Source organism: Cottoperca gobio, chromosome 19 (assembly GCF_900634415.1).
Source record: "Cottoperca gobio chromosome 19, fCotGob3.1, whole genome shotgun sequence".
NCBI classification, from domain to species: Eukaryota; Metazoa; Chordata; class Actinopteri; order Perciformes; family Bovichtidae; genus Cottoperca; species Cottoperca gobio.
Window position 1 is genome coordinate 14115371 of NC_041373.1, and position 144179 is coordinate 14259549.

Below are 144179 nucleotides of genomic sequence, written 5' to 3' on the forward strand. Positions count from 1 at the left end.
AACGAACATGCCCACATGTGCAGTGAAAGTGTTATTTGGTTGCTGTTATTGTTCCTTCCGTCTTACCAAAGTTAGAGATAAATGGTAACAATTGCTAAAACGATGAGGTACCAAGGCAGGAGCAGAATATCAATAAAATAAACAGAATATTATACAACTAATAATAGGAAAGTCTTCCGCTAAGCGTGAGTGAGTTTAAAAGACGGCTTGCCTGTTGCTGCATAGTGATGTTACTATTTAAGATAAGATAGATTAAAGAGATTTCTCAAAAATAATAACAACAAAACAGTAATAATTATATAGTTTATAAGAAGTAATACAAACACAAGTGGCTACTTTTGTTCCTACAAGATACATTTAGTAAAATAAGTTACATTGTGCATGAAATTGAAAGTAATATTGGCAATGATATTGAAAAGATAAGAAAAAGAAATGCTGCTAGTGAAATTGAAAAAGTAAGTATTTGTATTTTCATTTCAGGTATTTAGATTAATATCTTATCAAGAGTAAGAGTACACTTTACTGAATATCTCTGAGCTTGTTGGCTCCTGCTGAAGTTTGCAGTTGTGGGTGAAGGGAACAGCAGAAATATCAGTGCGCACGCTTCACAGCTCTGAGAGAGATACGCTCAGTTCAGAGCAGGATCAGATAAATCCACGTTCACGCTTCACTTCATTACAGAAACACTGATGATATTTTGGGTGTTGAGTGTCACATGAAGATAATGTCATTTATTTAATCCTCTGGACAGTACCAGGCTAATGTGGAAAGGTGATGTGCAAGTGACACTTGTGTGTGTCTATAAAGTAAACATGTCGGGTGTCCCGCCTCAACAACCAGCAGGCTCCAAGCTCTGGGCCACTGCTAGTTTCCGGTGTCGACATGAATGATTGCTTGCCCTGGACATGTTTGGACTATCAATATATGTCGCGTGCCTGGATACAGTGTGCGTGTGTGTGTGCGTGTGTGCGTGTGTGTGTGTTTGCCCCTTACCTAACACTCTGCCCTGGGGTTGGTGTTGGTTTTCCGCGCAGCTGGAAAAGACACAATGGTTAACAACACCAAGACATTCTTTTTTCACTAACACTGCAAATAATATTAAGAGAGAAGATGAGATTAAGTTCCTCTTATGATCTTTGAATTCATTTTCATACACAGTTTGAAATCCAAAAATCCAATCCAAAAATCTTAAATTTGCTTGTTCAAAGCTTTGCAAAAAAGCGTTGAGTGAATGAATGAAAGTTTAAAATTGCAATAATCTGTGAGAAATATAAATTGAGGTGGTTGACCTCAGTCTTATGTAAAATATCACTTAGATAAAATAAGTGTCTATTTCATCTCAGATTGGACCTGAGCACTGAAGTTGTCTGTGACAACAGAATGATTATTTCCAAAACACAGCTGAGCAGAGGGGTGGAAGATTCAGATTAGACGGACTAGACGCTGTTGACAGTGCATGCATGCATGTGTGTTTGTGTGTGTGTGTGTGTGTGTGTGTGTGTGTGTGTGTGTGTGTGTGTGTGTGTGAGTGAGTGTGAGTGTGTGTGTGTGCGTGCATTAGTGAATCATCAAGTACACATTTGCACGTTCTTATATGTACGATTAATATATATACATTCTGGTACATGAGTAGGTGTTAGTGCCGTTTAGATGTTTATTTGTGTGTTCCAAGTGTCTGAAATGGCATCGAGATGAAAATACATTTGTAACTTTATTGATTCGGTTTTGCAGTCAAATCCGCATCGCACACATAAACACTTTAAGAAAAATACATATTTATAGATGTTCCAAAAAGCAACTACTGTCATATCTATTAAAGCATGCAGATTTCTGTATTCTTGTGATGGTTTGTAATTGTAAATGTGTCCAATGTTTTTTGTTATCGTCAATATACTTGTGCGAACATAATTTTGCAAATATATGTAACTGCACTCGCCAAAATTTCTCATGCAAACTAAGACTTTTTTTTCCCATTTCATAACTTGTGTGTGTTTTTCGTAACTTATCACTCAAACACAAGTCTTTTTTTAATTCTAAATAACTATGTTGAAGCATTAATGTTAAACAACACTTGCACTTATGTAATATTGTAAAAAGAACTGGACCGGCTGTGAGGTCTTGAAGATGCTTTGCCTCTCAGTCAATGACTGATGTGTCACCCCATGACTTGAATCATTGAGAGCCTCAGTAGTATTTCTAGGCACTGCTAAATGCTCTCCTCAGTTGTCCTACAGTATTAAGGTATTACATCTGCAATATCCAATGCCCTCTTTGTCTTACTTTCTTGAAAAGTGGTGAGAAAGATTGTTAGTTTCGGCATATTTTGAGTAAGATTGAACAGAAAAATCTGCACTGCTCTAATAACAGTAAGTTTGTATATTTCCAAGAATTTTCACCTTTTAAGAAGTTACACCTTTACTTGTGTATATGTACAAATGTACAAATACCATTCAAAACTCTAGCAGAAAAGGTGACACTTACCTCCTGCAGGCACTCAGCAGAGACAAGTGACTGACCGCAGGATGGCAAAAAAGCGTGACTTTATAAACACCACCTCTTTAAAGCTGCCTCTGTGTGTATGTGTGGGTGCATGCTGCCTGATAGTGGGTGGGCCTAACACACACACACACACACACACACACACACACACACACCCACACACACACACACACACACACACACACAGACACGCACACTCTAATTCTCTCTGAACCATACATTCATCAGAGCAATGTGTTCTGGTCTCACCCATAATATTGATAGTAAACACAGCGACTTGGTGTGTGCAGACAACCAGTAGCACTGTGTCACTATCCAACCAGCATCTAATCACATTAAATGTCTGTGTTTGTGAGGACAACAAAGGCTTGGATTACAGTGCCGGGTCTGCATGTTCACCTTGAACTGCACCGGGGTGGAGAATGAAACTTTGGATCGAGGCGCCTTTCATCTTCTTCTCTTTCTCTTCCTTTACGATGGTCAACATCTTGTATCTGTCCGGAAACTGAGACAGTTTTGAGACACACTATTAGTCACCTGTACTTTAGAGTACGACACTGAACCTGCTGCCAATTTTTCATCCTTTGGTGACATTTGGATGTTTCATATGAGATTATCACACACACACACACACACACACACACACACACACACACATGCTGTATATACACGTTTACACATGACTAGCTGCACACATGCATTATGCAACATATATAATCATGTGCATTCTTACAGATATGTAATACAAAACTTTGAAAGAAATGTGGCTGCAGAAATCAAAAAACACATATGTACCAGAGATTTTAGAAATGATGACAGATGATCTTGTGTTTTTGAGGTATGTTGACATCCAGTAAATTAAACTCTTTGTATTATTTATAAATATGGATTTTATGAAAGCACTATATTATAAGTAAAGTCCTAATGAGTCCTAAAATGTCACTTAAGTAAAAGTACATAATTACTGTGAGCAAAAAATATAAAATATACTTTTGTGGTGGAGTAGAAGTACAAAGTGAAGTAAAATGAAAATACTCACATTTGTACCTTTTTACTGAATCAGCGGAGAAATATTCTATATTAGTTGACCTTGTTCACCATATTTGCCGACATAAATTGTACTTACAAAACAAAAACGGGCAAAATTAGAAGTGTTTTCTTGTCATTATACAGCATGCTTCAACAGATACAGCAGGCTAATTGCTTTTCACTGAAGTGTTTAGTATACAGGTTGAACACACCTTCTCATTCAATGTACATGTGTTTATCAAACTGTACACACTGTAAATAGAGGACACCAGCAGTAGTTTATCAGGCGATGCACCATTAACAATTAGTTTTATAAGCAGAATTCAGTTTGTAGATTTTGTTCAGGACATAGGAAGTCATTGATTATAGGTAGTCTATGTATAATTATCCTCTTTAATGGTTAGTCCATGTCACCAAATGTTCAGATACATATGTGACATTTTTGTTTGTTTGTTTATTTAGATCCCCATTAGCTTACTGTTAGCCATTAGCTTACTGTTAGCCATTAGCTTACTGTTAGCCATTAGCTTAATGTTAGCAATTAGCTTACTGTTAGCCATTAGCTTAATGTTAGCCATTAGCTTAATGTTATCCATTAGCTTACTGTTGGCCATTAGCTTACTGTTAGCCATTAGCTTACTGTTAGCCATTAGCTTCTCTTCCCGGGTTCCCATTTGTATTTTTTTACAACACTCCAATTACAGAAAATACATCAATACACATCTGTAACATTAATACTCACAATAAGACTCAATACATAAGATAGCTAGTAAGACACACTTGAACCAACTCGAAGCCTGTCTAATACATACGATAGCTCTATATAATAATTTAATCTCTTGCATAATTGAGAAAATTAAATTACTTAGCAACTCATCACCTAAATGAAGTGGGATGGATAGCTCTCTACATCCATATAACATCTTCGAGAACAGAAGAAAAGATGTTTGTATAGCTATAATGTTCCTCACTATTTAACTTTTTGTTGAAACATAAAACTTGCTAATTGATTCATTGCCACCATTAATTGATAATCAACCGTTCTCTATTTTAAACTAGTATAACACAGAGGCAACACAAAAACCCGACTTATGCAGCTCCAGGTCGGTTAAAGTAACCCGACACTCATATAATAATAATAAAACCCCAAATCATTTTTGGTGCTGTTTGCATTGAAGGTTATTTGGGGTTACTCATGAATTCTTTTTCAATGAGACAGAAGTGGTCTGTTAGCCAGAACTGTCAAACAATTAAACTTTTAGCAGCATGTCACTCAGTAAGATTCAATCACGTCCATGTGATTAATCAACAACTGGTAGCCCTTTTAAGTTTGATGTGCAAGTAATTAAAGAATGGAATAAAGGTGAATGGGAATAATGCTGCTAATTAAATCAAATATAAAATGATTCAACAATTCACGTCCAGGGGAAAAGGTTTGAGGCAGTTTGAGCCAGAGGCTGGCAGTGTCGTAGTTGCTGTGTGTGCACGGTGCTGATATGACGACTCAGGGTTATTTTGAGAATAAACTGACGACAGTGGGAGAGGCTTGATCTACTGAATGAATGGCAACGAGCCAAAAATGAGCAGAACAAAAGCAGCTATTGTTTTTTTGAAAAGTCTGCGGCTGCAGATCACAGTACACCTGAATTCATTTGTCTCTAAAATGGTAAAACAGGTTGTGCAATGCTGAACTTTTTTTGTACTTACAATTTGGAGGTGATTGTACTTTGTACGAAAATAAAGAATCTTTTACTCAGCCTTCACTATCTCATCTGCTTATATCCACAAAACATTTCAGCTGAAACATATAATATACTGTTAAAGATTAAACTTTTATTTTTTACAGTATGTTAAGTTAAATGTAATAACTGCTGATAATACATCTATACGACTCAAGTTAAAAACACATACATTAAAAATAAGAAAACTACAACTGCTATTTTCTAGTGAAGATAGTTTATATAACATAGAAACGCTTCAGAATGTGGTCATCTACAAATGCACTAAGTTTCACATGATTGCATTTTGTTGAGGTGAAGAACACCACAAGTTTCTACAGATCTTGGTTCTAACATCAAAATACAAGTTAGAGAGCTGAACAAACCCTTTTTTTTTTTTTAAATGTTCACCTGTCAAGCAGCAGTTGTTGGCAGCAGGCATCACATAACTCCAAACAACCAGCAGGACATCAGCAACAGGTAGTCAGAGGAGGAAACAGGTAGGATGGAGGCACCAAACTGGCAAAAAGCATCTGGAAAACTGTCCTCTGATGAAGAGCAGAGCGGCGGTTGCTATGCAGGCAGGAGGCTGAGGACAGGAGGCGTCAGGTGATCAGCAGAGGAGAGAAACATACTGAGGGTGCAGTGGGCAGGTGAGGCTGATGACATACTGTATCTCTGGATCTCTGGAAGTGAGTGCTATATTTTCCGCTGTTCCACCTATTACAATTCAGTATGCTTAGTAGATTATGACTGGGACTTTATTGATCAGTTAGTGAGCAAAGAATCAATAAGGATAGAGTTTGGGTTGCCAGGTTGTTGGCAAGTTTAAAAATATATTTTTTGCTGGTGTTGCATTAACTTTTAGTCTTTTTTAGTAATCCTTCAGTAAGACCCCTTTAATCGTCTTTTTAACTACTCACCCATTCAGACCAGTTGATCTTTATTTAACCAGGAGAAGCAACACGAATAAAAACATAGTTACAGGCAGAAAACACAAAAGGAGACAAAAATGAAATGAAAAGGAACTAATTATTTCATTTTTGATTTAAAAGCGTTTAACAAGATCAATTCATTGAATTCAATTGCAACAATTTCCACGATGAGGGTCCAGAAAACAGAAATATATTTGCATTATTAACAACTTACAAACACTCATGAACTACAGATTTTAAGGCTTAATAGAAAGTAAGAGTGGAGAGGCTGCTGAGGGATAAACACAGATACAAATGTTTATTTTTTTACTTTTTTTACAACCTGGCAACCCTAACGCTGCTTTAAAAATTCTTCAAACTGATATATAAAGCATGAACAATTGTTTTTTATTTCCCATTAATGATAAACTACAGCAGAACTTATTAGATGCCACAGATTTGACTCTACAAACTCATAGAACAAGAGCTTTATTGTTAAGGGGGGAAATATCATGTGTTGAAAAATGTGATGAAAGTAAAAATATATCATTTTTAAACACCCGAATGTGTAATAATTAGTAGAATCTGATGCATTATTGTCCCTTTACATAGATTGTCTTCTCTACAGCATGTCGGTCTTCTGCTCAGCAGGGGGCAGCATTGCTTTACAGCAGCATCATTATTCAGAGATAGCTGAAATCTAGGAGCGAGACTTTGATTATTTAGTTTCATGCACAATCATGTTCATGTTTTTTTCCCCAGGCTGCATTTTATTGATCATATACAAAACTAATATTAAATATGATTGAGAGTCTATCCTTGAAACACCAATGAAGTCAGAATAGATTTACTGCACCATACTTCAGACTTCTTCACCCACGACATGTTCTGATAGCAAAACATGAGAAATAATACAATTTACAGCAAAACAAGGAACTTATTTCACCCAACACCTTCAACCGGGTCCCTTAAGGAAAAGATGAGTCGCTTTTATTTTGAAAAACTCTGTTCAAAAAGATTAAATACATTTAAAATTCTAACTTTGTTTTTTTTACCATACTGCAGAGCACAACGGATTTCTGCAGACTGTCGGGCTCCAAATAAACAGTTTATTTCTCTTTTTCTCTTTTCAAGGCAACTTTTGATCGACAAGATCTTCCTTGGAAGCCAGGCAGTTCCTTCAGAGGCAGTAATGAACTCAAATCACCAGCTGGTCAGCAAACAGCAGAAGAAAAAACACCACAAGATGGGAATCACAGTACTGCAGACAATAGAAACACCAGAAGAAAAAAATGAAAACAATGTTAATATGACAGAATCTGAACCAGAAGCAAAAGTGGTCCAAAAAAAAATGTCTAGTTAGCAATAAATCAGACCTCACTTGTGCCCTGCAGTTCAGTATTTGTGGTCTTGCACCCGGGTATTTTTTACCTGGATGTGCACACACTTGGTCCCTCCAATTGTTACCAAAACATTTTCAGAGTCAGTGTCATGATTCCTTTAAAAACACGTCAAAACCACATCGTCTACTAAACAGATGTTTGGTTTCACTGTGTCTGCTTTCACAGTGATAAAGTACAACATACGTCCTCCAGTACTTCTGTGTTTGAGTTCAGCAGGTTACTATTGTGTCTGAGTGCTTGTACTTGCTTCATATCGGCCAAATCTGTGTGTCTCTGAATGCATAATGGGTTGCATTGACAGTCAACAGCCTGAGGCTCATGTTTACCCCAGTGTGTGTGTTAGACCCAACTGTGTCTGCCCAAATCTGATCAATACAAAGGCCTGTTCACCCCCAACCAAAAAGTCCCTTCAATGTCGGCAACAGAGAAATAAAAAACATTGAACTCAATACTTTCTTTATTGATCCAGTGAGAACAAGCAAACATGTTTTGCACAAATGCGTGGACGTAATGCTGAATGAAAATGCAGACGTGACTGAATACACACAGAGAATATCACCACGGACACACAGGCCTTAAACATGACACACACACACTGTGGGACTCGCGTTGTCTCGGGGTTCAGGTCAGGTCACAGATGAAAGGTCACAAGTTCTTCAACAGAGGCGACATTCATTCATTCATTCATTCATTGATACTTTTGAAGGGAAGTGAGTAAAGCTCATAGTAATAGTGATATTGAGAAAAAACAGTGTTAAGAGGACAAACCTCAGAGCATCTTTATCTGTGAATATGTGTGCTAATTATTTGGTGCATTTGTGGAACCAGTGAAGTCCAAAAAACGTCTTATTCGATCTGATAAAGCAATGAAACAATCCTGTGATTCTGAACAGGATGAATAGGTAAAGAAATATACCTCTAATGTTAAAACAAGCAACTTAGAATGGCTGTCATTGTTTCTATGAGATGCGGCATCTAGCGAACACAGGATGGAGGTTGTACAGCAAAGAGGGAGAAAAAAGGGGGAGAGACGGCTCGGATCAATAAAGCGCAGATGAGGGAGTCCCACGGGAAGAAGCGAGGTTCGTTGCCATCTGGCCTGTCCGAGGTTCACTCTGGCACGAAATCAACCCAACTATTTCATCCCCACAGCAGGCATACAACGAAATGAAGGATATCTGCACCGACTCACCAGGCCTAAGCTTTATTGCACATAATGATGCTGCTTTGTTGAACTCAGAGTTGTTTACCAAATACACGACAGAAGAGGAATGCACCGTCGGCACTGCAGTGCTCTCTAAATACAACATGATATCACTCTCATGCCAGTTATTGGTGTGAGTGCTCTCAGAGTAATTTAAGGGCTTGCTTGGCTCGTCATATGATGCCGCTACATCTATTACAGTGCATTAGAAGGAAGGAAGCTCGCAAGGCAAGGAGGCTGTGGATCACATTGCCGGTCTGTTTGTGCTGCTCTGTTGTTGCCGCTGTATGAGTGACAAGTGGTCAGTGTTGGTAAAAAGGAAAATATTTTTCATATGTTTAAGATGCATATGTGTGTGCATGGGAGATACAATCATACAATGTAAACATGGGACATACACAAGCATGGAACGCTTACCAAGACTGAGACACACACACACACACACACACACACACATAGGTTTTTCCGCAGGACCGGCCACCTGGAACAGAATCCTTTTCTCGGAACATGAGATAGGACAGTGAACGTCTCCTGGACCACCCATTTTCTGTCCACTCACTGGTGACAGATGGTCTGTGTGTGTGTGTATGTGTGTGTGTGTGTGTGTGTGTGTGTGTGTGTGTGTGTGTGTGTGTGTGTGTGTGTGTGTGTGTGTGTGTGCATGAGTATGAGTATAGATCTTTGTCTTTGTCTTTGTGTATGTGTGCTCTCTTCTCTTTTTCTAAACACAGACTGGTGAAAAAGCTTTCTTTACGAAAATAAAGTTGACATCCAAAGTGTTGCTTGGTTTGGCTGTTTCAGTTCCCTGTACCTTCTTATAATACTTCCCAGCTAAAGGGAACTGAGCATGCCAAATCTGATTTAAAAAGAAAAGGAATATTTTACTGTGATTCATTTATTTATTCACCAGTCCTATAAGACTACATTTGTCAGCTTAAATTCTTTTCTCACATTTTATAAATACCCAGAAAGATGTTTAATGTGAGTTACTCTGAATGGATTAAAACAGTCATCATGTCACTATTATCTGCGTATCCTATCTAATGGATTATCATTCCACTTGTTTCATAGCCAACAGAAGAGACCAATCTGTGTTCCAGTTAAAGTGCTTGTTTGAGGCTTTCTTATTCCAAGTGTGCTGTCATTGTAAGTAGTCCTAATGTCATTTTAGCATCAAAATGCAACATTTTTAAAGATTGTTTTCAGGTGGATTAAGCAGTGATCCTCTTTAATGAATTACAGGAGCCGTGCTGAACATGAGATTCATCTTTTTGGCCGAAATAAGGGACTCTGAAAGTGATTTTCTTTCCGTCTGTGTGTTTGTCTCTCTCCTGCATTATTTATCCACCCATAGCAACCGCAACCCATCTTCCTCTCTCCTCTCCCCCTCCCCTGCCCCCCCTGCCCTCCTTACACGGTCTATATAAATCACTGTCTCATCAAGATGATACAAACAAGGCAGAAACGTCATTCTTTAATATTAAAAACAAAGACTGCACAGAATAAAGGTTTGAGAAACTAGATAAATAAATGAAACTCATTTACACCTAATGTAATCACCATTACATAATATTAATACATATTAAGTACATATATTAAAATATTGATATTTTCTTTAGGGAATTCAAAATAGGGCTCCTAAATGTCAAACCTGCGTGTAACATGCAAAATGTTGCAACCTTTATTCAGAGCAATCTTACCGAGCCAATGTAAGGCTCACAAAGATGTTCCTACTACTGTATGTGTCCTTATCTACAGTCACAAAAGATTATACACAACCGTACCTTACTGTGCTCCATCTGCTGAAAATCTATCAGAGTAAGTGGAACGTGTTTTAAAGGAGAAATAAAACAATAATACTCCATAATGGGATCATGCCAGGAATCCTTTTGTATGAGAAGCAACTGGTTCACTCTCCTTTAGCATATCAAGTGTGAACGCCATTAAAAGAAAGAGATACAACATTATTAATACTTCTGCAGAGAAATTCAGGTTGTGAAAGCCGTGCACAAACATGGCAGACTGGAACACATTTGTAAGTAAAAACCTCACAAACAACTTACACATTGAGCAGTTTGGCATGTATAGTCATGATCTGTAGTAGAACATGATGTGCTCCCCAGGTTACTTCAGGCAAACATTTGGCCTCAGGTGTTTGGGTAATCCAACAGAAGATTGCCTCTTCTTCTCCATAAAGGCAACAGTGTTTCTGTTAAGAGCTGTCCTGTGATTCCAAGTATCTAACTTAGCCTTGTGTAGCGATGTAATGAGGGAATCAGGGGTGGTAACAACATCCTATTCTGATTTAAGTTACACGTATGCTGCTGCAAATAACAGTGGGATGGGATCTCAGGTATTAAGTTGTTCAAGGGAGTGATTGTTGGACAAAACAAAATCATTCATGTTAATTAATTACTTAATATTAATTGTCTAGTTTGGAGCGAGACTTTAATGAGGCTGCCATAAAGCAGTCTGTAAACCACTTGCTAAAAGGAAGATTTACGTACTTAATTTGTCAGGTTGGTTTGTCCGACTCAGCAAGAACATCCAAGTGCATGAATAAAGCGGTTAAAGAGAGAGCAGGTTCATGTGTGTGTGTGTGTGTGTGTGTGTGTGTGTGTGTGTGTGTGTGTGTGTGTGTGCAGTGGGCGTGGAGAGGGAGATGGCTTCTTCCCTGAAGCCGTTGAGCTGAGCGTCATATGAGCCCAGTTGGAGAAAAGCGCACCGGAGCCGAACATCCAATGGGTCAAATCTCAGCGAGTGTATTCCCTGACTGGATCCTGTGAGCAGCTTCTGGACTGAGTGATTTCCCCGCTGCGATACACACTTGGCAGCGAAACCTGGAGAGTTTCTTTCTTTTTCCCCCCCCTTCCTAGAAGTTACCTCTAAAAGAAGCGCAGCGATGACAGCTGAGTTTATTCCTCGTGGAAGTGACTGAGACCCGCATCTTTCGATCAGATTGACCCTTCTGTGAGGATTCAAAAGGACATACAGGATGAATTCCGCTTTCCTAGCAGTGTTACTTGGAGTGGTAAGTGTGAGTTAAATGTTTTCCATCAACTAATCTTGGATAACACCTGCGCAACTGCGTATCCACACTTCCCAAAAAGGTGATCAGTTATTAAATACTGTGAGTTTGTGAGGAACTTAACTCTCTTTTTCCTCCTTCCAGCCTTGAGCACCTATCACGTTTTGACAGGGAATTTAGCGGAAAGTCTAAGTAAAATTAGACTTCTCCCTTCATTGAAGTGAGATTTCACTTACTTTATGACAGTTTAAATGTCACGAGTTTGATCTCTACTTCGTAAAACTGTCTTTAGTAGATATTTGTTTTACTATAACAGTCCTGCACCTGTCTTGTCTGATGACGATGTAAAGCAGAGCGGATGTATGCAGCAGCCATTCAGGGTGACACTCTATAGCTCCAGTTGCTGGATCTATAGTTCCACCCTTCTCAGTTACATGTGGCCCTACAGACTGCGGGACAATAACAATGTCACAGTGGCCTCTGTGGAGGAGCTTGGCAATAAACCACGTGTTAACTGATGAGGGTGAATTTACTGTAATTTCTTTAGCAGAAATACACAACAGCAATCATGAGAGGATACATTGAAGCTCTGGTAGATCTTGTAATCTCCCTGATTTATCTTTCATTCCCTTGAGGTCATGCAGGCCCAGGAAATAAATATATTTCCCAGTGTTTTCTGACAGGACATGGTCAGTCAGGGCTGCACAGCTTGTCAAGGTCCTGGTTAAAGAACAAGCAGCATCACTGATACATGACAGCTGCCTCCACTGAGGGCTATGCATCTTCTGCTGGCTCAGTGCATGCAATATTGACACAGCCCGACCCCCCCCCCCCCCCCCCCTCTCTCCTCCTTTCACCTCACACTCACCTCACACTCACATCCCTCTCTTATTCTCCGTCTGTCTGCCTCTTCCTCTCGCTTCATAACATATGTTGATTCATCAATGTTTAGGAAGGCATAATGTCATTTTCAATGGTGTTGAGGATCCATGACTGGATTTAAATATGGCCCAGCTTGTTGTTTGGCTGGTATAGTGGAAGTCTAATGGCTTAACAAGCGCTGACAGCTGAGGTCCAGAGGTTAAGTGCCTCCAACTGCAAATTGACTGCAGCATTAGTAAGATTGGTTGCTCTGAAGTTATGTGTCCAGATGCTTCTGCGCATGCTTTTGTGCGTGCTCGTTGATGCGAGTGTGCGATCAACTTGCTTTAGGGAGATCGGCTGGACTAAAGTTGAACCGTCCATCAAAAAAACAATTACAGGAAACATGCAAGTCGAGCTGAAACTTGCTAAGTGCATCCTTTTCTTTCATTCCACAAGCTATTTTCTCAAATCACATTACCCGTCTAATTCATCTGTATGCACAATTTAGGAGTCATTAGTGATGCACTTTAATCTAGTTTTTGGTCTTTGAGACGCTTCAGTGTTGCACCCACACCCGGAGCCAGAATAGGGTCAAAGAAAAGCTAAGTAGAAGCCGAATGCTGGAACTTGGAGTCGTTTCAAAAGTTCCAGTCAGACGTTTTGGAGCAGGTTTGTTCACATGTGAGGCTGTTTATGCATTTGCTCAAACATATGCATGCCGATGGGTGTGTACAATATATAAACGGGCAGTTCAAGGGAAGCTTGTGTGATGACAGATTGGACAGATCTTTAAATGAATGCTTGTTGCGTAAACGGTGTGTGTGTGGTAGAGAGTGTGCTGGGGTGAAATAAAGAGAGAAAGCTCAGTGAAGCTCTGAAGACAGATAAATAACATTTTAATTTCTGCATTGTCAAGTGTCACATCTCAAGTGTCATCCTTTCATGAAAAGTATATTTGTGAAACATTTCTGTGCATATTCATTGGGTTTCTGTAATTTTTTAGAAGATCAACTTCAGAGGATTCATTAATTCAATTGAAATTAAAACATAAAAATCCCCAAGACTAGAGTTACAATCTCTGCTGGGTTAGATGTTTGTTTTCGATGCCAAAAAAAGACAGTAAAGTTTCAAGAAATGTTCAGATAATATCAGGCATCTCTTACGAAACATTCCAAGTCAAAAGTTTCCCCACGAATCCAAACATAAAGTTTTGAACATGCACAACGTGATTAACTGAATACCAGAAACTTGACATTGAATGGGCCGTGACATCATCAAAGGCAAGGGGGAGACACACACACACACACACACACACACACACACACACACACACACACACACACACACACACACACACACACACACACACACACTATCTGCCCCAGCTGACTCAGAAGTGCTTCAGGGGACACTTGATGTTATTTTTGTCAGCAGCATTCCACACACACCTGAACCCGGACACCTGACGATTTATGTTGAGCGTACCTCTTTCATGCTAACACATGTGCGAACACATGCACACACACACACACCCTTAAACTAGGGCTGGGCGACAAGGCCAAAATCTTCTATCACGATATACAGTAAGTCATTTCATATCTCGATCACGATATATATCACGATATAGCATCTTTTTTGGTAATTCATTAAATTAAATGTTTATATGAAACAACCACATGGTAAAGCCTATTTTGTACACGCCTATGTGAATTAAATACTTGAGGTATAAACAATATATACAATGGTCATTTCTATATCGTTTTTGACGATATATATCATCACATTGCCGAGCCCTACCTCAAACTTTATGAGTTTATTTACGTCTCTATTAGTGTATGGCTCCATCTCACAGCAGGGAAAATGGTCCTGGAACAATATTCAAATCAGAAAGGAGCAAAATGTCTCACATGAGGAAATATACTTGAAAATCCCACGCCGGCTACTTTTTAAAGGAGATATGAGATCAAAACAATGATCTGTGTCTTGTCTGTAAACCTTTGAGAGCTACGCTGTCTAACAGAAGAACATCAAAATCTCATAAATCAAAACCTCATGAATAAAACAATCCCAATCATGTATCTGGAGAGAATTAAAGGCAGGCCTCTCCACTGGCTCGGTGTCAGAGGGCGATCCCTGCTTTGAAGATCAAGGTGTGCGGAGCATAGAAAAAGACCATGTGTAAGAAAAAGGAAAGATTTACTGTCATATATTGCAAAATATTCAAAACACCGGGCGTGAGTGTGCAGGTGTGTAAGCATTTACAAATGTAGAGGCACGCACAAACATCTTTCACCTGTCAATGGCAAAGATAAAGCACTCAACAGGTTATTGTTTGAAGAATGCTAGGAAGACATGATGCAGCCCTACCTGGTCTGAGTGTGTGTGATGCAATTTACATTTTTACTGGATTTGTGACTGTAGGTGTGGTCGGGACTTTTTTAAATGCACATATTTGATGCAGCATTAGAATCAAGGTTAGGCTAAAGGTTTAAGTAAAACTTACTTTCGTGTTTGTGGATAAAACCAGTGGTATCCAAACTCCGGTCCTGTGTTTCTACGTGTTGTAAGCAGTCAATTTTCCTTCCTTTTGATTGTTTGATTTGATTACTTTTAAAGGCTCCATAAGGAAAAGCAATCTAGGACTTCACAAGAACATAGAGACCAGAGAAATTAATCCCATCAGTCCCATTAATCATCTCACACCCATTACATTTTTATTGCAGCCTGTTGCACGCTCCCTACGCTGGGAACGGGCTTCCTGGTTCCAAAATAAACCTAAAGGGACTCCGGATGATTAAAGACAAAGTATTTCTTTCTATTGCTTCTTCATGTGAAATACTGGATGTTTTTTTTTTTTTTACGTTTTTAAAGCCTCTGGAAATGATGGGAATAAAAGGAAAAACCCTCTTTGCTTTGCTTACATTTCACAGTGCTAGACAATAAATAAAGTTTAGTTTTTTGTAGACCATAACAATTAAGTCATTTTGTGTGTGTTGTTGTTGGATACTGCTGAATGTAAATGTTACTTTGCTCGTCCCACTTACAACGATCCTTCTGGTGATTGACAGGTCGGGGCTCTGGCCAATAAGGAGGCTTGTTTGTCGGGCCAGTATACATCCAGGGGAGAATGTTGCGAGGAGTGCCAGCCCGGCGAGGGCGTCGTCAAACCATGTGGAGCCACACAGACTGTCTGCGCCCCCTGCCTTGACAGTGAGTAACACAAAAAAACAGCTGACACACACACCACTCACCACTCACTCTGTCATGTGTCAATCAATTGACAGTGGTAGCGATTAGAGTTTCATCTGACCCTCACTGTGACATTCTCTATGCAAGTTATGTCCTCCTCATAAGACTCCCCTACTGTACCTACTGTCCCTGGAGAAGACACATGGTTTAAAACAGCAGTTTTCAGTATGCAGCATCGTGAAGTATAATAATGTTACTGCCATGTTTGAATTAAGATCCAGTATTTTGCTGCTGGACGGTACAACAGAACTTAAATCTGGACGTGACCATGATGGTTTCTGTAGTTTTGGCAAAACAATCTTGTTTCTTGTAAGATATTAATAGTTAAGATATCTATAGCATTTTAGATTGTTCAATTTTGACCTGGTGATGAAGCTAAATTGATATTTAAGGGAACACTAAAGTCATAAAGCTACATCGTCTCATTTTATGGCAATCCATCCTGAAGATTTTTCATTGATGGAAAGTCAGAGGATCATCAAAGTCATTACGACTCATATTCTGGGCGCCGCAGATATCTGTACCACATAGAAACGTTTTGAGTTTGGATTGACTAACTGACGTTGACTAAAACAGACCCCATCGTTTTGTCCCAACATAATAGACCTAAACATCCTTTTGTGCAGATTGTAGCCTAAATGTAAATCCTTAGATTTGCTAGATGCCAGGAAATAAACTAGAGGCCAGAGCTAACTGTGATCCAGTATTACTGCCCTCTTCATGACCCTTACCATGTAGGGAGAGAAGCTGTGCTGGACTGTAAGACTTTATGAAGACAGCGATATTGAGAGGATACAGGAGTTGGACCAGCTGCAAATGTTATTGCAGTGGAAGATATTTAGAGCATCAGGCATGTTGTTAAGTAACCGTGATTAAGATGGTAAGCAGTGTAGATTTTGATTTTGTAAAGAGCTCAAAAGGACATTTAAGGATCTTCTTCAAGACGTATATTTCTATATAATGGGAAAACAAATCAACATTTAAGTTTTTTGTGTAACTCCATCGGTGAGATCAAAGGTCAGTTTGAGCCTGCAGAGGCCACGGTTGGTCCACAGCCAGTTCCTGAACAGTTCCCAGAGTTTTTACTTCTATGAATTCCCTGACTATCCTGCATCCAGGCGAGGAAGTGGTTGTAAAACTCCCTGGGTCAGTGAAGGATGGCAAACCCCGAGCCAAGGAGCCCCACAGTCAGAATATTATTCAGACTTAAGGTCATGAGAGAAGTCAGAATGTGGACAAGGAGAAAATGATTTATTTGTATTTCTATGAGGCTTCTTTGGAATGATTTATGCTTTTATAAGTGTGTCTCAGATTAAGAGTTACATCTTTATAATGTATTGTTGCCTTGGAAAGAGAAAATAAGCCCTGGACTGTTTATCATCATTGATATCATGTTCTATTTGTATTAAAAACAAAAGTTTAGGCTAAAAATGATTTGAATTAATGACATTGGCTGTTTCTCTGAGGTAGCTGCTTTCTGTTGCACAACATGAACCCTTTCAGGGGGATAACTTTCACTCTCTGCTCAGACACGAACAAACACAGACTGTGACAGGCTCTCAAAACTGTCCTGAGGCCAGACTCGCTCTGTACTGACTCATGGAAAAAGAGAAATGAAAAGCGGATGTAGCTCTCCATCAGATAACGTCACAATGATATTTTAAGAACGCAGCAAACATAATGATTACAACAGTAATGCAGTGTGAGGTCTGCAGCTTTTTATTTCCACCTTCTAGTCTATCTTGGAACCTCAACCCTCAAGTACTAACCACATGTTTTGCTAATGAAAGCCAAAAAATAAAGTGTAAACTTGAGAGTCGTAGCCGTAACTAAGGGGGTCAATCCTTATTAAACGATTAATTACTGGAGATTTAAAGGGTTAGCGTTTTCTTTTTGTTGTCAATGTCATTTATCTATTTCCTGAACTATGAACATGGAAATATTGCTTTGCATCTTTGGCCTATTAGTTTGTGATGTGTTAACAACAACTGATGTGACATGTAACTACTCACAATTCATGTGTGACAATCTTTCCTCCTTTTTCTTCAACATCAACCCACCTACCATATGTCTTGGGTGTGTTGTGTCAGCCATGCCGCCCACAGTTGATAGAATCTAATGTGTACAATCATCCTTTTATAAAGAGACAGACTTTGGTTTCCAGACAGTTTTTTGGCGTAATTTAGTACAGATAGTTAACAGGGCCCTGGATGTACTAAAAAGGCTCCAGCTGAAACATATGGAGGAGTTTGGATGAATGAACAGATGGGTGGAGATGAAACAGAGCCAGTACAGCTGGAATGGAGACAACTTCTCAGCCAACAGCTAATGGTTCACACAAACACACACGCGCACACACACACACACACACACACACACACACACACACACACACACACACACACACACACACACAAAAACACCCACACATTTACCCGACACAGGCACACACACATCTCATGCAGAGATGATACAGTCAGGAGTCCTTTTATGGGTGTTGAAAACAAAGGATTGAATTGACTAGAGGTGAAAGTACCGTTATGATACAATATGCTGAGCCAGGAAAAGACTGTCTGTACCTCCAACCCCCCCCCCCCCCCATGCTGCAGGCTAGCGTTATTAATGTATTGACTTGCATTATTGATGCATGGCATTATGATAATGGCCCTGAGAGCACTCGTGGGGTGCGGGGGTGAGGGTAGTCTGAGTGTGTACGACTGTTTGAAGAGAGGATGCAGGAGATAATGGGGGGAGGGGGGGGTAACAGCGTATCTGGAAGATAGTTTGTCCACTTTCTTAAACACATAACTTAACAACAATGTAACACTGGACACCACTTATTTCAGACAGATCCCTCTCAAGTGACACGTCTCTGCTTTCTCGTCGTCTCTCCATGTGTCCCTGTCTCAGTGTATATCTGTCCTCGTCTCTGTTTTAATCTCTGCATCATCAGAGCGCTCACCGTGGTTGGTGGGCCGGAGCCGTAGACCAAAAACTTGATATGCTTTGTGACACAACCCCCCTTATCTCCTACCACACACAGTTTAGTTTAGTTTAGTTTGAGCTGAAATAAAACAAATTTAAATCCCCCAAATTCTTTGGTACCAGCTGCTAAAATATGAATATTTTCAGATGTTCCTTGTCCTCTAATATACTGAATATGTATATGATTTGGACTGTTTGTTGGACAAAACTAGCGTTGAAAACAGCTCTTTGGGCTCTGGATAATTGTGATTGACAATTTATAGACAAAACAGTTAGTTGAGAAAATTATCAGCACATCTGAGGCTGAATCTGGAAAGATCAGATTTGGGAGCACACAGGGTTAGAGCTCTTAATAATGTTGCGACTTTAAGCATGTCTTTATACACTAAAATAATGATTAAAAGATTATTAACATCGTTACAGATTATATTTCTGTCCATCAATTAATCGATTACTTGACATCAACTCAAAATAAATAAAAACTGTGTCATACAAAAATATGCTAGCAACAGTTTAGACATACTGTACACTTTGAGGTCATACTTTCAGTCTGTCACACACACACACACACACACACACACACACACACACACACACACACACACACACACACACACACACACACAAATAGCTCTGTTGCATAATTTAGTGTGTTTCCCAGTGCTCTATCCAGCCGAAATACAATTCCATAAAACATGAAATATTGATTGCGTCCTCTGCAGACATATCTGTCAGGTATACAAAGCATTTATGAAGCACGTGTGATATATGTAAGTATCATCACCTAAAAAATCCTTTTAAAAAAACAAACATATTGCTACTTACATATATTTTAGAATATTTTCTTGTCCAAAGTGACCCATACAGTTACATGTCTGATTTCCTAAAACTGATTGTCTATTTTATATATGCCATGGGAAACATTTTGGAGAAGCGATAATCACATTTTGCATTTTGCACACCTGGACACCTGACAACCTTATCAGGGTATTGTGCAAATACTGTAAAATATTTTAAAGGGATGTCTCGTGAAACAAAAGTCATCTGGTAGAATGAAACGTTCAATGGCTGTTTCCTTCCCTCTCCTTTCAGGTGAAACCTTCTCAGAAAACTTCAGTCACACAGAAAGATGTCAGCCCTGCACTGTATGCACAGGTCTATTCCGCATGAAGGCGCCCTGCACAGACTCCAACGACGCCACCTGTGTGTGTAACTATAGCTACTATATGGATGAAATTTCTCAGCGGTGTGAGCATTGCACCAAATGTCCTGATGGTCAGGGCATGCTGCTCAGCTGTCAGTTCGACCATGACACGACGTGCGAGGAGTGCACCGGGGACACATACTCGGATCAGGAAAGTTCTCGGGAGCCCTGCATCCCCTGCACCACCTGTGATGACGGCGCAGTGGTGCATACCTGCACATCTTTCACTGATACAGTTTGTCAAGGTAAGACAATTAGCCTAATGATGCTCATATTTTCAGAAACATTGGCCCTTTAATAATAGGCCATTAAATTCAAACACTTCTGACACTAAACGTCATGCAGAGAGATGAATAAGGCATTCATGGGATTGTTTTACTCTGATTTAGGAGGAAAAGTGAAATTCCTCAAAAACTGATTTATTCTTTTAACGAAACACTTAATTCACTTGTTCAGAAGTTTATTATTTATTGTTCAGATATTTAGCAAATGGCTTTGGGATGACCCTATCAAAACACTGGGCAAGTTTATCATGAACTTCTGTACAGGGCCAGCAAAGTTGAATGATGGAGAGCATCGCCCCGGGCCACGATGGCCTGAATAGAATCTATGTGAGCACATATTCGCTGTCCAGCACTGTACGGACAGTAAGATGCACTGGGACATTTACATTGTCAGCCACATAATCAGATCATCACACTATAGACATTGTTGGCCCATCTAAATGCCACGGCAAAGCTCGTCTCGTTGTCTCCACGGACTCATCCCATCCGCAGATACAAAGACTACACTCTTTCTATGTTGAGGTTTAGAAGGAGGTCATATCTCTGAATTTCTTTTATAGCATTGCACCCTGTGGGTATCACAATCCAAATCATGAATTCCTTATGACTGCAGTCACTGCTCATTCCAACGACCTCACAGATTAAATCAACGCTTTTGTGAAATGACAATAAAAGGAGTCTGTTGATCAGCCGTGTTAGCCTGTTGGGGCAGCGGTTTGAAGGACGTTGTTATCACAGTGTGAAGAGAGAGCGAGTCTCAGGCTAAAGAGAGTCCTTTGTGCCTCTCCCATGATCCTGCTTGGCTCACTGTTCAGCCCATTGGGACTACTTGAAGGAGCTAGTAATGAGTAAAACAGATTATGTCAATTTATCCTTCATATATTTATATTAATATTTCTTCCTGTTTTGGGAATTTTTAAACTTGGCTTTGAGTTTTACTTAAGTCACACTGGAGGATTTGTGTTATTTAAAGACTCCAGGGTCATGATCTTGTACATTTTAATGAAAGTTGGCTGCTGAAACTGACTGGATTTTAGAATCACGCCGAATTCCCACCAGGTTGGCCTTATTTTTAGGATGATCATGTTGCCAATTCACCGTAATGATCAACGATACAGCTGTTTCAAATTTTGGTTGGGTGTTTTTGCAGTTTGAGCTGTTCCCCGATCTGATTTCTCTTATGACTGCTGTCAAAATCTCAAAATATATAACCTTTTTTATTGTTATTGGAGTAAAATGTTACATGTTGTAATGTTTAAAGACCAGGGCACTCTGGTAGATTACCTGTTAGAGCTGGCACCCAATGATAAGGCTGAGAGCAGAGGCATAGGTTTGAATCTGGCCCTTTAGGCTTGTTCAATGTCTTCCAAGGAGTTTGAAGGAGGGTGGATATCAGTTTGGGTTGCTTTCAAGATAGAGACTGTTGGTTAAAGGTGTTGGGAGGCAAGTAGCCTCTACCAAATGTGGTAAATGCAACTCCCCTTAACTCTAAAACGTTGTCGTCTAAGCTGGCTTGCTAATGTTTGCCACTGATAAGACTACATTCGGGAATCAGCTGAACAGCTTTATTGTGAAGATGGGACTTTTGACGTTCTGCTGTTTGCAGTCATGTGGCTAAGATACTGTAGCTGTTGGTGCTCAGTAAATGCATTCAAACAGTAGACTTGCTGTATGATGAACCACAGTGTCTCCTTTCATATTTCTACACGTTCAATACAATTAGACATCGAGTTTGGCTGCGTAATGGAAATAATGTAATGAGAAATTGAACTAATTACTTTTGCTGTTCGTTAATTAGGTTGGTATTATTGTTGTAATAAGTGATTAAACATGTAGTGCGAGTTAATGCAACATACAAGACGCAGCTTTATAAAGAACCAGGGAAAATACCACAAACAGAGAAGATTGTTTGATAACACAACATGTATTGATGTTTTTCTACCAAGGGCCCCGCTGCTGTAAAAAAACATCTTCCATTAAGGATGACGCTTTAATGCAGCTTGAATCAACTAGTGGTTTGAAAGTGTGGTGGACGGAGAGATGATTCATCCAAGATCAAGATATAAGGAGCCAGAGCTCCATTACTAAAACATCCTTTAAATAGCTAATACAGTATACTTCATGATAAATGTGAATTTGCTGTGATTCCAGGCACACAGCTCACAGTGTATGGCTTCATCATTATATGTTATTCCTCAGTCTAACCCAATCATGTGCTCTTTATTTCTAATGTAATCTTTTTACCGAAGCACAAGCGTTATCAGCACTTACAAATCTGTAGTGCTGCCAGACATCTGTATCCATTAGTGTTGTGGAGTCAGACGACACGGGCCTAAAGGCTGAACCCAGTCAGGATGGTGGAGGGAGAGCGAGGACAAGGCCACATTGCCTGTGAAAAGACAAGTCGTAACTTGAAACATTGGAAACATAGTTTCACTGAAGGTGGAGGGACCAGAACATCACCTTGACTATACTGGAGGTTATCTTTGGAGACAAAGCTGGATTTACTGCTGTTATTGTTGAATTTTATTTTATTTGGCCAGTAGTGAATTTCCCCCTTTTGTGGATCCAAGCTCAGCTTTTATTTGGGGTGAAAATCCAATTTTGTCACTCTCCCAAAGGGATTAGTGGTTTGTTTTCAGTCTTATGAGGAAGAACAACTTACCGTCTTCATCTCTGTGGTGGTAAAACCTGCTTATACCGACTTAGACCTACAGAGTTGAGGGTCTGAAGGCAAGATGCTTATCTAAAGATTTGTGATATGACTTCCAGTCTTCCGTAGGCCGCCGAGCAAGGTCAGAGGTTGAAGGTCATGGAAGGCTTGTATGTGGAGGGGGTCTTTGTGGTAAAGATCAGGCAGTATTAGTTTCCTCTGGGGATGTGCGCTGAACAACAAGGTTTAATCCCCAGAATCCTTTAGGGGTCACAACAACACGAGACAAGTGAAGTTGATTAGTGCTCTTATTATCCGCCCCTCAAAGGGACATCTACTGTGTTATCATAACTAAGACAGACCAATACTGTATAGGTTAACCGTGTCGGCTTAAACTTATGTATATATACATATGCAACTGCAAATGTTTTTAAGGAAATGCACTTTCGATAAAGATAGTGAGGAAATGTTAATGAATGTGGTTTAATGCAGGAACAAGTTGGCAGTACACCCTAACCCTAACCCTAAAACATTTACCTGCAACCACAATCTTTCACTACCCTTAAGCAAAGCGCTTTTGTTGCCTAAACTTAAATCACATGTAAAACTCTTGTCTCAGTCCTTAACTTTACACCTTTTAAAGGGACAATTGCTTTGCAGAGGACAGGACTGGGTATGAAACTGGCAAGTAATATGGCAAATTAATGGACAACTGATTGCAGAGTAATAATTGTCAATCCCAGATAAAGATTATTTGAAAATGCACTATCAATATATGAATGGCCAGCCGATGCTAACACACTGTGACAAAGCCCTTTTACACAACTATAAAGTTGAATGAGCAATGCTTGAGTTTGACAGTTCTTATCAGCCTGACGTTTTGGCTCCGAGTCCTCAAGGCTTGGGGGAAACAGAGGTTTTCCCTCTTCGACCCTGTTCCTGTTTAAGATTGTAGCCAGGATTTGACTGAACATACGTGGGCTGACCTATCACCCAAAGACTGGGTTACTGGTCCTGTGGCAGCAAGGGCAACAGGTTGAGGTTTGCAGCATGCATGCAATTATTATTCATGCACATACACGCACACAAAGGATTGTTTAAAGGATTACTCAAATATGAGTCACAGAAAAACACACATGGAGCCATATGGATGCAGACGGGCACCGATACTCTCGCTCCTACACACAGATTGAAATCAATAAGACGATTTATTGAACATAACAGATCTGAGACAGCATAAGGAAGAACGAAGGTCGAGTGGGTGCGTTAAAAGGGAATAAGAGGTGGGAGGCAGGGGATGATGGCTGGACCAAGTGCATTTGGTTATTGAATTGATAGGTGAGTAGGAGGAGGGAGTTGTTTCCTTCCTGAGTTTGGTTGACCTTAACGATTGACAGGCTGCCCTCCAGGAATCAAGAAGCGTAATCTGCTAACTAGCCCCATTCACAGACCAGTTCAACTAAATCAAGACAGACGGAGGAAGGCAGGGCGAAGGAAAAATTAGGGAAAGGGAATGATAGGAATGAATGATTTATATCAACAAACTGCTGCATTCGCTCAACCCCCTATGCTTTTTAAGACTTTTGTTCTATCATAGCACATGTGCAGTTTAAAATGATAAGAGTGTTATATTTACTTGATCCTTTATTTCATTCAGAGGTTGATAAAAGCAGGATATTAGCTCTAAAATGACAACTATCGGTAGCATATTTAAATCAGTTGTAGCTAGCTAGCTAATTAAGCTAATGTTAGCGCTGCAGTCTGAATTGAGATCATTTTAAAACTAGAATCTTGTTAAAGGGGTCTTAAATATGCACTTGATGGCTACATATATAATATTCTGCGAAAAGACTCAGGCTGAAGCTGCATGCTCCAGACAAAAGGTCAATATTCTCAAGTGTTGATTATCCAAGGCTAGAAGACATGGAAATAAACAGCTTTGCTCTTGTATTTCGGTGAGGAGCTTATTATTCTGATATAACAACATTTTATATCAAATTGTAATTGTAATTTTTTCTAACATAACCCTGTTTAGCTGCTTAGCTTGGATATTGTATAAGCAGACAGAGGTTAGATTTATGCCCCAGGCTATTGTTCGCAACATTATGTTTCACCTTATTATTATTATTATTATTGTATTATTCACCTTGCATTAAAAAGGCTTTAAGGATGAGGACGAAAATAGTTAGGGTTGCTGGAGTGTAAGGTTCCCCAAATCCAATAACAAGCAGGATAGAGCCGCTAACGTTAGCCTAAACTTTGATAGAGTACGTCCAGGACTAACTGATGAAATACGACATAATAGCATAGGGAGCTGCTTTTAAATAAGAAATGATTTTACGTAACACGTAACTTCACAAGACATGACATGCTCCTTCTCTACTGTAGGGTTACTACTGTAGGTAGCAAGCTAGTTTTCTTTTGCTATTGTATTTTTGGTTTTGGAAAGGCTAAAACATGTGGATATTTCTAAAGCTTGACAGGTCTGCCGTGCCTAGCTATGATTGGACAATCACATGTGTGGGAGGGGCTTAGTGAATGGCAAGCCTCTGACAGACGGATAAAAAGAGAAAGACAAATGGGAAAAATGATAAAGAGCGTTGACATTTCTGATTTCCTGCGTCCAAAGCATTCACATCAATAGCCGTGAAGAATCGACCAACCACAGTCTGACTAAACAAGTCTCAGTCTTTGTATTGCACAGTCACTCATTGTGTGGCTATAGCTTCGTCTCCACTCATCTACTGACTTATATCTCCACTGACTTGGGCTCTACGGCCACAGCTGACCTTCTCTCTTAACCCTTTTGCTCCCTTCTCCACACAGTATGAGCATTGTAACGATAAAGGAAGTTTTAAAGTCGACTGTGTCTCTTTCTCTGCTGGCAAACAAGAATTGACCCCTTGTGGCGATGACTCAGTCTCCTGAAGTCGCCTGCCATCCCCCAGGAATTTGCCCCTCGACATTCCAGGGGAAGTCTTTGGAGGTGATTTGACATGAGTGGGCCGTTCTGGTCCAAGGGTGACCACAACACTTACGCTTTCGCACGTGCCGTTCATTCTTTGCCAAAAAGTTCTGCCTAGGGAGTCAAGGTTTTGTCCTTGTGAGGATTTATATGTTCGGGGATCGTGTCTCTGCCAAGACTTTCCCTCAGTGATATTTATCTTTGTGTCTGCCCTAGCAGTCTAGACTTGAATTACTGCAATGTTGCGTAAAGAAGGAATTTCATGGCATTATGTGTTGTTGGCTCATTTGATGCATCATGAGTGAAAGCTGTTTTTATCCTATTCTACAATTTATGTTTAAAAAATGTTTAAACAAAAATTCCAGAGGTGGGGATTGTATGGTTATTCCAAAAATGTGTAAAATGGCTGGCGTTCAGTTTGTAAGCGCAAACACATCATAAAGAGATGCCCTATATCTTCTACTCATTCAGGATACTACTAGGGAACTTATGTTTAACCTAGTTCAAACTAGCTAGCTGTTATATTTACTCTATTTAATTTATTGTTTGTATTTTCATTTGCACTTCTTAAAATAAAGAAACAAGAAGACAAAAATACACCAGTCAAGAACAATGAATTTTGGCCACAACAGTAGCACATTTCAGAATAAACAAAGTTACTTTATAATGGTTAATAAATAGTAAAGTAAGCTTTATAGATCAGTTATAAGAACAACTTTGAGGTTGCCAGATTGTGAAAAGCTCACTGACGAGTTTGACGACTTACATTCTGAAAAAGTGATGTATTATATCTGGATGTAAATCTATTTATTATTAAGACTTATTGAGCATTTTTTAATGATTACCTATTTTTCATAATATGCATTATACACGCAGTGCACTGCATCATTACCAAATAAACAGCTTAAACAAGGCAGCTGGCATCCCAAAACATGATATTAGTGATGTCTATAAGCGTTATTAAATTATTTATTAATCATTAATAAAGACATTAAATGTAAGAAAGTGGCACCAGCTATTTAAACAAAAAGTCAAATCCAAGCTGAACTGCATAACAGACAATTAAATATCAACAAGAGCAGCACACAGGAAAGAGAAAGATGGAGAAAGCTTGAAAGAGCGAAGAGCGAGAACAGATGCTGAGAATGTGGCCTGGTCGATAAAAGCGATGCAGTTACTCCTCTGCACTCTCGGGTTTCTCTGGTTGACCTCTACGAGTGCTGATCACATTCTGCCGCAGAACAGGCACACAGACACACAGACACAAAAAGGCACAGACGTGCACACATATGCACCCTGCACTAATTTACAAACATGCATACCCATTCAGGGGTGTGTTCAATGTGGAGCACGTAGACAGAACAATTAGATGGGTCATGTAAGGTAGGAGCCGAGCCATGAGGCCTCAGGGAGAAAAGAGAAAGTGGTTAATGGCGGATCGAAATAAATCACAAATGTTCAAAGCGGATCAACAAAACAGGGGCAGCAGCATTTTTCAATAATCTTCATTTATCCCTTCACTTGCACTTTTTGCAACAACTTCAATACGTCATTGGTGAAGGTGTTTCAGGTTTTTTTTGCAGGTCGTGGCAGCAGTCGCGACTGTGCTCAGGTGTAATAACATATAATACAAAAACAACTTGCTCGTGTCGGAAACCCCTCCTTTTCCTTTTATGTTTAACTCTAAAGTCAGCTTTTAAAGTATATGGTGGTGAAACAGCAACAACACCTGTTTGCAAGAGGTTGGAATTACGAGTTTAACTCAAGGCGTGTCTGCTACAGAACACACATGCACACTGAAACCCTCACTTTGAGTACAAATTACACACACACCCACTGTAAGCATATGTGAGTGCAACACGTCTTTCTATATAATTACTTCATCTAATGCTGACAAGTACTCATGTGCCCGGATTTCCAGTCACACATTAATCATTAACAGACAAAGCCGGGAGGAACATTCCAGCATTTTGACTAACAACCAAATAATCCTTAACAATAAATACAATAAATGGTTTGTTGACACAGATACAGTTGACTGTCATTTTAAAACGTCCACATTCTTCAGTTTTTATGATCTTTTACTGACACATTTTAAACGGTAACACACAGCCAATTTTGCACTCCTATAATTTTGAAATGGTAATATGAATGCACGGTGAGGTTTATGTGTTGGTCCTATTTTGGTGTTGGGATCAGGGATAGAGAATAGAAGAACATTTCAGGACTTCAACATATTATTTTCATCTTTATAAAGGCATATACTGTATGTGATATAGCATGAGCATTCATGACATAAACAGTAGAGGGAAAGTTTTTACTAACAATCACACCAATAGAGCGATTTATCTTCCTATTAGACATGGAATATCCAAGTATCTTTTAAAATGGACAGCTTTTTTAAATGATTCAATTCTTTCTATTCAATTAATTTTATTGCATGCATTACAAAATATTGTTTAATCTCAATTAAATTTAATTATTTTGAATTTGTTGCAATTTGGAGAGCAGGACAGGCAGGAAGAACCCAAACGCATGATCTGAGAAGGCAAGATACAATGAAGATACTTTAATAAAGGAAAAGTCTTACAGGTTCTGAGTCTAATAAGCAGACAGGTACAGCTGGCAGATTACAGGCAAACAAAACTCATACAGCAACGGACAAATGAACCAACAAAGGCACTGGGCTAGTATAAATAGTGACTGACCAATGGGGAAGTGGGAACGGGTGAGCAGGAGGTCTGGTGAGTGCAGGGATAACGAGGGACATGTGAAACTAATCAGGGTGGGGCAGACAATCAAGAAAACACACACAATTTAAGGAAGCTAAATTGTCTGCTATGAGAGAAAGGTATTTCAAAATAAAACAGGAAACTGTGAATACATGACAAGAAACAAAGAAAACTTTACCTTAGAATAGAGCGGGACATGAAAAAAATTGATAAATCAGTACAATAAAGCAGTGTGTCTGTAATCTCCATGCATATTTTTGAACAGTCATTTAATTCCTGATATGTGGATGGAGATGTTATACAAGCAGCTCTTGACTTAGGGGTGCAGTATAAGGGAGTCGCTGAGCTGATCATTACAATGTCTCAACATGATAACTTTCTGACTGAGAGCAGCAGTACAGAAACCACTGAGCGCTCTGCATAGTGGAAACAAGCTGAGCTCGGCAGGAGAAGGTCACTCCCCTCTGAGCCCAGACCATTCAATGTGAGAGGTTCAGTAAAGGCACTTAGGGCCCCGTTTTAGCTGTTCATAGAGGGAGGGGGAGCACAGTAATGCACAGAGTAAAGCATAGGATGGATGTGATAAATGGTTAATGAACAAAATGAATAAAAGATATAACCAGGAAGAATGATGTTGTGTTTGCTATCAGCAAAGGGGCTCACTGAGAGGTGCAAAAGAGAGAATGCAATGAGAGAGAAAAAGCTGCGTCCAAATAAACATAGGACTGATTGACAGAAAAGGAAATGCCTGATAGGAGCTAGCAAAAGTGTAGCCAGTGGTTAAATAGACAGAGAGTGGATTGAAGGATGAAGATGGGGAGGGGGCATTTGTGCTGGACAAAGAAGATTTCTGTCAATGAATAGTGTCTGGTTTCGAGTGTGGGGCAGAGAAAGACAAGCCATGGTGGGGATGCTGTGTGTGTGTATGTATCTGTTTTTGTCTATGGGGGGATATTGAAGAGGACGGGCAGGAATTTGATATGCTGCAGTGCATAATCAGAAGCCTGTCTGTATGTATTTCATGTTTCTTAGGCACTTTATTCACAGATATTAGCCCAATGTATGTTTTAATTAGAAGTACCCCACCAATTTAGTTTGGCATTCCTATAACATTGTCGGAATCATGATGGACAGTTTAATTACCCAAATTGATACGGCAGAACCAAAGATACCGCTTTTTTATTCCACACATTGTTCTTCATTTCAAAATGTGGCAAAATCAATGGCTTGACAGGTTGAGGATTAAAAAGGATGGACATCGGGCATAATAAGTTAATAGGATGTTCAGCATATTGGTGTTGGCCTAAAGTACTAATCACATCCTCAAAAATCGTTCAGCTAAAAGCCTCAGAGCTGTCATAAAAAATGTTTTTACTTGTGAAAAGCGGCTCTCTTGAGATATTTAGAGCCCTTGGAAGGGGATGATTTCCTGTCGATGATGTGAGTAACTGTAGGTAAGTGACAGGCGAGGATAGGTTTCTACATCCGTGGTGAGGAGCGAACATGTCTGCTTAGCTTTAATGGTCGGAGGAAAGTGGGCAGGACTGGATGGACGTACTTGCTCTTACCCACGTTAATGGCTCCCTGGAGAAGAGGGGGGGAATGAGTGATGTGGGATGTAATGTGTGTGGGTGTGCATGTTGGATGTGTTTGCAGTATGAGAAACATTTATGGTTACACTGGTGGATAAAGGGCAAAACAGAGGAGCAAGAATATAGATGATCAGTCTTAGTATCATATTTGGAGCCATATTTAAATCTGGGATACAATTAAATCATATCTTCAAGTTGAAAATAACCTGCAGGGTATCAAAGAGTCTACCGTATGTTTCTCCATCTGCTGCTACTGATGATGGAGCAACCTTTGGCCTGAAGGAGTTTATCTCTGAGCTGCCATTTTAAAGTCTTGAATAGTTTATAGATGACGTTTCTTTTAGCTTTTGGTTTTACAGGCTTCAACTTTACTGTTTTGTTTCATTCTCACAGCTCCCACAGTTTACGAATATTCAGTGTCTCCCACTCCCTTCTCGAGTAACTCCACGCCCTATGATGACCTTCTACCATACGGCATCCCATCAGAGGGCCCTACGGAAACCACCACCCCCACCGTTAATGGTGATTCCAAGGAGCCGATCTACCATCTGAACGACAAACTCATCCCCATCTACTGCTCCATCCTGGCAGCTGTTGTAGTCGGCCTTGTGGCCTTCATCATTTTCAAGAGGTGAGGACAAAGCACACAGTAAGATGCATCATGGTACCTGACGGCCCACTACTGGATTACAATATAGTAATTCTGAGTTGCCCTTTTTATGCAAACATAATAACATAAACAAATATACAAACCATACTGCTTTCAGCTGCTACAGAGCCAGATATTTCCTTCAAAGAGAGTGAATATTGGAATTACATTCATTAGGTGGCCAGAAACACGATTACAAATGTGCTGATGGATGTGCAAATACGTAGGCATGTTTGCTAACAAGTCCCCATATCAACTTATCAAGCTTGCTCTCTTTCTCGGTTTACACAGTAGGCCTATCTATCTTAAAGTGGCAATAGGCCGGATGTGTGGAGACAATTTTGGTGCTAAACAATCATTGCTGTCGACTCCAACTTAGGTTATGATATGCCAATGTTGTGTTCGCAACTTGTTTCTTCAGTATTGTTGATTTCTTCTCTTCTGACTCATTTTCACTCAGGTGGAACAGCTGTAAGCAGAACAAGCAAGGAGCCAACAACTGCACAACCAACCAGAACCAGACGCCTTCACCTGAGGGAGAGAAGCTGCACAGTGACAGCGGCATTTCTGTGGACAGCCAAAGTCTGCAGGAGCAGCAGGGTCAGACTCAGGCACAGACAGGTACCTAAACAGAGTCCACTCCCTTCTTAACAATAAATACAACGGGCCTCATTAATCAAACTCTTGCGCTTAAATTGGGCGTAAGCACCTTTCAGCACAAAAGTCAGTGTTTATCTGGCGCTGAATTCTTCTGGTAATGTGTTTCCTCTAATCCACAAATAAGTCTGATGGGTTAATGTGAATGTACAAACGGACTGCACCCTGTACACCGCGCCAGTCGAAAGTAAAGAAGTTCCCTCCAGGAATGAATTGTCTGCTATCTTCAGCATGAATATAGCCTTTCAAACTAACTGTAGCAAATCAACAAACACGGATTACAACACTGACAACTACAGTGTTTGTTTTTTGGCAGCATGTGCTCCTGGCAGATTCCAGTCCTGCCCTGACAAACCAGTTTGAGAGAATTCAGGGCTTTTAAAACCACATGCTTACCCAGTTTACCGTAAAGAAAGAAAGCAAAGTGGTGCAAGCAGGAGAAAATAGCAAATGATCACTGCTCTGTCTCGGTTAGCACAGTATCTTAAATTGGTAATATGTGGAGGAACTTTTGGTGCTAAACAATCATTGCTGTTGACAGCCAGACAGTGTGGACAAAGAACCATATTTTCATTGGATGTTCTGTAACGATGTTAGGTAGAATCCTAAATCATGGAGAGCAATTTGTGATGTTAAAAGATATCTAATTAGATTTAAATTTGGTATTATTTCAACATCACAGCAAACTATTAAATAATACAAATTCAAATAATGAAATGACAAGATTTTTTTCTTTTCCCTCGGCAGTTGTCACCATGGATGAAGAGCCCTGTTTGCTCCTTCCTCTCCACACTAGAGAAAAAGTGGAGAAGCTGCTGTTTAATGGCAGCGAAGGAGACGACCGCAACCACATGGAGGACAGCGACTGGTGCAACCTGGCGGGCCTGCTGGGATACGAGGAGGAGCGGATCGTCACCTTCCAGCAGGAAGAGCATCCTGTCCGTGCGTTCCTGTCTGACTGGGCGAGCAAGGAGTGCGCCAGCATCGACACGCTGTGCACGGCACTGCGCAAGATCAACCGTGACGATATCGCCCAGAGTCTGGTGCTAAGCCCAAGTGCCACGAAACCCACCGCCACTTCTGTAGTGTGATGTAAGATTAACAGAGAGCAAACCACCTTAACCTTAATATTCTTCCATGGCCTCCCTCACTCCACATAATTCATGCTAGAACCGCTTTAAGCTATTCCCTGACGAAGCCAGCAGTAGAATATCACAAGTCCTGAAGAATCATTTCAAGTTTAATCAAGGGATAAGACAGGGAGATGCCAGAAATTAGACACAACAACTAAATGAATACCAATGTACCTAAGCCAAATCCCTTCACTTCATGCGCTTATTATCATTCATTTTCATATTTTAAAATCCACACAATGTAAAGCCTATGTCAAAGGCAATTGTCAATAATCATTCCATTTTTGAGCCTGGATATCCACCTGCCTTTCCGCACTATTTGCCATCCAGCTTACAGTCGTCTGACTTTATTAACCACGAAGCAGCAATGGGCTTTGAACTGAATTTATTGTGGATACCTGGCTCTTTCATTCCTACAACTTGATCCTCTGCATCTTTATTCTTAAACATTCATAGTCAGTTTGTCCCTTACTGCCAGCGTTCACAAGCCAGTGTTGTATCTCTAAATGTTACTTTACAAATCTAAGCTACCAAAGAGGAGTAAACGTCTCGAGACCTTTGAGGCATTATTTACATGCCATGTTAGACTTTTTGAATTTAAATAGTCTAGTAGCTTGTGTGTGTTACTGCTGCCTGATGTGGCCTGCAGACATCAGAGTATCTGTATCTTTGCGAATATGACAACCTGAGGAAGAATGTTGGATGCTTTTCAAATGAACTTGTTTTCCTTCAGCAAAGATTTAAGACATTGAGCAGCGTGGAATTAATCTTAATTAAGTGGTTTCTGCAGGCTGGTTTCCGTGCTATAAGAACTCCTGGCTGGACTTGGCCAACTAGGTGGTCTGCGGGGGCCGGTCATTGACCGAGGCAACATGAGACACTACTTGTGCTCCGGCCTAACACAGGAGCTCCAACAGTGACTCCTTCATACTGACCAATCCTGTACATACATAAGCAGACAGGTGCACACATCATACACACACTGTACATACATACACACGTAGACCTACAATATGTAACCATGCATGCAAGCACTATACACACACACACACACACACACACACACACACACACACACACACACACACACACACACACACACACACACACACACTCACGCTGTATACATTTATACAGCCCAATCACAAATCACATCAAAATCACATTTGTCTCAGTGGGCTTTACAGACTCTAGGATACGACACCCTCGGACCCCACAAGTTAAAACTCCCTAAAAGAAACCCGACAATTAAAGGGGGTAAAATGGAAGAAATCTTTACATTCTTATTCATTATAGAAATTACAAAGATCCTGCCATATACTGTATGGGACCACATATTGTTTAATCTCATTATTAGTAGCCGATATAAGGTGACTGTGTCTTTAAAAAGTATGTCTAAAATCCATATGATTTGCAATGTGTGCTATAGATGGTGAAATGCTACCTTAACAGTAAACAGCATGCAGAATTGAGAAACTCCATCGTCAGCCAGTGCACAAATTGACAAAATAAGTAGGATGCAAACAAAAATCCAGGAGTTTTATATCTTTTTTTGCTTAATTTCTCAGGGTACCTTGAATGATTGTGTTACTACATCAATATTACTCTTATTATTGCACCCTCTACAGACACTGACTTACAATCTTTAAAATAGGTGAATAAGAGAGGGAAACGGGCCAAAGAAAAAAGAAAAAGGGTGTCTTGTTTCTTTAGTGTTTGCAACAATGACCCCTGGATAAAAGGCAAGTCAGTGGAGACATCAGTCAAAGGATGTGGGATGATCAGACTGAGGGAAAGCGGAAGAGTTTTGGATTACTTCAATGTAAAGGTGAAACCCAGGATTCTGTATTTGCATTAATCAGCTTGTTTAAGTATAAGCATGCTCTCCTCATGGCAGTATGTGCTTTTTACATTGTGTTGTGTCTATTTGGTTTAAATGTGTCAAAGCATACTTCAACAATGCATTTGTTTTCTTTCTTTTTGAAGATATTTGAAGGAGCAAATAGTTTACTGTGCTAAACTTACCTATATCACCAACTTCATCTGTTACTTTCAGGCACAGATTGTACATTGTTACTAACTATTAGCATTCTGAGCTCCGTGCTTTAGTGTTACTTTAAATGAAGGTATTCTCACTCTATTCTCTAAGGGTTGTTGCATTTTAATTCCCAAATAACAACTGTAAATGGTATTATGTTTCTCTTATTGTCCTAGATTCTAGTACTTAAATGTGTAATTATGTCTGTTTTGGCATCACAAGTGCCTGGGAACTATTTCAGGTGTCCACGATGTTCTACATGTGTTGTTTTTAGATGTTTTTGTAAGTATGTTTTCTTTAGTTGTCGTTTTTTACCTTGTAAATATCTTTTCTTTTTCTAGTTTTTCTTTTAGTTCAAGCCTAGAAGGCTGTACTGTACAATATGTATGTGGATGAGACATTGTTACAATATCAATGCTGTCCTAGTTTAAAAGGGTAAGAAGGTCAGAAGGAAGGCAGGTGCCTTTGTGAGGTACTTTTAACAAATGATTCATTATCAGATTAAGTAATGCAGTGCGTCATTAAGACTGGACATTAATAGGGAACAAAGATTTTAAATACCTTTGATGCTATCAGAACAAGGCTCTAATCGTCCATTTGGAAAAACACCACCTGCCACCAAACTCAACTACAACATTATACTCTGATTTGAGTGCACTGTACAGTAAGTCAATCATTTTGCAGTATGACATTTTAGGAAACACCCTTATTAGCTTTCTCACCAAGAGTTACATGAAAATAACTATAATACTCTCATACATGTACGTTCAATATATAGCTGCATCCTTAAAATTGTTCATTTATCAGATAGACAGACGAATTTAAAGGTTATACAAAATTGAATATCAGTCTGGTATATTAGCAGTTAGCAGGATTGAGGAAACTTGACAGATGTGTTCAATATTAGCCATTACCGCAGAATGACCTTCCCTGAAAGCCCTTCGTCCACTGTACTATAACTCAACACTATCTTCAGAGATGTGAACTGTGATTGAAGATGGAGGCTTTTTCCAACAGTATTTCTTTAGTTTGATAGACATGAGAGATGTAATTGAATTGTGTGTACAGTTAACACAACTGAAGGTGAATATGTCATGATATTGCACTTGAGAGTAACAAAGTAGTCATGCAGAATGGGGTTTGAGGGTGGATGGGGGGGGGGGACTAAAATACTTTTTTTTGGAGGATATGGCTTTAAAAAAAGCCCTGGTAATGTAGCTCGTGGTGGCAAGACCGAGAGTGTACAGATCTGAGAAATACTGAATGTTCCTTGTATACTAATACATACTGTATACTGTACTATACTTAATGTGAATTTGCAAAATTCCTACATCAGACAAGTAAAACCAATAATAAAGCTCTTGAATCCACTTATACCCTGTATTGATCCAACAATGCAAACATTAGAGTGCATGCAATTGCATCTTGAGGAACATAAACTCAATCTTTACACACCTACACGCACACACGCGCACACACGCACACGCACACGCACACACGCACATACAAACATATGCATATAAGTATAAAGCTCAAAGTGTGCAACAATAAATAAATAAATAAGACATTGTTAAATAACCAGATTAATAAATATAGTTAAATATATACATCAACCAATAAATTGTGAGATATTAATTATTCTATAGAATAAATTAATTAATTAATTAATTATAGAACTAATCATTCTTAGTCATTTTTTATTTTTTATTAGATGTTTTTATTTTATTTCATTTTGTCTCGTTTTATTTTATAATAATGTTTTAAATGACAGGTTTTTCTTTTTTTACCCCCTGCCTCTCTTGAGCTAGCAGGCTCAACTGCTAACAAAGTTTGCCAGTTAGCACCTGTTAGCTGTTCTGAATCAACCAACTAGAAGCTGCTGCTGTAAATAAACACAGTACACAAACATAGTAACTAACCTCACCTCTCATTTTATTGAGTTTAATGAGGCTACACATGCTACCAATTTAGCCAGCTAACTAGCTAAACTAGGTTGTGAGCTTGGATTATTACTCAGCATGAAAGTGAAGGATCCATGTTAGCATTGTTAGCTACAGTAGCTCTCGTTAGCTTGAGCAACCACAGCAAAAGTCTGTTTTCTTTAATCTTCACAGAGTTGTGTCTTTTCTGAGGAACTTCTTTAAAATCAAAATGCTAGGTAATAATTGTAATAATCCATGCTCACATGAAAACATAGCTAGTTTGCTGTAGCTATCATAGCATGTGTGCCATGGTAAAGTAAATCAAAAGAGGAACAATTATAGAAAAGTGACAATATGAAATAAGATGTGACCTTAAGTGTGGTTTAGAAAAGTCCCATTATTAAATATAAACTTTTATATAATGCAATAAAAAAACCTCCAATAAATTATTATGAAATTAATAAATGAGAATTAAATTAGGCTACATTTCAGAATAATATGTTGGATTTTTAATAATTTCTTAAATGATTTACAATTTATTGGTTCATATGTATGTGTTACACAATTTATTCATTGGATTATTTATTTTATTATTACTTTTCATTTATTTAGTAGGCTATTGAACCCCTTTGGGCTCCATGGATTCTTTTGTATTTTGCCCTCAGGATGGAGAAGATCTGTGCATCCTTCTGACATGTAATCCAAGCCAACAAGACAGACTGATAACTGGAAGCTTCAACAGTTTCATCCCAAGGAGGGATTGAAGAGAAAGGGGGGACTGAAAAGGGGGAAAAGTAGGATGGACTAGTTCCTCTTTGGTTTCATCAAACTGACTGCACAAATTATGGCATTGCGTGTGGTCAAAGTGGCAACGGCAACACAATACTATAATAATAGTAACCAACAGCCTGTCAACGCAATTAAACTTACTCTGGTGAGTGATACGGTAAGGTAATGGTGCATGAAATGACACATGCTGGAGCTCTCGTTCTCACTGGTTTCATATTTTATGTCACTGTGGGCTTAAGTCATTGGTGGTGTTACAAGTGGGAAAATATTATGATGGGTTAGTATATATTATGTTCGAAAAGTAAATCATATATGTGACAAGGACAAGACTTTATGATCACCAGAGGGGTAATTGACATCTTTACAGCAAGACATGAATCAGTCGGATGAGGTTGGAAACAGATAAACAATTGTTTGGAATAATAAATACAGCAAAATAACTAGAAAATTACACTGAAAAGCTGTAAGCAATAAAATACTTAGGCCATGTGATTGACTTTATGCATTATGCAGATAGCTTTGCTTGCTACATGTTTGATACTGCATGTGCAGAGATTCTGAGTCTAATAGTGCAACTTCGCAGGCCTTATTGAGGTAGAATTAGATTTTTTAAAGAGTAATATTATATTGTATATATTGTATGTATAAATAATACAAATATGGTTGTAGTTATCTAGCTATAATACTATTCAAGGCATATTAAATACAAAGCAGTGATATAATACACACCACATACTATATGAATGTAGAATATAGAATACACCACAAATATCACAAGACAAACCTCCTGCTTCACTATGCTCCCAATCCACTTAAACTTGATGCGTTCTTGCTCCTGATCTGTTTCTGCTTATTCAGATCAGCAATGACATCAACTGGTTCTGACCCGCTCCCAGTCCTCAGTATCAGTTTCTAAATGAACCGTGGTTCAAATGGAAAACACATTCCCCAGCTAGCTGCTGTTAACCTCCAGTGAGTCGTTAGCTAGGAATGTTTGATGTGTGAAGGGAACCATGTGTGCAGGAGTGACATGTGGTGGTGAAAGAGGATAGGCCACATTGAGTTTGACCAGTTGAGATTTAAATTCATGTTGAATGAGTGAAGAAAAGTTGTCTTCACTGAGTCTGTGGAGCCACACCACTTATAATCAGTGTTTTTGTGTCAATATAAACTTTACATCATCTTGAACACTTCAAGACACTTATTTACATTCTGTAATGAAGTACCTTTTAAGTGATTGCTTCCTAATGTGGTTTGTGCTGAAAAGATGGATCTGGAAGCTACTTACATTTTGTAACAAGGTAGAACATTTGATGTCAACAACATTCAGCCACCATTCAGGGAATACAGCTTTAATGTTGCCCTTTATTGTTGAGATTGTAGAAAGAATCGATGAGAAATGTAAGGTGAAAAAACAGGAAAATAAAATGATAAATGTAGAAAATTAGAATATTATACAGTTGCTTTAAAAGCACAATAAGCTAAATTCAGAAGGTAAGAAGATTACATTTTATTTTGAATGTATCTCAGTTCACCTTATAACAAAGTAAAGATAAGTGAAATGGATGTTGGAAATGAAAAGAGAAGACTATAACTAATATAAAACACATCACTCTCATTGCTCATTTACAGAAAACTGTTGATAAGGGAGAAAAAAAACCCTGGAAAAATATAATTCAATTATAGGAATGGGAACATAAGTAGGTTGTGATCTTCATGTAATACCTTTCCCTGCTGCACAGTTAACTTGGATAATTTACAACATGTTATGGTCTGTTTTACGACTCAGTGTGGTCTCAGAATAACGTAGAGCTTATTTACTCTACAAATCACCTCTGGGATAAAGTGAGAACGTGGAAACAAGACTCCCTCAGGACTGTCCAGAAATGTGAGGTTGTGAAACCTTTGCCACGAAAAGACCTTTTTCATAGGTCTCGCACAAAATAACAGCACAAAACATAATAATCCCTGGAGGTTCACCCTTCACATCTCATAGTGATTATAATTAAATCAAGACTCCTGCAATGCAAACCTTATTAGTTTTAGTTTGATAAGAAACTAAAAATAACATTTTCAAACTCCTTTTAAGTTATTTCATATATGGTAGAGGGAAATACTTGACCCCAGTCTTCTAATCTCCATGCCCTTCCTTTTTGTGCCTCATACCTTACAAGTTAGGACAGTGTTGCTTGAAAAGCCAAACATGAGATGAGGCCAAAGGTCAGAAGCATCTTCACTTTTCCAACCAAGTAAAGAGCATCTCTCTGAGGATCTCAGTAGACGCTGATGATGATGTATGACTGACTGTAGCAAGTCTGCAAATCATTCCAGACCATGGTACATGTGTTGTCTTTGGTCACGGAGGACTTTAACAGGACCGCAAACACAAGGTGCAACCTTTGAAAGTAGCAAAAAGATGATCCCGGGCAGGACAGTGAGGAAGAAGTGACTGATCTCCTCTGAAGTCAAAGGTCGGCGTCTGACAAGGTAATAAAGGTGGAGCAGCTTTCTTTTCTTTCTCAGGCGTGAAGTTGCAGGTCACCTTTTTTTGTATATAATACTTTGAAGGTTCCCAAAACAGCAAATAACATTTACACATTTATAGTGAGGGAAATTCAAAGCCCGGTTTTTAACTGAGGATTATGATTGTGAAGTTAAACACAAAGACATTTTTAACAGAAAGCTTATGACGTTATGGAGTTGTATTATGGGAAATGTAGGATGCAGTTTTTTTATTTGACTAAAGGTCAGGATATCCTGGCCTCAGCAAAACCCACAGATGTATGTCCCTTTACTCTGACTCTACCCTGGTCAAACAATAGCGTGTATACCTACAATTTATTTGTTTATTAGTGTAATTCTATTATATGTACGTACATAATGTTTGGTGCATATGGGATTGTCTGGGCCAAACTTTCAGTAAGCTATAAAATATTGCAACAATTACTGAGCAAAGAATTATGAATGAACAAACATAAACTCAGTGAGGCACACATACAAACAGGTAAGATATATTTTACCTCTCCAGAACAATACATATGCTGCCAATTCTGTTGTATATTTCTCTGCTGAAAAAATATTTCCTTCTGTACCACCTTCTGCCATGATTTATCATTTCAAAGAAATACTTAAATTAGTTTATATATTGGTTATTGCCCCATCCCCATGCAACGGACGGACAAACAAATGTATCAACACCCTGTGATCTAGATGAATGTTGTATTACAGATATGTGATGCATTTTGATGAATGCAAATTCTGTATGTAACATAAATGTATCAATTTAACCCCACTCCATCGATACACTGTAAAAGATACTCTTTTATTTCCTCTTGATTAGGAAAATCAATCATATGTAAACAAAGGCAATGACTACGTTATGGATTGTGTTATTGGTTAACTGTATGTTACTGTAAACCCATCCTGTACTGTATCCTGTATGACACACTAAGATCCCGCTCAGTCTTCTGGCTGTGTTTACACTTGGCTACTCAGAGGGGACCACGTAACCCACCGCTTTTACAAGCTGTCCATCTCTAAAAATGAAGTGATGTGGTTTCCCACTCTGTTCTATTATTCTGCCCTTCTTCCTCCTCTCTCACCTGCCGCTGTTTGCTGGAACATAGAATGAGCCTCTGCCAGCAACGCACACAATTAAGTGAAGAGTGATGAAATTATATCTCCGGCCAGCGCAAATGGAGGGATGAGGGGATAGAGAGGCAAAGTGGGAAGGAGGGAGAGTCCATTCTGTGTCCCTCTGGGGCCAAGGGAAATTCTATTAGGCCTATAATAGAGCCATTTTTCACCTCCTTCTACATCAGTCTCTTATACAATTCCTCATCCTGTCCTTTCCTCTCTCCTCTTTAAAGATGGTGCATCATGATTTAGAGACCTCTCTCTTATTTATCCATAGAAAAGCTTTCTCTTTTCTCTGAACTCTATTCTCTGCATTGCACCTTATCTGTCTCCTCTCAATTACAGTCTTACTTCTTTTATTTCACTGCCATATGATGTAAATAAGACAGGACACGCCTTACTGCGGCCTCAGACAAATGGAGTAAAGAGTCATCAAATGTCATTCAAAATATAGTATATCAAATCAATCCAACAATTAACGCATTCCTAAGAAACAACATATTTGTTGACTGAAGTGTTATAAAACGTTTGAGGCCTTAAAGCAGGTGATTAAACCTTAATGACGGAAATGTGCTGTGTAAGAGTCACAGCTTTTATTGTCCACAATCATTCCATTATCAGCAACGATGAAGCTTCAATGTGTTTAGTAGGATGCAACAAAAATAAGCAACATTTGACACAATTTAGACAACGTCTTTCAGAAACTTGTAATTGGTGAGGCATTCCAGCCAGTGGCTTTGCGGCGTACAGGAAAGGATTTATTTGTTTGTCATGTGTTGGTTCAAGGTGGAAATGCCATTAAAACATTAATTGCATTTTATGTAAAACCACTATGTTCCTTCCCTGTTTCTATTTATGTGTTTCATCTGCTTACCAGGTGCCTGGCTCACACACATCAGCTGTGCCATTAGAACATATTCAGCCACTATTGAGAACAGGCACATTGTCGTGTTTACAACAAGTTCATAAGAATGTCACCCGTTTTGAAAGAGAAAATCTATTTCGTCGTCACTACAACAACAAGACAACGTCAACCACAGACAGAACCCATTGTTGAAGATGTTGACTGGCTTCATCACACATTCATGTGACTGTTTTGTACATGCTTCCTCTCTTGGATTCTTTTGTTAGCCCGTCCTGACAAGTGAGTCACTGAACCAACAGAGCCTTCGTGTCATAACTGAAAAAAAGGTCTACAGCACGTTAACAATCGCACTAAGATACCTCCAAAGCCTCATCTGCACCTAGAGGTGCAAACACACTGCCTGAATGAAACTGATACTCTGAGCCAGCTGTTCATTTCAAATGCCTGTCAAAGAACCTTTGAAACCTTGTAAGCACTTAACATGAAATGCTTTATATTTGAACATTGTTTATGTTCCAGGGATGTCATTAGACAATCATATTATATCATGATGGGGTAGTTTTCAGCACATGCCGAGAATATAAGAGTAGGCTAAAGACTTTCCTTTTTGATAAAGCTTATAGTTAGAGCTGGATCAGGCTTGCCCTGGATCAGCCCCTAGTTATGCTGCTATAGGCTTAGACTGCCGGGGGACACCTCCCTGCTCTCTCTTCTTCTCCCTCTCTATCTGTATGCATTTATGTAAATGTATGTTACTAACTCATCATCCGGGGTATCATCCCCGGAGTTTCTGTGTCTCATGTGGCAGGTTGCCACTGATAAAGTTTACGTCAGGATCAGGAATCGTGGCTGCGCCTGCTGTCCTGGTCCTGCTGGACACCGGGAAGCCTTTCTCTTTTTCAACACATCATTTTCTGTCAAATGTTGTATTTGTACTATGTTGTTTATCCTGTACATACGACATCTATTGCACGTCTGTCCGTCCTAGGAGAGGGATCCCTCCTCAGTTGCTCTCCTTGAGGTTTTTTCCATTTCTCCTCCTTTAATTATGGGGTTTCTTTTAGGAAGATTTTCCTTGTGCGATGTGAGGGTCTAAGGACAGAGGGTGTCGTATGCTGTACAATCTGTAAAGCACACTGAGACAAATGTATAATTTGTGATATTGGGCTATATAAATACATTTGATTTGATTTGATATTAGCGACCGCAAGATCTGTAGAAATGAATCACATCCATGTGGTCTCAACGAGAAAGTTGTGTCTGTTAGAATAAAAATATCTGGGTCTGAGGCAGTGAGGGCACCAATACTGAGAGCTTGAATATTAGCCCTTGCCAAAAGCAGATTCATCTTGTGATGAGAAAGGTATCTTTGAAAAGCAATAAATATAAATTAAAGTGAGACAACGTAACCTTTGAGTATATGGACACAATTAGTTTTCTAATAATGCCCTCAGTCTTGTTGTCAAAGCCTTACAGTACTTGCTTTGGTATGACCATAAGCTTATGTGGCTAACATTCGCAAACTTGAGATTGATATACTCCTGTGTAACTGACAGTGAGTCAGTTCATGGACCTCATGATTCTCCTCTACTTGTGCTATTTTTACACTACCTTTTTGCATGTGTTACCTTTCCAGAACTGTGGCTTCCAACCTCAGTTTTGGAACATCTGGTTCTGGCTCGTAGATGATTACCAGCTTTTAACAGTTTGGTAACTCTGTGGTGAACTCTGTGGTGAAGAATAGGAAAGAGATGACGTCATAACATTAAATCAACATTTATTTATTTATTTCTCGTTTGTGGCAGCAAACACAACACACAACCTGTTGTTAACTATTCTTCTGCCCCCTGAGCTTCTCTAGACACTACAGTAACTTAACAGTGTGTACTCTACTGCGGCTACAGCTGTGCCATGTCACAGGTACAGGTAACCGACAAATAAACTTTTTTATGAAGGGGCACACCTGGCTCGTAACAATTGTCAGAGATAAATATTTTAATGCTTCTATCATAAAGGTAAAACAAAAAGGTCCCATTCCACTTGTTCTTAGTGAGGTTGCCCAATGATGTTTTTAAAGTGACTAACTGAACAAAATCTTGTGATGGAAAGTTTATATGCCATCATCATGTAATTGCCACAGTGAAAAAAACATCAAACATCAAAAGTTACTATCGTCATTTGCATTATTGGTGACGTATATGTCTCAAGCAAGTTTCAAGTCTCTGCAAGGTTATTTTAATTGCACACTGAAGTACATGGACATAAATTGCTACTTGCAAGTAGGGCATCAATATTTCCAAGAATGGTGTACAAAAGCCCCTACCAACCATAATTTGTTGTTTTTACACTTCAGTTTTTATATAGATTAAACAAACAAGATATACTGTGTTAATTAGTGTTCTTAGTGCCACTCTTTGTGCTAAGCAAAGCTAATTGGCTGCTGGTAGTAGCTTAATATTTACTTTACAGAGATGAGTATCAGTCTTGCAAATTAGCACATTTCCCAAAATGTCAAACTATTTGCTTTAAATGTATTTCCACACATTGTACCTCAGTCTTCGGGGCCCTGCTGCTAATCCAGTCGTGGCCAAAACATGCTAACCAACAGGATGATCTCTTCATGACGTATTATTTGTGAGACGACCACTATATCTGTTATCTGGACAGTGTACAGGAAACTGGAACTCTGTCCTGATATTCTACCAAATGAAATCTGATTAGCCTTCAGAATAGCCAAGGACAAATGTTGATGTTCTGCATCTCATATAATACACAGGCTTGAGTTTCAATCCCTGCCACTCGTCACTGTGGTGAATGCAGGTATAGAGTGATGATCATGATGTCACAATGATATGGCCTCTAAATAAAGGAATGATGTAATGTTGCACTGTGGATGTGGAAGAGGACACTGGAGCAGATTATTGTACTCCAAAAGATAAGACAGCTTTTTACTATGAAATGGACCTTTCCCACATCTATCTAGACATCCAAGAAAGAGAAACAGCCTGTGGGTTTTGGTACTTCATCCCTGTGTTTTTTATGTAATGAAGATACTGATACTGTGTTAAGCAAGGGTTTTTCAAACAGCATCCTGTAAAGAAACCCTTGTGCTAGAAATGTTAAAATCTCTCGTGGAGGGTTAAAAATGACCCTCCTGGTCAAATGATAAAACACTTTGTTGTGTCCTCTGAGGAACATGCAATCGTTCAGTTAACAATAACATCTGAAAATACTTAGTAGATCCTGAATATGACCTAACATCATGGAGAATCCTACAATTGTACAATTCTACTTTCTTTCCACTGTATTGTTCAGGTATGTGACGACAGACAAGAGGCCCAATCGGTCAACATCAGTTTTAGTGCTGACCTGAGGCAGAATGTGTTGCAGCTTGTCTGTATGTGATGCATGCAAACTGCGTTAGGATCTTGAGAATCGAGAGTGGGAGGCCTGCCTGAAAATATTTCTAAGAAAACATAAGTGGAACCCAAAACACCTCAGTGACGCTTGATAAGCTTGGTTAAACATATATACAGAGAGACAAACGCACACCTTGTTGTGTGAATGGTTAAAAGACAACTGATTCACCACACAGAAATACAGGGAACAAAGCTCTTTGAACACCCTTGTGTATCCCAGGGGATCTTTGGGTTGCCACTGTTTAAAGGGCTTTTCTCTCAATTTAATTCAGGATGGCTCGGATCGCTGATGGCTTTTTACCTTTCAGCCAATAGCAGAGCTTTGCAGCTAATGCTGGTGGGGCCCATCTGTAGCACCTGTGGAGGGTTGGCCGTACAGCCTTCAGACTCAATCTGAAACGTCCCTTCAGGAAAAATACAACTGTCAGAACTGTGGAAATAAGATCAGGGACAAAGTTATGAGAAAGTTAAGCTCTCTCTTTGTTGTTAAAATGACTTCTGACTTGTTCTGAACTTCTTTGGTACCCTTAGACTTAACAGAAAATATAATAAACTTAACCCACAGGCAAACTTAAGTCCCCTTTACACTATGAATTAAAGGTGCCAATCATTTTTGGTCATTAACAGTATATTGCAGTGTGAAACAAGCCCTGATCCAACACCATAGAGTGTACTACATATCACACACTTGCAAGGCTCCCAATCTCCTAGAACTTTTTTTTATAAGAAGTACATCGCAGTCAAACAAGTACAACTACCTTCTGGCCACCCGTGGCAGCAATGAGTGCGGCATTTTTGATTTGACATGTTTTTTATTGACTTTAATGAATGAAACCCTTTACTGTCTGAATACATCCTTTTTTCTCCCCATCCTGATATTCTACAGTTTGACAAAGATGGAGATTAATATTTTACTAGACACAGACTAGACTCACTGAACCTCATAGCTGCCATTTTCTGATCAATGTATTGGATTTATTATCTCAAGATACAGGCTTATCCTGCCTGTGGTCCTTCATTGGATTAAAATAAATCTCTAGGGCAAGGTTTTGTCTGTACATTATGCACGATATCCCTCAAAGTATAGAATCTTTATACAGATTCTGATATGCAATCCCATAAAAAAACATCATGTCTAAATGATTTTTTTGCACCCAGATGAAAAGCTTTAAGAGACACTTGTTTACCCTCAGGGCATTCCTTCATTTTCAGTATGGACCATGACCTCTTGGGCTGAGTTTAACCAAGAGGGTCAGGATGTCTGTCTGGCACACAAAACAACAGATACTCTGGCATTCAGCCCTGCTCGTCTCAATCCCATTCTCTTCTTCCCATTCCAGATTTGTTCACAGGCAGCGCAGAGTGTCAGGTTCGGCTACAGTATCAGCTGTCAGGGATTGGAGTTAGATCAAAGTGGGATAGTGAAAAGAGTGAGATCAACACCCCAACTCCTAACCGTACAAAGAAGCTAAGGAGCAAACCCCCTCCCCCGGGAGTTGTAATGGGAGCGGCCGATTACCCTTGTGTACCACGGCCATTTGGGCCAACCCGAGGGAGCCACAGTGGAGGATACCAGGCAGCTAACGATGAGGCATTGCATGGTATGGGCCAAAGCTAGACAATCTCGTACCGTGGCCATTCGTTTCCCAATGGGCTACATATATATCCGGCAATAACAGCAAATGCTTTCTGAATTGGCTAATCACAATATATATCCTCTTATTTGTAAAACTTGCTAATTGCAGCACACTCAACAGACCCACATTCACCCCATCGTTGTCCGTGTTAATCTGGTGTTATCCTGTCTTCTGCATCTTGACGAACTATCCTCCTCTTTCCCCTCCGAAACTAAGAGAAAATTGAGTTAGGACCGATCCGCTGCCCAATTTATCTCAAATCCTTGGCGATGCAGATCTAATTTCAGCCTCTTAGTACCACAAACAGGAAGAAGAAGCCAGTCGATAAACCGCCCATGGTCACTGTTGGAGGGAGTGAAGTAGTGGTAGTGGTGGTGGTGGGGCAGAGGAGAGAGAATATGGTGACACAGTGGAAAAGGAAAGCAGGAGGGTTGTCATTATCTTCTGTCCAGTCCATCACTCACTCCATCAACCTTTGGCCTTCTAATTCCTGGGATAAACTTAATTAGAATATGTAGACAAATTAGTTAAAAGCATTTTACGTAAATTGGAAATACTTAAAAAACTGCATGTAATCGGGTCTGACCAAATGACTGGAAAGCTGGCAATGAGTCATTTAATTTTTACATTTTGCTCTTTGAATTAATATTATATAATGTTCATTAGTGATCTTTAGAAGTGCTGATTTTGCTACCAATGGAGCTGTTTCCTCCTGTTTATAGTCTTTGTGCTAAGCTAAGCTAGGCTAACTAGCTTCTCGCACTAGTATACAGAGATAGGAGTGTCATTGATCTTCTCATCTAACTCTCTGTAAGAAATCGAATAAGCATACAACGATTCCTTTAAGGGGAACTTCAAAGAAGGAAAAACTTGTAGCCCATCAACGCTGTGTTAACATTTCTACAGCAAGAGGCAATACTGTACAACTGAGACCTAAATCTCTTTTTTCAACACAACATAATTGCTGTCAAATGTTGTATTTGTACTATGTTGTTTATCCTTTACACACGACATCTATTGCACGTCTGTTCGTCCTGGGAGAGGGATCCCTCCTCAGTTGCTCTCCCTGAGCTTTCTTCCATTTGTTCCCCCTTTAATTTTGGGGTTTCTTTTAGGAAGTTTTTCCTTGTGCGATGCGAGGGTCTAAGGACAGAAGGAGTCGTATGCTGTACAATCTGTAAAGCACACTGAGACAAATGTATAATTTGTGATATTGGGCTGTATAAATACATTTGATTTGATTTGATTTAAATGTTATTAGGATATAAAACCGGAAGATGCACTATAAAGTGTGAACTGGAAAAACAGAGAGTAACTCGGAGGCTTCTCAAAGGATGAGATGTAAGTTTGATCTAATAATCTTTTTATTACATTTTTACATCACTTATTGCCTTTTTATGAAGAGGAAAAACCCCAAAAGAAGCCAAAATCCCAAATGGCTTTTAAGACAAATCTTTAGCTTTAAAGAAGCAGTCATGGGTTGACAGCAGAACCAGATGGCAAGAGGAAGCCCTCTGGTGAACCTCTGATCTAATATTTTAAATGGAAGGTTGATGGAAACAGCATGCCACAGACAATATAATTCATAACAATGGCATTTTTATTATAATGGATTTTTATGAATAAGCATGACCACACACAACATAATAGTTATTATACATTTAGCAGGGAAAAGGGGCTGATAAGATATAATTAGATTGTTGGTTTTATTTCACTTTGAATGGGACACAATAGAAATGAAAAACAATACTTTTTTAAATTTGTAATTTTCAGGACAGTAAAGATGTCACAGTAAATCCATGAAGAACACAGCATGAAAGTCACGGTACGCATATTTCGCTTTACAAAGTGTTTATTTTTCACACATTTTCTTTTGCTAATTCAATTTCATGACTCCTTGGATTGCAGCTATACTCACCTGACTGTACAACCTTCTCAGGAGTATAGAATTCACCAGGGAAATCTAATTACTCTCGACAGAAACTGTAGATGGCCGGATACGTCTTTATCGAGAGAGGTCCGTTCAAAACAAAAGGCCTTGTGAATAACAAGAAGAACAAACTACAAAAAGAGAAAAATATTTTCCTTTAAGTTTCTGGTCACACAGCATGGACAGGTGGGATAAAGGATACTTGCTTCTCAGGAACTCAATGAGTTAGAACTTATTTAGTCTATAATAAGAATTAAAATACCATGTTGAATAATTTCAGCTGTAGTATTTTCACGTTACCAACATTAATTTATTTCCATTATCCAAATTACATGATTATGTCCCAGTTGGCAGATATACACTACTTCTATTGCCTTCTTTAAGAATTTTTTTTATCATTTCCATATCAATATATTTAAATATTCAGAGCCATTAAACCTGGACTGATGTTAGATTTGTAATATACAAAACTATACACTCTCAAAATACACAGAAAAACTAATTTACCCACTGAACCCCATTAAATATCAAATACATTGTTTAGGTTTATAAGCCATAGCTCTTCTGTAGAAAGGGGATAGGCATAATAAAAAAAAGTATTTAAAGATTAAAGACTTTACTTGTAATTGGCAGCTGGCAGCTTGCAACATACTGAAGTGCAGTTGGGGATGTTGGGAGAATTTTTGGTGGGAACTAAAATAAGTTAAATATCAATAGTAAATGTGCCCTTTTTAACCTTAAAGTTGAATTTCTACTCATTAAAACGTCTTTCGTATAAATCATGTCTGCATAATGAATCCCAGAGGCTGGAATCTGTCGTAAATTGACTCAAGTTCAGATGTAATTACGCTGTGAGCTGCACAGTGGTCAGTGGTGCTGACATGATGGGCGGTATGAGGCGAACAGGAGAGGTCAAACGTCAGATGGGACCATTCCCGACCCCTCCAACACACCACACAGGGGATCTTATCCAATTAGGCCCACTAAGCCCTCAGCATCTTGTAAAAGTCAACAAGTTATCGCTCATATTTCCCTCTCTTCCCCATCCACCACCTTCTCTTTCACCATCCTTACAATATCCCATGCAGGCTTGCTTCTAAAAACAGTTCAGGTCTGAAGTGGAGGGATGAGTATACACAATGTTTTGATAGAGTTGGAAACTGCTTGGTAGACAATCTTTGCCAGGAAATCAAACCAAAAGAAAGTAAAACTCTGTGTATTGTAGACATTCAATGAACCTTGAATGATGCCTGTTGAGATATACCACTACAACTATTCAAGGTCAGAAATACACATACACTATATTTAAGTATTTGCAAAGAGATTTGTGAAAGTTTGCCGTAGTTTACCAGCTTGTTCTTTTTTGTGTTCAAGCCATCTAATGTCGATGCAGTTCACAAGCAGCTCTCTACATCAAGGAGAGCACGATAAAGGGATTGTATGACAGCAGTTAACAAATGAAAGATAAGGTATGACTCGCCACATATGGATGTTGTTAAGTTTGACATATGTGGATGGGTTCAAAAAGGTGGGACAAAATCTGTGAAGCTTTAGGAACTGCATTTAGTTAATTTGATTAGATACAGGATAGATGAGTTAAAGAAAAGGACTGAATAAATGGGACCGAAAAGAAGATATGAGAGCGACCAGGGAGGGATTAAAAGGCCACATGCGTTTCAGGAGGATACATTAAACCTTTGATTTTGAGGAGAGATTGTAGAGATTTCACAAAAACTAATTAGGTTCAGCCACATGTTAGACGTGTGGCTTTAAGTCAGTCTGGCACTTGGTCGGTCGGTCTACCACTTTGGTACAGACTCAAATATCTAGAAACTTTGACTTTGGTGATCGCCTTACTTCTAATCTAGTACTGTGGCCACTTGGTCTTGTTTAAATACAAGTGAACATATATAAATGAGAAATGCATATCCTAATATATATTTGAAATATCATTAACTGTGTGAATACTACAGTGTTGCAAAGCTGAAGAAAGTTATAGGTCTACTGTACATGTAAATATGAGCATCAATGTTTTGCACATTCATTTCTGTAAAACAAGGCTAATTACGTGTGGACAGATCGCAAAACCACGGCAACTGCACATCTTGCCTTTACTGACAGTTTCACTTGTACAGACTGTTGAATTTTGCTTTGATGCCATCGTCACTATCTTCTTTATTCATTTTCCAAAATGTACGTAGAAATAGCATAATTTCGTACAAACTGAATTCTGAAGTCATTTTTGGATACCTGTAAAGTAATACACTTTCCCACCAAACCCGCCTTGTCATTTTACCTGGAACTCAGGTGCATGGTTTCCTGCACAGCCTTGGCATGACATAAGATTTATCACAAGGTTTTCTCTCAACAAAGGATGTCTGCATAATAAAGACTTGCTGATATCTGTTCCAATATGAACTATGTATTATTTCATGTGAGCGAGTCTCCATTTTTCTCTCTCTCATTCATGACTCTGAAAGCCTGCAAAAGCCACATAAACCACGGGATTAACCTCCCAATGGTACACTGTCAAAGGAGCTAAACTGTTACATGAGAAACACAGAGTGATCAAACAATGACTCCAATATAAAGAGGGTGCTGGTCCTCGAGCACCATCATGACCACGTTTTTGGGAACAGAAGTAGAACATGAAAACTGCCGAATAAGATTACACACTTACATTATTTTTCTATTAAGCCAACAGATGTGAAACATGATCTTTAAAGTAATCTCATTTACCTGAATTGACAGAAGTGAACTGGACAGCCTGTGTTCTGGGCCATGTGGTGTTGGACATATTGCCCCTCTTTGAAGTCTTTAATGTACCCTACAGTAACACCAATGACAAAGTACGTGTTGTGGGTGTGTGGTAAGTGTTGTTATGTCTACTGGAAGTCTCATCCCATACTATTGAGGACACGTTGACTGACAATGATGAATTTCACCCCCAAAGAGAAGACACAGGAGATATCGGCTCTGTCGGCCTCCACACTCAGCACAAAAGAGAGAAACCTCATCTCTTGTATCACTGACAGCTTCTTTCATGTCAAATGAGAACCATCCTGTATTAAAGGTTTGGATTGTGGTTATTGTTGCCTTTACTTGTCCTGCACAGAACATGTTGTGATAGCACAGTGGAGTTACTAGTATTTCTAGACGCTTTCAAGAAAGTCAAAAAAGTATACAAAATGATTCTTCATATTTCAAACATACATGACTTAATTGATCATCTTAATCTTGATTATTAAAGGATAGTTAGTAATGAAATATTGATTTAATCATAATAAGGAATCGCTGCAAAAAGCCCAGAGGATACAACAGTATGCTGAATACAAAAAGGTGGCAGCAGTCATTAAGTGTCATGAAAAAAGAGCCAAATGTGTATATGATCTTATGCTGCCCTCTAATGTTGTAAAGAAAAACTACCACAACTTTAGACCTCAGAGCAATTTACAGGACGCATTTCCAAATATTCGAATGAGTCACCCAGCTGCACGGATTCACCTTGAAAAGAATGAAAGCAAAAGGTTGTTTATTTGCTTTCCAAACCTGCCCTGCTCATAAACGGCATCGCCTGTACAGCAAGTTATATTATGACTTTTTCGATTTAACCATCCAAGTTTATCTGGCGGATTCTATAGGAACAGTAATTGCAAGGTGTGTTATTCTTCTACTAAACACTTAACCTTTACCCTTATCAGCTAGTATATGTTACGTATGTTTTGTGCCGGTGGGCTGTTGTGCCATATTCTGTGTAAGTCTATTTTTGCTTTTACCAGATTAGTTATTTATTATTTGTGAGAAAGCCTTTCTGTCTGTCCAAAGCTAGCTGGTAACTATGTCTTAAAAGAAGAAATGACAAAATGATGGCCACTGACTTTAAATATACAAGATATTATCAATTTTGGTTTCATATTTAGTCATAGCAACACGATATACTTATCATAACTGTAGTGGATCTGACCTGCACATTATTATTAGCTGAGGCTATTATCCCAAAGTTCATCAGCACAAAAGAGTTCTGACCTCCAGAGATCAGCACGGCTTGGACAGTTGTACGCTGGAAAATATTTATTCATTATCATATGAAGTGCTTTTTATATGATCTACTGAATACTTCAGTTCATAAACTCTTTGTTACAACATTGTCTCAGTCCATCACTTTATTAAGTTATATATTTCGTATTTCATGTTTCTATGTTCCTTTTCAGATCATTATAGTCACAATTAAATAAACAGCCGGCCATTTATATGAAGCACAATGTGAAAGATTGCGTATTTTGTTTTACAACATTTATGATTCATGCTATGAAGTGCATTAGCCTGGTTTCCCCCCCGAAATGAATTAAAATCAATTTTAATTACAATATTATGATGAACAATTTCTAACACTTCAAATTAAATGCACTTTTAGGAATTATGTTAAATTACACACACACACACACACACACACACACACACACACACACACACACACACACACACACACACACACACACACACACACACAGCTAAGCTACTCCTGTTTTTCATAGTATCACTGTGACACCTAGAAATAATACAACTCTTTTATTGTATATTTTTGTTGGAGATAAGAAATTACGGAGAAAGATTTTATTTGGGACATTTATGTGGTAATTTATTTACCTACCATGTGATATGACTTCTCAGCTGGTTGTGTTTGTGTGTGAGAGACAGTGAGCAGTACACAGTGCGCTCAATGTATTGTTAGATCCTGGCTGGATTTTCTCAACTTCCTTGCCCACTCCATTGTTGTCTAACGATTATAATGTATTTTGTCAATGAGGGTAGATGTACCTCATGTTCAGAGTGTAAACGTCTTGCATTGACAAGTGTTAGTCCCTTGGAACAGTAATTTGCATTACACTGCAGTATCATGCAGGTATTAAGCCACATTCTGGTTGTTGTTGATTAAATGATGAAGGCATCTACCAGCAACCGTAGAATCTTCTACTGTGTACAATAGGAAATAGTGAAGTTCCTAGGCCAGGGGTCGGCAACCTTTACTATCAAAAGAGCTATTTTGCCCCCTCTTCCACCAAATAAGATTTGTCTGGAGTCGCAAAACATATTTGATAACACAGCTTATAAGTTTTATATATACAATAGTTATACTATATTTGTTGCATTTATGAAATTACAGAATGACAATAAAGGAACCTATTGAGATCGTATTGCCATTTTTACCTATTTTAGCAAAGGAAAACACCAAACTCTTTTGAAGAGGAGAAAAACATACACTGGCATGTTTAGGCCTACTTTGAAAAAAATTAAACACAGAACTATGCAGGTATATTTGAGTCCCCTTAAAATTAATATAATATAAAAAGCAGCTTAATAGCTTAAAAAGAGTAAATAAAATAACAATAGTCCCGTTTGTATTTAATTATGTCCATTTCAGTGTGTTTTCATCCACATGGTGGTGGTGATGGCTTCATAGACAAAGACAAATCTCAAATTTTCTGAACAATTTCATGTTTGTTTTTGAAGTCCAAAAATAGATGCTCTGATATTTTTAAGAATGCTTCATTCATGTATTCTCCATCTGTGAACTGCTTTCCACACCTTACTATCCCCTGAGTGGCCACAAAGCTAGCAGCAGTAGTTGAGTTTGAAGACTTCATCCATTTCTTGAAAGTATATTTGCCCTGCTCTGCTTTCAGCAGCAGTTCAGAAATTGCTATTTTTCGCACATCTCCACCTTGTTACTTTTCAGCAAATGCTGTGTGTCTTTGTGCTTGAAATATCTTTCAACATTACATTTTCTGTTGTTTGACCATTTCTTGCCACATATGGAGCATACAGGTAAGCCAGCATTGTTGGCAGTGAAAGCAAATGTATCTGTCCACGCAGAATTAAACTCTCTATTTTCCTCCAAGACTTTTTTTTTTTGGTTTTATCCATGGTTAGTATACCGAGTTAGGGTCTGAAACTCAAGATAAGCCACCAGCAGGGAAAGACGCCACGCCCATAGACGCAGTAGAATGTGACGCATTTTGACGAAATATAAAAAAATTATTCAGTGTCACAATATCACCTTGAACTCCAAGATAAGAGGTGTTCCCTTTGAAAGATTGTCCACTGTGAAACCAAAAATACAATAATATGAATATTTAGTTCCATGTTTTTTTGTCAAAGCTACAGGGAGCCACTACAGAGTGGTTAAAGAGCCACATGTGGCTCCTGAGCCGTAGGTTGCAGACCCCTGTCCTAGGCAATAAGTGAGACAATCAACTCCATGCATTAACATGTATTTATGATTTTACCTTCATTGTACATGATTACTTCTTATATGACAGATATTTAATGATAAGAAACACCACAAATACACTAAGCATACACTCGATAAACATCCCAAATAGTGAATACAAAAAGGCAAGTGACAGTGTGCAATTTATATATGCTGGCCCTACTGTTGTATAGCAAAATAACTTCTACTTTTCACCTGACCACAAATACAAAACACAACTCAAGCACAAAGCCTCTTGAAAAAAATATGATCCAAAAATGAAATGCATGTTAAGTGATTTAAGAACATGAATCATCTTTGATTGCCTTCGGTCAGAGTTTTAGCTGCCTGAAGCACTGCTCGGTTACACCATTCGGGCTGCAAGAGGAGAACCAAAGTTTACATTAAATGTATTCATCAAACTCTGTGTCATCAAAAGTACAAAAGTTATAAGAAGATAAGAGAGCTTTACCTTTACTATTTGGCATCGTGGTTATTGGTCCGAGAGAGATTGCTGTGGAGACATGGTAGGATACGTCCCTCTCAACTCGACTGTGGTACCCTGGGGAGCAATCCTGCAGGAAAACCACATCAAAGGCTTCAGTTTATGCACCTGTTGATAATCTATCTAAACTCATTACAAACACACACAGTAGTACTTACAGCTGTGCAGTTGTTGTGTCTAAAGAAACACAGGTGGACCTGGCAGTGCAGGTAGATGCATGGAAAGTTGGAGAAGGTGAATATCTCAAAGGAGAATCGGGACACAGTTGAGATGCCGTTCTGAAGCAGCTCTACTGTAGCATCTGCTGGGTTAGGACACCTGGAAGACAAGTTACTGTGTTACCAAGGCGGCTTATAAAGTAAACAGGGTTAAGTGGTAAAAGAGAGGATGGGTGGAACAATTGAAAATAAGCCTTTCTTTCAGACTTTGGCAATCAAGAACTAGTGATCAATGTGGTAAGACAAGATAAAGTTGCAATAGCTCCTTTACTCTGCAATTATGAGATCCCAGCGGACGGGGTAGCTGGCGAGGTTGACCGGTGTCGCCCAACAAGAGTCCACAACAGTAGAGATCTGCCTTCTATCGACTCCTTCTGTCCGCACCTCCACATACAACCTCTGGTCGATTTCCATTTTTATTTTCCTATTGCTGGTCAGGCGGAATCGAAACCCAGCGTCCTTGTAGGGGATCATTCTCATATGATAGCGACCCACACCAGATGAAAGGTTGTTCCCCATCGTGCTAAGAAATAACAACACAAAGTGTAACTACACTTGAGAAGGAACAATTCATTGGCATGTTTTGGTTACTTCCAAGCTAAAGAGGAACTCATTAATTAAGTTTTAACAGATGTTCAGTGAATACAATTTACATAAAAGGTGCTGGACAAAGCCTTGCTGGGAATCTTTGACACATTTACAGAACAGGGACAAACTCCCTTAAATCTTTTTTTACTTTTCTTTGTAATGTTGGTTTTAATGGTAAGTTTATTAGTGAAGGTGCATAAAACTGGTATTGGGAAAAGGCCAAAAAGATCACGGAGAGGGTTTGTTATATTATAAAAATGATATTAAAGAGTAGCTAGGATGCAGGTAATTGTTTTCTTAATACAATGCAGAGCTATTCAATTGTCAGGGATATACATTGGATTGATTTGAATAACTTTAATGTAAGTGTGCACTGTGCAGCTGTATTATCTAAGAAAATGAAAGTTGGACTGGGACTTGGTATCAGCTGATACTCAATATTAAACGACTCAGCTCAGGTGCAAAAAGCTTGTTAGGGACACCAGTAGTCATTACTACTGTCATCATAGAGCAGCATTGCTGCAGAAGATTAATACTACAAAAAGATCTGAGGTGCAGATGTAGCATTGTTTATTATACTGTTAGTTTAATTATGTTAACTCGAATAACTCGATTACTAAAAATCAAGCCTTGAAAATTGACGGTGGTGAATTTTTTTTGTATAAAACCCAGAATGTGATAAGGCACTTAAATGTATTAAATAGGTTTAGTTTTGACAGAAAATATTATTGTATGTAATTGAAGTTCTAGAAAGGAAACCAACTAGTCATATTTTCTCTTTTGTATATTTAATATCATATGTCATTCTTAATAATAATAATAATAATATGTTTAGTGCTTCTTTTGCATGGAGAGTGTGCATTTTTAGAGTAATAGGCCTTCAGAACAATGACCGTTTGTTTTCGGGATAACAAACCGAAAGAGAAGTGGGCTTTTGGTCCAATGGGACATATTTGGGACTATTGGGGTTTTGGAATAATTAGCCGTCGGAACAACATGGGCAGTCCCCACTGTGATTGCATATGGAGTAACAAATCACCATTTAAAGCTGTTTATTATAAAAAGGACTGTGATCAGTTGTTACTTAGTTAGCAACACCTATGTCAAGAAATTGATTAAATAAATCATGCAGATTAGATGGTGTTGTCACCTCTCTACTGGGTTGATGCCCACAGCCATAGACAGGGCCTGGTCCAGAGCGTATTCACAGCTGAAACGCAGGTTAAAGTTCTTCTGGTTGCTGGTTCCTTCATGAGGGTCCACGTCGCCCTGGATGATGTTCTCATACATGAAATGGGTTTCGTTGCTCTTAAAATGGAAATGACAAAATGGTAAGAGTTGTTTGTAGTTGTAATATGTCTTATGGAGAACATTTACATCTAAAATATTCTTCAGTCTGTGTTGATGACATTGTAGTCTATGGACTGTACCCTGAGAGCGGTCCCACACAGCTGGTTATGATTGTTAAAGTGGAACACCAGTCGTCCGTCCTGGAGAGTCCCCTTGCAGGAGTCATCTCGAAGGTGGAGGGCGCTGGAGTGGAAGCCAGCTTCAAACAGCTGGCAGCGTGACACGGACATGGTGCCTGAACTACTGGCACAAGTGATGAACGAATCTGTGAAAGAGATGTAGAAATACAACGGTAGTTCTTGTAGAGCGAATCCTATGGTTGAAGCTGCACTAATCAATATGTTTGGATTACTAACGGATCAAATGACTACTGTACATGTCATTTGAAAGGTTTTGCTCACAGAGACAAACCCACAGAGAATAGAGTTGTGACTCATAGATAATCCTATAGGTTTATATTTGACCATCAGTTTAATTTATCATTGTTTCTGAGAAATCATGTTTTGTCTGACATTTTGGCATGGTGGACGGCGCACATAACTATAATACCCATGAGCCTCGACGAAGAAGCAAGTCAATATGGCTGAATTCAATCAAAATTGACCCAGAATTTTCAAAGTAGTTGATGTTTTCTCAACACTGTAATCTTTATGTTTCAATATGGAAATATGAACTGAAGTTTTAACTCGATTGGGTATTTTTTAGCAAAATGCACCTGGGAGTCATTATAAAATATAACCTCTTTTTAGCAAAAATGACTTACACCTAGCCACTAAAGAGCAATGCATTTTCTGACAGCAGTTGGTGGATCAAAACCAAAACTAAAAGAGTGTGAATATTAGACATTCTTCATGTTGCTGAAATATGATTCCAAATTAATGCTTTTGTTGCTCTGTATCAGATTAATGCTAAATAAAAATATAGTCCTCACCGTAGCTCTCATTGTTGGACCGATGGTGATGCTCATCACAGAAGCAGCCGTACACACCGTTCTTCTCACCACACCACTCATGCTCTGTGCAGTCCAGCTGTTCACAGGGGTCTGAATCAGCTATGGAAACATTGGGGAAAGGATGAGACAAAAAGTGGTAAAACAGAAACCAAACAAGTAAAAGAAGAAAAAAATCCCCAAGTAGACCAGATGGCAGGCTCTGTATTTGCAAGCTAAGCATTTATTATCTTGGCATGTTTATTATCTTGTGCATTAGCCTTGTACAAACTTACCACACTGTAAAGCCGAGTGCCATTCAGGGATGTTTAACCCTAAAACAGAGCAGGTGCTATCGTACGCTGAGACCGCAGAACACAGCATGCCATTGGCTGGAGTGTAGAGGCAGAGATCGTAGACACAGGAACTGAAGAATGGCTGAGGGTCAGAGTGCAGGTGACAGGCACTGAATGGGCCGCTACTGTTGGTGATGATACTACAGAGCTTGGAGTATTCTTCCTTAAAGGGACAGTCGTTTAATCCACCATTGTCCTCATCTGTGGATCCACATCTACAAAAGACATTATATGTTTAACACTTGGGCTGACTTTGTTTTTTTGCAACAATGTATTTTTAAATATCTGTACTGTTGTTCATGTTGGGTGTCGCAACTCTCCAAATCCACGATTCAATTTGCCTCATGGTCATGATTTTTTAGATTTTAAACTTTTCTTTTTTTTTTAGCACTGACGGCTGACATTATTAGACTATCAAACATTCATTGGTAAAAATCAACACATCATTGGTTTTATGCTGTCGTTTACAATAAGACAATTTTCAAAATTTTCTTTAAAAAGATAGGCTACATTTGAACTATTGTCCGTGACGGTCCGCTGTGGTTGTTGTGACAATAAATGCGTCATCTGCCATGTCAATGAGCGTCCGAGCGAATCGTTTGAAGAGAGGTTGTGTGAGGAGATTCGCCGTTAAAGGAATACAAAGACAGTCAAATGCCATTAAACGCTGGTGGCAAACAGTGTTAAATGGAGTGTTGATCAGTAAATGCGAATGCGGATCCTCAATATGTGTATGCATGGAACCGTGTGCATATCCGTATGACCACTGAAGTCTGCGGACGCGCAATGTGGAAAGTATGTACGAACCTCAAACTGTCATGATCATGATTTTTGTATATCCTGTTTTATTTTGAAGTGTTCACTCCCCCTTATGTCATGTCTAGTTGTACTTCCTGTCTGTGTTTTCCCTCTGTGATTGTTAATTTGTTCCTCCTGTGTCCGTTCACTTTGTCCTTGTGTTTTAGCTTCTCTCCCCAGTTGTGTCTCGTTCCCCTCGTTTAGTGTCTGTGTGTATATATCCCTGTCTTTCCCAGTGTTCCTTGTCAGATCGTCATTTAAGTATCACCCTTGCAGATGCTTCATCGTGCCATCCTGGTTTGTCTTTTCAGTTTACTTTTTACCTTTTGTATTTTTGTTATTTTGTAAGCATTTTGGAATAAAGCCCTCTTTTTGTTAATCTCCTCGTCTGCCGTCTTGCATTTGAGTCCTCAGCTTTTCCCCACCGTGACACAAACGTACAGAGCAATGTAGCTGTGTAATCTTCAACTATGTTAACATTATTAAAGGCAAAAAAGCCCATAAATCTTTTTTTTTTTTAAGTTCCCAAACGGTGACTTCAGGGAAGCAGGACGATTGTACTTTTCTTCAGACACGCCGATCCTGCTTTTGAATTCGATGATTTGAAATTGAAAGCTCATTTTGATAATTTTTATTGTGGATGGGAAATTGAGACAACCCAATCCACAACATCCTTTCGGTAATATGTTTACTGTTGTCAAAGGGGCTTTTAATATAATGATGCACCACTTCAAATGTATTGCACCTTAAGTCTTAAAAAAGAACAAGGTGCATTAGAAATATGTGGTGGTCTAGCTGAAGAAGACGAGATCTTCAGTATGTAATGACTGTTTTTAACTGACAATGATGATATTTTAATGCCACACCCTACATAAGTGTTTTTTATGCTCACCCTGGTTTGCTTGTGGGTGACTTCCAGCTGTGTCCAAAGTGATTGTCATTTTGTGCAGATGTGCCATTGGGCAAGACTTTGTCATCTGCAGAGTTACTGTTGAAGTTTCCACACATCCCGGTGACTCTGTTTGCACGATGTTTGTCAATTCTTACCAGTAAAATACTATGACCATCAAACTGGACCATCAGGTCAATGGCATAAACCACTATGTATCTTCCTTGTCTTACTACCTGAACTAAGGTTCCTACAGTGGTGGGAAGAGACACCTTACGTCCATTTACCTGGTAGGATAAGAGATAAAGAAAAGACAAAAGGGTTGAAGAGCAACTTGTTGTAACTTCTGTTTACACCACAACAATTCAAAACATTTGTCTAAAGTTTACCTTTACTCTTTTATTGGGTCCAATCTTGACAAACAGACTCTCTGTTTGATTTGAGAGGTATATATCCACTTCTGACACAAAGGAGACACGGTTGTTGCCACGATGATTATTGGTGGCTACCACCTGAAACTGTGTTTCATTGGGGCCGTGGCTCACACTCTCAGTGATGATGTAAGAGCATGTGCCCTGGAAATGAGACACTGCTCCATCAAGAGTGATGTAGTGTGGGTCCCCCGACACAGTGCAAGTGGACATATAATCAAAACAGCCCAGCTGGCCATTCCTGATGGTGCACTCTTGGGTTGAAGTGCAAGATGCAGCAGAACAGCGCAGGTCATTGGGAGCATGGCATTCACATTGCTGTGAGCAACCCTCGGTCCAGAAGGAGTCACCAGCCTGCAACATGAAAACAATATGTTTTAGTGTTGATGCTGCTCATTGCAACCTTAGACATTTTAACTGGGATTAACTAGAATGTGACTTACTTCATAGTAGGAGCCGTCATATTGACAGCCACATTTTTCCTCTGGGACACACTTTGTCCCACTCCTGAGAAAACGTTTATCACAGAAACATCCCTCAGAGCAAACCTGCCCACAGCTGGCATCAATGCTGCTAGCACAGGTGTGGCCACAGTCGTTACCACATAGCTCATAATGGCTGTTGGGCATGATTGTTTCACAGTCAAGACCTTTTATAAGTGAGGGGAAAAAAGGATAGTTGTCAGTTGGTTAAAAACTAGTGACTTCATTCAATTAACTAAGGTTATACATCGATGCAGCGGGTCAAGAGACCTTTTTTAGAAAACAATTTTTTGATTGTTTTCTTAGCTGTGTACGATAGATGAACAAAACGTGGTCAACTTACTGCACTCGGTGTTCTGTCTCCATGGGTGAATTTGAACATTAGCAGATTGACAGGCACTGACGTATGTTTGAATGGCCTCGCATAGAAGATCATTTCCTCCAACACATACATCGAACACACAGTCATTGAAATATGACGTTGGGTCCACCTGCTCATGGCAGAAGCCGAGGGGGCCGTTAGCCACCTGAATCAAATCACATTGGGCTCTAGCAGGCAGGTCATTGGTGCATTGTGGGCAAGAGGAGCCACACCCATCACTGCAGGTGTATTCTCCTGCCACTTTCCAAGCTGTCCCAAACTCCTGTGGAGTGGTGACCATCATTCCAGATGGGGTGTGGAACTCATCATTTGGATTTCCATTGTAGTTTCCACAAAGTCCACATGTTTTTCCTCTGTATTGATGTCAACATGTTATTAGATTGCAGATACATTTATCAAATATACATGATGATATAGATTTTTTGCAATGTAAACTAAAGGATTTAAACACGGCAGATACCTGTAACTTGAAGGCAAAGTGATAGACACTGTATACCGTCCATCGTACTTGATAGTCAGGCCAAAATCAGCACTGAGGAATGTGTGAGATCCAATTGCATAGATAGAAACTCGACTTCCATTCAAGAGAATAGGTAAGGTTTTAGTTACTCCATTCACCTTTAAAATCGAAAAAAAACCGAATTTGATGAACAATCTTAGATTTGTATCAAATTTCAACTATCTGTTTCATACAGTATAGATTAGATTTCATAAAGAATTTCTGCAGTGGTTCAAAAGTTGTTTAACTCACTTGTACCACACCGTGGCTCTCCCGTGACATATGCACTCGATAGCCCCACACATTTACAAAAACTTCGGCTGTCGTTGAAACTGTCAACCCTCTCCACTGCTCATTCTTAGCCTCCACTGAAAAGTCATTGAGCCCATCAGTGTCATTACAAAGAGTCGCCAACACATAACGGCAGGTTCCCTGGAAGTTGTAGGCCTTGTGATCAAAGGTGATGTAGTGTGGGTCCCCCCACACAGTGCAAGTGGACATATCAAAGCAGCCCAGCTGGCCATTCCTGATGGTGCACTCTTGGGTTGAAGTGCAAGATGCGGCAGAACAGCGCAGGTCATTGGGAGCATGGCATTCACATTGCTGTGAGCAACCCTCAGTCCAGAAGGAGTCACCAGCCTGCAACATGAAAACAACATGTTCTAATGTTGATGCTGCTCATTGCAACCTTAGACATTTTAACTGGGATTAACTAGAATGTGACTTACTTCATAGTAGGAGCCGTCATATTGACAGCCACATTTTTCCTCTGGGACACACTTTGTCCCACTCCTGAGAAAACCATCATCACAGAAACATCCCTCAGAGCAAACCTGCCCACACTTGGCATCAATGCTGCTAGCACAGGTGTGATTACAGTCTGTACCACACAGCTCATAATGGCTGTTGGGCATGATTGTTTCACAGTCAAGACCTTTAATAAGTGAGGGGGAAAAAGGATAGTTGTCAGTTGGTTAAAAACTAGTGACTTCATTCAATTAACTAAGGTTATACATTGATGCAGTGGGTCAAGAGACCTTTTTTTAGAAAACAATTCTTTGATTGTTTTCTTAGCTGTGTACGATAGATGAACAAAACGTGGTCAACTTACTGCACTCGGTGTTCTGTCTCCATGGGTGAATTTGAACATTAGCAGATTGACAGGCACTGACGTATGTTTGAATGGCCTCGCATAGAAGATCATTTCCTCCAACACATACATCGAACACACAGTCATTGAAATATGACGTTGGGTCCACCTGCTCATGGCAGAAGCCGAGGGGGCCGTTAGCCACCTGAATCAAATCACATTGGGCTCTAGCAGGTAGGTCATTGGTGCATTGTGGGCAAGAGAGGCCACACCCATCACTGCAGGTGTATTCTCCTGCCACTTTCCAAGCTGTCCCAAACTCCTGTGGAGTGGTGACCATCATTCCAGATGGGGTGTGGAACTCATCATTTGGATTTCCATTGTAGTTTCCACAAAGTCCACATGTTTTTCCTCTGTATTGATGTCAACATGTTATTAAATTGAAGATACATTTATCAAATATATATGATGATATAGATTGTTTGCAATGTAAACTAAAGGATTTAAACATGGCAGATACCTGTAACTTGAAGGCAAAGTGATAGACACTGTATACCGTCCATCGTACTTGATAGTCAGGCCAAAATCAGCACTGAGGAATGTGTGAGATCCAATTGCATAGATAGAAACTCGACTTCCATTCAAGAGAATAGGTAAGGTTTTAGTTACTCCATTCACCTTTAAAATCGAAAAAAAACAGAATTCGATGAACAATCTTAGATTTGTATCAAATTTCAACTATCTGTTGCTTTCGAAAATGACATCTGTTTCATACAGTATAGATTAGATTTCATAAAGAATGTCTGCAGTGATTCAAAAGTTGTTTAACTCACTTGTACCACACCGTGGCTCTCCCTCGACATATGCACTCGATAGCCCCACACATTTACAAAAACTTCGGCTATAGTTGAAACTGTCAACCCTCTCCACTGCTCATTCTTAGCCTCCACTGAAAAGTCATTGAGCCCATCAGTGTCATTACAAAGAGTCGCCAACACATAACGGCAGGTTCCCTGGAAGTTGTAGGCCTTGTGATCAAAGGTGATGTAGTGTGGGTCCCCCCACACAGTGCAAGTGGACATATCAAAGCAGCCCAGCTGGCCATTCCTGATGGTGCACTCTTGGGTTGAAGTGCAAGATGCAGCAGAACAGCGCAGGTCATTGGGAGCATGGCATTCACATTGCTGTGAGCAACCCTCAGTCCAGAAGGAGTCACCAGCCTGCAACATGAAAACAACATGTTCTAATGTTGATGCTGCTCATTGCAACCTTAGACATTTTAACTGGGATTAACTAGAATGTGACTTACTTCATAGTAGGAGCCGTCATATTGACAGCCACATTTTTCCTCTGGGACACACTTTGTCCCACTCCTGAGAAAACCTTATCACAGAAACATCCCTCAGAGCAAACCTGCCCACAGCTGGCATCAATGCTGCTAGCACAGGTGTGGCCACAGTCGTTACCACATAGCTCATAATGGCTGTTGGGCATGATTGTTTCACAGTCAAGACCTTTTATAAGTGAGGGAAAAAATGACGATGTCAGTTGTTTAAAAACTAGTGACCTTCATTCAATTAACTAAGGTTATACATCGATGAGGTGGGTCAAGAGACCTTATTTTAGAAAACAATTTTTTGATTGTTTTCTTAGCTGTGTATGGTAGATAAACAAAACGTGGTCAACTTACTGCACTCGGTGTTCTGTCTCCATGGGTGGATTTGAACATTAGCAGATTGACAGGCACTGACGTATGTTTGAATGGCCTCGCATAGAAGATCATTTCCTCCAACACATACATCGAACACACAGTCATTGAAATATGACGTTGGGTCCACCTGCTCATGGCAGAAGCCGAGGGGGCCGTTAGCCACCTGAATCAAATCACATTGGGCTCTAGCAGGTAGGTCATTGGTGCATTGTGGGCAAGAGGAGCCACACCCATCACTGCAGGTGTATTCTCCTGCCACTTTCCAAGCTGTCCCAAACTCCTGTGGAGTGGTGACCATCATTCCAGATGGGGTGTGGAACTCATCATTTGGATTTCCATTGTAGTTTCCACAAAGTCCACATGTTTTTCCTCTGTATTGATGACAACATGTTATTAGATTGAAGATACATTTATCAAATATAAATGATGATATAGATTTTTTGCAATGTAAACTAAAGGATTTAAACACGGCAGATACCTGTAACTTGAAGGCAAAGTGATAGACACTGTATACCGTCCATCGTACTTGATAGTCAGGCCAAAATCAGCACTGAGGAATGTGTGAGATCCAATTGCATAGATAGAAACTCGACTTCCATTCAAGAGAATAGGTAAGGTTTTAGTTACTCCATTCACCTTTAAAATCGAAAAAAAACAGAATTCGATGAACAATCTTAGATTTGTATCAAATTTCAACTATCTGTTGCTTTCGAAAATGACATCTGTTTCATACAGTATAGATTAGATTTCATAAAGAATTTCTGCAGTGATTCAAAAGTTCTTTAACTCACTTGTACCACACCGTGGCTCTCCCTCGACATATGCACTCGATAGCCCCACACATTTACAAAAACTTCGGCTATAGTTGAAACTGTCAACCCTCTCCACTGCTCATTCTTAGCCTCCACTGAAAAGTCATTCAGCCCATCAGTGTCATTACAAAGAGTCGCCAACACATAACGGCAGGTTCCCTGGAAGTTGTAGGCCTTGTGATCAAAGGTGATGTAGTGTGGGTCCCCCCACACAGTGCAAGTGGACATATCAAAGCAGCCCAGCTGGCCATTCCTGATGGTGCACTCTTGGGTTGAAGTGCAAGATGCAGCAGAACAGCGCAGGTCATTGGGAGCATGGCATTCACATTGCTCTGAGCAACCCTCAGTCCAGAAGGAGTCACCAGCCTGCAACATGAAAACAACATGTTCTAATGTTGATGCTGCTCAATGCAACCTTAGACATTTTAACTGGGATTAACTAGAATGTGACTTACTTCATAGTAGGAGCCGTCATATTGACAGCCACATTTTTCCTCTGGGACACACTTTGTCCCACTCCTGAGAAAACCGTTATCACAGAAACATCCCTCAGAGCAAACCTGCCCACAGCTGGCATCAATGCTGCTAGCACAGGTGTGGCCACAGTCGTTACCACATAGCTCATAATGGCTGTTGGGCATGATTGTTTCACAGTCAAGACCTTTTATAAGTGAGGGAAAAAATGACGATGTCAGTTGTTTAAAAACTAGTGACTTCATTCAATTAACTAAGGTTATACATCGATGAGGTGGGTCAAGAGACCTTATTTTAGAAAACAATTTTTTGATTGTTTTCTTAGCTGTGTATGGTAGATAAACAAAACGTGGTCAACTTACTGCACTTGGTGTTCTGTCTCCATGGGTGGATTTGAACATTAGCAGATTGACAGGCACTGACGTATGTTTGAATGGCCTCGCATAGAAGATCATTTCCTCCAACACATACATCGAACACACAGTCATTGAAATATGACGTTGGGTCCACCTGCTCATGGCAGAAGCCGAGGGGGCCGTTAGCCACCTGAATCAAATCACATTGGGCTCTAGCAGGTAGGTCATTGGTGCATTGTGGGCAAGAGGAGCCACACCCATCACTGCAGGTGTAGTCTCCTGCCACTTTCCAAGCTGTCCCAAACTCCTGTGGAGTGGTGACCATCATTCCAGATGGGGTGTGGAACTCATCATTTGGATTTCCATTGTAGTTTCCACAAAGTCCACATGTTTTTCCTCTGTATTGATGTCAACATGTTATTAAATTGAAGATACATTTATCAAATATAAATGATGATATAGATTTTTTGCAATGTAAACTAAAGGATTTAAACACGGCAGATACCTGTAACTTGAAGGCAAAGTGATAGACACTGTATACCGTCCATCGTACTTGATAGTCAGGCCAAAATCAGCACCTGAGGAATGTGTGAGATCCAATTGCATAGATAGAAACTCGACTTCCATTCAAGAGAATAGGTAAAGTTTTAGTTACTCCATTCACCTTTAAAATCGAAAAAAAACAGAATTCGATGAACAATCTTAGATTTGTATCAAATTTCAACTATCTGTGGCTTTCGAAAATGACATCTGTTTCATACAGTATAGATTAGATTTCATAAAGAATTTCTGCAGTGGTTCAAAAGTTGTTAAACTCACTTGTACCACACCGTGGCTCTCCCGTCGACATATGCACTCGATAGCCCCACACATTTACAAAAACTTCGGCTATAGTTGAAACTGTCAACCCTCTCCACTGCTCATTCTTAGCCTCCACTGAAAAGTCATTGAGCCCATCAGTGTCATTACAAAGAGTCGCCAACACATAACGGCAGGTTCCCTGGAAGTTGTAGGCCTTGTGATCAAAGGTGATGTAGTGTGGGTCCCCCCACACAGTGCAAGTGGACATATCAAAGCAGCCCAGCTGGCCATTCCTGATGGTGCACTCTTGGGTTGAAGTGCAAGATGCAGCAGAACAGCGCAGGTCATTGGGAGCATGGCATTCACATTGCTGTGAGCAACCCTCAGTCCAGAAGGAGTCACCAGCCTGCAACATGAAAACAACATGTTCTAATGTTGATGCTGCTCATTGCAACCTTAGACATTTTAACTGGGATTAACTAGAATGTGACTTACTTCATAGTAGGAGCCGTCATATTGACAGCCACATTTTTCCTCTGGGACACACTTTGTCCCACTCCTGAGAAAAGGTTTATCACAGAAACATCCCTCAGAGCAAACCTGCCCGCAGCTGGCATCAATGCTGCTAGCACAGGTGTGGCCACAGTCGTTACCACATAGCTCATAATGGCTGTTGGGCATGGCTTTTTCACAGTCAAGACCTTTTATAAGTGAGGGAAAAATGACGATGTCAGTTGTTTAAAAACTAGTGACTTCATTCAATTAACTAAGGTTATACATCGATGCAGGTGGGTCAAGAGACCTTATTTTAGAAAACAATTTTTTGATTGTTTTCTTAGCTGTGTACTGATAGATGAAACAAAACGTGGTCAACTTACTGCACTCGGTGTTCTGTCTCCATGGGTGAATTTGAACATTAGCAGATTGACAGGCACTGACGTATGTTTGAATGGCCTCGCATAGAAGATCATTTCCTCCAACACATACATCGAACACACAGTCATTGAAATATGACGTTGGGTCCACCTGCTCATGGCAGAAGCCGAGGGGGCCGTTAGCCACCTGAATCAAATCACATTGGGCTCTAGCAGGTAGGTCATTGGTGCATTGTGGGCAAGATAGGCCACACCCATCACTGCAGGTGTAGTCTCCTGCCACTTTCCAAGCTGTCCCAAACTCCTGTGGAGTGGTGACCATCATTCCAGATGGGGTGTGGAACTCATCATTTGGATTTCCATTGTAGTTTCCACAAAGTCCACATGTTTTTCCTCTGTATTGATGTCAACATGTTATTAGATTGAAGATACATTTATCAAATATATATGATCAATTAGATTTTTTGCAATGTAAACTAAAGGATTTAAACACAGCAGATACCTGTAACTTGAAGGCAAAGTGATAGACACTGTATACCGTCCATCATACTTGATAGTCAGGCCAAAATCAGCACTGAGGAATGTGTGAGATCCAATTGCATAGATAGAAACTCGACTTCCATTCAAGAGAATAGGTAAGGTTTTAGTTACTCCATTCACCTTTAAAATCGAAAAAAAACAGAATTCGATGAACAATCTTAGATTTGTATCAAATTTCAACTATCTGTTGCTTTCGAAAATGACATCTGTTTCATACAGTATAGATTAGATTTCATAAAGAATTTCTGCAGTGGTTCAAAAGTTGTTAAACTCACTTGTACCACACCGTGGCTCTCCCTCGACATATGCACTCGATAGCCCCACACATTTACAAAAACTTCGGCTATAGTTGAAACTGTCAACCCTCTCCACTGCTCATTCTTAGCCTCCACTGAAAAGTCATTGAGCCCATCAGTGTCATTACAAAGAGTCGCCAACACATAACGGCAGGTTCCCTGGAAGTTGTAGGCCTTGTGATCAAAGGTGATGTAGTGTGGGTCCCCCCACACAGTGCAAGTGGACATATCAAAGCAGCCCAACTGGCCATTCCTGATGGTGCACTCTTGGGTTGAAGTGCAAGATGCAGCAGAACAGCGCAGGTCATTGGGAGCATGGCATTCACATTGCTGTGAGCAACCCTCGGTCCAGAAGGAGGTACCAGCCTGCAACATGAAAACAACATGTTCTAATGTTGATGCTGCTCATTGCAACCTTATACATTTTAACTGGGATTAACTAGAATGTGACTTACTTCATAGTAGGAGCCGTCATATTGACAGCCACATTTTTCCTCTGGGACACACTTTGTCCCACTCCTGAGAAAACGTTTATCACAGAAACATCCCTCAGAGCAAACCTGCCCACAGCTGGCATCAATGCTGCTAGCACAGGTGTGGCCACAGTCGTTTCCACATAGCTCATAATGGCTGTTGGGCATGATTGTTTCACAGTCAAGACCTTTTATAAGTGAGGGGAAAAATGACGATGTCAGTTGTTTAAAAACTAGTGACTTCATTCAATTAACTAAGGTTATACATCGATGCAGTGGGTCAAGAGACCTTATTTTAGAAAACAATTTTTTGATTGTTTTCTTAGCTGTGTATGGTAGATAAACAAAACGTGGTCAACTTACTGCACTTGGTGTTCTGTCTCCATGGGTGAATTTGAACATTAGCAGATTGACAGGCACTGACGTATGTTTGAATGGCCTCGCATAGAAGATCATTTCCTCCAACACATACATCGAACACACAGTCATTGAAATATGACGTTGGGTCCACCTGCTCATGGCAGAAGCCGAGGGGGCCGTTAGCCACCTGAATCAAATCACATTGGGCTCTAGCAGGTAGGTCATTGGTGCATTGTGGGCAAGAGGAGCCACACCCATCACTGCAGGTGTAGTCTCCTGCCACTTTCCAAGCTGTCCCAAACTCCTGTGGAGTGGTGACCATCATTCCAGATGGGGTGTGGAACTCATCATTTGGATTTCCATTGTAGTTTCCACAAAGTCCACATGTTTTTCCTCTGTATTGATGTCAACATGTTATTAGATTGAAGATACATTTATCAAATATATATGATCAATTAGATTTTTTGCAATGTAAACTAAAGGATTTAAACACAGCAGATACCTGTAACTTGAAGGCAAAGTGATAGACACTGTATACCGTCCATCATACTTGATAGTCAGGCCAAAATCAGCACTGAGGAATGTGTGAGATCCAATTGCATAGATAGAAACTCGACTTCCATTCAAGAGAATAGGTAAGGTTTTAGTTACTCCATTCACCTTTAAAATCGAAAAAAAACAGAATTCGATGAACAATCTTAGATTTGTATCAAATTTCAACTATCTGTTGCTTTCGAAAATGACATCTGTTTCATACAGTATAGATTAGATTTCATAAAGAATTTCTGCAGTGGTTCAAAAGTTGTTAAACTCACTTGTACCACACCGTGGCTCTCCCTCGACATATGCACTCGATAGCCCCACACATTTACAAAAACTTCGGCTATAGTTGAAACTGTCAACCCTCTCCACTGCTCATTCTTAGCCTCCACTGAAAAGTCATTGAGCCCATCAGTGTCATTACAAAGAGTCGCCAACACATAACGGCAGGTTCCCTGGAAGTTGTAGGCCTTGTGATCAAAGGTGATGTAGTGTGGGTCCCCCCACACAGTGCAAGTGGACATATCAAAGCAGCCCAACTGGCCATTCCTGATGGTGCACTCTTGGGTTGAAGTGCAAGATGCAGCAGAACAGCGCAGGTCATTGGGAGCATGGCATTCACATTGCTGTGAGCAACCCTCGGTCCAGAAGGAGGTACCAGCCTGCAACATGAAAACAACATGTTCTAATGTTGATGCTGCTCAATGCAACCTTAGACATTTTAACTGGGATTAACTAGAATGTGACTTACTTCATAGTAGGAGCCGTCATATTGACAGCCACATTTTTCCTCTGGGACACACTTTGTCCCACTCCTGAGAAAACGTTTATCACAGAAACATCCCTCAGAGCAAACCTGCCCACAGCTGGCATCAATGCTGCTAGCACAGGTGTGGCCACAGTCGTTTCCACATAGCTCATAATGGCTGTTGGGCATGATTGTTTCACAGTCAAGACCTTTAATAAGTGAGGGGAAAAATGACGATGTCAGTTGTTTAAAAACTAGTGACTTCATTCAATTAACTAAGGTTATACATCGATGCAGTGGGTCAAGAGACCTTATTTTAGAAAACAATTTTTTGATTGTTTTCTTAGCTGTGTATGGTAGATAAACAAAACGTGGTCAACTTACTGCACTTGGTGTTCTGTCTCCATGGGTGAATTTGAACATTAGCAGATTGACAGGCACTGACGTATGTTTGAATGGCCTCGCATAGAAGATCATTTCCTCCAACACATACATCGAACACACAGTCATTGAAATATGACGTTGGGTCCACCTGCTCATGGCAGAAGCCGAGGGGGCCGTTAGCCACCTGAATCAAATCACATTGGGCTCTAGCAGGTAGGTCATTGGTGCATTGTGGGCAAGAGGAGCCACACCCATCACTGCAGGTGTAGTCTCCTGCCACTTTCCAAGCTGTCCCAAACTCCTGTGGAGTGGTGACCATCATTCCAGATGGGGTGTGGAACTCATCATTTGGATTTCCATTGTAGTTTCCACAAAGTCCACATGTTTTTCCTCTGTATTGATGTCAACATGTTATTAGATTGAAGATACATTTATCAAATATATATGATCAATTAGATTTTTTGCAATGTAAACTAAAGGATTTAAACACAGCAGATACCTGTAACTTGAAGGCAAAGTGATAGACACTGTATACCGTCCATCATACTTGATAGTCAGGCCAAAATCAGCACTGAGGAATGTGTGAGATCCAATTGCATAGATAGAAACTCGACTTCCATTCAAGAGAATGGGTAAGGTTTTAGTTACTCCATTCACCTTTAAAATCGAAAAAAAACAGAATTCGATGAACAATCTTAGATTTGTATCAAATTTCAACTATCTGTTGCTTTCGAAAATGACATCTGTTTCATACAGTATAGATTAGATTTCATAAAGAATTTCTGCAGTGGTTCAAAAGTTGTTAAACTCACTTGTACCACACCGTGGCTCTCCCTCGACATATGCACTCGATAGCCCCACACATTTACAAAAACTTCGGCTATAGTTGAAACTGTCAACCCTCTCCACTGCTCATTCTTAGCCTCCACTGAAAAGTCATTGAGCCCATCAGTGTCATTACAAAGAGTCGCCAACACATAACGGCAGGTTCCCTGGAAGTTGTAGGCCTTGTGATCAAAGGTGATGTAGTGTGGGTCCCCCCACACAGTGCAAGTGGACATATCAAAGCAGCCCAGCTGGCCATTCCTGATGGTGCACTCTTGGGTTGAAGTGCAAGATGCAGCAGAACAGCGCAGGTCATTGGGAGCATGGCATTCACATCGCTGTGAGCAACCCTCTGTCCAGAAGGAGTCACCAGCCTGCAACATGAAAACAACATGTTCTAATGTTGATGCTGCTCATTGCAACCTTAGACATTTTAACTGGGATTAACTAGAATTTGACTTACTTGATAGTAGGAGCCGTCATATTGACAGCCACAGCTTTCCTCTGGGACACACTTTGTCCCACTCCTGAGAAAATGTTTATCACAGAAACATCCCTCAGAGCAAACCAGCCCACAGGTGATATCAATGCTACTGGCACAGGTGTGGCCACAGTCGGTACCACATAGCTCATAATGGCTGTTGGGAATGGCTGTTTCACAGTCAAGACCTTTTATAAGTGAGGGGAAAAAAGGATGGTTGTCAGTTGATTAAAAACTAGTGACTTCAATCAATTAACTAAGGTTATACATCGATACGGCGGGTCAAGAGACCTTATTTCAGAAAACATGTCTTCGATTAACTCTTAGCTGTTTATAATAGATAAACATAACGTGGTCAACATACTGCAGTTGATTTTCTGTCTCCAAGGGTAGATTTGAACGTTAGCAGATTGACAGGCACTGACGTATGTTTGAATGGCATCGCATAGAAGATCATTTCCTCCAACACATACATCGAACACACAGTCATTGAAATATGGTGCTCGGTCCACCTGCTCATGGCAGAAGCTGAGTGGGCCGTCTGCTGCTTGAATCAAATCACATTGGGCTCTAGCAGGTAGGTCATTGGTGCATTGTGGGCAAGAGGAGCCACACCCATCACTGCAGATGTCGTTTCCTGCCACTTTCCAAGCTGTCCCAAACTCCTGTGGAGTGGTGACCATCATTCCAGATGGGGTGTGGAACTCATCATTTTGATTTCCATTAAAGTTTCCACAAAGTCCACATGTTTTTCCTCTGTATTGATGAAAATAAATAGAGAAACATTCAGTAACATCAATAAGATGATAAGTTCAATCAGTCAATCGGACTCAATTTACATAGCACCTTTGATACAGGTTAGTACAATTCAAAGTTCTATTCAGATGACATAACAACAAAGTATGAATGGAAACAGTTTAACAATGTGAGACTTAAACACACAAGAAATAAAGAGAATAATAAAAATAAAAACAACTATAACTAATAGACAATATAAAAGAAATGAATACAATAAAATAAATGATAAAATAAATTCATTTGAAAGTAAAAATATTTATCAATATAAAGACTAAAAGGTAACTAATCTTTAAAAAAGGTTTTATGTGTTCTCTCCTTCTGGTTTTAATCATCAATGAGGCAACAGAGTTTCTGAGTACTGTGATTGCTGCTAATTATGTAAAAAAAAACATGAGTTACAAGAACATCAAAGCACCAAAATTTGAATTGCGGTAAATGGTAGATACCTGTAATTTGAAGGCACAGAGATGGACACTTTACTCCTGCCATTGTAGGTGACACGCAGGCCAAAATCAACATTGACAAATGTCCTAGATCCACTTGCATAGACAATCACATGATCTCCGTTTAAGATAACTGGTAGATTTTTAGTTTCTCCATTTACCTATACCATTTGAAAAACAAAATTGAAAGAACAAGGATATTTAATTTGTTTTATAACATGACAGATACTAGAATTGTATTGCTAATACCAATATTGATATGTAAAAGCTTTACAAATCTGATACCAATATATTGTCTGATAAAATATATTTTTAACAAAGATCCCAGAAGAAAAGCAGATACATACATTTCAATGGAGACATTTGATTGTTGAAATATAAACTTATCAGTTCTCTCTGGTGAAGAAATTATGTAATGGCATAACTGTTTTGTTAGCGTTTGTCTACTGCAATTTATTTATAAAGAATTGACCACCATACATCAATACTGATATATTTTAAATAAGATAACAGAAGCCTATCTTATTTGGTGGGCTTTGCATCTTACTTCCTCGGACTTTACAAAATGATTTATTTTCATTTTCTTAAAATAAAGAATATTGCTAATGGTTCAGAAATGGTTTAACTCACCTGAACGACACCGTGGCTGTTTCTCGACAGATGCACTTGGTAGCCCCACACATTTACAAAAACTTCAGCTGTGATTGACACTGGCAACCCTCTCCACTGCTCATTCTTCACCGACACTGAAAATTGATGAAGCCCATCGGTGTCATTACAAAGGGTTGCCAAAACATAACGGCAGGTTCCCTGGAAGTCAAAGGCCTCGTGATCAAAGGTTAGGTAGTGAGGGTCACCATTTGCAGAGCAGGTGCCATGAGGATTGGGATGGCAGCCAAATTCACCATCCACCACACGACAGGACTCCTGGGGACCACAGGAGTTGAGGATACAGTGGACAGCCCCAGTAGTACCATCACAAGTACACGACCTCTGACAGTCTTCATCATCCCAGAATCTTTCGCCCGCTTGCCGATAGCGTCCGTGGCGATTGCATCCACACGCTGTTGGTATTACGCACTGATTGCCATTGAGGACAAAACCATCATCACACTGGCAACCCTCCTGGCACACCGTGTCACAGACGAAAGGCAAGGAGAGGCTGGGGCAGGTCGAAGGACAAGAGCTTCCACAGAATTCATAATGACTGTTGTGAGGGCAGTTTTTCTCTAAAGACAAAAAGGTTGATTCAAAAAGGTCATTACATTTTTTACCTTATGCAAACTTAATCCAAAAAGTAGCAGTGCTTACCACAGTCAGTTGCATTCCTCCAGTATTCTAGGGCAACGCCCTTCTGTTGACACATTAGTGCATAATCACGTAGGACCTCACATAGCGCTGATGCTGGATCTCTTGAGGCCATTATTATCTCTGCACATGAATCCATATGCTGCCGAGGGTCCACCATGGCCCAACACTGAGCAAATGGCCCATGTGGGGAGTCAAGAATGCCACAGTGCTCGCTAGAATTGTAATTTGTTGTAGAGTTATGATTTACACTTTCCACGCAGTGTGCAGCGAGGGAGCCATCTCGCCAACTGTCTCCAAAGTCCTGAGAGCTGTTGACCAGGACGCCATTGGGTGTGCGAAAGTCATCATGAGGGTGACTATTGTAATTACCACAGAGTCCACCCAGTAAATCTTTGTAGACACCAGGTACAGTGACACGCACAAAGTGAGGCCAAACTGTCTGGACAGTTACACCAAAGGAGGTGCGAAGAATGATACTGTGAATACTGCTGTGGTAGATTTGGAATCCGTTGTATTCTGGGCTCAAGGGAAGTCTGATCAACTGATCGTCAACCTAAAGGGCCATTTAAACAGCCAGTTTTCATCAAAATATTTTACATGAAGAAAAGGTTTTCATTTGTGTTGTTCAAAAGCAAAAACAACAATGTTGAACAATTACAATTTTGAAAAAGCTCTTGAAATACATTTCAGTCACTTACCTGAACTTTGCTGCTACCTGTCATTTCAATGGATATTTGCCTTCCCTCTGCCTCAAACTTTAGCACCCTGGAAAAATCATGCTGGCCTCTGGGCACTTTTTCTATTGTCACCATGAAGTGCGGGTGATTAGACAATCCCATCACTTTGGCAAGGGTCAATCGACATGCCCCAGGATACTGGTATGTCAGTCCATCAAATGTCTGATAAGACCCTGGGCCCCTTATCCAGCATGTAGCATTGCTGTTGGGTCTGCATCCTCTTTCTCCCTCCTCCACCCTACAAGACTCTTGTTGGCCACAACTATGGGAGCTGCAAGTCATGGAGCCAATACTGCAGCTACAACGTCTCCCACAGTCCTCGTCTAGTATTACAGTTTCTCCAGAGCGGTAGTAACGACCATCAAAGCTGCAGCCACACTCAGCATGAGGGACGCAGAGCCCAGCACTAAGGATGTAGCCTGAATTGCAGATGCAACTATCCTGGGCAGGAAGAGGGCAGTTGTATGTGGAATTGGGATGGACACAGGTAGCTGGACATCCTGTGCCTTGGGACTCAAAGTGGCTGTTTAATGGGCAGATGATTTCTAGACAAAAGAAAACAACATTAATCTTGACACCATGGTCATTTTATCGAAAGGATTTTACAAAATAATGTTGATTGACTGACAGACATACCACAGAAGTCTTGTCTGCGCCAGCTTGGCAGGTGTACACCATTCAGTTGACACTGACTTGCATACACATTTAGGGCTTGGCACAGAATGGGTTGGTACCCTCCTACTACACACAGATCAAACACACAACTCTCCACAAAGGTCTGTGGGGGAAGTCGTTCATGGCAAGTAGCAAAAGGTCCAGAACTACTCTGAAGGATACCGCAATGGGCAGTATTGCTGTAGAATGCTGTATGATCCTCAGTACATGCAGCGCAGTCCAGACCTCCACACTGTGGCTCACAACCAGGCTCATTGTCTCCTGATGCTTGCCAACTGTTGCCAAAAACCACATCAGAGCTCACAACCTTGCCTCGGCGGGTTCGAAAGTCATCTTTGGGATTATTGTTGAAGTTTCCACACAGGCCACACAATGACTGCTGGTAAGTATAGGGCACACTGATCCTAACATAATGGTAGGCATCATAGGATACTTCCAATCCAAAGTCAGTAGTGATGATCACAGAAAAACCTGACTCATAAACCTGGATGGTGCCATTGTTAAGAGAGATTGGAGTCGCTGCAAAGACTCCATTAACCTGTAAACACACCAGAATGTACGTCAAGAATAGCAAAAATCCTATTTGGAAGAATTGAAAGAGTCAAAGTTGAAGTATAAGCACAGTCAAATCACCTACCTTAGCCTCCCCATGACGTCCCTTGACAAGCTCGATTATTTCATTATAGACATGCACTTTGACCAGTCTTGTCCAAGAGACTCGAGTGCTGCCCCGGTGCTCGTTTTTTCCCTCTACTCTATAGTAGGGCAACCCACGATGACATAGTTCAGAGAGAACATAAGTGCAGGTGCCCTGAAAGTGAAACACTCTGTTATCGAAGGTATAGTAATGTGGATCACCACTTATGGTGCACGTGCCTCTCTGCACCGTCTGGCAGGAGAACTGAAAGCTAGCATGTTTGCAGATTTGGGAAAAGGAGCAGGGTTGGCTGTGACACTGCAGGCCTGCTGAGGTGCAGGTGCACTTCTGTGCACAGGTTTTGTCGCTCCAGAATGAGTCACCCAGCTGCACCTTCTGACCTTTGAAGAAAATAAAAAGGAAGATACCTTGAGAGGCATTCATTTCAACATGGAAACACTACTTAATATTAAAAACCATTTAACCATTTTTAACCTTCGGTGACCACCCGCTGGTTAAATGGTAAATGGACTGTTTTTATATCGCTTTTCCAATCTTTACGATTACTCAAAGCGCTTTACAACACATGTCAGCATTCACCCATTCACACACTTACCATTGAAAGTGCAGCCTCTTGATTCATGGTCCGTCCGGAAAGCCCAGCGACCGGGTACATTGACATTGCTGCTCAGGAAATTTGAGTTACTGCCTGATGCAGTGTTAGAGAACGATCCAGGGATGATGAAATGATTGGAGTTGATTGAGTCATATCCAGCCTGGACATACATGTCACAAGGATAGAAATAACTTTATGTGTTTTGAATTTTAGCATTTCTATTATTGCATTCAGTAGTAAGTAAGGCAAGGCAACTGAATTACACAATTTGTAGTGCATCGCATATCATTTAAATGGCTCTAACCTGTACTGTCAGAGTTGTGGAGGCTATCCTCCCGTAGTTCATCAGCACAAATGACAGCCGGCCACCAGATATCAGGACTGCTTGCACCGTTGTTCGCTGAAAAAAAATGTACTTGGGGTTATTATAGTAAGTATTCTATAGGGCTGTACCCAAATCAGATACATTTGAAGGAAGAAATTCAAGTTGACTCAGGGGTCACGACGAATGATTCAACTTAACGTCTTTCAGATGGCAGCCCTAGTAAAATAATCAAATACAAATATATATCCTAGGTATTTTTTCATTTAGAACAATATTACTTACTGCTTTTATATCTGTATAGTAGGCCACCTTATACCATGTTGCAACAAAGACCCAGTTGGCATTGAAGTTCAACTCTGGGAAGTACCCATTAATGTCTCGTGTAGCTTGTTGGAGGACACTGCCGCGGGTGTATTGATTGTAGTAGATCTGACCATTTCTTCTGTTGTCTAAATCTGTCCAGAATGGAGCGATGATGTCTCTGGATTCATGCAATGGAAACCTTTCAGGTGTGTAGTTATCCCATGGTGAGTTAAAGGTCAGATATCCATTGTTGTTTACCTGCAAACAAATAAGCTCGTTTTTTTTTTTAAACAAATAATTAGAAGGAATCGACTACATTATTGGACATTCCCATGTTATCAAATATTTACATATTTATTGCAACAGTATGTTTAACCATATTATAGATAGCCCTGTTACAATAATTATTTAGATTTTTACTTACTAAAGAATTTCATCAACATTTTACCCAAAATGATGCCAAAATAAACAGCAGAGGTTTCTCTACCATTTAAGAATTTGGCATTAAGCAGGCATGCACATTTTTATTAACAATGCCGGAAAGTTCAAATTTCAATTTCAATGCTTTTATGAGAATTAAAAGTTCATTGCTTTGAACAGGTTTACTTGCAACAATATGCTATTACATCATTACTATATGAGTGGCTTAAAATGGTCCTAAAATTATAATAATAGCGTTTGTCGCAATTATTTCTGACCAAATTAGTTATCCTTACAGATCTAATTATAAATATAAAAATATACGACTAATTCTAATACTACTTTGATATCTGAATAATTTTATTAATTCATTATTGCACATTTACAACACAGCTCTTGGGTTGGGAGTGATTTGCTAACCAGTAGATAAAGATTTTATTCCACCCCAAAATATTCCAGAATTAAAATACTTGTAACATTTTTACATACATAAATCTGATTATACGACCGTCCGAAATACACAAAAGGTCGTTGCAGGGGAATTTGAGGAGAACTTCCATCGTCTGAGCCAGAGCTTAAAATTCCAGCAATTGGGTAGAGGGGTCCTAGAAAGAAGAACATTTTCAAAACAAGAATAAGTCGAAAATGTATAGGGTTGTACTAAATGTCATTTGTTTGTGTGGTTCTGTGTGTGTGTGTGTATGTGTGTGTGTGTGTGTGTATGTGTGTGTGTGTGTGTGTGTGTGTGTGTGTGTGTGTGTGTGTGTGTGTGTGTGTGTGTGTGTGTGTGTGTGTGTGTGTGGTCGCAGCTATTTGCGCATGTTTTTACATTCAAAGCTTCAATTGAGGTTTTTCGAATGAAGATTTAAATGTTGGTTGTCGTATTTTATGATGTCATCACCCCTAAAAAAATATTAATGTGATTTGTTACATTAAATGAAATAGTTTGTATTTATCAACTTTCTTCAATGAATATCACTCGTCAGTTTGCGAACATAAATACATGTAGGTACGGACTAAGGACTGAGTGTCATGGCACCCGATGTGTGTGTGTGTGTGTGCGTTTGTGTGTGTGTGTGTGTGTGTGTGTGTGTGTGTGTGTGTGTGTGTGTGTGTGTGTGTGTGTGTGTGTGTGTGTGTATTTGTCACTGGAATCCTGTTCTAATAATAGTATAATACTAATAATATAAGTATTACCTAATCTTTTTCTTTTTCAGAAATACTGTGTTTTTCCCAAATACCATTTTTCCCATATGGTCAATTGTTACACGGATAATCAGTAGTAGTGTCTACAATATGAATTCCTGGATAGTAAATGTTAATCTGCAATTCTCTGTAGTGGTTCCAGTAATATTTGTTCCTAAAATATATTGATGTATCATATAACACAATGGTAAATAGCTGTAAAAGCCGGCTGAGAATGTAATTGAGGACTAAAGGCGCCTTTTCATTTTGAAAGAGCAACGTTTATAGGGCTGGCCCCACTCTGCTGTTGTCCAGCCTTAATGCCAAAAGACACATTTTCAAATCTCACACATGATTTTTAATATTTAACATTTCTATATCTCCACACCAAAACCAAAGCTGGTTGAAAATGCAATAAAACCCAATAATGTAATAACATGTCCTGACTGATATTGTAATGGCATTTTTACCAATAATGTAAAACCTTATTAGTCTAAATAGCTGGTGTCATGTCATGTTCAACATTCTGTTATATAAGACTATTTTGGTTAAGTTTGGCTTCTTTACTCAATGAAGCATATTCCTAGAATACAATATGTTCACTTAGATGTACTTTAGTATTAAGGTAAACCAGAAAAGTCCATCAGACCCATTGTTAATGGGATTAGTTTCACCGGCACTTTTCCTTCCATGACAAGTCAACAACTCTGCCATGAAAATATAAGTAAAAAGCAGAGTACATCTCAAACCAGGTCCCAGGTGCGAACAGAGGGGGCAGATCTGCCTGGTATTAAGTTACAAAGCTCAGCGTCCTGGTGGCGCGCGCATCGTACAGGAAATGAGCGCCTCTTTCGTTAGATGCGTCACTTCCCTTGGTTTGTTTTTTCAAAATAAATTTTTTGTTTTGTTTTTCAAGAACAATAAGAGATTTATCTTTTGAATGAGATCAAAATCATGCAGCTGGTGCAGATGGTTGAAGAGCAGCTTTCAATTTACTTTAGGTATGTTGTTTGTAGGTATTTTCAGGTAAATTCGCCCACCTTCTAAGAGGTTAAGTATAAAAAACAATTCAACAGCTAACTGTTTGGCTTACAGCAAAGCTTTGACAAATTTGCCTCAGGTGTTAAAGAGTGGTACCTCCCCATCTCCACACTCAATGCTTTTGCATAATTTATGATCAATACTACAGTGTGTGCTGTCAGTTTATAGTTAATATACTTAGTTATTTTCCACTTCTGCTGTGTGCATGTCAAATTATTATGTAATTCCTATGTACTATACTGTATTATGTATATTTCAAAACTTTAAATAGGTCTACATTGGGCTTGACATAAACTGCAGCTAACATCTTTTGTTCAAAGCTACTAATTTCTACTAAAACAACAACCATACAGCAGTGGTACCAGGCATTATCCTAAAGTGATAAACTTACTTGTCACCTGTGGAGTCACCCCTCGAGTCACCAGTCGATGCTCTTGTGGAGTCACCATACCTATCAAAACAAACACATTTATTGTTATCCAATTAAATATTTGAGTCTCCAAACATAAACAGAAGTCAGTTAGTGCACATGTAATGCATTAACAGAAATTAAAGTGAATTTCATTTCAATTGATTTCATGAAATACTCACTTATCATGCCCAAAAGCAGCACAGGCCACATCATTTGACTTGCCATTCTCCAAAGCCGAAAATTCAAAAGCTGCTAACCAAATACAATGATTTAATTTGAAAAGAAGAAAAAATAACAACAAATATGACATAAAAATAAGAAGCACTGTTCCAGATATCCATTAAAATTTCTATACATCAATAAATAAAACATTTAAAAAATCAAAATTCAAACCCATTGTGCCATCTCGTTTAAATAAAATAAATGTATTACCTGTGCATATGTGCTTCTTTGGTTCTTCCGCTCTCAACTATGTGAGACTGCAGCGCTGCAACAAGACTTTATACTGTAAAAAGCTGCACACACCCATCATTCTGTTGTTTGACCAGTTAAAGGTCAGCTTCATCTCTTGTTTTGTGAATCATGGAATGTTGACTGCTTTGCCCAAAGGTAGGGAGTCAGTTTTTGCAATTTTCTGACTACTATAGAGGCCGGAAAATCCAGTGTGGGTACTTGTTCAAGGGGTGGGGGAGATAAGTGAACAGGCAAGTGAAAGGTCAACATACAAGATCAATTGCATCCCCTAACTTGCAAAAGTGAAACGATTTATTAGTGTTTCTAATGCGCACAAATCAACAGAAGTGCAGATAGAACAAATAATACACTTTTTAGCTTTTGTAAGATACATGCAGTTAAACATGAATCTTGTTTTGAGTTCATCTTATGTGTATTGAAAGTGCATGAAATCAACCAAAGCGCTTCACATCCTCAAATGGTTCAAGTTGTTTTAAAGCTTACGTAACAATTTAGTCACTTCTTCTATTTTTTTTCCTTTTTTAAAGTTTACAACATACTTTATTGATTATACAGTAGGATAAACAGTACAATGACAAAGTAAAAACTGGCAAAAAAACTGAAACGGTTCATATCAGAATCTTTATTGTGAAAAAGTTGTTTATTATGTTTGGTTATCAGGTGATTTATCCACCAGTAACATATTGTGTATTACACACCCTGCAAAGATGTGTATATATATATACATGTATATATATATTAGGGCTGCTCAATTAATTAAATATTAATCTCAATCACAATTTTGGCTTCCTGCACCAGTGACTGCGATGATGACGTTTGAAATGTGTGCTCCGCTAATAGAATTGAAAAAAATACTTTTTAAACGGACAATCCGGCGAAGTGCGCGCTTCACAAAAAAAGTTCAAAGCATCACTTCCAGCGAACTTCACAGAAAATAATAATGCAATAAAAGTTATTTGTCCCTAAAATCAATGAATAATAGTGATCTCAATATTGATCTAAATAATCGTGATGATCATTTTGGTTTTAATTATTTACACTTATATATTTAAAATCTCCATTTAACCCAATTTTTTGAAGATAATTTAGATTTCTTTTTGATAAACTAGCTCTATTTTTATGCTTTTTTATGCACCTTATGTACATTCAAAGTACATGTCTTAGTCATTGAAAAATCTGAATGCGTACTACAAAAACTGTTGTTTACTTTCCAGCTAGATAGGTATACATAACAATTGACAATTGCAAAGTTCTTCATTAATGAAATTTAATTTGAATTTAATTTAATTTAAAAGAGAAATGATTTGAATGTATATACTGTATGCCACCTAAATTATTTAATGAAATGCTTATTCTGAATTAATAATGTTGCATATCCAGATAAAAGATTTCACGTAGTAAAGCTGCACACACCCATCATTCTGTTGTTTGACCAGTTAAAGGTCAGCTTCGTCTCTTGTTTTGTGAATCATGGAATGTTGACTGCTTTGCCCAAAGGTAGGGAGTCGGTTTTTACCATTTTCTGACTACTATAGAGGCCGGAAAATCCAGTGTGGGTACTTGGTCCACGGGGGGGAATAAGTGTACAGGCAAGTGAAAGGTCAACATACAAAATCTTCTCACCCTATCTCTAAGGGAGACGCCAGCCACCCGTCTGAGAAAACCCATTTCGGCCGCTTGTACCCGTGATCTCGTTCTTTCGGTCATGACCCAGCCTTCATGACCATAGGTGAGGGTAGGAACGAAGATCGACCGGTAGATCGAGAGCTTTGCCTTCTGGCTCAGCTCTCTTTTCGTCACAACGGTGTGGTAAAGCGACTGCAGTACCACCCTCGCTGCTCCGATTCTCCGGCGAATCTCTCGCTGCATCGTCCCTTCACTCGCGAACAAGACCCCGAGGTACTTGAACTTCTTCACTTGGGGTAGGGGCTCATTCCCTACCCGGAGTAGGCAATCCACCGGTTTCCTGCTGAGAGCCATGGCCTCAGATTTTGAGGTGCTGATCCTCATCCCAACCGCTTCACACTCGACTGCGAACCGATCCAGTGACTGTTGAAGGTCACAGACCGATGACGCCATAAGGACCACATCATCTGCAAAGACGAGCGATGAGATCCTCAGGCCACCGAACTGTAACCCCTCTCCTCCACGACTACGCCTCAATATCCTGTCCATGAAAATCACGAACAGGGTTGGTGATAAAGCGCAGCCCTGGCGGAGGCCAACATTCAATGGGAACGAGTCCGACTTACTGCCGAGTATCCGGACACAACTCTCGCTTTGGGCGTACAGGGATTGGGTGGCCCTCAGAAGTGAACCCCTCACCCCATACTCCCGCAGCACCTCCCACAGTATCACCCGGGGGACCCGGTCATACGCCTTCTCCAGATCCACAAAACACATGCAGACCGGATGGGCGTACTCCCAGGCCCCCTCCAGGATCCTTGCGAGAGTGAAGAGTTGGTCCGTTGTTCCACGACCAGGACGGAATCCGCAGTTAAACATTAATCATGTTTTAGAGCTAGTTTTGATAAACTTGCTCTATTTTGATGCTTTGAAAAATCTGAACATGTACTACGAAAACTGTTGTTTACTTTCCAGATAGATAGATATACATAACATTTGACAATTGCAAAGTTCTTGATTAAAGACGTTTAATTTTCATTTAATTTAAAAGAGACATTTTGTGAATACATATACTGTATGCCTCCTAAATTATTTTGTATTATTATTACAATTATCATTATTAGTATTATTATTATTATCCAAAAAATGTTTATGCAGTTGGTAAAACATGTTTTGTGAATCAATGAATGTTGACTGCAAAAGCTGCACACACCCATCATTTTGTTGTTTGACCAGTTAAAGTTTGAGTCAGGTCAGCTTCGTCTCTTGTTTTGTGAATGATGGAATGTTGACTGTCAAATCAATTGTATCCCCTCACCTGCAAAAGTGAAACGATTTATTAACGCACAAATAAACAGAAGTGCAGATAGAACAAATAATATACGTTTAAGTTTTTGTGAGATACATGCAGTTAAACATGAATTAAATCATGTTTTGAGTTCATCTTATGTGTATTGAAATTGCATGAAATCTACCAAAGAGCTTCTCATCCTCAAATGGTTCAAGTTGTCTTAAAGGTGTTTCTATCAGGATAGGTTAGCTAAACTTATAATATTTTGGAATGTATTTTCTTTGGAAAAAATACAGTTATGAACCTGAAAAATTTGCATAATATGTCGCTTTTAATGGTACACGGTCTACCCGATGAGCTACCAGGGCAGCCCAACACCTCAATGTTTTTGTGCTGTGATAGTCTGCATCACAAGGAAGTACTAATATATATGATAATAAACAGATAAAACACTTATTTCCCACCACAAATACTTGTGTACGACACATACGCCTGTATACCAATAAGAAAGGTATACAGGTATGATCATTTTAACACTTAAAGATATATTATGTAACAATGTTGCACTATTATGTGTAAAAACGACTAGACCTATGTTATATACTTTGTTGAGTTGTGTACTTACATTATCTAAATGTTCCAACAATTTTCAAACCTAGATTATTTTATGTATTTAATTTTGACATTGTGCAATGAATTTCGATTAAGTTGTTTTTAATGAATGTCGCGATCATGAGCTTAATTCAATTCAATTAAATCAATTCAAAATACTTTATTCATCCATTAAGGGGTAATTCAAGGCAAGCAAGCGTGTAACATAACGGCTCCCCAAAAGTAAAGCCTATAGGCATACAGTATGTTCCTGAAAAATTAATTATCTTGACCTCTGTTTTTATAAAGTATAAACATTATCCTCATTGTGTTTTCATATGTACCCCTTCAGTGTGAGTGAGCAGTATGAGAATATTTTTAATTCAATCAGAGATTTATATAATTCTACGTAGAACTCATTATCCCATCATCCCCAAAACTTCTAGCTTTGTTGCTCAATAATGGTAATACTATATCCTGTTGTTATAACAGAATAACAGTACCCGTTACCAATACCTACAGTATAAAACATTTAAAAGTTCCCACTTTCTTCAAACATATTGCCCTATATGTATCAGTACTTGATGTACTGCTACACCATCAGTAAAAAGAAGAACATTACGGGGCAGTAATCTAAAACGTAATTGTTACATTTTTTGTCAGATCCTGGTTTAATTTTCTCTGAACTTTCTTCTTCACTTCATTGGTATATAAAAATGTAACTGTATGTGGTAATGTATTTTTATTTTGTGAATGCGGATATGTTAACAATAATTTGCATTAGACAGTATCGTACAGTAATAGGCCACAATATGGTTGTTGTTGTTGTTGATTAAATGATGCTGGCAGCTTGCAGCAACCATAGAATCTTCTACTGTGTACACTAGGAAATAGTTCAATTCTGAGGAAACAAATGAGATCTATACTCATCTTCATGAATAAAAAAACTTTATTTATGATTTTTTACCTTCATTATACATGATTATGTTATATATGACAGAGATGTAATGATAAGAACAACCACAAAAAAACTAAAGATTCACCTTCTAAACATCCTATAATGACTTCAACATACAGTAAGTATTGTATGCTGCACATTGGCGTCCCCTACTGTTGAATAGCTAAATAACTTCTACCTTTTACCTCACCACAAATACAAAACACAACTCAAGTACAAGGCCTAGAATAGAAATACAAATGCATGTTAAGTGATTTAAGAACATGGATCATCTTTGATCGCCTTAGGTCAGAGTTTTGGCTGCCAGCAAACTGACGAGCAAGGTCACCAGTGAGGTCAACTGGCCTGGAGCACTGCTCGGTTACACCATTCGGGACTGCAAGAGAAGAACCAAAGTTTACATTAAATGTATTCTTCAAACTCTGTGTCATCAAAAGTACAAATGTTATAAGAAGATAAGAGAGCTTTACCTTTACTATTTGGCAGCAAGGTTAGTGGTCCGAGTGAGATGTCAGTGGTGGCATGGTAGGATACGTCCCTCTCAACTCGACTGTGGTACCCCGGGGTGCAATCCTGCAGGAAAACCACATCAAAGGCTTCATTTGATACACCTGTTGATAATCTATCTAAACTCATTACAAACACACACAGTAGTACTTACAGCTGTGCAGTTGTTGTGTCTCAAAAGACACAGGTGGACCTGGCAGTGCAGGTAGATGGATGAAAAGTTGGTAAAGATGAACTATCTCAAAGGAGAATCGGGACACAGTTGAGATGCCGTTCTGAAGCAGCTCTACTGTAGCATCTGCTGGGTTAGGACACCTGGAAGACAAGTTACTATGTTACCAAGGCGGCTTATAAAGTAAACAGGGTTAAGTGGTAAAAGAGAGGATGGGTGGAGCAATTGAAGAGAGGCACTTCTGGGGCAAATAAAAAAAAAATCAGACTTTGGCAATCAAGAACCAGTGATCAGCGTGGTAAGACAAGAAATACAGACAAGTTGAAATAGCTCCTTTACTTTGCACTTATGAGATCCCAGCGGACGGGGTAGCTGGCAAGGTTGACCGGCGTCGCCCAACAAGAGTCCACAACAGTAGAGATCTGCCTTCTATCGACTCCTTCTGTCCGCACCTCCACATACAACCTCTGGTCGATTTCCATTTCTATGTTCTTGTTGCTGGTCAGGGGGAATCGAAACCCAGCGTCCTGGTAGGGGATCATTCTCATATGATACTGTCCATGGCCTGATGGAAGCTTCTTCCTCTCAATGCTAAGAAATAACAACACAAAGTGTAACTACACTTGAGAAGGAACAATTCATTGGCATGTTTTGGTTACTTCCAAGCTCAAGAGGAACTCATTAATTAAGTTTTAACAGATGTTCAGTGAATACAATTTACATAAAAGGTGCTGGACAAAGCCTTGCTGGGAATCTTTGACACATTTACAGAACAGGGACAAACTCCCTTAAATCTTTTTTTACTTTTCTTTGTAATGTTGGTTTTAATGGTAAGTTTATTAGTGAGGGTGCATAAAACTGGTATTGGGAAAAGGCCAAAAAGATCACAGAGAGGGTTTGTTATATTGTAAAAAACATAAATACAAATATTAAAGAGTAGCTAAGATGCAGGTTATTTTGTTCTTAATACAATGCTATTCAATTGTCAGGGATATACATTGGATTGATTTGAATCCCTTTAATGTCTTGGTATCAGCTGATACTCAATATTATATATATATATATATATATATATATATATATATATATATATATATATATTATTATTATTATAATTATAACAACTCTGATCAGGTGCAAAAAAGTGTGTTAGGGACAGCAGTAGTCATTACCACTGTCATCATAGAGCAACAAGTCATACTTCATAATAATAATAAGTTTAGTGCTTCTGTTGCACGGAGAGTGTGCATTTTTGGAGTAATAGGCCTTCGGAATGTTTTCGGGTGGGCTTTTGGTCCAATGGGACATATTTGGGACTATTGGGGTTTTGGAATAATGAGCTGTCGGAAACAACGAGCAGTCCCCACTGTGATTGCATATGGAGTAACAAATCACCATTTACAGCTGTTTATTATAAAAAAGGACGGTGATCAGTTGTTACTTAGTTAGCAACACCTATGTCAAGAAATTGATTTAAAAAATCATGCAGATTAGATGGTGTTGTCACCTCTCTACTGGGTTGATGCCCACAGCCATAGACAGGGCCTGGTCCAGAGCGTATTCACAGCAGAATCGCAGATGAATGTTCCTCTGGCGGCTAATTAGACCTTCATGAGGGTTCACGTCGCCCTGGATGATGTTCTCATACATGAAATGGGTTCCGTTGCTCTAGAAATGGAAATGACAAAATGGTAAGAGTTGTTTCTAGTTGTAATATGTCTTATGGAGAACATTTACATCTAAAATCTTCTTTAGTCTGTATTGTAGTCTATGGACTGTACCCTGAGAGCGGTCCCACACAGCTGGTCCTCATTGTTAAAGTGGAACACCAGTCGTCCGTCCTGGAGAGTCCCCTTGCAGGAGTCATCTCGGAGGTGGAGGGCGCTGGAGTGGAAGCCAGCTTCAAACAGCTGGCAGCGTGACACGGACATGGTGCCTGAACTACTGGCACAAGTGATGAACGAATCTGTGAAAGAGATGTAGAAATACAACGGTAGTTCTTGTAGAGCGAATCCTATGGTTGAAGCTGCACGAATCAATATGTTTGGATTACTAAGGGATCAAATGACTACTGTACATGTCATTTGAAAGGTTTTGTTCACAGAGACAAACCCACAGAGAATGGAGTTGTGACACATAGATAATCTAACAATCCTATTTTAAGAGGAGCTGTCCTCACCGTAGCTCTCACTGTTGGACCGATGGTGATGCTCATCACAAAAGCAGCCGTACACACCGTTCTTCTCACCACACCACTCATGCTCTGTGCAGTCCAGCTGTTCACAGGGGTTTGATTCAGCTATGGAAACATTGGGGAAAGGATGAGACAAAAAGTGGTAAAATAGAAACCAAACAAGTAAAAGAAAAAATGTTCCACATGTAGAACAGATGGCAGGTTCTATTAACCTATGTATTTCTTTTTTCATTCATTATCTCTGCTGTCCATTAGCCCAGTGCAGACTTACCACACTGTAAAGCCGAGTGCCATTCAGGGATGTTTAACCCCAAAACAGAGCAGGTTCTCTCGTAGGCTGAGACTGCAGAACACAGCATGACTTTGGCTGGAGTGTAGAGGCAGAGATCGTAGACACAGGAACTGAAGAATGGCTGAGGGTCAGAGTGCAGGTGACAGGCACTGAATGGGCCGGTACTGTTGGTGATGATACTACAGAGCTTGGAGTATTCTTCCATTAAGGGACAGTCGTTTAATCCACCATTGTCCTCATCTGTGGATCCACATCTACAAAAGACATTATACGTTTAACACTTGGGCTGACTTTGTTTTTTTACAACATATTTTTTATATCTGTTCACTATGTAAAAATATTGTGAACTAATGAAGTTTTGATGTCACTGTGTGTGTGGAATACCCGAGACAAGTGTTATTTTATTTAAACTCACCCTGGTTTGCTTGTGGGTGACTTCCAGCTGTGTCCAAAGTGATTGTCATTTTGTGCAGATGTGCCATTGGGCAAGACTTTGTCATCTGCAGAGTTACTGTTGAAGTTTCCGCACATCCCGGTGACTCTGTTTTCACGTTGTTTGCCGATTTTCACCAGTAATGTGCTCTGGTCATCAAACTGGACCATCAGGTCAATGGCATTGACCACTATGTAGCTTCCTTGTCTTACTACCTGAGCTAAGGTTCCTACAGTGGTGGGAAGAGACACCTCACTTCCATTTACCTGGTAGGATAGGAGATAATTAAAAGACAAAAAAGGGTTTAAGAGGAACTTCTTCTTACTAATGGTTTACAATAGACCAATAAAGACATTTGTCTAAAGTTATTAAGAGTTTACCTTTACTCTTTTATTGGGTCCAATACTGACATTCAAACTCTCTGTTTCATTTGAGAGGTATATATCCACTTTTGACACAAACGACACACGGTTGTTGCCACGGTGATTATTGGTGGCTACCACCTGAAACTGTGTTTCATTGGGGCCGTGGCTCACACTCTCAGTGATGATGTAAGAGCATGTGCCCTGGAAATGAGCCAGTGCTCCATCAAGAGTGATGTAGTGTGCACCTTTCCACACAGTGCAAGTGGACATAGACGCCAACACATAACGGCAGGTTCCCTGGAAGTTATAGGCATTGTTATCAAAGGTGATGTAGTGTGGGGCCCCCGACACAGTGGAAGTGGACATATCATCAAAGCAGCCCAGCTGGCCATTCGTGATGGTGCACTCTTGTGTTGAAGTGCAAGATGCAGCAGAACAGCGCAGGTCATTGGGAGCATGGCATTCACATCGCTGGCAGCAACCCTCTGTCCAGAAGGACTCACCAGCCTGCAACATGAAAACAACATGTTTTAATGCTGATGTTGCTCATTGCAACCTTAGACATTTTAACTGGGATTAACTAGAATGTCACTTACTTCATAGTAGGACCCGTCATATTGACAGCCACAGCTTTCTTCTGGGACACAGTTTGTCCCACTCCTGAGAAAACCTTCATCACAGAAACATCCCTCAGAGCAAACCTGCCCGCAGCTGGCATCAATGCTGCTAGCACAGATGTGATTACAGTCTGTACCACATAGCTCATAATGGCTGTTGGGCATGATTGTTTCACAGTCAAGACCTTTAATAAGTGAGGGGGAAAAAGGATAGTTGTCAGTTGGTTAAAAACTAGTGACTTCATTCAATTAACTAAGGTTATACATCGATGCAGCGGGTCAAGAGACCTTATTTTAGAAAACAATTCTTTGATTTGTTTCTTAGCTGTGTACGATAGATGAACAAAACGTGGTCAACTTACTGCACTCGGTGTTCTGTCTCCATGGCTGTATTTGAACATTAGCAGATTGACAGGCACTGACGTATGTTTGAATGGCCTCGCATAGAAGATCATTTCCTCCAACACATACATCGAACACACAGTCATTGAAATATGGCGCTGGGTCCACCTGCTCATGGCAGAAGCCGAAGGGGCCGTCAGCCGCCTGAATCAAATCGCATTGGGCTCTAGCAGGTAGGTCATTGGTGCATTGTGGGCAAGAGGAGCCACACCCATCACTGCAGGCGTATTCTCCTGCCACTTTCCAAGCTGTCCCAAACTCCTGTGGAGTGGTGACCATCATTCCAGATGGGGTGTGGAACTCATCGTTTGGATTTCCATTGAGGTTTCCACAAAGTCCACATGTTTTTCCTCTGTATTGATGACAACATGTTATTAGATTGAAGCAACATGTATCAAACATATATGATGATATAGATATTTTGCAATGTGAACTAAAGGATTTAAACACAGCAGATACCTGTAACTTGAAGGCAAAGTGATAGACACTGTATACCGTCCATCGTACTTGACAATCAGGCCAAAATCAGCACTGAGGAATGTGTGAGATCCACTTGCATAGATAGAAACTCGACTTCCATTCAAGAGAATAGGTAAGGTTTTAGTTACTCCATTCACCTTTAAAATTGAAAAAAAAAAGAAGTTGAAGAACAAACTTAGATTTGTATCAAATTGCAACTATCTGTTGCTTTTGAAAATGACATCTGTTTCATACAGTATAGATTAGATTTCATAAAGAATGTCTGCAGTGATTCAAAAGTTCTTTAACTCACTTGTACCACACCGTGGCTCTCCCTCGACATATGCACTCGATAGCCCCACACATTTACAAAAACTTCGGCTGTCGTTGAAACTGTCAACCCTCTCCACTGCTCATTCTTAGCCTCCACTGAAAAGTCATTGAGCCCATCAGTGTCATTACAAAGAGTCGCCAACACATAACGGCAGGTTCCCTGGAAGTTATAGGCCTTGTTATCAAAGGTGATGTAGTGTGGGTCCCCCCACACAGTGCAAGTGGACATATCATCAAAGCAGCCCAGCTGGCCATTCCTGATGGTGCACTCTTGTGTTGAAGTGCAAGATGCAGCAGAACAGCGCAGGTCATTGGGAGCATGGCATTCACATTGCTGTGAGCAACCCTCGGTCCAGAAGGAGTCACCAGCCTGCAACATGAAAACAACATGTTCTAATGTTGATGCTGCTCATTGCAACCTTATACATTTTAACTGGGATTAACTAGAATGTCACTTACTTCATAGTAGGACCCGTCATATTGACAGCCACATTTTTCCTCTGGGACACACTTTGTCCCACTCCTGAGAAAACCTTCATCACAGAAACATCCCTCAGAGCAAACCTGCCCGCAGCTGGCATCAATGCTGCTAGCACAGGTGTGGCCACAGTCGTTACCACATAGCTCATAATGGCTGTTGCGCATGGCTGTTTCACAGTCAAGACCTTTTATAAGTGAGGGAAAAAATGACGGTTGTCAGTTGGTTAAAAACTAGTGACTTCATTCAATTAACTAAGGTTATACATCGATGCAGCGGGTCAAGAGACCTTATTTTAGAAAACAATTCTTTGATTGTTTTCTTAGCTGTGTACGATAGATGAACAAAACGTGGTCAACTTACTGCACTCGGTGTTCTGTCTCCATGGCTGTATTTGAACATTAGCAGATTGACAGGCACTGACGTATGTTTGAATGGCCTCGCATAGAAGATCATTTCCTCCAACACATACATCGAACACACAGTCATTGAAATATGGCGCTGGGTCCACCTGCTCATGGCAGAAGCCGAAGGGGCCGTCAGCCGCCTGAATCAAATCGCATTGGGCTCTAGCAGGTAGGTCATTGGTGCATTGTGGGCAAGAGGAGCCACACCCATCACTGCAGGCGTATTCTCCTGCCACTTTCCAAGCTGTCCCAAACTCCTGTGGAGTGGTGACCATCATTCCAGATGGGGTGTGGAACTCATCGTTTGGATTTCCATTGAGGTTTCCACAAAGTCCACATGTTTTTCCTCTGTATTGATGACAACATGTTATTAGATTGAAGCAACATGTATCAAACATATATGATGATATAGATATTTTGCAATGTAAACTAAAGGATTTAAACACGGCAGATACCTGTAACTTGAAGGCAAAGTGATAGACACTGTATACCGTCCATCGTACTTGACAATCAGGCCAAAATCAGCACTGAGGAATGTGTGAGATCCACTTGCATAGATAGAAACTCGACTTCCATTCAAGAGAATAGGTAAGGTTTTAGTTACTCCATTCACCTTTAAAATTGAAAAAAAAAAGAAGTTGAAGAACAAACTCAGATTTGTATCAAATTGCAACTATCTGTTGCTTTTGAAAATGACATCTGTTTCATACAGTAAAGATTAGATTTCATAAAGAATGTCTGCAGTGATTCAAAAGTTCTTTAACTCACTTGTACCACACCGTGGCTCTCCCGTGACATATGCACTCGATAGCCCCACACATTTACAAAAACTTCGGCTGTCGTTGAAACTGTCAACCCTCTCCACTGCTCATTCTTAGCCTCCACTGAAAAGTCATTGAGCCCATCAGTGTCATTACAAAGAGTCGCCAACACATAACGGCAGGTTCCCTGGAAGTTATAGGCCTTGTTATCAAAGGTGATGTAGTGTGGGTCCCCCCACACAGTGCAAGTGGACATATCATCAAAGCAGCCCAGCTGGCCATTCCTGATGGTGCACTCTTGTGTTGAAGTGCAAGATGCAGCAGAACAGCGCAGGTCATTGGGAGCATGGCATTCACATTGCTGTGAGCAACCCTCAGTCCAGAAGGAGTCACCAGCCTGCAACATGAAAACAACATGTTCTAATGTTGATGCTGCTCATTGCAACCTTATACATTTTAACTGGGATTAACTAGAATGTCACTTACTTCATAGTAGGACCCGTCATATTGACAGCCACATTTTTCCTCTGGGACACACTTTGTCCCACTCCTGAGAAAACCTTCATCACAGAAACATCCCTCAGAGCAAACCTGCCCGCAGCTGGCATCAATGCTGCTAGCACAGGTGTGGCCACAGTCGTTACCACATAGCTCATAATGGCTGTTGGGCATGATTGTTTCACAGTCAAGACCTTTTATAAGTGAGGGGAAAAAATGACGGTTGTCAGTTGGTTAAAAACTAGTGACTTCATTCAATTAACTAAGGTTATACATCGATGCAGCGGGTCAAGAGACCTTATTTTAGAAAACAATTCTTTGATTTGTTTCTTAGCTGTGTACGATAGATGAACAAAACGTGGTCAACTTACTGCACTCGGTGTTCTGTCTCCATGGCTGTATTTGAACATTAGCAGATTGACAGGCACTGACGTATGTTTGAATGGCCTCGCATAGAAGATCATTTCCTCCAACACATACATCGAACACACAGTCATTGAAATATGGCGCTGGGTCCACCTGCTCATGGCAGAAGCCGAAGGGGCCGTCAGCCGCCTGAATCAAATCGCATTGGGCTCTAGCAGGTAGGTCATTGGTGCATTGTGGGCAAGAGGAGCCACACCCATCACTGCAGGCGTATTCTCCTGCCACTTTCCAAGCTGTCCCAAACTCCTGTGGAGTGGTGACCATCATTCCAGATGGGGTGTGGAATTCATCGTTTGGATTTCCATTGAGGTTTCCACAAAGTCCACATGTTTTTCCTCTGTATTGATGACAACATGTTATTAGATTGAAGCAACATGTATCAAACATATATGATGATATAGATATTTTGCAATGTAAACTAAAGGATTTAAACATGGCAGATACCTGTAACTTGAAGGCAAAGTGATAGACACTGTATACCGTCCATCGTACTTGACAATCAGGCCAAAATCAGCACTGAGGAATGTATGAGATCCACTTGCATAGATAGAAACTCGACTTCCATTCAAGAGAATAGGTAAGGTTTTAGTTACTTCATTCACCTTTAAAATTAAAAAAAAAAGAAGTTGAAGAACAAACTTAGATTTGTATCAAATTGCAACTATCTGTTGCTTTTGAAAATGACATCTGTTTCATACAGTAAAGATTAGATTTCATAAAGAATTTCTGCAGTGATTCAAAAGTTGTTTAACTCACTTGTACCACACCGTGGCTCTCCCGTGACATATGCACTCGATAGCCCCACACATTTACAAAAACTTCGGCTGTCGTTGAAACTGTCAACCCTCTCCACTGCTCATTCTTAGCCTCCACTGAAAAGTCATTGAGCCCATCAGTGTCATTACAAAGAGTCGCCAACACATAACGGCAGGTTCCCTGGAAGTTATAGGCCTTGTTATCAAAGGTGATGTAGTGTGGGTCCCCCCACACAGTGCAAGTGGACATATCATCAAAGCAGCCCAGCTGGCCATTCCTGATGGTGCACTCTTGTGTTGAAGTGCAAGATGCAGCAGAACAGCGCAGGTCATTGGGAGCATGGCATTCACATTGCTGTGAGCAACCCTCGGTCCAGAAGGAGTCACCAGCCTGCAACATGAAAACAACATGTTCTAATGTTGATGCTGCTCATTGCAACCTTATACATTTTAACTGGGATTAACTAGAATGTCACTTACTTCATAGTAGGACCCGTCATATTGACAGCCACATTTTTCCTCTGGGACACACTTTGTCCCACTCCTGAGAAAACCTTCATCACAGAAACATCCCTCAGAGCAAACCTGCCCGCAGCTGGCATCAATGCTGCTAGCACAGGTGTGGCCACAGTCGTTACCACATAGCTCATAATGGCTGTTGCGCATGGCTGTTTCACAGTCAAGACCTTTTATAAGTGAGGGGAAAAATGACGGTTGTCAGTTGGTTAAAAACTAGTGACTTCATTCAATTAACTAAGGTTATACATCGATGCAGCGGGTCAAGAGACCTTATTTTAGAAAACAATTCTTTGATTGTTTTCTTAGCTGTGTACGATAGATGAACAAAACGTGGTCAACTTACTGCACTCGGTGTTCTGTCTCCATGGCTGTATTTGAACATTAGCAGATTGACAGGCACTGACGTATGTTTGAATGGCCTCGCATAGAAGATCATTTCCTCCAACACATATATCGAACACACAGTCATTGAAATATGGCGCTGGGTCCACCTGCTCATGGCAGAAGCCGAAGGGGCCGTCAGCCGCCTGAATCAAATCGCATTGGGCTCTAGCAGGTAGGTCATTGGTGCATTGTGGGCAAGAGGAGCCACACCCATCACTGCAGGCGTATTCTCCTGCCACTTTCCAAGCTGTCCCAAACTCCTGTGGAGTGGTGACCATCATTCCAGATGGGGTGTGGAACTCATCGTTTGGATTTCCATTGAGGTTTCCACAAAGTCCACATGTTTTTCCTCTGTATTGATGACAACATGTTATTAGATTGAAGCAACATGTATCAAACATATATGATGATATAGATATTTTGCAATGTAAACTAAAGGATTTAAACACGGCAGATACCTGTAACTTGAAGGCAAAGTGATAGACACTGTATACCGTCCATCGTACTTGACAATCAGGCCAAAATCAGCACTGAGGAATGTGTGAGATCCACTTGCATAGATAGAAACTCGACTTCCATTCAAGAGAATAGGTAAGGTTTTAGTTACTCCATTCACCTTTAAAATTGAAAAAAAAAAGAAGTTGAAGAACAAACTTAGATTTGTATCAAATTGCAACTATCTGTTGCTTTTGAAAATGACATCTGTTTCATACAGTAAAGATTAGATTTCATAAAGAATGTCTGCAGTGATTCAAAAGTTGTTTAACTCACTTGTACCACACCGTGGCTCTCCCGTGACATATGCACTCGATAGCCCCACACATTTACAAAAACTTCGGCTGTCGTTGAAACTGTCAACCCTCTCCACTGCTCATTCTTAGCCTCCACTGAAAAGTCATTGAGCCCATCAGTGTCATTACAAAGAGTCGCCAACACATAACGGCAGGTTCCCTGGAAGTTATAGGCCTTGTTATCAAAGGTGATGTAGTGTGGGTCCCCCCACACAGTGCAAGTGGACATATCATCAAAGCAGCCCAGCTGGCCATTCCTGATGGTGCACTCTTGTGTTGAAGTGCAAGATGCAGCAGAACAGCGCAGGTCATTGGGAGCATGGCATTCACATTGCTGTGAGCAACCCTCGGTCCAGAAGGAGTCACCAGCCTGCAACATGAAAACAACATGTTCTAATGTTGATGCTGCTCATTGCAACCTTATACATTTTAACTGGGATTAACTAGAATGTCACTTACTTCATAGTAGGACCCGTCATATTGACAGCCACATTTTTCCTCTGGGACACACTTTGTCCCACTCCTGAGAAAACCTTCATCACAGAAACATCCCTCAGAGCAAACCTGCCCGCAGCTGGCATCAATGCTGCTAGCACAGGTGTGGCCACAGTCGTTACCACATAGCTCATAATGGCTGTTACGCATGGCTGTTTCACAGTCAAGACCTTTTATAAGTGAGGGGAAAAAATGACGGTTGTCAGTTGGTTAAAAACTAGTGACTTCATTCAATTAACTAAGGTTATACATCGATGCAGCGGGTCAAGAGACCTTATTTTAGAAAACAATTCTTTGATTGTTTTCTTAGCTGTGTACGATAGATGAACAAAACGTGGTCAACTTACTGCACTCGGTGTTCTGTCTCCATGGCTGTATTTGAACATTAGCAGATTGACAGGCACTGACGTATGTTTGAATGGCCTCGCATAGAAGATCATTTCCTCCAACACATACATCGAACACACAGTCATTGAAATATGGCGCTGGGTCCACCTGCTCATGGCAGAAGCCGAAGGGGCCGTCAGCCGCCTGAATCAAATCGCATTGGGCTCTAGCAGGTAGGTCATTGGTGCATTGTGGGCAAGAGGAGCCACACCCATCACTGCAGGCGTATTCTCCTGCCACTTTCCAAGCTGTCCCAAACTCCTGTGGAGTGGTGACCATCATTCCAGATGGGGTGTGGAATTCATCGTTTGGATTTCCATTGAGGTTTCCACAAAGTCCACATGTTTTTCCTCTGTATTGATGTCAACATGTTATTAGATTGAAGCAACATGTATCAAACATATATGATGATATAGATATTTTGCAATGTAAACTAAAGGATTTAAACACGGCAGATACCTGTAACTTGAAGGCAAAGTGATAGACACTGTATACCGTCCATCGTACTTGACAATCAGGCCAAAATCAGCACTGAGGAATGTGTGAGATCCACTTGCATAGATAGAAACTCGACTTCCATTCAAGAGAATAGGTAAGGTTTTAGTTACTCCATTCACCTTTAAAATTGAAAAAAAAAAGAAGTTGAAGAACAAACTTAGATTTGTATCAAATTGCAACTATCTGTTGCTTTTGAAAATGACATCTGTTTCATACAGTAAAGATTAGATTTCATAAAGAATGTCTGCAGTGATTCAAAAGTTGTTTAACTCACTTGTACCACACCGTGGCTCTCCCGTGACATATGCACTCGATAGCCCCACACATTTACAAAAACTTCGGCTGTCGTTGAAACTGTCAACCCTCTCCACTGCTCATTCTTAGCCTCCACTGAAAAGTCATTGAGCCCATCAGTGTCATTACAAAGAGTCGCCAACACATAACGGCAGGTTCCCTGGAAGTTATAGGCCTTGTTATCAAAGGTGATGTAGTGTGGGTCCCCCCACACAGTGCAAGTGGACATATCATCAAAGCAGCCCAGCTGGCCATTCCTGATGGTGCACTCTTGTGTTGAAGTGCAAGATGCAGCAGAACAGCGCAGGTCATTGGGAGCATGGCATTCACATTGCTGTGAGCAACCCTCGGTCCAGAAGGAGTCACCAGCCTGCAACATGAAAACAACATGTTCTAATGTTGATGCTGCTCATTGCAACCTTATACATTTTAACTGGGATTAACTAGAATGTCACTTACTTCATAGTAGGACCCGTCATATTGACAGCCACATTTTTCCTCTGGGACACACTTTGTCCCACTCCTGAGAAAACCTTCATCACAGAAACATCCCTCAGAGCAAACCTGCCCGCAGCTGGCATCAATGCTGCTAGCACAGGTGTGGCCACAGTCGTTACCACATAGCTCATAATGGCTGTTGCGCATGGCTGTTTCACAGTCAAGACCTTTTATAAGTGAGGGAAAAAATGACGGTTGTCAGTTGGTTAAAAACTAGTGACTTCATTCAATTAACTAAGGTTATACATCGATGCAGCGGGTCAAGAGACCTTATTTTAGAAAACAATTCTTTGATTGTTTTCTTAGCTGTGTACGATAGATGAACAAAACGTGGTCAACTTACTGCACTCGGTGTTCTGTCTCCATGGCTGTATTTGAACATTAGCAGATTGACAGGCACTGACGTATGTTTGAATGGCCTCGCATAGAAGATCATTTCCTCCAACACATACATCGAACACACAGTCATTGAAATATGGCGCTGGGTCCACCTGCTCATGGCAGAAGCCGAAGGGGCCGTCAGCCGCCTGAATCAAATCGCATTGGGCTCTAGCAGGTAGGTCATTGGTGCATTGTGGGCAAGAGGAGCCACACCCATCACTGCAGGCGTATTCTCCTGCCACTTTCCAAGCTGTCCCAAACTCCTGTGGAGTGGTGACCATCATTCCAGATGGGGTGTGGAACTCATCGTTTGGATTTCCATTGAGGTTTCCACAAAGTCCACATGTTTTTCCTCTGTATTGATGACAACATGTTATTAGATTGAAGCAACATGTATCAAACATATATGATGATATAGATATTTTGCAATGTAAACTAAAGGATTTAAACACGGCAGATACCTGTAACTTGAAGGCAAAGTGATAGACACTGTATACCGTCCATCGTACTTGACAATCAGGCCAAAATCAGCACTGAGGAATGTGTGAGATCCACTTGCATAGATAGAAACTCGACTTCCATTCAAGAGAATAGGTAAGGTTTTAGTTACTTCATTCACCTTTAAAATAAAAAAAAAAAGAAGTTGAAGAACAAACTTAGATTTGTATCAAATTGCAACTATCTGTTGCTTTTGAAAATGACATCTGTTTCATACAGTAAAGATTAGATTTCATAAAGAATGTCTGCAGTGATTCAAAAGTTCTTTAACTCACTTGTACCACACCGTGGCTCTCCCTCGACATATGCACTCGATAGCCCCACACATTTACAAAAACTTCGGCTGTCGTTGAAACTGTCAACCCTCTCCACTGCTCATTCTTAGCCTCCACTGAAAAGTCATTGAGCCCATCAGTGTCATTACAAAGAGTCGCCAACACATAACGGCAGGTTCCCTGGAAGTTATAGGCCTTGTTATCAAAGGTGATGTAGTGTGGGTCCCCCCACACAGTGCAAGTGGACATATCATCAAAGCAGCCCAGCTGGCCATTCCTGATGGTGCACTCTTGTGTTGAAGTGCAAGATGCAGCAGAACAGCGCAGGTCATTGGGAGCATGGCATTCACATTGCTGTGAGCAACCCTCGGTCCAGAAGGAGTCACCAGCCTGCAACATGAAAACAACATGTTCTAATGTTGATGCTGCTCATTGCAACCTTATACATTTTAACTGGGATTAACTAGAATGTCACTTACTTCATAGTAGGACCCGTCATATTGACAGCCACATTTTTCCTCTGGGACACACTTTGTCCCACTCCTGAGAAAACCTTCATCACAGAAACATCCCTCAGAGCAAACCTGCCCGCAGCTGGCATCAATGCTGCTAGCACAGGTGTGGCCACAGTCGTTACCACATAGCTCATAATGGCTGTTGCGCATGGCTGTTTCACAGTCAAGACCTTTTATAAGTGAGGGGAAAAATGACGGTTGTCAGTTGGTTAAAAACTAGTGACTTCATTCAATTAACTAAGGTTATACATCGATGCAGCGGGTCAAGAGACCTTATTTTAGAAAACAATTCTTTGATTGTTTTCTTAGCTGTGTACGATAGATGAACAAAACGTGGTCAACTTACTGCACTCGGTGTTCTGTCTCCATGGCTGTATTTGAACATTAGCAGATTGACAGGCACTGACGTATGTTTGAATGGCCTCGCATAGAAGATCATTTCCTCCAACACATACATCGAACACACAGTCATTGAAATATGGCGCTGGGTCCACCTGCTCATGGCAGAAGCCGAAGGGGCCGTCAGCCGCCTGAATCAAATCGCATTGGGCTCTAGCAGGTAGGTCATTGGTGCATTGTGGGCAAGAGGAGCCACACCCATCACTGCAGGCGTATTCTCCTGCCACTTTCCAAGCTGTCCCAAACTCCTGTGGAGTGGTGACCATCATTCCAGATGGGGTGTGGAACTCATCGTTTGGATTTCCATTGAGGTTTCCACAAAGTCCACATGTTTTTCCTCTGTATTGATGACAACATGTTATTAGATTGAAGCAACATGTATCAAACATATATGATGATATAGATATTTTGCAATGTAAACTAAAGGATTTAAACACGGCAGATACCTGTAACTTGAAGGCAAAGTGATAGACACTGTATACCGTCCATCGTACTTGACAATCAGGCCAAAATCAGCACTGAGGAATGTGTGAGATCCACTTGCATAGATAGAAACTCGACTTCCATTCAAGAGAATAGGTAAGGTTTTAGTTACTCCATTCACCTTTAAAATTGAAAAAAAAAAGAAGTTGAAGAACAAACTTAGATTTGTATCAAATTGCAACTATCTGTTGCTTTTGAAAATGACATCTGTTTCATACAGTAAAGATTAGATTTCATAAAGAATGTCTGCAGTGATTCAAAAGTTGTTTAACTCACTTGTACCACACCGTGGCTCTCCCGTGACATATGCACTCGATAGCCCCACACATTTACAAAAACTTCGGCTGTCGTTGAAACTGTCAACCCTCTCCACTGCTCATTCTTAGCCTCCACTGAAAAGTCATTGAGCCCATCAGTGTCATTACAAAGAGTCGCCAACACATAACGGCAGGTTCCCTGGAAGTTGTAGGCCTTGTTATCAAAGGTGATGTAGTGTGGGTCCCCCCACACAGTGCAAGTGGACATATCATCAAAGCAGCCCAGCTGGCCATTCCTGATGGTGCACTCTTGTGTTGAAGTGCAAGATGCAGCAGAACAGCGCAGGTCATTGGGAGCATGGCATTCACATTGCTGTGAGCAACCCTCGGTCCAGAAGGAGTCACCAGCCTGCAACATGAAAACAACATGTTCTAATGTTGATGCTGCTCATTGCAACCTTAGACATTTGAACTGGGATTAACTAAAATGTCACTTACTTCATAGTAGGAGCCCGTCATATTGACAGCCACATTTTTCCTCTGGGACACACTTTGTCCCACTCCTGAGAAAACCATCATCACAGAAACATCCCTCAGAGCAAACCTGCCCGCAGCTGGCATCAATGCTGCTAGCACAGGTGTGGCCACAGTCGTTACCACATAGCTCATAATGGCTGTTGGGCATGATTGTTTCACAGTCAAGACCTTTTATAAGTGAGGGGAAAAAATGACGGTTGTCAGTTGATTAAAAACTAGTGACTTCATTCAATTAACTAAGGTTATACATCGATGCAGCGGGACAAGAGACCTTATTTTAGAAAACAATTCTTTGATTGTTTTCTTAGCTGTGTATGGTAGATGAACAAAACGTGGTCAACTTACTGCACTCGGTGTTCTGTCTCCATGGGTAGATTCGTACATTATCAGATTGACAGGCACTGACGTATGTTTGAATGGCCTCGCATAGAAGATCATTTCCTCCAACACATACATCGAACACACAGTCATTGAAATATGGCGCTGGGTCCACCTGCTCATGGCAGAAGCCGAAGGGGCCGTCAGCCGCATGAATCAAATCGCATTGGGCTCTAGCAGGTAGGTCATTGGTGCATTGTGGGCAAGAGGAGCCACACCCATCACTGCAGATGTCGTTTCCTGCCACTTTCCAAGCTGTCCCAAACTCCTGTGGAGTGGTGACCATCATTCCAGATGGGGTGTGGAACTCATCATTTTGATTTCCATTAAAGTTTCCACAAAGTCCACATGTTTTTCCTCTGTATTGATGAAAATAAATAGAGAAACATTCAGTAACATCAATAAGATGATAAGTTCAATCAGTCAATCGGACTCAATTTACATAGCACCTTTGATACAGGTTAGTACAATTCAAAGTTCTATTCAGATGACATAACAACAAAGTATGAATGGAAACAGTTTAACAATGTGAGACTTAAACACACAAGAAATAAAGAGAATAATAAAAATAAAAACAACATAACTAATAGACAATATAAAAGAAATGAATACAATAAAATAAATGATAAAATAAATTCATTTGAAAGTAAAAATTATTTATCAATATAAAGACTAAAAGGTAACTAATCTTTAAAAAAGGTTTTATGTGTTCTCTCCTTCTGGTTTTAATCATCAATGAGGCAACAGAGTTTCTGAGTACTGTGATTGCTGCTAATTATGTAAAAAAAAACATGAGTTACAAGAACATCAAAGCACCAAAATTTGAATTGCGGTAAATGGTAGATACCTGTAATTTGAAGGCACAGAGATGGACACTTTACTCCTGCCATTGTAGGTGACACGCAGGCCAAAATCAGCATTGACAAATGTTCGAGATCCCCTTGCATTGACAGACACACGACCTCCATTTAATAGAACTGGTAGATTTTTAGTTTCTCCATTTACCTATACCATTTAAAGAACAACATTGAAAGAACAAGGATATTAATTTGTTTTATAACTTGACAGATACTGTAATTTTATTGCTGATACCAATATTGATATGTAAACACTTTACAAATGTGATACCAATATAGTGGCTGTTAAATACATTTTTAACAAAGTTCCCTTAAAACAAATGGGGCATTTGACTGAAATATAAACTTATTCATTCTCCCTGGTTAAGAAATGATGTAATGGCATCACTGTGTTGTTAGCATTTCTTTACAGCAATTGCTTTCAAAGTATTAGCCACTATACACAAATACTGATATATTTGTAATACGATATTAGAGGCCTGGCTGATTTGGTGGGCTTTTAAGCTTACTCTCTAGGGAAAGATATTTATATTTATTTTCTCAAGATAACTCACCTTTACGACACCGTGGCTTTTCCTTGATATATGCACTTGGTAGCCCCACACATTTACAAACACTTCAGCCGTGCTTGAAACTGTTAAACTTCTAACTTGCTTATTCTTTGCCTCCACTGAAAATTGATGAAGCCCTTCAGTGGCGTTACAAAGGGTAGCCAAAACATAGCGGCAGGTTCCCTGGAAGTCAAAGGCCTTGCGATCAAAGGTTCGGTAGTGAGGGTCACCCTTTGCAGAGCAGGTGCCATGAGGATTGGGATGGCAGCCAAATTCTCCATCCACCACACGACAGGACTCCTGGGGACCACAGGAGTTGGGGATACAGTGGACTGACCCAGTAGTGCCATCACAGGTGCACAAGCTCTGGCATTCATCACCTTCCCAGAACTGTTCACCACCTTGCCAATAGCGTCCTTGGTGATTACATCCGCACGCTGTTGGTGGTACGCACTGGTTGCCATTGAGGATAAATCCATCATCACACTGGCAACCCTCCTGGCAAACAGTGTCACAGGCGAAAGGGAAGGTGAGGCTGGGGCAGGTCGAAGGACAAGAGCTTCCACAAAATTCATAATGGCTGTTGCGAGGGCAGTTTTGCTCTAGAGACAAAAAGGTTGATTCAAAAAGGTCATTACATATTTTTATATCTTAGGCAAACTTAAGCCAAAGAGTTGCAAAGTGCTTACCACAGTCAGTTGCCTTCCTCCAGTGTTCTAGGGCAACGCCCTTCTGTTGACACATTAGTGCATAATCACGTAGGACCTCACATAGCGCTGATGCTGGATCTCTAGAGGCTCTTATAATCTCCACACATGAATCCATATGATGCCGAGGGTCCACCATGGCCCAACACTGAGCAAATGGCCCATGTGGGGAGTCAAGAATGCCACAGTGCTCCCTAGAATTGTAATTTGTTGTAGAGTTAATAGCTACACTTTCCACGCAGTGTGCAGCGAGGGAGCCCTCTCGCCAACTGTCTCCAAAGTCCTGAGAGCTGTTGACCAGGACGCCATTGGGTGTGCGAAAGTCATCATGTGGGTGAGTATTGTAATTACCACAGAGTCCACCCAGTAAATCGTTGTAGACACCAGGTACAGTTACACGCACAAAATGAGGCCAAACTGTCTGAACAGTTACACCAAAGGAGGTGCGAAGAATGATACTTTGAATACTGCTGTGGTAGATTTGGATGCTGTTGGATGCTGAGCTGAAAGGTAGTCTGATCAGCTGACCGTCAACCTAAAGGACCATTTAAACAGCTAGTGTCATATTTTATGATGATTTTTTCAGTTTTCATCTAAATCTTTTACATGAAGAAAAAATGTGTGTTGTTCAAAACCAAGAAGAATGTTGAACAATTATAATTTTGAAAAAGCTCTTGAAATACATTTCAGTCACTTACCTGAACTTTGCTGCTACCTGTCATTTCAATGGATATTTGCCTTCCCTCTGCCTCAAACTTTAGCACCCTGGCAAAACCCTGCTGGCCTCTGGGTACTTTTTCTATTGTCACTATGAAGTGCGGGTGATTAGACAATCCCATCACTTTGGCAAGGGTCAATCGACATGCCCCAGGATACTGGTAGGTCAGTCCATCAAATGTCTGATAAGACCCTGGGCCCCTTATCCAGCATGTTGCATTGCTGTTGGGTCTGCATCCTCTTTCTCCCTCCTTCCACCCTGCAAGACTCATGTGGGCCACAACCAAGGGAGCTGCAAGTCATGGAGCCAATACTGCAACTGCAACGTCTCCCACAGTCCTCGTCTAGTATTACAGTTTCTCCAGAGCGGTAGTAACGACCATCAAAGCTGCAGCCACACTCAGCATGAGGGACGCAGAGCCCAGCACTAAGGATGTAGCCTGAATTGCAGATGCAACTATCCTGGGCAGGAAGGGGGCAGTTGTATGTGGAATTGGGATGGACACAGGTAGCTGGACATCCTGTGCCTTGGGACTCAAAGTGACTGTTGGCTGGGCATATGATTTCTAGACAAAACAAAAAAACATTAATCTTGACACCATGGACATTTTATCCAAAAGATATTGTGAAATAATGTTGATTGAATGACAGACATACCACATAAGTCTTGTCTCCTCCAGCTTGGCAGCTGTACACCATTCAGTTGACACTGACTTGCATACACATTTAGGGCTTGGCACAGAATGGGTTGGTACCCGCCTCCAACACACAGATCAAACACACAACTCTCCACAAAGGTCTGTGGGGGAAGTTGTTCATGGCAAGCAGCAAAAGGTCCAGAACTACTCTGGAGGATACCGCAATGGGCAGTATTGCTGTACAATACTCTGTGATCCGCTGTACATGCAGCGCAGTCCAGACCTCCACACTGCGACTCACAACCAGGCTCATCATATCCTGAGGCTTGCCAACTGTTGGCAAAAACCACATCAGAGCTCACAACCTCGCCTTGGGGGGTTCGAAAGTCATCTCTGGGATTATTGTTGAAGTTTCCACACAGGCCACACGTTGCATTCTGGTAAGTGTAGGGCACACTGATCCTAACGTAATGGTAGGTGTCATAGGATACTTCCAAGCCAAAATCAGTGGTGATGATCACAGAAAAACCTGACTCATAAACCTGGACAGTGCCATTGCTAAGAGAGATCGGAGTGGCTGCAAAGACTCCATTAACCTGTAAAAACACCAGAATGTACTGTCAAGAGTAGCAAAAAAAAATTGGAATCATTGAAAAAGTCAAATTTGAATTATAAGCACAGTAGAAATCACCTACCTTAGCCTCACCACGATGCCCCTTGACAAGCTCGATTGTTTCATTATAGACATGCACTTTTACCAGTCGTGTCCAAGAGACTCGAGTGCTGCCCCGGTGCTCGTTTTTGCCCTCTACTCTATAGTAGGGCAACCCACGACCACATTGTTCAGAGAGAACATAAGTGCAGGTGCCCTGAAAGTGAAATACACTGTTATCGAAGGTATAGTAATGTGGATCACCCCTTATGGTGCACGTGCCTCTCTGCACCGTCTGGCAGGAGAACTGAAAGGCAGTAGGTCTGCAGATTTGGGAAAAGGAGCAGGGTTGGCTGTGACACTGCAGGCCTACTGAGGTGCAGGTGCACTTCTGTGCACAGGTTGTGTCGCTCCAGAATGAGTCACCCAGCTGCACCGGTTGACCTTTGAAGAAAATAAGGAAGGAAGGTACCTTGAAAGGCAGTTGACTTCAACATGCAAACTATGTTATATTTGTATTAAAACCATTTGACTTTTTAAGTTTTTAACTTTCGGTGACCATCCACCAGTTGTGGTCTTACCATTGAAAGTGCAGCCTCTTGATCCATGGTCAGTGCGAAAAGCCCAGCGACCGGGTTCATTGACGTTGCTGTTCAGGCGGAAATTTGAGTTACTGCCTGTTGCAGTGTTAGAAAACGATCCAGGGATGATGAAATGATGTTTGGAGTCGATTGTGTCAAATCCAGCCTGAAAGTACATGTCACGTTGAATTTATGTTTTTACGTTTTTTGTATTTCTACATTGTCATTTTTGCATTCAGATTCAAGTAAGGCATGGCAATTTAACATGTTTTGTAGTATAGTGCATATAATTAAATGTCTAACCTGTACTCTACGAGTTGTTACGGCTATCCTCCCGTAGTTCATCAGCACAAATGAGTACCGGCCACCAGAGATCAGGACTGCTTGGACTGTTGTTTGCTGAAAGAAATTTACCTGGGGTTATTATAGTAAGTATTTCATAGGGCTGTACCCTTATCAGATTAATGTTTTTCAAATCACAATTGGCTGCTTAATTCGAAGAATCGACTATTTGTTCTTGTTTTTTTCAACTCGACAGGTCAGGGACGGTCACTTGGGTGTGGGAGAATCTCTCCTCGGATCTGGCTTGCCCTTGCCGGGTGCATTTCCTCTGAATTAGGGGTTGGTCAGCTTGGAAAGGCCCGGGAATATAGGTGGCTCGCGACACCTTGTCCCGACCTAGACCTTTCCCATGGCCTTAATGCTTGCTTTGTCCTCTCTCCCTGTGGGGAGGGACAGGGCTACGGGAGTGACTGTCAACTGGGGCAGACTGCAGAGTGCGTCAGGGTCTGCAGTAATGTTGGCAACCAGCCCGACCCGTCTTGAAACATGAATAATGTCTTGTTTACTATGCTTTGTGGGTGTGACTTTTTTGCAGTGTCATCACCGTGACCATTCATATCTAAAGCCTAGACACCTGGGGGAAGCACTGTTCACGTGATATATTTCAGGAAGCCGCACATCCTACTAAACTAGAAATATATTGTATAATGCACACTGACTGACATAATAAAGAATTTGAAGAAATAATATCAAGTCGACTGAGGGGTCACCGACGAATGATTCAACTTAACGTCTTTCAGATGGCAGCCCTAGTATAATAATCAATAAAATACAAATATACATCTTAGGTATTTTTTCATTTCGAACAATATTACTTACCGTTCCAGTATTTGGAAAGTAGGCCAGCTTATACCATGTTGCAACAAAGACCCAGTTGGCATTGAAGTTCAACTCTGGGAAGTACCCATTAATGTCTCGTGTAGCTTGTTGGAGGACACTGCCGCGGGTGTATTGATTGTAGTAGATCCGACCATTTCTTCTGTTGTCTAAATGTGTCCAGAATGGAGCGATGATGTCTCTGGATCCATGCAATGGAAACCTTTGAGGTGTGAAACGACTCCATGGTGCGTTAAAGGTCAGGTGTCCATTGTGGTTTACCTGCAAACAAATGAGCTCATTATTTTAAACAAATAAGGAATCGACTACAATAATTGACAGTCCAATGTGATCAAATATTTACATATTTATTGCTACAGTATGTTTAACCATATTATATGGTAGGCCTGTAACAATAACTATTTAGATTTTTACTTCATTTCATCAACATTTTAGCCAATATGATGCCAAAATAAACAGCAGAGGTTTGTCTACCATTTAAGAGTTTGTCATTAAGCAGGCATGAAAGTGGGTAATTTTTCCATTTTGGTTGTGTGGTGTTGTTATATATACATACATTATTTTTCTTCAATTTTTTCACATTTTCAATTTCTAATAATTATAAATTAATTGCTTTGAATAGGTTTACTTGCAACAATATGCTATTACATTATCATTATATGAGTGGCTTAAAATGGTCCTAAAATTATAATAATAATAGAGTTTTTCGCAATTATTTTTGAGACATTATATCTTCCAACCACATTAGTTATCCTTACATACCTAATTATAAATATAGAAATATACTGATTACAACTAATTCCAATACTACTTTGATATCTGAATCATTTTATTAATTCATTTTTGCCCATTTACAACACAGCTCTTGGGTGAGTGATTCGTTAACCAACTGATGAAAATTTGATTCCACCACAAAATATTCCAGAATTAAAATCCTTCAAAAGATTTACATACATAAATCTGATTATACGACCGTCCGAAATACACAAAAGGTCGTTGCAGGGGAATTTGAGAAGAACTTCCATCGTCTGAGCCAAAGCTTGTAGTTCCAGCAATTGGGTAGAGGGGTCCTAGAAAGAACAAAAGATGTCACATTTTTCAAAAACCTATAGGGCTGTACTAAATGTAATTTGGTTTGTGTGGTTCAGTGTGTGTGTGTGTGTGTGTGTGTGTGTGTGTGTGTGTGTGTGTGTGTGTGTGTGGTCGCAGCTATTTGCGCATGTTTTACATTCAAAGCTTCAATTGAGGTTTTTCGAATGAAGCTTTAAATGTCGGTTGTCAAAAACATTAATGTGATTTGTTACATTAAATGAAATAGTTTGTATTTATCAACTTTCTTTAATGAATATCACTCGTCAGTTTGCGAACATAAATACATTTAGGTACGGACTGAGGACTGAGTGTCACGGCACCCAATGTGTGTGTGTGTGTGTGTGTGTGTGTGTGTGTGTGTGTGTGTGTGTGTGTGTGTGTGTGTGTGTGTGTGCGTGTGTGCGTGTGTGTGTGTGTGTGTGTGTGTGTGTTTGAGAGAAAAAGAGTGACGGAGAGAATGGAAGAGAAGGTCATTACTAACAACTTACTCTGAAGCAGCCACTGGAATCTTATTCTAATAATAGTATAATACTAATAATATAAGTGTTGCCTAATCTTTATCTGCAACTGCAGAAATACTGTGTTTATCCCAAATACCATTTTTCCCATATGGTCAATTCTTACTCGGATAATCAGTAGTAGTATCTATAATATGAATTCCTGGATAGTAAATGTTCATCTGCAATTTTCTGTAGTGGTCCCAGTAATATTTGTTCTTAAAATATATTGATGTATCATATAACGCAATGGTAAATAGCTGTGAAAGCCGGCTGAGGGTGTAATTGAGGACTAAAGGCGCCTTTTCATTTTGAAAGAGCAACGTTTATAGGGCTGGCCCCACTCTGCTGTTGTCCGGCCAAAAATATAATTATCATCAATATTGGCCTTAATGGCAAAAGACACATTTTCAAATCTCACACATGGTTTTTAACATTTAACATTTCTACATCTCCACACCAAAACCAACAAAACCATGTTTGATCCTTGTATCACAAAATTATTTAATCATTTCCTGGAAATGCAATAATGCCTAGAAATGTAATAAAATGTTCACTTAAGCTGGTTGAAAATGCAATAAAACCCAATAATGTAATAACATGTCCTGACTGATATTCTAATAAAGAATGTACCAATAATGTAAAACCTTATTAGTCTAAATGGCTGGTGTCATGTCATGTTCAACATTCTGTTCTGTGGTCGATTGTAATGAAATAAACATATAATGGAGGGGGCAGTACTGCCTTATATTAAGTTACTCTTTAAGTATAAAAAATAATTCAATGGCTAACTGGTTTACAGCATCGCTTTGACAAAGTTGCATCTGGTGTTAAAGGGTGGTACCTCCCCATCTCCACACTCAATGCTTTTGCATAATTTATGATCAATACTACAGTGTGTGCTGTCAGTTTATAGTTAATATACTTATTATTTTCCACTTCTACTCTGTGCATGTCAAAGTCTTATGTAATTCCTATGTACTATACTGTATTAAATATATTTCAAAACATTAAATAGGACAAATATATATTGGGCTTGACATAAACTGCAGCTAACATCTTCTGTTCAAAGCTACTAATTACTACTAACACAACAACGATACAGCAGTGGTAATAGGCATAATCCTGAAGTGATAAACTTACTTGTTGGCTTTCGAATTGGCTGTCGAGTCATCTCTCGAGTCACCTCTCGAGACCCCTTTCGAGTCACCTCTCGAGACCCCTTTCTAGTCACCTCTTGAGACCCCTTTCGAGTCATCTCTCGAGTCACCTCTCGAGACCCCTTTCGAGTCACCTCTCGAGACCCCTTTCGAGTCACCTCTTGAGACCCCTTTCGAGTCACCTCTCGAGACCCCTTTCTAGTCACCTCTTGAGACCCCTTTCGAGTCATCTCTCGAGTCACCTCTCGAGACCCCTTTCGAGTCACCTTTCGAGACCCCTTTCGAGTCATCTCTTGAGGCCCCTGTCGAGTCATCTCTCGAGTCACCTCTCGAGACCCCTTTCGAGTCACCTCTCGAGACACCTTTCGAGTCACCTCTCGAGGCACCTGTCGAGTGACCTCTCGAGACCCCCGTTGAGTCATCTCTTGAGGCACTTGAGGCACTTGTCGAGACCCCTCTCGATTCATCTCTCGCATCACATCTCGATGCCCATTTAGAGTCACCATACCTATCAAAACAAACACATTTATTTGTATCCAATTAAATATTTGAGTCTCTAAACATAAACAAAAGTCAGTTAGTGCACACGTAATGCATTAACAGAAATTAAAGTGAATTTCATTTCAATTGATTTTATGAAATACTTACTTATCATGCCCAAAAGCAGCAGCACAGGCAACATGATTTGACTTGCCATTCTCCAAAGCCGAAAATTCAAAAGCTGCTAACCAAATACAAAGATTTAATTTGAAAAGAAAAAAAACAACAACAATAAAATATGCAATAAAAATTTGAAAGCACTCAGGGACAGCATACAACACCAAGAATGCATAGTCCTGTAAATTAGTTATGGTTTAAATAGCAAAACTTGTTTAGAAATCTAAATTCATATTGTTCCAGATATATATTAAAATGTCCATTATACAATATTTTCACATGCACCCAACATTTTTAATTCATGTACTTTAAGTGTAAAAATATCTTGAAGAGATTTTGGATCTGCAGCTGAATCCAGGTGTACGTTTGAATAAATTGAATTAATTTGTTAGTGCAGTGTGCAGATCGTTTGACTATTGCCTCCAATAAATAAAACAATAAAAAAATATTTTTTAAGTTCTCACTATAATTCAGTTAGAAATGTAGACCCATTATATTATTATTTTTTAGCATTGTGCCGAAAACAGTTTGAAAATAATGTCTAATTTCTAAAAAAATATATATATTACCTGTGCATATGTGCTTCTTTGGTTCTTCCTCTTTCAGCTATGTGAGACTGCAGCACTGCAACAACTTTATACTGTAAAAACTGGCACACACCCAACAATCTGTTGTTTCACCAGTTAAAGGAGTATAAATTGGATACAAACTAATTGCTTCCTCATTACAAGTGAACCAAACACGTCACTATGGTTTAAGAATAAGGATTTTTATACAATTTGGGGGGTCTAAAGAAATCTAGCTACTTTCATTGAAGGTCCATCCATACTTTTGAGCTTGTAACTTCCTGAGTTCCTGAGAAGATTTCCTCCCACATTTCTTAACTAATCTTCTCAGCTTTTTTCCCCCTTTTAATATGGATTGTTTGTAAAACGTTCCTGTTTTTCATTGCTTTTCCTGAAGTAATTTAAAGATGTTTCATTCTTATACTTCCTCACCTCTTAAATCCTTTACATCTACAATATTTCTACAGTTATTATATATTTATTAATTTTCTTCTCTTTTATGAATTGTCAATTCTTTTGTTTTATTTGTTTTCTATGTTATGCTTATTTAAAACACTTTGTAGTGCCATTGTGTCTGAGATGTGCTATATGAATTAACTGGCCCTTGCCATTTCTTTGTTCAACATATATCCTCTTATGATATCTTAAGAAAAGTTATTTTGTGTGTATTTTTCGTACATTTTCCTACTATTGCCCAGAACAATGCTCTAATCCCCTGCAGTGTAGACCCTGTTAAAGCAACAATGTGCGTTACTTTTTGTATGAGAACAGCCTGATTTGTTTATGTTCAATAATGCACTATATACTTTAATGCTTATACTTCAGCTTCTTTCTTTTTTGACATTTAAAAAAAAAAAAAGGTACAATATAGCATTATATACAACATATAATAATGACTATAATAATAATAATAATAATAATAATAATAATAATAATAATAATAATAATAATAATAATAATAATAATAATAATAATAATAATAATAATAATGATTATTGAGATGTTGCAGTGTGTTCTGTGATCGTTCCTGTCCAGGGGTGCCCAAAAGGTTGATCGCGAGGGTAGTGCGGGTAGATCGCGCACCGGTAAAAAAATAAATATATATATATATATATTCCCCCAACGCGCCCCCTGAAATTCAAGTTTTTTGTTTGTTTCTTGCCTTGCGCATTCACATTCCCTCCTCCGCTCTGTTTCGCCCCCACACACACACGTGTGTACACACCTACAGTCAGAGTCGCAGCATTTTTTAATACAGGTAGCTCACTGTGACCTGCTCATTTCAAAAGTAGCTCATAAGCCAATACACTGTGGGCACTCCTGTTCCAGTCTAACAATGTGAGAGGGTATCTATTGTGTGCCAGCATGGCTATTACATCAATTTAATTAGAATAATTAGCAGGTAAGTTTTTATACCCGTCAGTTCCTATAAAATGCATTAATTAGAATAATTACATGCATTATAAGTTGTTTTGTTACACCTACTTTCTTGATTATGCAGTAGGACAAATAGTACAGTGACGAAGTAAAAACTGGCTAAAAATAGAAATGTTTCAGAATCTTCTAAAATATTGTAAAAACGATGTTTATTATGTTTGTCTATCAGGTGATTTATCCACCAGTAACAGATTGTTTCTTACAACATCTTGCATCTTACATCATTGAAAAATCTGAATGTGTATTACGAAAACTGTTGTTTACTTTCCAGATAGATAGGTATACATAACATTTGACAACATGTGGAAAAACACTGGAGCCTTAACACCTTCACCCTAATCTGTGCTGTACATCTTCTATGTTTACTTTTTTCTATGTGTATTTTGTCTAGCATTCAGGTCCCTGGCTGGTCAGTTATCATAGTAGAGAGATAATGTTTTTCAGGGTTCAACTTTTTTATTTCTAGTTAGTTAGCTCTTTGTTTAGTGGTGCAGTAGTGTGCCAATATGCAAGACTTCTCTTTCTTGTTATCTGTGCTTACCCTGTGTGGGAGCTTAATGACTGGGGTCAGATAAAATTATCCTATTAAATGAACACACCCCAGTAATGATTTAATTGTTAACCGCAATGATTTTGCATCATATATTTAAAAGGTTTATCTGAACAATGTCAATCGACACAGAGAGTGAGATGAAAGGTGAAACACAGGCATGGCAAGTACATAATTGAAAAAGTAAATGATAAGTTACCATGCTTATATTTTTCATTAATTAGAAACTTAATTTGCAGCCTTGCCTAAACAAAGACAATGACACAAAGGTGTGTTGATACACACCTACTACTGGCACCTACTGACTACTACATCTGAGGCAGGAAAAACCAGTGTGGGTACTTGGTCCAGGGAGAAGAAGAAAAGTGTACAGGGAAGTGAAAGGCCAACATAAAAAACATTGTATTCACTCACTGCTGTTGCGCACAAATCAACAGAAGTGCAGATGGAACAAATAATAAACTATCACGCTTTTGTAAGATACATGCAATTAACATGAATCATGTTTTGAGTTCATCTTGACACTCTGGTATTTCTGCTTTATTAAATAGTGTGAGAGAGAGAGAGAGATGATGACTAAGATGATGGCAAAGGGAACTAGGTCAGACTCAAACACAGGCTACAAGGACTAATCCTTAAAGGTCCCATTGTGTAGATTGTTGAGATTGTTATGTCATTCTGATTATAAAGCAGGTCTAGGTGCTCTTTAAATGATCAAGAAACTCAAATCCAGTGAGAAATGTACACATCTCGTATTTAGAAAGTGTGCCTTTAAACAAGCCGTCAGGACTTTGGTAGATTGTGATGTCACTGTTATAGACAGTGGCTATAAAAAGTCTACACACCCTTATGAAATTGCAGGTTTTTGAAACGTAAAGACAGGAAATAACAACAACGTAAATGTCAGACTTGTTCCATCTTTAATGTGATCTTCCAATAAACGGAAATCCAGAAAAATAAAAAAATAAAAATGAATCCTTCAAATTGCGAGGGGATCTCCTGTGTACAGGTCCGGGCTCTGACTGGGGCATTCCAAGACTTTGATTTTCCTTTTCTGAAGCCATGCCTTGGTCGACTTGGATGTGTGCTTTGGGTCATTGTCATGTTGGAAACTCTTCATCTTCAGCTTTCTGACAGAGGCCAGCTTTTGTGCTGCGATAGAGTCTGCATCACAAGGAAGCTAATAATGTGATACATTATTGCAATACATGCAATACGTGTCATACTAAATTGATAAAAAACCATCGCAAATCTTATTTCCCAGCACAAATACTTGTGTACTACACATAAGCCTATAGCCTGTATACCAATAAGAAAGGAGAAACAGTATTGATCATTTACGCACTATTGTGTGTAAAAACTACTAGACCTATGTTAAATACTTTGTTGAGTTGTGTACTTACATTATCCCAAATATTCCAACAATTTTCAAACCTAGATTATTTTATATATTTAATTTTGATATTGTGCAATGAATTTCGATTACGTTTTTTTAATGAATGTAGCGATCATTCAATTCAATTCAATCAATTCAAAATACTTTATTCGTCCCTCAAGGGGCAATTCACGACATGATGGCTCCCCAAAAGTAAAGCCTATAGGCCAGTGGTTCCCAAACTTTCCAATTTTGATGATTTGCACTGTTCATGCTGAACAGCCAGAAGACACCTGCCAGCGATGGTCCAAAAAAATACAAACGATATGGGACTGTCACACGACCAAGTATTGTGCACGAGTACAACTCCAAGATGGGTGGGGTTGACTTGGGAGACAGGAGGATGAGTTACTACCGAATGAGTGTCCGAACAATGGAAACAGGAGATAAGAGTCACATTCACATTCAACCTATTACTCTGGTTATGATGCTGATTCTATTGTACTTATGTAATGGCAGGGATATCAAAGTGAGGCTGTAACACTCTCCTTACCTTGTTGACTTGAATTTTGGAGAATAATTGTTTTGTTATGCAGCATTTCTCACGGGCCAATAGGTTTGACTGTTCAGGCATTGAAATAAAAAGTTTTGTACTTTGTGATACACTGGTGATTTTATCTTGTAGAAAAACAAATGCATGTTAAGTGATTCGCCCTGTAGATTACCTAAGGAGGGGAACCACTTCGGAAGAGAGTGTGTCAGAAATTGGATTACGTTAGACCCTTCCAGACCTTCTGCCAGCCCAGTTATCCGAACGTTGCAACTTCTGCACCGGTCCTCCATGTCCGCTCGCTTAAGTTGCATCAAGTTCAGCGCAGCCTCGTGGCTAGCTAGCATCTCCGAATTGTTTGATTTGAGAGGTATATATCCACTTCTGACACAAAGGAGACACGGTTGTTGCCACGATGATTATTGGTGGCTACCACCTGAAACTGTGATTCATTGGTGCTGTGGCTCACACTCTCAGTGATGATGTAAGACCATGTGCCCTGGAAATGAGCCAGTGCCCCATCAAGGGTGATGTAGTGTGGGTCCCCCCACACAGTGCAAGTCGACATTACATTACATTACAGTTCATTTAGCTGACGCTTTTGTCCAAAGCGACGTACAAAATGTACAAACAATCATGAGATACAACTCTGAACAGCAAGAATCTTGTAAGTACAATAGCTTAAATTAGGTGCAATCGTATAAGTGAACACTATCTTCAAATAAGCCAGTTTGAAGTGCAACATAAGTGCAACATACAGAAACAATAGAATACAAATTCAACTATTAGCTATAAATAAGCCAAACCAATATAAGTGCAACATACAAAGAACAGTTATTTAGTTTTCTTCATTCGCCGAGGTGCAGTCGAAACAGGTGAGTTTTCAGTCTGCGACAGAAGGTGTGAAGACTATCTGCTGTCCTGACATCAATGGGGAGGTCGTTCCACCATTTATGGAACCAGGATATTAAACAGGCGGGTTTTGTTTGAGGGAAATCTGGGTCCCACTCATAGTGAGGGAGTGGCGAGCGATTGTTCGACGCAGAGCGAAGTGAACGCGCTGGGGTGTATGGTTCTACCATGGCCTGAATGTAGGAAGGGGCTGATCCATTCAGGTAGGCCAGCAACAGAGTCTTTTTGCAGATTCGGGCCTCCACTGGTAGCCAGTGAAGGGAGCGGAGAAGTTGGTGTAGTGTGGGAGAACTTGGGTAGATTGAAACCAGTCGGGCTGCTGCATTCTGGATGAGCTGTAGAGGTCGAATGGCACATGCAGGCAGTCCAGCGAGGAGGGAGTTGCAGTAGTCAAGATGACAAGAGCCTGAACAAGAACCTGCGTCGCCTTCTGAGTCAGTAGGGGACGTATCCTCCTGATGTTGTACAGAGTGCATCTGCAGGAGCGGGTTGTTGCAACGATGTTGGGACCGAAGGACAGTTGGTTGTCCAGCGTCACACCCAGATTTCTTGCATTCAGAGTCGGGGAAACAATAGAGGTGCCGATGTTAATGTTAATGTTAAAACAACATGTTTTAATGCTGATGTTGCTCAATGCAACCTTAGACATTTTAACAGGGATTAACTAGAATGTGACTTACTTCATAGTAGAAGCCGCCATATTGACAGCCACAGATTTCCTCTGGGACACACTTTGTCCCACTCCTGAGAAAACCTTCATCACAGAAACATCCCTCAGAGCAAACCTGCACACAGGTGGCATCAATACTGCTAGCACAGGTGTGGCCACAGTTGGTACCACAAAGCTCATAATGGCTGTTGGGCATGACCGTTTCACAGTCAAGACCTTTTATGTAATTTTTTCGAAAGGATTCGACAAAATAATGTTGATTGAATGACAGACATACCACAGAAGTCTTGTCTCCGCCAACTTAGCAGCTGTTCACCATTCAGTTGACACTGACTTGCATACACATTTAGGGCTTGGCACAGAATGGGTTGGTATCCTCCTCCTACACACATGTCAAACACACAACTCTCCACAAAGGTCTGTGGGGGAAGTCGTTCATGGCAAGCAGCAAAAGGTCCAGAACTACTCTGGAGGATACCGCAATGGGCAGTATTGCTGTACAATGCTGTATGAACCTCAGTACATGCAGCGCAGTCCAGACCTCCACACTGCGGCTCACAACCAGGCTCATCATATCCTGAGGCTTGCCAACTGTTGCCAAAAACCACATCAGAGCTCACAACCTCGCCTCGGGGGGTTCAAAAGTCATCTCTGGGATTATTGTTGAAGTTTCCACACAGGCCACACGTTGCATTCTGGTAAGTGAAGGGCACACTGATCCTAACATAATGGTAGGTGTCATAGGATACTTCCAAGCCAAAATCAGTGGTGATGATCACAGAAAAACCATTGCTAAGAGAGATCGGAGTGGCTGCAAAGACTCCATTAACCTGTAAACACACCATCACGTATGTCAAGAATAGCAAAAAACTTTGGAATCATTGAAACAGTCAAAGTTGAAGTATAAACACAGCAAAAATCACCTACCTTAGCCTCAACACGATGCCCCTTGACAAGCTCGATTGTTTCATTATAGACATGAACTTTGACCAGTCGTGTCCAAGAGACTCGAGTGCTGCCCCGGTGCTCATTTTTTCCCTCTACTCTATAGTAGGGCAACCCACGACCACATTGTTCAGAGAGAACATAAGTGCAGGTGCCCTGAAATTGAAATACTCTGTTATCGAAGGTATAGTAATGTGGATCACCACCTCTCTGTACCGTCTGGCAGGAGAACTGAAATGCAGTAGGTCTGCAGATTTGGGAAAAGGAGCAGGGTTGGCTGTGACACTGCAGGCCTACTGAGGTGCAGGTGCACTTCTGTGAATAGGTACTGTCGTTCCAGAATAAGTCACCCGGCTGCACCGGTTGACCTTTGAAGAAAATAGATAGGAACGTACCTTGAAAGGCATTGACTTCAACATGCAAACTTTGTTATATTTATATTAAAAATATTTGACTTTTTAAGTTTTTAACTTTCGGTGACCATGCGCTGGTTGTGGTCTTACCATTGAAAGTGCAGCCTCTTGATCCATGCTCAGTGCGGAAAGCCCAGCGACCGGGTAAATTGACGTTGATGCCCAGATGGAAATTTGAGTCATTGCCTGTTGCAGTGTTAGAGAACGATCCAGGGATAATGAAACGATGAGTCGAGTCAACTGTGTCAAATCCAGCCTGAAAGTACATGTCACGTTTATAAAAAGTTATTTTTAGGTTTTCTGTAATTCTACATTGTCATTACGGCATTCAGATTCAAGTAAGGAAGTAAGTAAGTAAATTTGATTCCACCACAAAATATTCCAGAATTAAAATCCTTCAAAACATTTACATACATAAATCTGATTATACGACCGTCCGAAATACACAAAAGGTCGTTGCAGGGGAATTTGAGAAGAACTTCCATCGTCTGAGCCAAAGCTTGTAGTTCCAGCAATTGGGTAGAGGGGTCCTAGAAAGAACAAAAGATGTCACATTTTTCGAAAACTTATAGGGCTGTACTAAATGTCATTTTGTTAGAGTGGTTCAGTGTGTGTGTGTGTGTGTGTGTGTGTGTGTGTGTGCGTGTGCGTGTGCGTGTTTGAGAGAAAGAGATTGACGGAATCACTGGAATCTTATTCTAATAATAGTATAATATTAATAGTATAATACTAATAATATAAGTGTTGCCTAATCTTTATCTGCAACTGCAGAAATACTGTGTTTTTCCTAAATACCATTTTTCCCATATGGTCAATTGTTACACGGATAATCAGTAGTAGTGTCTATAATATGAATTCCTGGATAGTAAATGTTAATCTGCAATTCTCTGTAGTGGTTCCAGTAATATTTGTTCCTAAAATGTATTGATGTATCATATAACGCAATGGTAAATAGCTGTAAAAGCCGGCTGAGAATGTAATTGAGGACTAAAGGCGCCGTTTCATTTTGAAAGAGCAACGTTTATAGGGCTGGCCCCGCTCTGCTGTTGTCCAGCCTTAATGCCAAAAGACACATTTTCAAATCTCACACATGATTTTTAATATTTAACATTTCTATATCTCCACACCAAAACCAAAGCTGGTTGAAAATGCAATAAAACCCAATAATGTAATAACATGTCCTGACTGATATTGTAATGGCATTTTTACCAATAATGTAAAACCTTATTAGTCTAAATAGCTGGTGTCATGTCATGTTCAACATTCTGTTATATAAGACTATTTTGGTTAAGTTTGGCTTCTTTACTCAATGAAGCATATTCCTAGAATACAATATGTTCACTTAGATGTACTTTAGTATTAAGGTAAACCAGAAAAGTCCATCAGACCCATTGTTAATGGGATTAGTTTCACCGGCACTTTTCCTTCCATGACAAGTCAACATTTCTGCCATGAAAATATAAGTAAAAAGCAGAGTACATCTCAAACCAGGTCCCAGGTGCGAACAGAGGGGGCAGATCTGCCTGGTATTAAGTCACTCTTTAAGTATAAAAAACAATTCAACAGCTAACTGTTTGGCTTACAGCAAAGCTTTGACAAAGTTGCCTCTGGTGTTAAAGTATGGTATTACATTACATTACAGGTCATTTAGCGGACGCTCTTATCCATAGCGACTTACAGTGAACTAACTACATCAGAACATTCGAGTGCCTCGCCATCTCCACCCTCTAGGCTTTTGCTGTGCTTTATGACGTCACACTCAACACTGGCATGAGATCTAAATATTATGACAGAATTTATGACCGATACTACCGATGTGCTGTCAGTTTATAGATAATATTCTTGGTTATTTTCCACTTCTGCTTAGTGTCAAATTCTTATTTACTTCCTATGTACTATACTGTATTATGTATCATTTAAAACTTTAAATAGGACAAATATACATTGGGCTTGAAATAAACTGCAGCTAACATCTTCTGTTCAAAGCTACTAATTTCTACTAAAACAACAACCATACAGCAGTCGTACCAGGCATAATCCTGAAGTGATAAACTTACCTGAAGCCACCTGTGGATTCACAGTACCTATGAAAACAAACATATTTATTTTTATCCATTTTGATATTTAATACATTATATTTGAGTCTCCAAACAACAACGGAAGTCAGTTAGTACATTCACATAATGCATTAACAGAAATTAAAGTGAATTTCATTTCAATTGATTTCATGAAATACTCACTTATCATGCCCAAAAGCAGCACAGGCCACATGATTTGACTTGCCAGTCTCCAAAGCCGAAAATTCAAAAGCTGCTAACCAAATACAATGATTTAATTTTAAATGAAACAAAACACAACAATAAAATATGACATAAAAATAAGAAAGCACTCATGGACAGCATACTACACCAACTACAACATAGTTGTTATGGTTTTAATAGCAAAATATGTTTAGAAATCTAAATTCATATTGTTCCAGATATACATTAAAATGTCCATTATACAATATTTTCTCATGCACACAACATTTTTAATTCATGTACTTTAAGTGTAATAGCTTATGAGAACATTTGGCGGACTTTCTGGGGAAGGCCTGGTCTGATTAGGAGTGACGGCATCCATCCTACTTTGGCTGGAGCAGATCTCATATCCAATAATATTACACAGTCTATTAGTGGACCTAATCCATGACAACCCAGAGTTGAGACCAGGACAAAGAGTTGTAGTCTTACACACTTCTCTGTGCTTCTTTCCGGGCAGTCACCCACTCAAATCCCCATAGTGACTGTGTCTGCCCCACGACCACTGAAACTAATCAAGTCTATGGTTAACAGAAGAGGAGTTATACATGAAAACCTAATTAAAATAAACACCACCACTGCAAAAGTGCAACTAAATCAAAAAATTAAATGTGGGCTCTTAAACATCAGATCTTTATCAACGAAAGCTGGATTGGTAAATGATTTAATATCAGATAATAAGATTGATTTATTTTGTCTCACTGAAACCTGGCTGAGACATGAAGAATATGTCAGTCTAAATGAATCTACTCCACCTGGTCATATTAATACTCACATTCCTCGAGGTACTGGCCGAGGAGGTGGAGTTGGGGCCATATTTGACTCAAACCTCTTGATCAATCCTAAGCCTAAACTAAAATATAACTCTTTTGAAAGCCTTGTTCTTACGCTCTCAAACCCAACATGGAAAACAATAAAGCCAATTTTATTTGTTACTGTGTACCGCCCTCCTGGTCCGTACTCTGAATTTCTATCTGAATTCTCAGAATTTTTATCAAATTTAGTCCTTAAAACAGATAAAGTAATTATTGTAGGTGACTTTAATATTCATGTGGATGTTGATAGTGACAGCCTTAATAATGCATTTATCTCAATATTAGATTCAATTGGGTTCAGTCAGAATGTACATGAACCAACTCACTGTTTAAACCACACTCTGGACCTTGTTCTGGGATATGGTGTTGAAATTGAAAGTTTATCAGTGTGTCCACATAATCCTCTTTTATCAGACCATTTTTTAATAACTTTTGAAGTCCTGTTACTGGACTACAAGCCAGTAGGCAAAATATCCTACGCTCGATGTTTATCTGAAAGTGCTGTGACTAAATTTAAGGAAGTGATTCCATCAGCACTTGATTCAATACCAGGACTCAATATCAATATAACAGAGGACTCCAATGCTAACTTTAGTCCCTCCCAAATTAATCATCTTGTTGATAGCGCTGCAGCCTCACTGCGAATAACACTCGACTCTGTCGCTCCTCTTAAGAAGAAGATCATAAAACAGAAAAAGAAAGCTCCATGGCTTAATTTACAAATCCGCAAACTAAAACAAAAGTCGAGAAATCTTGAAAGTAAATGGCGTTCCACTAAATTGGAAGAATCTCGTTTAGTCTGGTTAGATCATCTTAAAACGTATAAGAAGGCTCTCCGTAATGCCAGAGCAGCTTATTACTCTTCCTTAATAGAAGAAAATAAGAACAACCCCAGGTTTCTTTTCAGCACTGTAGCCAGGCTGACAGAGAGCCACAGCTCTACAGAGCCTTCTGTTCCTATATCTCTCAGTAGTGACGACTTTATGAGTTTCTTTAACGATAAAATTATAATTATTAGAGACAAAATTAATCTCCTCCTGACCTCAATTGGTAATGACTTAACTTCAACTGTTGGAATTTTAAAAACATCTGTAACTCCTGAAATATATCTAGACTGTTTTACTCCAATCAACCTTAACCAACTAACTTCAACAATCTCATCGTCTAAACCATCAACCTGTCTTTTAGACCCGATTCCAACTAAAATGTTTAAAGAAGTTTTAACCTTAATTAACACCTTCGTTATTAAATATGATCAACCTGTCTTTATTATCTGGCTACGTACCAAAATCCTTTAAAGTAGCTGTAATAAAACCACTTCTTAAAAAGCCTGGTCTTGATCCAGAGATTTTAGCCAACTATAGGCCGATATCTAATCTTCCCTTTCTCGCTAAAATCCTTGAGAAAGCAGTCGCAAAACAGTTGTGTGACTTTTTACATAATAATAGTTTATTTGAGGTTTTTCAATCTGGATTTAGAGTTCATCATAGCACAGAGACGGCACTGGTGAAAGTTACCAATGACCTTCTATTGGCTTCAGACAAAGGACTCGTCTCTGTTCTTGTCTTGTTAGACCTCAGTGCTGCTTTCGACACTGTTGATCATGACATTCTACTACAGAGACTGGAACATTGTGTTGGCATAAGAGGAACCGCACTAAGCTGGTTCAAGTCCTATTTATCTGAGCGATCTCAATTTGTACTTGTTAACGATAAATCCTCCATGACAGCCAAAGTCAGTCTCGGAGTTCCGCAGGGTTCTGTACTTGGACCGATTCTATTCACCTTATATATGCTTCCTTTGGGCAATATTATAAGGAACCACTCTATAAACTTTCATTGTTATGCGGATGATACCCAATTATATCTATCAATTAAACCAGATGAAACCAATCAATTGGCTAAACTTCAAGCATGCCTTAAGGACATAAAAACTTGGATGTCTAGCAACTTTTTGATGTTAAACACAGACAAAACTGAAGTTATTATACTTGGCCCTAAACGCCTCCGAAACGCATTTTCTAATGACATAGAAGCTCTGGATGGCATTAACTTGGCCTCCAGCACCACTGTAAGGAATCTTGGCGTCATCTTTGATCAAGATCTGTCGTTTAACTCCCACATAAAACAAATCTCAAGGACTGCCTTCTTTCATCTACGTAACATTGCAAAAATAAGACACATCCTGTCTCAAAATGATGCAGAAAAACTAGTCCATGCATTTGTTACTTCAAGGCTGGATTACTGCAACTCATTGTTATCAGGTTGTCCAAAAAAGTCGGTTAAGACTCTTCAGTTGATCCAAAATGCAGCGGCACGTGTATTGACTAGAACAAGGAAATGGGATCATATTACTCCTGTATTAGCTGCTCTGCACTGGCTCCCGGTAAAATACAGAATAGAATTCAAAATCCTTCTCCTGACTTACAAATCAATTAAAGGTCAGGCTCCAGCATATCTTAAAGATCTCATAGTACCTTATAAACCAACTAGAGCATTACGCTCCCAGACTGCAGGGTTACTTGTGGTTCCTAGAGTCTCTAAGAGTACAATGGGAGCCAGAGCCTTCAGCTATCAAGCTCCTCTCCAGTGGAACCAGCTTCCAGTTTGTGTTCGGGAGGCAGACACACTCTCCACATTTAAGAGTAGGCTAAAGACTTTCCTTTTTGATAAAGCTTATAGTTAGGGCTGGCTCAGGTTTGCCCTGGATCAGCCCCTAGTTATGCTGCTATAGGCTTAGACTGCCGGGGGACACCTCCCTGCTCTCTTCCTTCTCTCCCTCTCTCTTCTTCTCCCTCTCTTCTTCTCCCTCTCTATCTGTATGCATTTATGTAAATGTATGTTACTAACTCACCATCCGGGGTATCATCCCCGGAGTGTCTGTCTCTCATGTGGCAGGTTGCCACTGATAAAGTTTACGTCAGGATCATGAATCGTGACAGCGCCTGCTGACCTGGTCCTGCTGGACACCGGGAAGCCTTATTGACATTTTCCTGGATTCATCCAAACTTTCTATTTCTTTTTTTTTTCCAACACAACATAATTTCTGTCAAATGTTGTATTTGTACTATGTTGTTTATCCTGTACACACGACATCTATTGCACGTCTGTCCGTCCTGGGAGAGGGATCCCTCCTCAGTTGCTCTCCCTGAGGTTTCTTCCATTTTTTCCCCTTTAATTTTGGGGTTTCTTTTAGGAAGTTTTTCCTTGTGCGATGCGAGGGTCTAAGGACAGAGGATGTTGTAACCTGTACAGTCTGTAAAGCACACTGAGACAAATGTATAATTTGTGATATTGGGCTATACAAATAAATTTGATTTGATTTGATTTGATTTGCACAAATATAAAAAAATATATCTTGAAGAGATCCTGGATCTACAGCTGAATCCAGATGTGCGTCTGATTAAATTGAATAAATACATTTTAGCTGTTGCAGTGTGCAGATCGTATGACTATTGCCTCCAATAAATATAACAATAAAAACATCTCCATTAAGTTCTCACTATAAGAAATGTAAACCCTTTTTATTATTATTATATTATTTATATTTTTAACATTGTGCCGAAAACAGTTTGAAAGTAATGTCTAATTTATACAAAACAAATGTATTACCTGTGCATATGTGCTTCTTTGGTTCTTCCGCTTTCAACTATGTGAGACTGCAGCACTGCAACAACTTTATACTGTAAAAGGCGCACACACCCAAAAATCTGTTGTTTCACCAGTTATAGGAGTATAAATTGGATACAAACTGATTGCTTCGTCATTACAAGTGAGCCAACCACCTCATTATGGTTTAAGAACAATGATTTTCATACAATTTGACTTTAGCAGTTAAAATAACAGACACTCAACTGTCCCTGCTGTTATTACAGACATGTGAACTAAACACAGACATTTGCCTTGTTCATAGACTCAACAGTGCTACGCTGGAGTTGACAGTGTTGCACACTAATGGATATGTGGCCGAGCACCCTGCAGCGGCAGCCTGTGAATAAAAGGTTATTGAATGTTGAGGCTGCAGTGCAGAGTAGAAGAGTTTGGGTTAAGTTTTTGTATAATGTTATTTATATTTTTACTTTTAGGAGATTTACAATGAATAAGGACCAGTATTATTTAGATTTGTACATTAGTAGGAATGTTGGACCACATGGAAGTGAAATCAGTGCTCTGTTTATTTAAATGCTAAAGTGCAATACAAATTATGTGTCCCTAAAATCAATGAATAATCTGGATCTCAATATTGATCAAAATAATTGTGATTATCATTTTGTGTACTACGAAAACTGTTGTTTACTTTCCAGATAGATAGGTATACATAACTTTTGACAATTTCAAAGTTCTTCATAAAATAAATTAAATTCAAATTGAATTCAAAAGAGAAATTATGTGAATGCATATAATATATGCCACCTAATATATTTAGTAACATACTTATTTATTATATATAATTAATGCTGTTGCATATCCATTTCTCACATAGTGGGAAAAACACTGGAGCCTTAACACCTTCACCCTAATCTGTGCTGTACATCTTCTATGTTTACTTTTTTCTATGTGTATTTTGTCTAGCATTCAGGTCCCTGGCTGGTCAGTTATCATAGTAGAGAGATAATGTTTTTCAGGGTTCAACTTTTTTATTTCTAGTTAGTTAGCTCTTTGTTTAGTGGTGCAGTAGTGTGCCAATATGCAAGACTTCTCTTTCTTGTTATCTGTGCTTACCCTGTGTGGGAGCTTAATGACTGGGGTCAGATAAAATTATCCTATTAAATGAACACACCCCAGTAATGATTTAATTGTTAACCGCAATGATTTTGCATCATATATTTAAAAAGTTCATCTGAACAATGTCAAAGGTGAAACACCGGCATGGCAAGTATAATTGCAAAAGTAATTGATAAGTTACCATGCTTATATTTTTCGCCTAAGCAAAGACAATGAATTACCTGCTAGTTAAACTTGAAAATGTTTGAAGTACGTGTGTATCAGTATGACACAAATGCAATTATAACTTACTGAAAAAATATCATCGTGCAAAGAAACAATTAGTGACAATTAGTTTTCTGTAATGTTGTGACAGATGACGGTGTGGTGCAGTAGTGTGACATATGCAAGACTTCTCTTGTTTTCTTTGCTTATCCTGTGTGGGAGCTTATTGATTGCAGACAGGTAAAACGATCATATCAAATGAATTATAATGATTTAAAGCAGGGGTGTCAAACTAATTTTAGTTCAGGGGCCACATACAGCACAATTTGATCTCAAGTGGACCGGACCAGTAAAGGCCCTGTCACACATATCCGTATGACAGAAATGTATGCCGGCGCATAATATTTGTCAGTGTCCAAATACGTCCAACTTTTCATCGGATCGGAAAAGTGAACATATACAGATACACATGTCTAACCTATTGATCGCGCATCACTTCCTAATACAAAATGTATCAGACGAATGCCCAACGAATGCATTAGATATACAAAAATATGGCTTATACAAAATATCGGCAACACGCTGGTTTGCGTTGATATAAGGTAAGGTATAAGTAGTATTCGTTAAGAGCTCACTGTGTTATGCTGGGGTGCGTTGTTGAACGCTGATGTTTTGAGCATGTTCAAAATCACCGGACGTACCCGACGTGTGCTTCATAAGATATGCAGACGTTACGTGACGTTAGACATACGTGAATACGGAATACTGTAGTTGAATATTTACCTACGTAAATACAGTATGTGAATACTTACCTATGTAAATATAGTACGTAAATACCTCCGTTAGCCAGACACTCTGATACGTTTTAAATAAGTAAGTGATACGCTATCAATGTTTGACATACGTATAATAATTTGTTACGTATACGTCAGCTACAACTACCGCTGTGGAAAAGTTGGACGTATTTGGACTCTGACACATTTTTAGCTCATTTTCATATACGCCGGCCATACGGAACTGTGTATGTCTGGCGTGTTTGGCGTAACGTCTGTGTCCTTCAAACGATCACAACATACCCTTAAGTTATATCAACCTATTGCCGATACTTCGTATGCGCCGGCATACGTTTCTGTCATACGGATATGTGTGACCTTAAAATCACAGCATAATAACCTATAAATAACGACAACTCCAAATGTTTTCCTTTGTTTTAGTGCAAAAAAGTACAAGTACATTCTGAAACTGTTCAAATTTATCTTTTTACAAACCATTATGAACAACCTGAAATTTCTTAAGAAAAAAAGGTTCAATTTCAACAATAGTATGTCTCAGTTTATCATTTACACATGTGCATTACAACTTACAGATCATAGTGTATCTACAAAGGCACAAAACATTTTGTCACAGGTAACTGGAACAGTACTTTAATTTATGATCAAAACAACTCATTTTTACACTTTGCAAAGTCATCCCGGAGTCCGGATTGGACCCTCTGGTGGGCCCCTGATTTAAAGCATAAAGCAGTGATTAAGGCAAGTCAGCTTCTTCTCTTGGTTTGCAAATCATGAAATGTTCAAGGCAGGGAGTTGTTTTTTTCCATTGAATGAATACAGAAGCTACTACTGACTACTACTACAGAGGCAGGAAAAACCAGTCTGGGTACTTGGTCCAGGGAGAAGAAAAAAAAGTGTACAGGGAAGTGAAAGGTCAACATAAAAAACATTGTATGCACTCACTTCTGATGCGCACAAAGCAACAGAAGTGCAGATGGAACAAATAATAAACTTTTACGTTTGGAAGATTCATGTTTTGAGAGAGAGATGATGACTTCCAGCAAAGGGAACTAGGTCAGACTCAAACACTGCCTGCAAGGACTAATCTTTAAAGGTCCCATTTAGTAGAAAGTGAGATTTTCATGTTGTTTTGATTAAAGCAGGTCTAGGTGCTAAGAAACTCAAATCCACTGAGAAATGTACACATCTCGTATTTAGAAAGTGTGCCTTTAAACAAGCCGTCAGGACTTTGGTAGATTGTGATGTCACAGGTATATTCAGGCAGACAGTGTGAGAAAAATATTGTGTTTCTCGAACATTAAGGCATGTAAACATGTTATAGTAGAAACCAAATAAATACAGTTATGAAGCTGAAAAATTTGCATAATATGTCCCTTTTAATGGTACACGGTCTACCCGGTGAGCTACAAGGGCAGCCCAACACCTCAATGTTTTTGTGCTGTGATAGAGTCTGCATCACAAGGAAGCTAATAGTGGACTAATATATATGATAATAAACAGATTTAAAAAAACACCACAAATACTTATGTACTACACATAAGCCTGTAGCCTGTATACCAGGAGTCAATAACAGGCGGACCACGGTCCGAGTCCGGACCCAGACGCCAACCTATCCGGACCCAGTCCTATAATCAATAAACTATTACGGGCTTTTTCAATTTTGATGTTTTTAAGACACTGGTTTAGCGGTTCAGGAAACTCACAGACCAATTACATGCAACCATAGAATCTTCTACTGTGTACACTAGGAATATACTCATGAATAAAAATACTTTCTTCATGATTTTTCACCTTCATTATACATGATTACGTTATATATGACAGAGATGTAATGATAAGAACAACCACAAAGAAACTAAAGATTCACCTTCTAAACATCCTATAATGACTTCAACATACAGTAAGTATTGTATGCTGCACATTGGCGTCCCCTACTGTTGTATAGCTAAATAACTTCTACCTTTTACCTCACCACAAATATAAAACACAACTCAAGGACAAGGCCTAGAATAGAAATACAAATGCATGTTAAGTGATTTAAGAACATGGATCATCTTTGATCGCCTTAGGTCAGAGTTTTGGCTGCCAGCAAACTGACGAGCAAGGTCACCAGTGAGGTCAACTGGCCTGAAACACTGCTCGGTTACACCATTCGGTTGCAAGAGAAGAACCAAAGTTTACATAAAATGTATTCTTCAAACTCTGTGTCATCAAAAGTATAAAAAGTTATAAGAAGATAAGAGAGCTTTACCTTTACTATTTGGCAGCAAGGTTAGTGGTCCAAGTGAGATGTCAGTGGTGGCATGGTAGGATACGTCCCTCTCAACTCGACTGTGGTACCCCGGGGTGCAATCCTGCAGGAAAACCACATCAAAGGCTTCATTTGATGCACCTGTTGATAATCTATCTAAACTCATTACAAACACACACAGTAGTACTTACAGCTGTGCAGTTGTTGTGTCTCAAAAGATACAGGTGGACCTGGCAGTGCAGGTAGATGGATGAAAAGTTGGTAAAGGTGAATATCTCAAAGGAGAATCGGGACACAGTTGAGATGCCATTCTGAAGCAGCTCTACTGTACCATCTGCTGGGTTAGGATACCTGGAAGACAAGTTATTATGTTACCAAGGCAGCTTATAAAGTAAACAGGGTTAAGTAATAAAAGAGAAGATGGGTGGAGCAATTGAAGAGAGGCACTTTGAGGGCAAATTATTATTTTTCAGACTTTGGCAATCAAGAACTAGTGATCAGCGTGGTAAGACAAGATAAAGTTGCAATAGCTCCTTTACTCTGCACTTATGAGATCCCAGCGGACGGGGTAGCTGGCGAGGTTGACCGGCGTCGCCCAACAAGAGTCCACAACAGAAGAGATCTGCCTTCTATCGACTCCTTCTGTCCGCACCTCCACATACAACCTCTGGGTTAGGGTTAGCGTTTGATTCCCCGGTTTCCTCGACCTTGTTTCCGTGACTCGATTCTGCCCTTGCCTGATCGTTGTCTGCTGTGCTGTTACGCTGAGTATCTGCCCGTGTACCAAACCTGTTTCCGTGACCCGACTCTGCTCCTGGATTACCCCTTGATACTTTGTGTCACGCGTTCCACCCACTATTAGTTTGTTTTCACCTTGTCAGTAATTCTCTTATCATTTCAGATCCTGGTTCATCCTCACTGCCTGCAATCAACTTATTCACCTCACCTGGTTTCCACAGCCCATCTCCTCACCTGTTTCTCATTCCCTCATTAGTTCTCTCGGAGGATATATACAAATTCTCTCCCACTTGTTCCCTGCCAGATTGTCTTGGGGTGGGAGAAAGGATCTCCAGCCTGCTTCTCCGTCAAACTCTTCACTGAGGAGCAGCGGAAGGTTTTCGATCATGTGACGCCTGGAAGAGAGGTCGCTCGAGGGCTGCTCGACCTGAGGCAGGGAGTGAGAGTGGTATCTGATTACTCCATCGAGTTCCGCACCATGGCAGCTGAGAGCAGCTGGAACTCTGCCTCACTTCTCGATGCTTTCTACCACGGTCTGTCAGACCGCATCAAGGATGAATTAGCGGCTCGGGATTGTCCGACTGATTTGGATGAGCTGGTGGCTCTCTCCATCCGTATCGATGGACGTCTGCGGGAATGAAGACAAGAGAGGGCTCGGTCTGCTGTTCCTCAAGCCCCGTTTCATCAATCTTTCCACTCACTGGGGCATGCTACTGAGCAGGTTACCGACACTCTCTCCGGCTCTCCAGAGCGGGAGAACAGCTGTTTGTACTGCTGTCAGAATGGTCATTGTTTCCTCCTGTCCTGTAAAAGACAGGGCTCACCAGTCATCCAGAGGGCGCTGGTGAGCCGACTTACTAACTTTTAAATGCCCTCTCGAACGTTGACACAGGCCCAGCTATATTGCTCGGGCATAAGACACAGTTTCTGTCCTCATTGACTCTGGTGCTGATGCTAGTCTTTAAGACATGACTCTTGCCTCTCAGCTGGGACTAGGTCGGGAGGCTCTGGAGAGGCCCATTAATGCCACAGCACTAGATGGTCGTCTACTCTGCAGGGTTACACACCGCTTGACTCCACTCCAGATGACCTTGTCAGGTAATCACAGCGAGAGTCTCACCTTTCACCTTATCCATGCTCCACATCAGCCTGTAATTTTGGGGTTTCCTTGGCTAAGGAGATATAATCCACACATAGACTGGTCTTCAGGAACTATATTACAGTGGAGTGCTCATTGTCATGCTGTCTGTCTTAAGTCTGCAACCCCATCTACTCCTAGTCTGCCTGTCACCTCTGAGTTTCCAGATCTTTCTGGAGTTCCCAAGGATTATCTGGATCTTAAGGAGGTGTTTAATAAGACCCGGGCCACCGCCTTGCCACCACATCGAATCTATGACTGCGCTATTGACCTGCGTCCAGGTACTTCCCCCCTCCCAGAGGTCGACTCTTCTCGCTATCGGCTCCTGAGACCAAGGCCATGGAGAGGTACATCAATGACTCCTTGGCTGCAGGAATTATCCGACCATCTTCGTCTCCAGCCGGAGCTGGGTTTTTCTTCGTGGGAAAGAAGGACAAGACCCTGCGTCCGTGCATCGACTACAGAGGACTCAATAACATCACCATCAAGAACCGGTAGCCTCTCCTGTTAGTTTCCTCTGCTTTCGAACTGTTACAAGGTGCTACTATGTTCTCCAAGCTCGACCTCACAACACTTACCATTTGGTGCGAATCAGGGAGGGGGACGAGTGGAAGACGGCCTTCAATACTCCTAGTGGACATTATGAATATCTAGTCATGCCATTTGGTCTCACTAATGCTCCTGCAGTCTTCCATGGATTAGTCAATGATGTTCTTCGGGATCTGCTCAACATATGTGTCTTTGTGTACCTGGATGACATTCTGATTTTCTCCAAATCTAAGCGGGAGCATGTGACTCATGTACGCCTAGTTCTCCAGAGGCTTTTGGAGAACTGTTTGTGAAGGCTGAGAAGTGGGAATTCCACACCTCAGAAGTATCATTCCTGGGATTCATTGTCAACGCAGATAACATCCAGATAGATCCAACCAAGACCAAGGCTGTCACTGACTGGTTGTCTCCTTCCACACGAAAGGAGCTTCAACGTTTCCTGGGTTTTGCCAACTTCTACCGGAGGTTCATCCCTAATTACAGCTCAGTGGCAGCCCCCCTAACCGCCCTCACCTCCCAGAAGGTGCTCTTCCGATGGTCCCCTGTGGCAGAGGAGGCCTTCTGTAAATTGAAGTTACGTTTCACTTCAGCTCCCATTCTCATATTCCCAGATCCCACTCGCCAGTTTTTCGTGGAGGTGGATGCTTCGGACACTGGTGTGGGGGCAGTTCTTTCTCAGCGATCGGCTGAGGATCAGAAGGTTCATCCTTGTGCCTTCTTCTCCCGGAAGCTGTCTCCGGCAGAGAGGAATTATGATATTGGGAATAGGGAGTTGTTGGCAGTAAAACTGGCACTGGAGGAGTGGAGACACTGGTTGGAGGGAACAGAGCAGCCATTTGTGGTTTGGACAGACCACAAAAACCTGGAGTACATCCGTTCAGCCAGGCGGCTGAATTCTCGTCAAGCAAGGTGGGCTCTCTTCTTTAACCGTTTTGACTTTTCACTTTCCTACAGACCGGGTTCAAAGAATGTGAAACCCGACGCCCTTTCCCGTCAATTCCAGTCGGAGAGTTTTCCATCCAGTCCGGAAGGTATCCTTCCTTCTGCATTTGTCATCAGTGCAGTAACTTGGGACGTGGAGGACAAGGTAAAGCGCTCCCACGCTGAACATCCTGCTCCCAGTGCTTGTCCAGATGAGAGTTTGTTTGTTCCTGCCAGTCTCCTGCTCAGGTCCTCCAGTGGGGTCATTCGTCTCGCCTGGCTTGTCACCCTGGGGTGAGACGCACCCTAGCGCTGCAACCCCTCCTCCCGGTCTAAGCAGCTCTTGTGGATCGAGTATGCCCACAACACCCTTCCCAGCTCTGCCACTCTCTCACCCTTCCAGTGCTCTCGGGGGTTACCAGCCATCACTCTTCCCAGAGCAGGAACGTGAGGCCAGCGTTCCCTCTGTGCAGGCGTTCGTAGGTCGTGTCGACGCACATGGAGACAGGCTCGCCTCACACTCCTGCACTCTTCAGATCGTTATCAACGATCCGCCAACCGACGTCGCATTCCTGCCCCCCTGTAAACGCCGGGGCAACGGGTCTGGTTGTCTACAAAGGATCTACCCCTCAGAGTAGAATCCAAGAAGTTGGCTCCACGTTTTGTGGGTCCATCAATCCTGCTGCTGTCCGAGCTACAAGCGGTACCCCCGGCTCACAGCCTCCGAGAGGCACTGCAAATTGTACTGCTGGAAATACCTGCTATTTACAACTAAATGTTTCAGAAATATTAATATAACGCTGTTTTACTTTACTATGTTAAGGTGATGCAACGCCCAGTTATACTGCGTTTCTGTCTGAATGTATAGTTTCTAGAGCCATGGCGTCATAATAATGGTATTAAGAGGTGGAATAATTCAGGTAGGACAGGGGTCGGGAACCTATGGCTCTTTTGGTGACGCGATATGGCTCGCTGACATTTTTTAACATGATTAACGAGTAATAAATAATTATACTGTATAATTTTAAAGTAAAACATTTAGCAGCGGATTTGTTTTTAGTTCTCCCCTCTCCTTTCATAAAGTTGCGTTCAAATTTATTAAATATATGGCTCTCAAGGAAATGCATTTAAAAATATTTGGCTTTTATGGCTCTCCAAGCCAAAAAGGTTCCCGACCCCTCGTGTAGGACATCACTGAAGGCCTAGGTGTAAAATGCATGGCCCGCCACTGGTTGAGACTGATTTATTCTAACATTGGTTGAGACTGTTAAATCAAGAATACGACTCACGGAAACTCAAGCTGCTGCTAAACTTTATTTTATTTTTCTAAGATTAAGCACTTTATTTTAAGATGCACAATTTTTCAAAAGCTATTTTATTTATTTTCTCAATTTTATTTTTAAATGCAGCCCGAGAAGAACATTATACATATCTGCAGTAATATATATATATCTGTATAGTTCAATGTTAAGTGACAATAAATATTGTCTAAATGTTTTTAAATTGTACTTTCTTTATTAGATTTGACAGTCAGTTGTTGATGACGTGCAGACGTTGATACAGCTACTAGGCTACTTCAATATATATCACACTAATTCATAACGCAAGTTAGACATGATGCTCCGGACCTTTGCTTACGGAAATTTTCTCGAATTGGACCTCTTAGAATTTTAGTTGAATACCCCTGCTGTATACCAATAAGAAAGGAGAAACACTATTGATCATTTTAACACTTAAAGATATATTATGTAACAATGTTGCACTATTATGTGTAAAAACGACTAGACCTATGTTATATACTTTGTTGAGTTGTGTACTTACATTATTCCAAATGTTCCAACAATTTTCAAACCTAGATTATTTTATATATTTCATTTTGATATTGTGCAATGAATTTCGATTAAGTTGTTTTTAATGAATGTAGCGATCATGACCTCAATTCAATTCAATCAATTCAAAATAGTTTATTCATCCATTAAGGGGTAATTCAAGGCAAGCAAGCGTGTAACATGACGGCTCCCCAAAAGTAAAGCCTATAGGCATACAGTATGTTCCTGAAAATAAAATTCAAATTCTCTTGACTGTCTGTTTTTCCAAAGTATAAACACAGTGTTACTCCCTTATTCCCTGACTTCAAACATATTCCTCTATATGTTTCAGTACTTACTGTACTGCTACACCATCAGTATAATGAACAATGACACTGTACATTGCGGGCGGTTATCAAAGCATTACTTTTCAATTTTTTGTCAGATCCTGGTTTAATTTTCTCTGAACTTTCTTCTTCACTTCATTAGTATATAAAAATGTAACTATGTGGCAATGTATTTTTATTTTGTGAAAGAGGAAATGTTAGAAGCATTCTATTAACCGTTTTGAGAGGAAGCAGGCAAACAAATTCAGATATGTACCTCATGTTCTGATTGTAGACATCTTGCACTGACAAGTGCTTTGTAACAGTAATTTGCATTAGACTGCAGTATCATTCAGTAATAAGCCACAATATGGTTGTTGTTGTTGTTGTTGTTGATTAAATTATGCTGGCAGCTTGCAGCAACCATAGAATATTCTACTGTGTACACTATGAATATACTCAACTTCATGAATAAAAATACTTTATGATTTTTTACCTTCATTATACATGATTACCTTATATATGACAGAAATGTAATGATAAGAATTACAAAGAAACTAAAGATTCACCTTCTAAACATCCTATAATGACTTCAACATACAGTATGTATTGTATGCTGCACATTGGCGCCCCCTACTGTTGTATAGCTAAATAACTTCTACCTTTTACCTCACCACAAATACACAACTCAAGTACAAGGCCTCTCAAATAGAAATACAAATGCATGTTAAGTGATTTAAGAACATGGATCATCTTTGATTGCCTTTGGTCAGAGTTTTGGCTGCTAGCAAACTGACGAGCAAGGTCACCAGTGAGGTCAACTGGCCTGGAGCACTGCTCGGTTACACCATTCGGGCTGCAAGAGAAGAACCAAAGTTTACATAAAATGTATTCTTCAAACTCTGTGTCATCAAAAGTACAAATGTTATAAGAAGATAAGAGAGCTTTACCTTTACTATTTGACAGCAAGGTTAGTGGTCCGAGTGAGATGTCAGTGGTGGCATGGTAGGATACGTCCTTCCTAACTCGACTGTGGTACCCTGGGTAGCAATCCTGCAGGAAAACCACATCAAAGGCTTCATTTGATACACCTGTTGATAATCTATCTAAACTCATTACAAACACACACAGTAGTACTTACAGCTGTGCAGTTGTTGTGTCTCAAAAGACACAGGTGGACCTGGCAGTGCAGGTAGATGGATGAAAAGTTGGTAAAGGTGAACATCTCAAAGGAGAATCGGGACACAGTTGAGATGCCGTTCTGAAGCAGCTCTACAGTACCATCTGCTTGGTTAGGACACCTGGAAGACAAGTTATTATGTTACCAAGGCAGCTTATAAAGTAAACAGGGTTAAGTAATAAAAGAGAAGATGGGTGGAACAATTGAAGAGAGGCCCTTTGAGGGCAAATTATTATTTTTCAGACTTTGGCAATCAAGAACTAGTGATCAATGTGGTAAGACAAGATAAAGTTGCAATAGTTCCTTTACTCTGCACTTATGAGATCCCAGCGGACGGGGTAGCTGGCGAGGTTGACCGGCGTCGCCCAACAAGAGTCCACAACAGAAGAGATCTGCCTTCTATCGACTCCGTCTGTCCGCACCTCCACATACAACCTCTGGTTGATTTCCATTTCTATGTTCCTGTTGCTGGTCAGGGGGAATCGAAACCCAGCGTCCTGGTAGGGGGTCATTCTCATATGATACTGTCCATGGCCTGATGGAAGCTTCTTCCTCACAATGCTATGAACAACAACAAGGAACAATTCACTGGCAAGTTTTTACTAACAAAGTATTGCTGGCAATCTTTGACACATTCACATTTACAGAACAGGGACAGACTTCACTGAATTCGTTTTTACTGTTCTTTGTATAGTTGGTTTGAATGGTAAGTACATTAGTGAGGGTGCAGAATGCAATAAGCGGGTAAATACACAAACATTTTGACAAGCAAGGGCACCTACTTTCAATCTTTCTCATTGTTATTACCACAGTCATTATAGAGCACCACTGCCACAGAAGATAAGTACTCAAAAAAGGTCAGATGTGCAGATGTTACACTGTTTAATATACTGTTATTGAAATACGTACATTTTGAAACCCTACTATCATTACATACGCCATGACATATCACTATGGACGAATGGTCACTATAAAATTACTGTTAATTGTATTTAGTTAGCAACCCTTAAGTAAAAAAATCATGCAGATTAGATGGTGTTGTCACCTCTCTACTGGGTTGATGCCCACAGCCATAGACAGGGCCTGGTCCAGAGCGTATTCACAGCAGAAATCCAGATGAATGTTCCTCTGGCGGCTAATTAGACCTTCATGAGGGTCCACGTCGCCCTGGATGATGTTCTCATATATGAAATGGGTTCCGTTGCTCTAGAAATGGAAATGATAAAATGGTAAGAGTTGTTTGTAGTTTTAATATGTCTTATGGAGAAGATTTACATCTAAAATCTTCTTTAGTCTGTATTGTAGTCTATGGACTGTACCCTGAGAGCGGTCCCACACAGCTGGTCCTCATTGTTAAAGTGGAACACCAGTCGTCCGTCCTGGAGAGTCCCATTACAGGAGTCATCTTGGAGGTGGAGGGCGCTGGAGTGGAAGCCAGCTTCAAACAGCTGGCAGCGTGACACGGACATGGTGCCTGAACTACTGTCACAAGTGATGAACGAATCTGTGAAAGATGTTAGAAATAAAAAATATATATATTTATGTAGTTTTTGTTTAGCTAATCTCATGGATCAATCTGTACTAAACAATATGTTTGGATTATTAATGGATAAAATTACTACTGTAAATTGAAAAGTGTAAGTCATACTGACACAGGTCTCACAGATATCGTAACAATCCTATAGGTTTATTTTTGACCGCCAGTTTAAATTTTAACATAGTTTCTGAGAAATCATGTTTTGTATGTCATTTTGGCATGGTGGATGGTTCATATTAATACAATTCCCTTGAGCCATGAGCCAATGTTGTTGCCAATCAGATCGGCTGAATTCATTCAAAATGTACCCAGAATTTGAAAGTGAATTGGCTTAAGCTGCCGATTGCATAATTACCTTTTTCAGCACTGCAATCTTAAACTTCTACCCGCACTCAGCGGTGCATTAACAGAATTTTAAGGTCAGTAATTGGATATCTTTTGCAGAAATACACCTTTTAAGTAAAAGTTCTACCTGTTTTTAACGAAAGTACTATAATAATCCTAAACCTGAGTTGGTCCTATTGCTTTTGTGTTGGTGATTACTTGACGAACAACCCGTTGTAGTATGTAACAACGTCTACAACTCATGTTACACCTCACTGCCTTTATCTAAAAAACAAAGCAGTGTTTTAGAAGGAGCTGTCCTCACCGTAGCTCTCATTGTTGGGCCGATGGTGATGCTCATCACAGAAGCAGCTGTACACACCGTCATTCTCACCACACCACTCATACTCTGTACAGTCCAGCTGTTCACAGGGGTCTGAATCAGCTATGCAAATATTGGGGAAAGGAGACAAGGAGGGATGAAACAGAAACAGAACAAGTAACAGAACATACCTTCTTCCAAAAGTATGACAATTGGCAAATCTCTATTAACTTAAGGATTTATTTTCTTATTCATTATCTCTGCTGTCCATTAGCCCAGTGCAGACTTACCACACTGTAAAGCCGAGTGCCATTCAGGGATGTTTAACCCCAAAACCGAGCAGGTTCTTTCGTAGGCTGAGACTGCAGAACACAGCATGCCATTGGCTGGAGTGTAGAGGCAGAGATCGTAGACACAGGAACTGAAGAATGGCTGAGGGTCAGAGTGCAGGTGACAGGCACTGAATGGGCCGCTACTGTTGGTGATGATACTACAGAGCTCAGAATATTCTTCCATAAATGGACAGTCGTTCAATCCATCACCACTCCTTACATCTGTGGATCCACATCTGGAAAAGACATTATATGTTTAACACTTGGACATATTTTTTATATCTGTACTGTTGTTCATGCTGTAAAATATTGTCAACTAATGAAGTTTTGATGTCACTGTGAGTGTGGAATACCCTACACAACATTTATTTTTACAACAGCTCACCCTGGTTGGCTTGTGGGTGACTTCCAGCTGTGTCCAAAGTGATTGTCATTTTGTGTAGATGTGCCATTGGGCAAGACTTTGTCATCTGCAGAGTCACTGTTGAAGTTTCCACACATCCCGGTGACTCTGTTTTCACGATTTTGGCCGATTCTCACCAGTAATGTGCTCTGACCATCAAACTGGACTATCAAGTCCATTGCATCGACCACTATGTATCTTCCCTGTCTTACTACCTGAGCTAAGGTTCCTACAGTGGTGGGAAGAGACACCTCACTTCCATTTACCTGGATAAATGAGAGATTAGAGAGAGGGGGATAGGAAGTGAAGAGGCACTTGTTGTGTGCTGGGTTTACACTAGGTTGATATAGAAAGTAGCTCATCTTGAACGTTATTAAGAGTTTACCTTTACTCTTTTATTGGGTCCAATCCTGATATACAGACTCTCTGTTTCATTTGAGAGGTATATATCCACTTCTGACACAAACGACACACGGTTGTTGCCACGATGATTATTGGTGGCTACCACCTGAAACTGTGTTTCATTGGGGCCAGTGGCTCACACTCTCAGTGATGATGTAAGAGCATGTGCCCTGGAAATGAGCCAGTGCTCCATCGAAGGTGATGTAGTGTGGGTCCCCCCACACAGTGCAAGTAGACATGGCATCAAAACAGCCCAGCTGGCCATTCCTGATGGTGCACTCTTGTACAGGAGTGCAAGATGCAGCAGAACAGCGCAGGTCATTGGGAGCATGGCATTCACATCGCTGGGAGCAACCCTCTGTCCAGAAGGAGTCACCAGCCTGCAACATGTGAGAAAAAGAGAGACACGTAAAAATTATTGAGTTTCGCATGTGCTACCTTAATAAGACAAAAATGCTGCTAACAGGAAATAGGGAATGGGATAATGCATACTATTGTCCAGCATATGCCAGTTTGTACAATAACACAGATGTATATAACTTGTGGGCTGTGTATAACAATAGTAGGTCTAACACTAATAAAATAGAAAAATAAACAAAATAGAAAAAGAAGAATGTATAAACGGTGATAATGGTCATGGGGAGAGTACATGTAAAAAGGGTTCATTTGTCGAACAAATGTTGTGTATTTAAGTGTAAGAAGCACAATCTGAGACTAAAGGCAGTTTGCTGCAATTTATTTTACTTGCGGCAGCTGCTACCACAGTTTGGGGGGTCATGCTACAAAATGTTTTTACACACAATATGTGTTGCAAAATAAAGTAGAGGTTTTTCTTCCAGGTTTAAGTAGTAGTCTGATGATAAACAGGACCACTATTGTAGTGTTGTTTTTTGTCCTCTCTCTATGTAAGTATTGCAAAATAACTTTATTTTAGGAAGATGGCAATAGTTTTTTGTTGATGATAGGTAGAGATCGTCAGATTAAAGAAGAAGACGGGATTCTGAAATCTGTGACATATAAGAGCTCCTTATTAACCCTTGACCAAAGGGAAATGGTTATATGTGTAAAAACGGAAATCATAGAGACTATCAAATGAATCTGTTGGGCAAAGTTATACAAATCTGGTGGTTTACTCATTTACAGCTATTTGACTTACATTATAGTAGAAGCCATCATATTGACAGCCACAGCTTTCCACAGGGACACACCTTGTCCCACTCCTGAGAAAACCTTCATCACAGAAACATCCCTCAGAGCAAACCTGCACACAGCTGGCATCAATGCTGCTGGCACAGGTGTGGCCACAGTCGGTACCACATAGCTCATAATGGCTGTCGGCTGGACAGTGAACTCCTTTATAAGTGAGAAAAGAAGTGATGGATGTCAGATGGTTAGAAATGATTGAATCAACTAATCCTTTACAAAGATGCAGTAGATCCAGAGACCTTTTATTGGATAACACTTGTTTCTTAGGCTGAATGTATAGTAAACAGCACATTGTTAGTTAACTTACTGCAGGTAGTGTTCTGTCTCCAAGGGTAGATTCGTACATTAGCAGACTGACAGGCACTGACGTATGTTTGAATAGCCCTACAAAGAAGATCTTGGCCTCGATTTCCTCCAACACATACATCGAACACACAGTCATTGAAATATGGCGCTGGGTCCACCTGCTCATGGCAGAAGCTGAGGGGGCCGTCAGCCGCCTGAATCAAATCGCATTGGGCTCTAGCAGGTAGGTCATTGGTGCATTGTGGGCAAGAGGAGCCACACCCATCACTGCAGGTGTCGTTTCCTGCCACTTTCCAAGCTGTCCCAAACTCCTGTGGACTGGTGACCATCATTCCAGATGGGGTGTGGAACTCATCATTTGGATTTCCATTAAAGTTTCCACAAAGTCCACATGTTTTCCCTCTGTATTGGTGACAAAAATTATATACATCCAAAGTCAAAAACATGTTGACAGATTGATGCTACATGTGTCTCATATTTTCTGTATGTGGACTAAAGCATTCAAACATGGGGTACAATAAATTTCAGTTACCTGTAACTTGAAGGTACAGAGATAGACACTGTATACCGTCCATCGTACATGACACTTAGGCCAAAATCAGCACTGAGAAATATGCGAGATCCACTTGCATAGATAGATACATGACTTCCATTCAAGAGAATAGGTAAGTTTTTGGTTACTCCATTCACCTTTAAAATTGGAAAAACAAAGTTGGATGAACAGTCATAGATTTGTACTTGCGTTGCAAAACTATCTGGTGCTTTTTTTTTTAAAAGATTTTGAATCCAGTTTAGATATAAAATGTATGTATGTAAAATAATTGTTTGATAAAGAATGTCTTCAATAGTTATGAATCTGTAACTAACCTGTACCACACCGTCGCTCTCCCTCGACATATGCACTTGGTAGCCCCACACATTC

General features: G+C 40.1%; 4 protein-coding genes, 1 long non-coding RNA gene and 2 pseudogenes across 5 annotated transcripts; 1 reads left to right on the forward strand and 6 right to left on the reverse strand.

The window, feature by feature from the left end:
- The first annotated feature begins 11490 nt into the window (after positions 1-11490).
- ngfrb (nerve growth factor receptor b) lies at positions 11491-33874 on the forward strand. Its single transcript, XM_029455758.1, has 6 exons — positions 11491-11798; positions 15728-15869; positions 19986-20342; positions 30717-30954; positions 31433-31593; positions 32377-33874. The coding sequence occupies exons 1-6, from the start codon at positions 11763-11765 to the stop codon at positions 32718-32720; spliced, it is 1278 nt and encodes a 425-aa protein (XP_029311618.1). The 5' UTR covers positions 11491-11762; the 3' UTR covers positions 32721-33874.
- A 21405-nt stretch (positions 33875-55279) lies between these two features.
- Positions 55280-82568, reverse strand: LOC115024861 (IgGFc-binding protein-like). The gene is given in 53 exon segments (XM_029456722.1): positions 55280-55626; positions 55721-55823; positions 55912-56071; positions 56243-56494; positions 57710-57867; positions 57990-58174; positions 58841-58960; positions 59134-59408; positions 60884-61167; positions 61270-61665; positions 61755-61960; positions 62137-62528; positions 62636-62793; positions 62927-63313; positions 63403-63608; positions 63786-64177; positions 64285-64442; positions 64598-64984; positions 65074-65150; positions 65153-65278; positions 65455-65846; positions 65954-66111; positions 66267-66653; positions 66743-66948; positions 67124-67515; positions 67623-67695; positions 67937-68324; positions 68414-68619; positions 68797-69188; positions 69296-69453; positions 69609-69995; positions 70085-70290; positions 70466-70857; positions 70965-71122; positions 71278-71664; positions 71859-71959; positions 72135-72526; positions 72634-72791; positions 72947-73333; positions 73423-73628; positions 73805-74196; positions 74685-74842; positions 75312-75910; positions 75993-76545; positions 76691-77274; positions 77366-77942; positions 78042-78442; positions 78658-78817; positions 78962-79057; positions 79265-79543; positions 80195-80310; positions 82323-82343; positions 82523-82568. Coding segments are annotated over 53 exon segments (13944 nt in total). The 3' UTR covers positions 55280-55612.
- A 4998-nt stretch (positions 82569-87566) lies between these two features.
- LOC115024862 (alpha-tectorin-like) lies at positions 87567-97048 on the reverse strand (annotated as a pseudogene).
- Positions 97049-97433: 385 nt separating this feature from the next.
- On the reverse strand, positions 97434-100395 carry LOC115024863 (IgGFc-binding protein-like). Its single transcript, XM_029456724.1, has 8 exons — positions 100210-100395; positions 99731-100120; positions 99418-99575; positions 98919-99310; positions 98536-98741; positions 98057-98446; positions 97780-97901; positions 97434-97545 (listed from the first exon to the last, which is right to left on the reverse strand). The coding sequence occupies exons 1-8, from the start codon at positions 100393-100395 to the stop codon at positions 97434-97436; spliced, it is 1956 nt and encodes a 651-aa protein (XP_029312584.1).
- A 385-nt stretch (positions 100396-100780) lies between these two features.
- Positions 100781-113108, reverse strand: LOC115024864 (IgGFc-binding protein-like). Its single transcript, XM_029456725.1, is given in 21 exon segments — positions 100781-100892; positions 101127-101248; positions 101403-101792; positions 101882-102069; positions 102264-102655; positions 102763-102920; positions 103076-103365; positions 103618-103761; positions 103939-104330; positions 104819-104976; positions 105383-105981; positions 106069-106621; positions 106785-107057; positions 107059-107369; positions 107461-108037; positions 108137-108537; positions 108675-108840; positions 108978-109073; positions 109836-110114; positions 110808-110923; positions 112586-113108. Coding segments are annotated over 21 exon segments (6240 nt in total).
- Positions 113109-131390: 18282 nt separating this feature from the next.
- LOC115024328 (uncharacterized) lies at positions 131391-132548 on the reverse strand. Its single transcript, XR_003834108.1, has 3 exons — positions 132305-132548; positions 131957-132116; positions 131391-131868 (listed from the first exon to the last, which is right to left on the reverse strand). It is a non-coding gene; the product is annotated as an uncharacterized LOC115024328 (long non-coding RNA).
- Positions 132549-137974: 5426 nt separating this feature from the next.
- The window catches only part of LOC115024276 (alpha-tectorin-like), a 12613-nt pseudogene continuing 6408 nt past the window's right edge, over positions 137975-144179 (reverse strand).

Coding starts and splice junctions, on each gene's coding strand:
- ngfrb (XM_029455758.1), top strand. CDS start 11,763: ATGAATTCCGCTTTCCTAGCAGTGTTACTTGGAGTG. Junction 20,343..30,716: donor CACTGATACAGTTTGTCAAG/GTAAGACAATTA, acceptor TCATTCTCACAG/CTCCCACAGTTTACGAATAT. Junction 31,594..32,376: donor TCAGACTCAGGCACAGACAG/GTACCTAAACAG, acceptor TTCCCTCGGCAG/TTGTCACCATGGATGAAGAG.
- LOC115024863 (XM_029456724.1), bottom strand. CDS start 100,395: ATGCGCAACAGCCATTATGAGCTATGTGGTAACGACTGTGGCCACACC. Junction 100,121..100,209: donor ATGACGGGTCCTACTATGAA/GTAAGTGACATT, acceptor TTCATGTTGCAG/GCTGGTGACTCCTTCTGGAC. Junction 97,902..98,056: donor AGAGCCACGGTGTGGTACAA/GTGAGTTAAACA, acceptor TCAATTTTAAAG/GTGAATGGAGTAACTAAAAC.